Below are 121,896 nucleotides of genomic sequence, written 5' to 3'. Positions count from 1 at the left end.
TCAGCTTTTTTGTAAAAGAGATTATTGTTTAGAAATTTTTATGAGAAATATAACCTGATTTGTGTTTGATTATATTAATGAAAACTTTTTTTTTTGCTTTCATCTATAGTGGCTTAATTGCACATTTGGTTCTCACTTATATCACTTTCACGATTCTAGTCCCAGACAAAAATTAATTTCATTTTGCATCCCTAACGTAAACCTCTGTTTGCCGGAATGGTTTTTCATCCAATTCCATCCACTACTTAACGGTGAAAAAAATTAATAAAAAATTAACCTAAAAATCTATTCATTTCCTCACAAAAAACTCACATGTTCGTCTTACAATTCCAGAAAAATCAAGCAAGTTCATCTTCTCCACCAAAATCCTAGAAAAACTCAAAAAATAAAAACAACAACAAATCTAAAAACTCAAATCCAACAACAACAACTACTAATGATCTTCATGTTCTTCTTCTATCATCTTCACTATCTTCCATCATTTAACTCATTAAATCCAAAAATTAAAAAACTTTGAGCAAAGAGTCTTTTGGAAGTTATCATCAGGTCTTATCTAAATCCAATAATTTTATCCGGACTTTTCTTCTTCTAACTTTCACTTTCCAAATCAAGTTCATCTTCCTCAATCACAAAGAGAAAAAACCTGCACATAAATTGTGGAAGAAGAAGGAGTGGGCCACCATGCCACCATAACCACCGGGTACTTAGCCCAGTACACGAACATCTGCGGGTTGTAGAAGATGTTGAGGCCGTGGATTCGACACTGGTCCACTTTGTTCTTGAAGAATCGTAAAACAAATTTTACTTAAATTGAAGCAAATTTTATGGAAAATATATATGTGAGTAAAATTGGAAACAAAATTCGTACGTAATAAGTAGTGAAGGAGATGAAGTATAACATTTGAGTAAGTTTGGAGTTTAATGTCCTATAGAAAAACTTAGTAATGAGTATAATTTACTCATATTATTATAATATAATAAAGTACATGATTGCTCTTTAAAAAAAGAAGTACATGATCATATAATGTACAAAAACTAATGTGAGTATGTGACTATTTTAGTTGAAAAAACCACTGTTATTGGATTGTACTCAAAATTCATTCTCTGAAAGTCATTTTTGTGGCAGATGGGTATCCCTCACTTCCTTGTTATTCCATATCCAGTTCCAGGACATGTGAATCCCCTTATGCAGTTCTCTCAGGTTCTCATCAAGCAAGGCTGCAAGATCACTTTTGTGAACACAGAGTCCAGCCACAAAAGAGCAATTGCTTCTGGTGCTTGGCAAGACAACAACCTCGATGAAGCACTGATAAGATTTGTCACACTCTCGGATGGTTTGGAACCTGAAGATGACAGAAGTGACCAGAAGAAAGTTCTTTCATCAATCAAAACCAACATGCCTTCTATGCTTCCCAAGCTGATACAAGATATTAATGATTTGGATTTGGACAACAAAATCTCTTGTATAGTTAGTACCATGAGTATGGGATGGGGCTTGGAAATTGGACACAAATTGGGAATTAAAGGGGCTTTTCTTTGGACTGCTTCAGCAACTTCTCTGGCTTATCTTCACAGCATCCCGAAGCTAATTGGCGATGGAATTATTGACTCTGCTGGTAAGAAATTGGTATTAACCATTCACTGTCTACACTTCAAATATTTGTAACAATATTTACTTATCATACTGATAAGATTCTAAACAATATACATTTACTCTTTGTTATATTCACAAAATTACTCTGTTTACACTGAATTCTGCTGCATATTATATGCATATGGGTAAATTTTGTATTGTTTCATAAAAATTGCTTCCACTTATTTTTACCGAAATCAACTTATTATATCTCAGATCAATTTTTACTCACAGAGCTCACATAAGTTTCTCACCAGAATTGAGTAGAATCAATTGTAGATTGATTTACAAAAGATACTAATGTGACTGGAAGTTTCAATTCGAATTTTGTATTTTATTTCCTTTCCCTCTATGGAAAAAAAGAAGAAGTTGAATTGTTTGGCGACTTCATGTTATCTTTAAAAACAGCTGTCAATAGCTGCTTTTAGTACAGTAGCATAATAAAATGCAGCATAGGCTTTTGATATTCAGACTTAGAATACAATTAAGACATTATATTTCATTATTCCTTTTAAATTCTAGTGCTTTGATGCCAAGTTTTTTAGAGTGAAATTATTGATTAAGACCAAACTATTAAGTAGAATAAACAGAACAAAACATTCTCAACAAATTGCTGCACATGCAGATGCAGGACATATAATTTTTTGTTCCACCATCATCTTATTTCCTTTAATAGCACATCTATTCATATCAGATCAATAGTATTTCTTACATCTAAAATGTTTCACCAAATCTTTGTTTATTATAACTTCCAAGAAAACTTAGGAGAATCAAGACACGTGAAAATATTACATGCTCTTCTTGATCCTAGTGCTGACACCTACAAATGGTGGACATTTCAGGAATTCCCACCAGAAAACAAGAGATTAAACTCTCCCCAAACATGCCTATGATGGACATTACAAACCTTCCATGGAGGGGCAAAGATAAGATTTCATTTAATAACACTGCACAAGAGATGCAAACTATGAAGTTAGGACAGTGGTGGCTTTGCAACACTACTTATGATCTCGAACCTGCTGCCTTTTCCATATCACCAAGGTTCTTACCAATTGGCCCATTGATTGCAGATGACACCAACAAAATCTCATTCTGGCAAGAAGATAAAACTTGCTTAGCCTGGTTGGATCAACAACCACCTCAATCTGTGACATATGTTTCCTTTGGTAGTTTGGTAGTGATGGAACCAAACCAATTCAAAGAACTAGCTCTTGGACTTGATCTTCTTAACAAGCCTTTTCTTTGGGTCATTCGTCCCGGTACTATTAACAAGGTAAACAATGGATACCCAGATGAATTCCATGGAAGTAAAGGTAAAATTGTGAATTGGGTGCATCAGAAGAAGATATTGGACCACCCTGCAATAGCTTGCTTCATTAGTCATTGTGGTTGGAACTCCACCATTGAAGGTGTTTGTGGTGGTGTTCCTTTCTTGTGTTGGCCATTTACCAGTGATCAATTTGTTAACAAGTCATATATTTGTGATGTGTGGAAGGTTGGGCTTGGATTAGACAAGGATAAAAATGGATTAATACCAAAGGGAAAGATAAGGAATAAGGTGGAGCAATTGCTTGGCGATGAAGATATAAAAGCAAGGTCCTTGAAGCTGAAGGAATTGATCTTGAATAGCATAGCAGAAGGTGGCCACTCTTCAAAGAATCTTGAAAACTTTGTCAATTGGGCAAAGTTATAATGCTTGGGAAAATAGTTGAGATTGTGGTAATGAAGTTGGTTGTTTTAAAGATTTTCATCTGGTTTTAGGGACACTTCATTTGGATTTGGGAGTTGTAAACTTGTAATAAAACATTAAAGTTCACCAAAGGTGAAATAAATATCAAAGTCAAAGCAAGATAAGTGGTTTGAACTGAACTGAGTGTGCAACTTAACATGTTGTAGATGAATGATGTTGAAATCAAGATGAGAATGGATTGAATTATGTCTGATATTCATGAAAATCAAATTTGATCCCGTGGATAAGAGCATTGCTTTAAAACAAACTCTAGTCTTTTAATTCAAATAAAAAGGAGTATCTTTAAAGGTGCATTGCTAACAATTGTTGGGCCTTAAAGTTCTGGAGCATTTTCACATTGAGCAAAAGAACAAATACCACATCTTTCATCCAAAATCTGAAAGTCTTAGGTGTATAGATCCTCTGACTTATAAACTGCTCAAAGTTGTCATTTTCTTTCAATGTTTGCCTTACTCACACTTGACATTTCAACAATTTCTCTTAAGTACGAGTCTATCTCAAGCAGAAGCTTCAAATATTTGTATTGTCATTGGGCTGGCTGTCCACAACGAGACACGCCGCCTAGTCACCATATTACCAGAAACTTTCAACACAATGAACCGTCACCATAATCAAACCAACAATCAGCTCTAATACCACAGTTGTAGGACCGCGAGACATATACAACTCTAGGGGGTAAAATACGTGGTGCTCCCTCACTTGAATCCAACGTGAGAGAACTCGCGAGAGGGCTCAGTGTCAGTGCCAACTAATGCATCACGACTGCCTGAGACCCCACCATGCCTAGTTGTTCCACTTGATCCTAATCCGTAGACGTAGCCTGATCTGAGTCTCGTGGAGAAAGAGAAAAATGTCTCGTGTAATTCGCATATATACAAATTAAACCTATTGGGGGGGGGGGGAGCTAAAGGAATGAAGCGAATGAACTAATTTACTAACAATTAACAACTAACATTTTCCTATAAACTAAAACAAATTAAACATATTTCTTTTGGTTTCATGTACGCTACAGCTGAGTTTTGGTGTAAAATGGTGAAGCAGATGATTGTATTATATAGAGATTTTGGCTATCTTTGGCATGTCATTTCAGCTAGCTTATAGCTTATTTGACTAGCTTAAAAGCTCTTTAAAAGTGTTTTGTAAAGGAGCTTATTTCAGTAGCTTAAAGTTTTTTTAATAAGCTACCTCATGTAGCTTATAGCTTAAAGCTTAGTTAATTATTCTCTTTTTTTATACTTATCATTTTAATAAAATTCTATCATTGCCTGTTTATATATATAAGAACACTAAATTCTAATTATTTTTATTTTAAAATAATTACTATTCAATTGTTTATATAAATTTTAAAAAATATTTTGTTAATTTAGGCAAAATAAGCTTACTTTATTAAATTAAAATATAAAGTTATTTGATTTATTCTATTTAAATTAGTTAATAAAAATAAAATGAAAATAAATTAAAAATTAATGTTATACTTTTTAGATGATAAATCATTTGAACTAATTTAAAATATTTAAAGTGATAATTATTTTAATAATCACATATATATTAATGTGTAAATAAAGTAATGGTAAATGTAAAAGAATTATACAAGTGTGCCCTTTATGTCATTTTACAATTTCAGCTTGCTCAGCAGATAGTTTTACCAAACACTGTTATCCAATGAGGTACCTTTTCAGCTAACTTTTCACCTTTCAGATAGCTTATCAGCTAGGCATGCCAAACATAGCATTTATCCTCCTCGTGATATTTCCACTTGGTTCTCGGGTCTCCAATATTTTTGATAGTTTTCCTCCATTTTACTGTAATCTTCTAAGAGATTTCCAACATGTGATATTATTTTGGGACTTAACTCACTTTTTGTAGGCCCATACTGTCACATATGATTTAAGGCACTCATAAGGTCTCGATGCACATTTCTCTTTAATAGTTTGGATCTTACTATTAGAAGTTCAACATTGGCTAAATATGTGGCCAATGTGAGACTCTAACATATTAGAATTAGGGAGACCTAACTCAACCCAAAATATAGCTCAAGAGTTTAGGGTTGCTCTACCATTTATAAGCACTTGATTGGTCATATCTCTAGCCAACGTGAGACTCGAACACCCCCTCACGCACAGAGTTGGACATCTAGAGCATGAAATGAACATCAACGGGTGACCCAAATATGGAGATTCTTCACAACAAATGGATATACATGCTCTGATACCATATTAGAATTAGGGAGACCTAACTCAACCCAAAAGCTAGCTCAAGAGTTGAGGGTTGCTCTACCCTTTATAAGCAATTGATTGACCATATCTCTAGCTAATGTGGGACTCTAACACACCCCTTCACGCCCAGGGCTAGATATATGAAGCGTGAAATTATCATCAACGGGTGGCCCGAATATGGGTAAGTCTTCACAACAAATGAATATATGATAGGCTCTGATACCATATTATAATTAAGGAGACCAAACTCAACCCAAAAGCTAGCTCAAGAGTTGAGAGTTGCTATACACATTATAAGCACTTGTTTGGCTACGTCTCTTGGCAATGTGAGACTTCTAACACTTACTTTACTTTTGGTTGGAGCCACAGTACCCAATATATTTATATTATTTATTTTACCTTTCTTATATTGAATGAGAGAGCAACAATGATTATTTTATTTAAGATCTCACTTTTAAAGGTAGCGAGCTAAGGCAGGAATCTTTGCTTTTGCTAAGATCTCATGCCATGTAGGACAACTTCAGTAGTAAAATCTTGTTAGATCCAAATCTTATTTTAAATTATCTCATATTAAGATCTCCATTGGAGATTCTCTAAGAGATCTAAATTATCAAGTCATAGGCATATACAATTCACGCTCTGGTCTTTTTTTTACCGCGATCAAATTGGATCTATTTGATCGATGTTAGATGCCTCACACTAACTAGAGATATAACATAAATAGTCTTTATAAAGTATAGAACAACTCTTAACCCTTAGCTAAATTTTGAGTTGAGTTAGGTTTCTTAAATTCTAATAATGTAGTTGTAATATTTATAGCAATGATAATTCCTAAAACCATTTAAGACTTCAATCACATTTGTATAAAGCTTCGCAAAATAGGCATTCAAATCCAAGGCATGCTACATTATTATTTTTAGATAGGCTTAAATACTCTGGAAGTCCTTGAAATTGTCTCTCGTATGAAAATAAGTCCCTGAAATTTTTTTTTCCGATTCCGAATTCCTGAAATTATTTTTTTAATCAGAATAGGTCCCTACTCGTGTTTCCAGCCTATGTGGCTTAATTTTTGCTGAGTCAATTATTCCACGTGGCTTTTATATATTTTTTAAAAATACACATGGATTAAAAAAATAACATTAAACATTTAAAAAAATAAAATTTTAATGTAATTAACCCTAAATCCCTAAATCTAATTCAACTTAAATGTTTAATTTAATTTTTTTAAATGTTTAATTTTATTTTTTAATCCATGTGTATTTAAAAAAAATAGAAAAGCCACGTGGAATAATTGACTCAGCAAAAATTAAGCCACATAGGCTGGAAACACGAGTAGGGACTTATTCTGATTAAAAAAATAATTTCAGGGATTGGGAATCGGAATTTTTTTTTCCAGGGACTTATTTTCGTACGGGAGACAATTTCAGGGACCTCTAGAGTATTTAAGCCTTTTAGATATCGGCCACCTCTGTCGTTTATATTCGAGCTTTACAGTTAGATTTGACGTCCTTGCAGCGTGAAACTTTAATCATGTCAAGGATCAATTAGTCATCTTAAGAATCCCTTAAATCAACTTAAGAATCAATTATTTATATTAGTGATAACTTAATTTTTTTAAGAATCAATTATATTTGTTCATGACCACTTTAATAATGTTAAGAATTAATTAGGGATAGAAAAGATCATTTTAATCATCTTAGAAATCAATTAGTACTATTAAAGATCTTTTCAGGGGAAGAGTGGTGAGTTAAGAAAAATAAAGAGATTTTCAAGGTGAAGGACCAGACGAAGGAACTAATTTACTAAAATTAACAAGTAACATTTACCTTTAAAAAAAACTATTAAAGATCTTTTTAATCATCTTAAGAATAAATTAGTGATATTAAAAATCACTTTAATCATCTTAAAAATTAATTACTGACGTTATCATTTTAATCATCATAAAATTTAATTAGTGACATTAAGGATCACATTAATCATGCCAAGAACCAATTAGTGATGATTAAGAAACACTTTAACAATTTTAAAAAGGGAAAATAGATTAATCCATTTTTTTTATAGGCAAATGTTAGTGGTTAGTTGTTAGTAAGTTAGAAAACTCCTTCAAATTTCTCTTACAGGATTCGAACCCTGGACCTTCCCCTCCCCAACCCTTATGTCCCCTAACTCTTACCACTTGAGCTAACCCTCGGGGACTAGATTGTTGGGTTTTTCCCTCCTAAGTGGGCTCAACTTGATGGAAAGAAAAAAATAGTTTTTGGGCCAAGCCCAAGTTTCTTTTTATTTAAAGGGAATTTGAAACCCTTATTTTGAGGAGCAACAGCAGCACATCACGTTGTTTTTGAAGCCGCAACACTTGTTTGGAGAAGAGGGTTTTTGGCTCTGACAGATTTTTCCGGTACATCATTTGTTCTCCGTTTTGGATGAATTTTTAGTATGCCCTTCGTGTCTATGAGCTCTTTATATTAACCTGTTTTATTTGGGATTTTTCTTCTCTGTTGTTTGGGAGGTTTACCCTTTTGCTGTGGGCTTTTGCTGTATCCTATTTCCACCTTTCACTGGTGTAGTTTTTCCTTTTTGTTTGGGGTTTATTTCCACCTTTTTGGGTGAAGCTTTTGATGTCGTGGGACATTATTTTGTAACCATTATTTTTCTTATAGTGGATTACTTTGTGGTTGTTTACTTCTCATATCGAGAAGGTTTTTCCACGTTAAAATTCTTGTGCCTCTACTTTATTTTTATTGCCTCGGTGGTTATTTGGATTTGCTTTGAAGGTTGTTCAGTTCTTATAAGTGAATATTTTTTCCGCTGCCCCACTCAATTCCCAACATTGATTAATCCATATGTCATATTTTTATTGGAAAGCACTAACAACAACACTTAGAATATTGTATCTAAGTTTTATTCTTTAAAAAATCAATTAGTGATATTAAGAATCACTTTAATTATCTTAAAAATCAAATAGTAACATTAAAAATTACATTAATCATGTTAAGAATCATTTAGTTACCTTAAGGATCACTTAAATAATTTTAATTTTTTTTTCCCCGAAAGTGAGTGTATTAATCACAGCTTTGAGAACAAAGCTAAAAAGGAGACAAAGAAAGTAAGGGTGATTAGTAAGAACAAAAGCTAATCACCCCACAACGTAAGACGATCCCTAAAATATTACAAGTCATAAAGCTATATAACACCATGAACCCCAAAACCAACCCAAAAAAAAAAAAACCAATACAACAAAAACCAACCCAAAATCTAAACGAACAAAGATAAAGACCCGAAGAACTCAAAGGCCATTAGAACCACGCCACAACAAAACTAAAGGATAAACCATCCAGCTCAGAGTAGAAACGACAAACCACCAACATCTCCCTAAGGAGGCCTGCGCGCATCGTTGCCGCAATTTGGTTCAAAGCAACCTCATCCGAACAATCATACCTCATGCCCAAGTATTTTCCCATAAGCAGAGCACTCCTCGCTCTAGTCATAACACCAAGTTGTTCCGAAAACTCCGTTGGCAGAAGCACCAACTGATTCCCATTGTGAGCCTCTAAAGAGGTTGAGGCTTCTACTACATCTAACTCATTAGAAATCTCATCTTGAATCTTCTTTCTTCCTTTCTTCTCGACTTTTCTAGGTCTCCCTCTAAGCCTAGGGGATTTATATATCCTTAGACGCAGAGGAAAACAACGCCACCTTCCTTGGCCGTCCACTACACTAGGGGTAATCAAGCTTAAGGATAACTTAAATCATCTTAAGAATCAATTATTGATGTTAAGGATCATTTTAATCATCTAAAAGCTCAATTAGTCACCATAAGAATCACTTTAACCATGTTAAGAATGAATTGTTCACCTTAAAGATTACTAAATCATCTTAAAAATTAATTAGTTATATTAGTGACAACTTAAATTATCTTAAGAGTTAAGAATTAAGTCAATCAACTATTTATGTTGAGGATCACTTTAATAATATTAGAAATCAATTAGTGACATTAAAGATCACTTTAATCATGTTAAGAATTAATCAATTATCTTAAGAATCACTTTAATCATCTTAAGAATCAACTATCCACATTAAGAATCATTTACATCATCTTAAGAATCAATTATTAATATTAAGGACCAGTTTAATCATCATATGAGTCAACTATGCACTTAAGGGCCACTTTAATCAGATTAACAAAAATACCGGCTATTATAGGTAAACATAAGTCTTTCACCACCATTACTGTTATCTTACTCCATCCATTTATTTTTAAGTGTATGAATATCTTAACTTTTGTTTCCAAACCTTAAAATAGCACATAAAAAATAAAGGTAAAATTAATCTGGAGGCCTATAGTTTTATCGATGTTTTAATTAAATCCTTATAGTTCAAAACTTTTTGACGAAATTCCTATAATTTAAAAAATTTGTAATTAAATCTTAAATAGTAAAGGTATTAAATTTTTTGTTTCAACATATTACGGATGTGTGAAATTAAGTGATCAATTTCCATAAAATAGATGATATTAGCAAACAAATAATCCAAAATTTAACAGAAAAAAATATAAAGCTATTACTATGTGAGAGCTTAATTATAAAGTTTTAAAACTATAAGAATTTAACTAAAAAGTTTTAAACTTAGAGATCCAATTAATTTTGATTGTAACTATAAGGACCTACAGATTAATTTAACCAAAAATTCAAAAATATTGTAATGTTATGGATTGTAGAGTATGCATGAACCATCTTATCTAGTTAAAAGCACGTCACTCCATTCTTATGGACGATGTTGTACATGTACAATCAAATGACCTTCTCCCCTAGTTATAGGGCGAATTCTAGTTGAATACCCGTATACAACGGTTAGAAACACATAATCTACCAAGGTCGCCTATATTTAAAGTATGGCTTGTTGCTCACCTTCTATCTTAAAGTTAAAGACTTGATTTTCTTCGCTTGTGGAGGATGGCCCCACATAGGCCTGTCCATCGGATAGGTTCAGGCGGATTCGGGCCGATAACGTCGGGTGAAAATCCAATAATGATATATATACACCCTATTTTCACATATTTTTATTTATATCTCTCTCATCTTATCATCTATCACATCTCATATTTTCTCTTTATTATTTCTTCTTATCTCTCTCCTCATTCCACCTCTTTCCACCTCTCTTAGAGGTGTGAAAGTAACATTATTCGTGAAAATCACCCAACCACTAGGTCCGCTGTCGACCGTCCAGTATCCATAGATCGGTTTCAGCGGTTTAAGGTTTCGGCAGGTGGGTTCGTGCGAGTTCAAGATCTAGAAAAAATCCAAAAAATGAAGATGGAGAATTGAAGATTGGAAAAAAAAATACATATATGGTCTTTAATCTTGATCTTTGGCCATCCTTATGTCAAAATCCTGGCTACGCCCCTAGTTACGGCGGTGCGACGACACAGATCGGGTGATGGAACGATGAACGTCGTGGATGGAGGATTAAAGTTGGGATTTTGATTCTCCAAAAGAAGAGGAGATCGAACGGCGACTGCGAGATGGATCTAGAAAGGGACCAGGTTGTGGCGGCATCGGATCTTCATGTCATGGTAGCCGCGCTGGACCTCACAGAAGGAAAAGGTTGTGCGTCGCTGGATCTCCATGTTCGTGGTGATGGTGTTGTACCATAAAAAAGGAGAAGGAGGTGGTGGTGCGGTGGATTTGTGACGGTGGTGTTCAGAGAAGAAGTCTGGGGTTGTTGAGCGGTAGAAGAAGGAGAAGGAAGTGTGCGACGATGGCATGGAGGGACGACGGTGTTGTGGCTGGGTTCCAAAGAAGCGACGTGGAGAGAGATCAGAGAATGATGGCTAAGGTATTATGGATTGAATCTCTTAAGCCAAGGGTTAAATCTGAGAGGTTTTCTTTTTTATTTTTAAATTCTCCCTCACTAAGTTACTTGGCTCAGGGCTTGACCTTTTTTTAAACATTGTTACTTCAATCGGTTCGGTCAGGCTAGAGTTCAAATCGAAATCGATGGTCAAATCCAAGTGAACCCATAAAAACAAACCTATTAAACCCGCAAGCGAACCAAAAAAAGCCTTTGTGTTCTTGGTTCCATTTAGTTTGGACCCTTTTGAACAATCCTATCCACTTATGACCGCAATTCATATTAGTTAGGAAGTGGATCCATTTGGATTTTCAAATAAAGAATCTTAGGAATGGTATAAATAGTGAGTTTGTTTGGTATGCTGTATCGTATAAGGCCTGATAAAATTTTAATACTATACAACGTTTGGTGACACGTTGTATAACATCATTTCGTTTAAATTAATTTAAACTTATGTTTTGTGAAATATTGAATAATAATATATATTATAAAAATGAAGATGGTGTTAATGAGTGGTAAAGATGGCGGCAGCGACCAAGGTGGCTGCGATAATGGCGATGGCGGTGATGGAGGATGGTGGCTTTAAGGGTGGCAGCAGTGATGCTGAGTGGTGGTTAAGGTGGCAGCAGCAGCGGTGTTCGAAGTGATGGTGGCAGCAGCGGCGGTGTTGATTCCCCAAGTTTCATGCAAGATATGAGCGTAATAATTCTGCTTTATAAAAAAAACATTTACCTAATAATTCAACTTTTATGCAAAGGTGTCTTCATCAGTTCTTTACTTCCGTGACTACCCGTCCCTCTCAAAACGGTTAACGACGAATGTCCATTGGGCTGGCAAAGCTTCACTTAGCTTTAAACTATTTAATACTTCATGATATTTTGGTGCCCAACACAAACTAAATATATTTAAAAAACTGCATTGTTAAATACAGTTTTATATTTATTCACAAATAATACCTTTCTAAATTTTTATCCACGGTCATTCGAAGTTCAAACTAGAATTGGCGTACTCAAATTGTGAAGTTCTTTGACCTATCTTCCCTGCCAAATAGACAATTCAACTTTATGACAACATAAGTTAAAAAAACTTTTGACAACATTTCTTCAACACCATCCAATGTTGTGACTTATTCCAGACCAGAAACAGAAGGAAAAGTACATTAAATAATCAATTAGCTTTTTGAATGAATGATATATGTTACTGTTTTATTTCATTGGGATCTATTTTTTTATATCGGAAAAAAACAACAGCCATTTAGGGATCAACTTTTGCATCTCCTACTCTCCCTATCAATATGCTCAGCTAGCTCTTACTAACACATCAAATATTATCTTTTTCATTTTTTTTTTCATGTAAGTGTGAGTATAATTGATGTTTAACGGATAATGTTGAGTTCACTACTCTTTTCCACTCCACTTAAGAGAAATGAAAAATCAGTAATGTGATATGTGTTATGACAGAAAATATAGAGAGATATATGAATAAAAATGTGTGAAAATGAGATAAAAGATAAAGTAGAGTGTGAATAAATCATTACTCATGTTTAATTTAACCAATTTCTTCTGTCTTACTTCATCCATTTCTTTTGAAGTGTATGAATATCTTAACTATTGATTCGAAACCTTAAAGTAGCTAGGACATAAAAAAATGAAGGAGATAGTATTCATGAATATTGTAAAATGTGGAGGTTGTACGCAGCATCTTTAGCATCTTTCAAGTCAAAAGTGTTTGGAAATTCATGGCCTTCCTTGGCCATGATGGATTGATGGGTATATAAGAGGGCCACCACAAAATACAAAAGATCAACCAAAACTCAATCAATATCTTTCACTCACAATTTGATATCTTTCACCCACCTCAAAACTCTCTCCAAATCAATTTTCACCCAAATGAGTATCCCACACTTTCTTGTTATACCATATCCAATAATGGGACACATCAATCCCCTTATGCAGTTCTCTCAGCTTGTAGCCAAACATGGTTGCAACATCACTTTTCTTAACACAGAGTTCAGTCACAAACGAGCAACTAGCTCAGGTTCCGGGCAAGATAACCTCAAAGAATCACGGATAAAGTTTGTGACACTCCCAGATGGTTTGGACCCTGAAGATGACAGAAATGACCAGGTTAAGGTTCTTTTGTCAATCAGAAGCACCATGACTCGTATGTTTCCCAAGCTCATTGAAGATATTAATGCTTTGGATAAGGACAACAAGATCACTTGTATAATTGCTACCATGAACATGGGTTGGGCCTTGGAAGTTGGTCATAAATTGGGGATTAAAGGGGCTCTTCTTTGGCCCCCCTCTGCTACTACTTTGGCCTTTTGTGACTTCATACCAAATCTGATTGATGATGGAGTTATAGATTCAGATGGTAAGAATACTATTTAATTAGTTATTTGCTGATCATTCTTACACTTTAGATTTTCATTAATGTAGTTAATTCAATTCAATCTCATCCTAAAAATTGGATCAGAACTTGAATCAATCTTTTTTGCTTGGAGGTGTAAGTCGAAAACAAACAGAACTTAAATTTGAGTATAATTGCATCAAGCAAAACTGAACCTCTAATGATTATTTTCATCATAGATCATCATGGCAAACTACTCCAGGAAACAGGTCATCCTCATATACAACCGTATAGATAAAATACAAAGAACAAGAGATATGCATTCCAAGCTAGGGATCTGCTTTATCAGCCACCTGTTCATCACTAGAATCATATTCTTCTTCTTCACTCTTCTCCTCATCGCCAGATTGTTCACCACTTGCTCTATCACGCATCAATAGCTTCTCCATTCAAATGTTCTGATGAAAGAAGTTGTGGCAGAAACACTTCAAATACATTAACAAGATCAAATATGGAGCCCAGGTTTGATTGATTAAATTCAGAAAAACTGATCCTGACATTTCATCTCTGGCTTAAAACAAACAGATTTAGAAAATTTTAAATAAAAAAAACCCAAATCCTCTCTCATCAAAAATATTAATCTCCCTTCATCTTCAACAAGTAAAAGCTTGAAGCTTTTTGACCCATCAAACTGAGCAAACCCATCATTGCCCCTCCCTTTCTCCAGATCTGCAGAAGCAAGGGCAGCGGAGAGGCCAAACACTAGATCTGCAGGTATGGCTGCGGTCCTTGACGCCTCCACCACCAGATCTTGGTCTCACCGCAACACAACCGCTGAGAAGGAGAACCACCGGGCGCCGCTCCTCGCTGTTTCTCGTGCCACCGCGACAATAACCTTGTGCGACCAGCGCCGCAACTTCTGAACCCACCCCACTCCACCTCCACGCAGATCTGAAACTAGAAGTGGAGGAGAGAGATGGAAGGCGTCGGGGAGAGGAAAACGGTGTTGAGGTCGCCGGCAGTGGATGTGACTCATCTCCATGGCGAGAGGTGCTAAGGTGGCTGCGCGGCTAGAGAGAGGGTTAGAGTGGTGGCCGGCGGCTATGGATGGAAGGCACCTAAACTATCATCTGGTGTGTTAGGGTTTTTGAGAAAGGATGAAGATGAAGGTGAGATTGAGAACATAAAAAGGATTAGGGCTAAATTTTGAAATTAATTAAAAGATAAATGTTTAATTAAGAAAATATGTATTTTGATTTTTTTTTTAAAAACTTTCTATTGCAGGTCAAAAGGTACATGTGTAACCTTACACAAGTTTTTACTTGTCCAACTTTTTTCCACAACTTTCTATTGAGACAAGTTTTTACTTGTCTCAATGTTAGCTTATAATTAGGGACGGAGGGAGTATAATAGAAGGAAACACTACTATATTTTTTTTATTTTGATATTCAGTTCAGAACTCATGTTGGAAACTATTTTTTTTTTCATGAGTAATATTTTGTTTTCATCGGAAAATTTTCATTAGTAATTATGAAATATCACAATAATTTCATTTTGTTTACTATTTTAATTTGTTTACACAGAAAAAATGAAACAAAATAAAACGCTCTGTTCTGTTTTTGTACAAATAGACTGCATATTAGTTATTTACTACACATAATAAAATATAACCATAGGTGAATCAGTTTCAAAAACCATAGGTGAATCATATATTAAGTAGTAGCATTTAATTACTAACATCTTAAAAATCTTTTCTTCATCTACTAACAACTGATTCCAAAGTTTAAACAAATTATGAAGAGAAATTTCTACTGCGGTCTAAATTGACTATGAGAATAAAGAAATTGATTTATAGGAGGTTTTTGTTAATCCATATGTGGAAGAGCTCTTGTCAATTGTCATCTATAACTTCATCACCGCACCCATACCTTTACCTTGTTCTCTTAGTTAATTAAGATGACAAATACACACAAATTAAATAAGCACTTCTTTTTTATTTCCTTTTGCCATTACAGGACTGCCACTCAAAAAACAAGAAATTCAACTTTCTCCAAACATGCCTCCAGTGGACTCAGATAACCTACCATGGGGTACCCTGGGCAAGGTCTTCGTTGCCCAGATAGTTCAAGAGATGCAAACTTTCAAGTTAGCAGAATGGTGGCTTTGCAACACCACTTATGATTTTGAGCCTGCTGCATTTTCCTTATCACAAAGGTACCTACCAATTGGTCCTTTGGTAGAAAATTACAGCTACAAAACTTCATTCTGGGAAGAAGATGTTGCTTGTCTAGAATGGTTGGATCAACAACCACCTCAATCTGTTCTATATGTTTCCTTTGGTAGTATGGCAACCTTGGAGCAGAGCCAATTCAATGAACTAGCTCTTGCCCTTGATCTCCTTGATAAACCTTTTCTATGGGTTGTGCGTCCAGATAACAATAACAAGGTGATTAATGCATACCCTGATGAATTCCATGGAAGTAAAGGTAAAGTTGTCAAATGGGCACCTCAGAAGAAGATATTGAATCACCCAGCTATAGCTTGCTTCATTAGTCACTGTGGTTGGAACTCTACAATAGAAGGTGTACATGCTAGTGTGCCTTTCCTGTGTTGGCCATTTTCCACTGATCAATTTCTTAACAAGTCATTTATTTGTGATGTGTGGAAGATTGGACTTGGATTAGACAAAGATGAAAATGGAATAATACCAAAGGGAGAGATAAGGACGAAGGTGGAGCAAGTGATTGTTAATGAAGACTTGAAAGCAAGGTCTCTGAAACTGAAGGAAATAACCATAAATAACTTAGCAGAAGGTGGTCAGTCATCAAACAATCTCAAGAAGTTTATCAACTGGACGAAGCATTAATGCTTTGGGATAATGTAAAATAAACAATATATTTAGTAATGTGAGTCCAACTAAAAGTAAAGTAAGATCCAAACCATTAGAGCGAAATTTTCATTTGGACCTAATGAGTGTCTTAAATCCTTTGTAACAGTACGAATACAAAAAAGGTGAATTAAGTCACAAAATAAGACCCCCTTATTAGAGTAAATTCAAATTAAACACAACGGTTAGAAAAACAAAACATGACCTACTCACATCTTCTATATCTAAATCTTGTTGCAGGGTTTTAAATTGCGGTTGCGGTGACGGATGCGGTTGCGGCCGCCGCAGTTGCGAACATTGCAATCACTGCGATGCATGTTGCGTTCTATTGCGGCGTGAATTTATTTTATCTTCGCACAATATGTAGAAAAACACCATAATTATTATCATTATTTGTTTTATTATTATATTTTACAAATTATTATTTAATTTGAATTACATCATTCTAATTAACATTTTAAATTAGATTTAACAATAGAAGCCCCTAAAAAAAACAATATAAGAGTATCGTTACCGTAAAAAAAACAATAGAAGAGTCAAGAGTGTAGAGTATAGACACAAGAAGGAAGAGAGGGAAGATAAACAATAGAAAAGAAACAGAACTAGAGAGAATACAGGGGAAGAGAAAAAATAGGAACCGACTCAAGATACAGTGAAGAGAAGAAAGACATCGCAACATAGGATAAGTTTGCTTTCCTTGCACTACCCTGATGCCTCTAAACCCAGCAAAAACAGATCCGCTCCAACCCCACCAGACCCACCTACGCAATCCTCTGTTCTTTCTCTTTACCTCCCCCAATTTTCCCATAAACGCAATCCTCTTCACCGGTATTTGCTCTCCTCTTCACTATTGCTTACAACGGCCACCACATTCCAGCCACCAGAAATGTTGTTATGAACTCCAAAAATGTCGTTCCAACCACCAGAAATGTCGATCTAACGAACTGATATGTCGATGCGGTTCTGTTGCGGGGTAAAGCAATTATGTTGCGGTTGTTGCAAGAGAAATTAAATCTCACCGCAATTGCGGCCTGATGCGGTTGCGGTGCGCTTCGCAACGGCAATATTGTGGCGACAACATGTGTTGCGGTCCGCAATTTAGAACCCTGGCTTGTTGCTCACCTTCTATCTTAATCAACCGAAGACTTGATTTTCTTCGCTTGTATCATATGACCCCACTTATGACCGCAATTCCTATTAGTAAGGAAATTGATCGATTTGGATTTCTAAATTAAAAAATCTTAGAAATCCTATAAATATTAAAGATATATAATATTTATTTGTTTTGTCTTTTGTTCGTCGTGACGTCAACTCTATGACCGACTATCTAGTCAAACTTTCCTTTACTTGTGGTTTTGATGTTTGAATGGAGGAGACTCTTGAGGGGTCCTTCGGCTATTTCACAATGATGTAATGACCTCTATGCCCACATATTCTAATTAGTATTATTGGTGTTTGTTTCAAAAAAACTTTGACCTTTGTTTTTGCTCGGTTTTCATGGAGACAGATTGTTTCCAGCTCTTTGAGATGTGGAGGCAAGCTGGACGAGGGAGATCATATTTGGCTTCCATGGTTCAAGAGGCCCGTGCTTTATCTTGTTTTTTTCTCTTTTCGATTTATCATTTGTTCATAGTGATAATGATGTCGCAGACTATTTAGTTTGTAATACTTTTTTTTTTTCAATGTGTTTGGGTGAAGGATGTTCCATCGAACCTTGGCCTTGTGTCGTTTGTAAACGTTGATTTGGTGCCATGTGTGCCTTGGTTTAATAATTATTAACAGCATTTCCCCTCCCCCAGCCCCCAAAAACAGAAAACTTTATGTTAAGCTGTCTGCATTAGAGCATCTCCAATGCATAGTTGCTAGTTGGGTTGTTTAAAAATTATTCTGGTGGATCCAAACTGGCACATAGGATTTAAGCAACCCAAGCAGAATTTGCTCCAACCACGGTTGCTTATTTTACTTTTGGTTTGGTCTCACTATACGTCTTATATTTATATTATTTCAAGGTAATGACACTATACAAGTACATGAATGAAAGAGAAAATATGATTTTTTAGTCAAAAAGTAAGGAGAGGGAAAATAAGCACCCGTTTATTAAATAAGCAACCGTTGCTTAAATTTAAGCAACCCAACTGCCACGTCATGTTGCTCTAGTAGTGCTCCAAAATATACAACGTTGCTTAAGTTGTCAACTGGATTTAAGCAACCCATTAAAGATGGTGTTAGTTCTTTACTTCCGTGACAACCCGTCCCTCTCAAAACGGTTAACGAGTATTGTCCATTGGGCTGGCAAAGCTTCACTTATCTTTAAACTATTTGATTCTTCATGATTTTTTCGTGCCCAACACAAACTAAATATATTTAAAAAACTGCATTGTTAAATACAGTTTTATATATATTCACAAATAATATCTTTCTAAAATTTTATCCACGGTCATTCAGAGTTCAAACTTCAAACTAGTCTTTGCGTACTCAAATTGTGAAGCTGTAATCCTGACTTCCGTGCCAAATAGACAATTCAACTTTATGTCAACATTTCTTAAACACAATACAATGTTTTGACTTGTTCCAATCTTCCATACCAGAAACAGAAGGAAAAGTACAGCATTAAATAATCAATTAGCTTTTTTTTTTTTGCTTCATCGGAAAATAGACAGAAACAACAACTAAGGGACTGAAACTGGAATCACTAAGGATTCCCTAAGGATAATAGTTTCCAAGTCAGGGAAGGGTTTATCCAACGTGATGAACCTCTGCTCCTCCTCACTAGATGCGTGGCGAGCCATACAATCTGCTGCTGTATTACACTCTCTTGGAATTTTCTCCACCTTAACCTCCCAAGCCCGAGCTATCAATCTCGCCACCTCCTCAGCCAGTGGCAAAACTACAAAGTTGCTGGCATCCTGGATGAGGCTAAGCACGTTAGCACAATCCGTCTCGCAGAGGATCTTTCTGTAGCCCAAATTCCAAGCTAATTCCAAGCCCATTCGCATGGCTAGAAGCTCAGCATGAATTGCAGAACCTCCTGCCCCTGACCATAAGAAACCTGTCAGCCAACCACCATTCTCATCCCTGATCAAACCGCCGGCACCCATGCGAACCTTCTCTTCCAAGAAGCTTCCATCCACGTTCACTTTGAGCCACCCACTCTCTGGAGGTCGCCATCTGATACACAATAAACCCTCAAACCCCCCCGGTGTCCAGTCCTGAGAAGTCTGAAAAATCTCATCATGAGCGTGACAAAGACGCCACTAAGCCTCATGCAGCGTCCACGGTTTCTCTTCCAGGCACATGTTATTCCGCCATCGCCAGACACTCCAAAGACCTGCGAGGAACGCTATGGCATGTCTGCTCCGGGCCAAGGACGAAATCCACACCTCCACCTCCATGCTAGCAAAAGATCTCCAAGCCATCGCCCCTAACCGCAACCAAAGCTCCCGCGAATGAGGACAGTCCCGCAGGCAATGGAGCAATGTTTCCTCAGGAGCTGAGCACCGGGAGCAAGCTGGGGATTGGGCTATGTGGCAGCGATACCTGTTCTCATTTGTTTGGATTGCATTATTTAAGATCAACCACACAAACAGACGTAACTTCTCTGGAACCTTAAGCTTCCACACCCACTGCCAGCGTTTACCACCGTGGTTATCGTGAACGAGCCCGTTTAGCCACCTGTGGCCCTCCCGAGCAGAGTAGCACCCCGTAGGGCTAGGATCCCAAATCCACGCATCAACCTGATTGGGTGCCCGAGACGGATGCACTTGTGAAAAAAGCTCCCTAATCTCATTTGGCAAGACTGTATACAATCGGTCTAAATTCCAGCTATCATGCTCGATTACATCGGTCAACTTCATTTCAGTGTCAGCTATGTTCACAAAAGGGATGAGATTTGCAATCCTACCTTTCCCACTCCAGTTTCCATACCAGATAGACGTCTGACCATTCCCCACTCTAAACCTGAATCCCGGTTTCAAAATCTCCTTAGCCTTGAGCATACCTTTCCAAACTGGTGAAGCTGTCTGACGGGTAGTCGCTTGAAGTACATTGAACCCTGGTGTTCCGGTTAAATATTTTTGTTGCATCACACGCACCCATAATTTACCTGGTTTATGAATCATACCCCAAATATTTTTCCCCAGCAGCGCCGTATTCGTTGCTACCATGTCACGGATCCCCAATCCACCATATTCCTTGTCTTGGGTTAGCCCGTTCCAGCTTACTCTATGCCAGCCTCGCTGGTTGCTTCCCTTTGCCCAAATAAAGCTTCTCATAGTTTGATTCATTTTAGCTAGCAAACCCCTTGGAAGCCAATATACTTGCATAACATAAGTCGGAATTGCCGCCATCACCGACTTGACTAGGCACACCCTCCCCGCCATATTTAGCATGCTAGTTTTCCAGGAAGCCAATTTCTTTTGAATGTTATCCAACAAGAAATTAAAAGCTCCTCCTCTCATACTTCCCCCACGTAGTGGGAACCCCAGATACTTCCCCAAATCCCTGACAAACGGAATTGGAGCAATGCTCGAAATTTCATCACGAACTTCTGATCTAACTCCCTTCGAAGTTATAGATTTTGACTTTTGCATGTTAACCTTCAGCCCTAAACTATCACAAAATGTCCTCAAGGCCAGAGCTACCAGATTGACTTGAGGAATGGTGGCTTGACAGAAAAGGAGCACGTCATCTGCAAAGAAAAGATGAGAGATGGGCGGGCCGTTTGGCGACACTCTCACTGGTCTCCAATCTCCACAGTCTACTAACTTCTGAATATGAACAGAAAGTCGTTCCATGCAAAGCACAAAAAGGTAAGGAGACAACGGATCCCCTTGTCTCAAACCACGACATGGTTTAAAGGGGGGCAATCGGGTTCCATTCCACAAAATAGAGATCTCAGAGGACGTGACACAAGACATGATGAGCTCAACCAAGCTACCTGGGAAGCCAAACAAAACGAGAGTCTCCCTTAAAAAGCTCCAAGATACACTGCCATATGCCTTTTCCAAGTCTATCTTAAAAGCTAAAGTCCCCTGACGAGCTGAAGAGACATGCATATGATGAATCACCTCCTGCGCCACTAAAGCATTATCCATGGTGCCCCTTCCTGGAAGAAAACTGCTTTGCATAGGGCCAATGAGATTATCAAGGAAAGGTCTAATGCGATGGACCAACACCTTGGTGATTAGTTTATATGTCACGTTACACAAACTAATAGGCCTAAATTCCTTGACCGTTGCTGGGTGATCCACCTTGGGAATTAACACAAGGAGAATCTCCATCAATTTCCTGTCCACATGTCCGGTAGCAAAAGCCTCTCTAACCACTTTCCACAAGGAATCACCCACCTTCTCCCAGTATTTCTTGTAGAAAAAAGGCTGGAATCCATCCGGGCCCGGGGCTGTACACGATTTCATACTCATAAGAGCTTGTCTAACCTCTTCTTTTCCCACTTCATGTATCAACATTTCTCGGGCAGCAACGGACAACGAGGGGAAGGCTTCATGAGAAAGGTTTGCACCCGTAAGATTATCATCCGCTGCAAAAAGATTGCGGAAATAGTTGTTCACCTCCATCTTTAGAATCTCTATATTATCACACCACGTGCCATCATTCAACCGAAGTCGTTGTATGTAGTTTTTCTGCGAATAACACATTGGGTATGAAAATATGTTGTATTACGGTCTCCAAAACGAACTCTATTGTCCCGGGCTTTTTGGTACCATAACAGTTCTTCTTGTTTCAGAATGTTGCAGTATTCACGTTGTAATTCCGCTTCAAATTGAACCAAAGATGACGTTATCTGATGATCCAATTCCCGCTGCACCCCTCTCAACCGGGCTTCAACTCTTCGTTTCCTACGGTGTATATTACCGAAGACATTCTTGTTGAAATCCTGGGCATCCACTCGCACTCTGTCCAGCTTAATGGAGATATTCTCCTCACTTGACCTCCACGCATTATCTACTAGGGAAGCGAACTGAGGGTGATCTGCCCATGCGACCAAAAAACGAAAGGGTTTCTGGTGCGGGGCTTGCAGAGTGTACCCACATTTGACTAACAGAGGGCAATGATCGGAATGCACTCTATTAAGCGTCTCCACAGAGGCATTAGGGAATTCTAGCCGCCAGTCCACATCCCCCACTGCTCTATCAAGCCGCTTAGACAGAATAATAATGATATATATATATATATATATATATGTTTTGTTTTCATTCGCATCTCATTTTTGTTTTACACCAGAAAAATAAATTACAATAATTCAATGATCAATCCCTTAATTTCCCATTCTCTAACTCATATGTCGACAGTTCTTACCACTTGAGATAATAACATTTGAGGACATTTACATATTATTTTATCTTATATCTCATTTTCACTCACTTATTTTTTATATTTCTCTTCAATTTTTATCACATTATATATTATATTTTTCATTTATGTTTCTACATCTCACGTGAGTGTAATTGAAATGTTAACCGATATCTATTCTATTTTACTCCATCCATTTCTTTTGAAGTGTATGAATTATCTTAACTATTGATTTCGAAACCTGAAAATAGCACAATAAAAAATAGAGTTTAATGGATATGCACTGACAGTGTAAAATAGTTTTACACAGACATCCAATTGAATTCCGCCAAATCAGAAAATATCTTATTCTTTTAATTAAAATTAAAGTCAAATGTAATTATCTTTCCTATGTGGCATGCTTTGATTGGATGACTGTGTAAAACTTTTTTACACTGTCACTGCATATCCATTAAACTCTAAAAAATAAAGGAGATAGTATCATGAATATTGTAATGTGGTACGTCACTCTGTTCGTATGGACCATGCTGCACATGTACAATTAAAATCAAAACTCAAAAGTGTTTTGAAAATTCTTGGCCTTCCTTGCCCATGATGGGTATATAAGAGGACAACCACAAAATACAAAAGATCAACTTGATATCTTTCACCCACCTCAAAACTCTCTCCAAATCAATTTTCACCCAAATGGGTATCCCACACTTTCTTGTTATACCATATCCAGTTATGGGACACATTAATCCCCTTATGCAGTTCTCTCAGCTTGTTGCCAAACATGGTTGCAACATCACTTTTCTTAACACAGAGTTCAGTCACAAACGAGCAACTAGCTCAGGTTCTGGGCAAGACAACCTCAAAGAATCACGGATAAAGTTCGTGACACTCCCAGATGGTTTGGACCCTGAAGATGACAGAAATGACCAGGTTAAGGTTCTTTTCTCAATCAAAAGCACCATGACTCCTATGTTTCCCAAGCTCATTGAAGATATCAATGCTTTGGATAAGGACAACAAGATCACTTGTATTGTTGTTACCATGAACATGGGTTGGGCCTTGGAAGTTGGACATAAATTGGGGATTAAAGGGGCTCTTCTTTGGCCACCCTCTGCTACTTCTTTGGCCTTTTGTGATAAAATACCAAATCTGCTTGATGATGGAGTTATAGATTCAGATGGTAAGAATACTATTTAGTTATTTGCTGATCATATTGTTACACTTTAGATTTTCATTAATGTAGTTAATTCAATTCAATCTATAAAAATAATCAATTATCTTAAGCCCATGTTTGGTTCAAAGGAGGGGAAGGGAGGGGAGGGATTTTAATGGAGGGGAGGGGAGGGGAGGGGAGGGGAGAGATTTTAATACTTATTATGTTTGGTTCATAGGAGGGGAGGAAAGGGAAAAAACTTATTTTTATTTGGTTCATGAGATGAAGAAAGAGATTTTATAATTAAAATTACTTTTATATCATTATATATTTACTTTACTTGAATTTAACAACACAATATAACATCTTCTTCATCAACAATTATTCTGCATATTAAGCCTTCACCACAACCTCACAACCTCACAAACCAGAATTTTCGAGGCCTTGCACAGTGACAAAAAAGAGAAGGCAAATGCACCATTAAATTCACAAATTCATTACTACAAAGTGATCAAAACTTCCCCTGCTCAGAATAAATGAATTGAAATTGTTGTAAACAGCAGAACAAAAAAGTCATGATTCATGATTAATAATTTGAATACAAATCCTTGAGCTTTGTCGTTGCTCCATTTTCATCAGATACAGTCATGTAAGAAGCAATTAATTCATCATCAACACACACAATTTCTAGAACTCACATGAATGAGTGGATACAAAGTATTTAGTAAACCAGACGTACGTGCCTAATAAACTGAATTTGAACCTTGTACGCAACTGAAACAAGAGAAAGCGTACTAGTATTGAAAAATAGGGATTACAATTTGAGAAAGGAAGTGAGATAGTGGTGTGTGGAGTGAATATTCAATTTTAAAAATCCCTCCCCTCCCTCCGTTCTCCTCCAACCAAACAATGCATAAAAGTTTAAGTTATTGGGTATGTCTCACATAAATGGTTTTTTTTTATATTATTTCTTTAACATTCTCCTTATGTAAGAGCCATTTGTCCTTTTTTTTTATAGGAAAATTGAGGTGGTAAAGATTGAACTCTGAACCGTTTGGTCGTAGAGGCTCTTATCTATATCAAATTAATAATTATCACAAAAGATTAAGATGTTAGATAAGGTTCATATGAATGGTTTATATTATTTCTCTAACACAAGCACATTCTAAGAATTAGATTATATCGAATCTGATGAGCACCCGTAACTAATTAGGGCAATGAACTCATAAGAAGCTTAACATGTTTGGGGTGGGGGACAAAATGAGAAACGAAAACAGCGTATGTTGAAGGATTATGTCCAACTTTTTGCCAGATGTCTAATAACTTTACTAATTAAAGTAGAAGGAAACTTTACTATATTTATGATTTTGATAGTTCACCACTCATGTTGGAAACTATTTATCCTTTTTTATTTTCATTAGTAATTAGTATAAAATATCAAATTAACTTTTTATTTATTTATTTTAATTTGTCTACACAGAAATAATGAAACAAAATAAAATGCTCTGTTTTATTTTATACAAATAAACTGCATATTAGTCACTTTATTACACATATAAAATATAAGCATAGGTGAATCACATTAAGTAGGAACATTTAATGGGGTTGTCTAAATGACACATGTGAAAGTTTGAATTAAATAATCCATATTATTTTAATAGGCAAATGTTAGTTGTTAGCAATGTTAGTAAATTAGTCATCTTTAGTGTTCGAACCTGGACGGCTGGACTCTTCACCCTTCATCTCACCCAACCAAATAATTCATCATTCAATCACATTGAATATAAGTGAGTTATAATTTCTATATTCTATTTATTAATTTATTTATAAAAAATCATATTAGTCAATTGAGTTGTGAGTTAGTAACTTACATGAGTTATTTAGATAACCCCGATCCTTTTTACAAATACACACAAATTAAATAAGCACTTCTTTTTTATTTCCTTTAATTTTGCCATTACAGGACTGCCACTCAAAAAACAAGAAATTCAGCTTTCTCCAAACATGCCTCCAATGGACTCAGATAACCTACCATGGGTTACCCTGGGCAAGGTCTTCTTTGCCCACATAGTTCAAGAGATGCAAACTTTCAAGTTAGCAGAATGGTGGCTTTGCAACACCACTCATGATCTTGAGCCTGCTGCATTCTCATTGTCACAAAGGTACCTACCAATTGGTCCATTGATGGAAAATTACAGCAACAAAACTTCATTCTGGGAAGAAGATGTTGCTTGTCTAGAATGGTTGGATCAACAACCACCTCAATCTGTTATATATGTTTCCTTTGGTAGTTTGGCAACCTTGGAACAGAGCCAATTCAATGAACTAGCTCTTGCACTTGATCTCCTTGATAAACCTTTTCTATGGGTTGTGCGTCCAGATAACAATAACAAGGTGAACAATGCATACCCTGATGAATTCCATAGAAGTAAAGGTAAAATTGTCAAATGGGCACCTCAGAAGAAGATATTGAATCACCCTGCTATAGCTTGTTTCATTAGTCACTGTGGTTGGAACTCTACAATAGAAGGTGTACATGCTGGTGTGCCTTTCCTGTGTTGGCCATTTTTCACTGATCAATTTCTTAACAAGTCATATATTTGTGATGTGTGGAAGATTGGGCTTGGATTAGAAAAGGGTGAAAATGGAATAATACCAAAGGGAGAGATAAGGAAGAAGGTGGAGCAAGTGATTATTGATGAAGACATGAAAGCAAGGTCTTTGAAACTGAAGGAAATGACCATAAATAACTTAGCAGAAGGTGGCCAGTCATCAAACAATCTCAAGAAGTTTATCAGCTGGACAGAGCATTAATGCTTTGGGGCTAATGAACCTGGATGTAAAATTAAAGAACACTTATTGGAGTTTATTTAGTACTTTTTCTAATAGATAAACACGAATAATCTCCAATAAATTCATATCCAAACGGGCTCAATATATTTTTACGAGTCACGTGTGTGTTCCTAATTGTTATGTTGAGGTTGCAAATGTCATCATCATTCAGGTAGGAGTTAGTTTTTTTAGAGGGTGGGGGTGGGATATTTCCTCCCAACATTGTTTTAAGATTATTTCTAAAATAGCTTGGCATGATATAAAGCAAATGGATATTCTGCATATCCATTATTGATATTATAGCTAGAAAATTCAGGCAATATTCCAGGTGAAGGTTTGTAGCAAATTTCTTGTTAAATTCAGGCAATATTCCAGGCAATAGAGGTACTGATATTTGAGACTAACATCCAAATCTAATTCACAAGCTTTCTTTGCAACAAGACCAGGCCCAAGCATTACACTTGGGTTTAATGTAGGCTTAAATAAGTTTTTGGTCCCTAACCTTTACCAAATGCTTGGTTTTCGTCCCTCGCCGGAGTAAATGTGGGTTTTAGTCCCTAACCTTTGTCAAAATGTTTGGTTATCATCCCTCCGGAGCTCTGGGTCAACGCCGGAGCTCCGGTAGCCCATGTGGCATTGCCACATCAGATTAATGAACATGATGTGGAAATTTTTTTATTTCCAACGAAAAAAATTAATTTAACAAATTTTTTATAAACCCTTCTTCATCACCATCTTCAACATTTCCATCATCATCTTCAACAAAAAAAAAACCCCAACCCAGAACCATCTTCAACATATTCCTCACCATCTTAACATTTTCATCACCACCTTCAACAAAAAAAAATTCCATTCAACATTTTAATTTCCTCGTTCCAGATGATATTAACATGACCACATCCTATTAAATAAACATGACCACATCCTATTAAACCTGCCAAAATCTGACCTCACGAAACAACAACCAGAGGGAGAAATTCATAAACCAGATTCAAGATGTACCAAACTCGACAAGAGCATCCAAAAAAGGAGCACTCTACCACATCAAAAGGCACATGAAGTATTCCCATCACACAATCAGAAATCATTCGAGACCCTCCAAAAGCACTACTCCCAACAGAGAATCGAAAATTTGCAAAGCAATAATCCAGAATTATAGACACTGCAGACAAAGAATTGGGTTTCCAAGCCACTCTGCCACAGATCTGGAACACCACAGATCTGATAAAGACAAAATAAGGCCAGATTTGGAAACCTGAGAAGGAGGCGAGTGCAGCGGTGCAAGTGGTGGCCAGAAAGGCTTCCAGACATGCCTCCGAGCGCGACGGAGGTGATCCTGATTTGGGGATTTAGACTGTGGAGTTGCAACCCAACCAGATCTACAACGTGAAGATGATGGTGGTTCGATGATGACTCGATGACGGGTGCAATGATGGCGAGGAGCGGTGATGGTCGATGGCTGCACTGTTTGGAGGTAACGGCGGTGTGGTGGTGGTGGCTTTGGTAGAACAAGGGTTGGGGAATGAGAAATTAGGTTTAGGGCTCAGGTAGTCAAAGGGGATTAGGAATTAAATTAGATTTCTTTTTTATTTTAAATTAATAAGTTTTTTTAACTTAAAAAAAAAATTCCACATCATGTTCATTAATCTCATGTGGCAATGCCACATGGGCCACCGGAGCTCCGGCGTTGACCCAGAGCTCCGGAGGGATGATAACCAAACATTTTGGCAAAGTTTAGGGACTAAAACCCACCTTTGCTCCGGCGAGGGACGAAAACCAAGCATTTAGTAAAGGTTAGGGACAAAAACTTATTTAAGAGTATTTATTCAACTTGTAATGGCTGCAATGACAATACTTCCATGCTTAATCTCAGCAAGATGTCCTTGGAAAGAAAACTTTTCCACTTTATCCACTTTTCCACTTTATCCCTACTTTTGCTATCCCAAATCCCTGCTAAAAATTCAATAATAATATGAACAATTGTGTGAAAAATCGGTTAAAAAGAAAACAAAAGATGGACAAATTGAACTCTCTCACTCATGGCACTGATCCTGCAACCTTCTCCAGTTGAACATAGGCATCATAGAATCATTATGTTAAATTCAGTTTAAAGAGGTTATACTATATTTGCTCCAACAAGATATGAACACCTCTGTAATCACTTCCACTAACCAAAGTGGCTGCAGGTAAAAGATAGCATGCTCCAGTCCCCAGATGAGATGTTAGTCATAAAAAATCAAAATTCACTTTTCATTCCTCAAGTGGTATCACAAACAAACAACAATCCATTCATAAAAACATACAATTGGGTCAGCTACTAACAGAATTTTTTTTCCCAGAATTGATTCTGACATTAGAATCAATTGCAGAAGAGTTTTCAAACAAGCACTTGATCGAGAAAAGCTATAAACAATATTGATCTACAAGAATCTCATCATATATGATCCAATATCCATTTAAATCAAAACAAAACGATCACAATTTCCAGCACTAAAGCAACAAGGGGTATTAAGAAACATTTACAGCAAGTCAGCCACAGCTAGCAGAAGAAACAGTCAATTAAAAATGAAACACTAACCTAGCTAGCAGAAGCAATTGAGCAAAAGAATTCAAAAGAAGCAATTGAGCGAAACATTTGGAATCAAGAAAGATTGGAGATTCGAATTTTTTATATGAGAATAATTTTCAGCTGTGGAAAAACTAATTCCACGAAAATATATTTATTTCTAGGCTTAATTCCACTTTGGGCCCCTGATGTATCAGAAATGAGCGATCGGGGCCCCCCGTGTTTAAACGTAGCGGTCGGACACCCCAACGTTTCAAAAACGTGCGATCCAGCCCCTTCTGTTAAGCTCCGTTAGTTGACCAAACGGAGGCCCTTTCATTAATTGACGTGGAATTTTTTTTTTAGTTTAACATTAAATTTTTGACCCAGGATTTTCCCACTCAATTCACAAACCCAATTCCCCCACCCTGGAAATCTCTGGCACCTTCCTGACTAGTGGATGGCTCAGTGCAAGGTATTCCTGCAGAACCGCAACCAATTTCATTTTGAACGTCATTTTCTCTGCATGCTTTGACATGTTTCCCTCCAATATTATCAAAATCAGCATCAGTACCATCAAGATTAACTCCCGAACTATCATTAACACAGCCAAAAACCTTGTCACTTCCTCCAAACACAAAACTAGCTTTACTATTTACAAATGAATTCATTGAATCTCTCGTGATATCAACACCCTCAGAATGGTTCATGTTCAATTTCTTCATCTCATTTGTTAACTTATCTGCAGGAATGTCATCACTATAAAGAGCAGAAATAGCAGAAATGCTTTCAAATGCACTCTTACACTTATCATCATCACACTGATCAGCATCTTTACCACAATTAGGATTTGTTTCCAATGTTTTACCCTAATTTCACCCTAATTTAGCAAGAGAAAGAGAAGAGGAGAAGAGGGCGAGTCGCCGGAAATCGCCTCCGGCGGCGGCGCACGGCGGTTCACGGCGGAGGTCGTCGGAATCGGAAATTTCTTTGTGGGTTTTGTTGCGGACGAGGAGATGAGCACAGCGGTGGTGTTGGTTTGTCGAGATCGTGAGCGGTTCACCGTAGATCGGACTTTGAAGGCGGCGATCCTAGGTTTTCATGGTGGTGATGGCTTCCACGTGGTGGCCATGGTGGCTGCCCTTTAGGTTCGCGCGAGGATGATGAGGAGGTGATGGTGTGACCGGCGGTGGCTCTCATGGAAGAAGAAGAAGGAGGAGGCGCAGTGATGGTGGTGTGGCCAGCGGCGGTGGCTCTCAAGGAAGAAGAAGAAGAAGAAGGAGGCGCAGTGATGGTGGTGTGGCCAGCGGCGAGCTCGCGTGAGGAAGCTCGTGGTGGTGGTGGCTTGGCCGAAGAGCGGCGGCGGCGACCATGAAGAAGAAGATGATGTTGTGTGGTTTTAGGGTTTTCAGAGAAAAATGAAGAAGAAAGTGAAGAGATGTCGAGATTGAGAGAGAATTTGGGGGGGGGGGGGATTTTTGGGTAAAAAAAAATATTAAAATGAAAAAGAAAATCCACGTCATTAGTTCCGTTAGTCAAACTAACGACACTTAACAGAAGGGTTTGAAACGCACGTTTTTGAAACGTTGGGGTGCCTGACCGCTACGTTTAAACACGGGGGGCCTCGATCGCTCATTTTTGAAAGATCAGGGGCCCAAAGTGGAATTAAGCCTTATTTCTAACTTAAGTATGATCATTTTCTGCATCCACATAAGAAACTCTATTTAATATCTTCCTCATGCTTGGGATTTATCAAAACAATAATTAACTAATGATCGACTTGACGATTCCTATAGAAAAAAAGATGGCTAGCTATACTACTCTATATATAAAAACAAAGGCTCGTGAAGTCGTGCATACGCAAAATGATAACTACATGATATATTTAATTGTATAAGAAATAGCCAGCATCATATATATATATTGGAAAATGTCTCATATAGGATTGGGCATATATGAATAATCAAAAGGTCCATTTGCATTTGTATCTCGCGGTAAATTATGAACTAGCTATTATCAACCTATCGTCATTCGGTCATTATCTTTATAAATTGATTGGTAACCAAACACGGACGGTTTATTCTTAACTCAAGTATAACTCTTATCTTGTGAAAAAACAAAATAAAACCTAAATAGACTTGGCTACTCCCCTAGCACTATGTGGTTTGGTCCCTTTCACAGTAATAATATTATTCTTTTCATAGTGACGAAAAGAGGTTCTTGATCTTGGTTTTGTGCTAAATTTGGTGGGCATATGTCTTGCATTATAAAAGAGCTCGATAAATAGAGCACAATTACAATATCAATCATATCACACACTTAGTTTTGTGTCAATTTTTTACTACCATAAATTAATTTTTTTTCATATATGAGGTTAAAAATCACCAAAAGTGTGTTAGAACATTTTTTTTTGAACGTGTGTTAGAACTTAATTAGATGTGATTAATATTATAGCCGTGATCTACATATATATCCTTTTATAATTTTTTATAAAATTGGTGTGTGAGTTTAGTCTTTTTTTTTGAACGTGGCAAATTTGATTTTGAGTTATGTATATTGTTTATTTCTTGGTTGTAAAAGAATTGAATACCCTTTTAGCCTCTGTCATTAAACTTTGCTGATAAAAACAAAAACTCTACTCATACATACATGCGTTCAACTTCATTTATATCCCTATCATTTAATTTGTTTTCATGATTGATTTTTTCTTGCATGATTACTAGAAATCACCCCGTACCTACCTACGTTTGGGTTGACCCTCAACAAAAATACAAAAATAGAAAAAAAAAACTGTACGACACAGTTACCACCTTATATATAGCCCAAGTCATTTTCTTTATTTATATTTATTTGAAATAAACTAAGTAGTAGTTAGTTTATGTGATACATATTTGATTCAATTACTTTTAAATAAAGTTTTTGGTTCGAGCATTCTCTTCGGAAAAACTTTCATCGTAAGAGCTAATCATACCACAATGTAGAGTTCTCAGCTCGAAGAAGATCGTCTCCGATGATATATGTCTTCAAAAAAATATGAAATAAAAGCAATAAACCCATTCACTCCACTTATTTATATGTTTACAAGCCTCTTCTTTTACCTGACTTGTTCTGATCTCCTATTCACATAAAATACTAATACTAATAATATACAATATGAACTTGCACAAGCTTCATTATATATATACATATATATATATATATATATATATTGAAAATCACAAGCTTCATTATACATAATTAGACATTCATAGTTTTTTCATCCCCTCTGCCAGATTCCCTAGTGTTTACAGACTCAAAGGACATGGGAATCCCTCATTTTCTTGCAATACCATTCCCAATCCTAGGACACATGAATCCCCTTCTTCAATTCTCCCAAGTTTTGGCCAAATATGGCTGCAAAATCACTTTCTTGTGCTCTGATGAGAACTACAATAGGCTGATGAAAACTGCAAGTTTTGGGAATGAATCACAGATAAACTTGGTATCTCTCCCTGACGGTGTAGACCCTGAAGATGACAGGAAAGACCAGGCCAAAGTGATTTTGACCACAAGAACCGCCATGCTTGCCAAGCTTCCCAAGCTCATAGATGAGATAAATGCTCTGGATAGTGACAAGAAGGTTTCTTGTATGATTGTTACTAAAAATATGGGATGGGCCTTGGATGTGGGCCTCAAGATGGGAATCAAAGGGGCTCTATTCTGGCCTTCTTCAGCAACTTCATTGGCCTCCTTCAACTGCATGCAAAGGCTTATTGATGAAGGAATTATAGATTCTCAAAGTGGTAACAAATATTTACTCTACTAGCTATTTTATAATATCCCTGAACAACATGCATATTTTTGGTTTGATACAAATATAATTCTTATTCGAGACAAAAACATTCACATGCTAGTTGGGTTAACTCTCACGGTGAGAGTTTTTTCCGTACATAAGTTTTAACCTGAGACTTTGTATAAAAGAAATACAGATATATATATCCTTTCTTTAACATGCATTTGTGTTTTGCGCAGTTTAATATGGTGTTTCTTAATAATTTATCTACGATTTTATTGCATGTGTAGAAAATTTTCTACCATTAATTGTTAAGCTAAAATTAATTATGGGGAAAAATTTATGTAAATAGCTTCTGTATCTCTGAATTGCTTTTAAGAAAAAATAAGTTGATTAAAAAATGTTATTTACTTATCATATTACTTCTTAGATAACTTTTAGGAGTATTTGTTATATCTAATAATCCTTCATACACGATCTCATGTTCTCAATTAATAAATTAGTGCAACACTTGCATAATTGGTAGTATTGGTACCTCTTAATTGATTTGGTACTATTTTAGGACTCCCAACTAGGAAACATGAAATTCAGCTTTCCTCAAATTTGCCTATGATGGAAGCAGCTACCATGCCATGGTACTGCTTGGACAATCCCTTTTTCTTCCTTAATATGATGCAAGAGATGCAAAACTTGAATTTGGGAGAGTGGTGGCTTTGCAACACTACATTTGATCTTGAGGCAGGAGCACTTTCCTTATCACCAAAGCTTCTACCAATTGGGCCATTAATGGCTAGTGAGCACAACACAAGTTCCTTGTGGCAAGAAGACAGAACATGTCTACAATGGTTAGATCAACAACAACCTCAATCAGTCATATATGTTTCATTTGGTAGCATGGTTTCAACAAAACCAAACCAATTTAAGGAACTAGCTCTTGGACTTGATCTCCTTAACATGCCTTTTCTCTGGGTTGTGCGTAAAGACAACGGTATTGAGGAAAACAATGAATACCCAGATGAATTCAGGGGAATTCAGGGGAAAATTTTTAGTTGGGCACCACAAAAGAAGATTTTGAGCCACCCTGCAATAGCATGTTTCATTAGTCATTGTGGTTGGAATTCTACCATAGAAGGTGTGTATAATGGGGTGCCTTTCCTGTGTTGGCCTTTCTGCAGTGATCAACTCATGAACATGACATATCTTTGTGATGTGTGGAAAGTTGGGCTAGGATTTGAAAAGGATGAAAATGGAGTAATTTCAAGAGAAGAGATAAAGAAAAAGGTGGAGCAGCTGCTTCAAGATGAAGAAATAAAGGTAAGATCCTTGAAACTAATGGAAAAGGTCATCAAGAACAAAGAAGGTGATAAAAATCTTAAAAAGTTTATCAAGTGGGCCAAAGAATAAGAAAGTTCTTCTTGTGAGTTTTAAATTGCGGTTGCATTACCGCTGCATTATTATAAAACTACAGACAAATGTTGGTTGATGTAATCGGAATTGCGGTATATTGTAGGGACACTAAATTCCGTGACATTGTGGCGGCTATTGCATTGAAATTTAAACCTCGTTCTTGTTTTTACTTCAATAAAATACTGAAATTGTGCACGCTGCAAGGAAGTTTCACAACTAGCTAGATTTTTTTATAAACTAAATTGATATGGAAGAGAGAAAATAAGAGAAAACATGGAAAGATGGGTTATGTTAACAAATTTACATATTATGTTGCAAAATTTACCTTGAGTTTCTTACTTTCTAGTGTGGCACACCAAAAAGCTTATTTAATGTTTAAACTTATTCAATCCATGTTTTTTTTTTATTGAAAGCAATGTGAAAAAATATTAATTAAATGGATAACTAACTCGAGAACATCATCTCAGGTACTAGAGACAATGAAATTATTGTTCAATAATTTATAATTCTTGTTCCGTGTGAAGTTCAATAATGAAATTGCGAGTTCTACAAAATCTAGGTAAGTGACAAAAACCATATAAAATCATGGGCGCAAGGTGTGGATGAAAGTTGGGAAGCTTAAACGGGTGTAAGTTGCTGATAAGACAGAAAAACTCGTGGCTTTGAGTAACTGTGTAACCTCGTGAGGGCAATTTTGATTGGATAATGCTCACGGAAATAAAGTCTAGGCAACTATGTCGGTAAGTGTATATGACTCTCTCTAGCTAGCTAGCTATATGACTCAGTTTATGTTACATTAAGAATTACATGTGTAATGTGTTTGTAAGAATGATTTAGGGTTTCCTAGTTGCCCTTGTTTTCTCTAATTTAAGCGAGGTGGACATTTGCTTGATTTAGGGCGCAAAACTTAAGGGTCTTGTTCTTTCCTTCCATAATTGAGAGATCTTTACACTACAAGAAAATCTTTCATTAGTGTTGGCTATATGCAGACTCTAACAGGCCAAAAGCTGGCGTAACAATAATTTTAATGTCGACGCGGCATTGAGGCAAACGTTAATTAAAAGAGTCAAAGCCAACTTGTTGAGTCGACCTCGAAGCCGATTCTAAAACTTAGAGTCAATGCGCGCACCGACGCTACCGTGTCGAAGTTAGCGGTCTTCATATAAATCGACTTTGAACTTCGTGCGTTTGCGACGCTATTAAGAAAATAAATGCAAAAAAATTGACCACCGATAATAATGTAAAACTCATAAATTCACAAATTTAAGAAAAGGATCTACATCGATTAAAATGAGGAAAATACTCTCAAAATAATCTGATTTGTGTTTCATGCTAATGTATTTAAGACTATTTTAATAATAATTTCCCAATCTATACATCTACAACATTTTGTTAAGTTATTCAATTCGGGGTACATTACATGCTGAAATTATTTTTTATTATTATATTAATTCATTCATATATTTAGTTATTTACAATAGGTATTCATTATCAAAATAAAATACCATTCTTATACATGAATACCAACATTAGCATACAATACATCCAAAAATGAGATTCTAGAATTTCTATATAATGTTTCTCACTTTTGCATACATGAAAATATTTCTAGAATTTTTATATAGTGATTTTCACTTTTGCATATAACCTGTCAAAAACTGTAAATGAGCAAGACACATTGCTAACCGGTTTTATTATTTTTCACAAGCTTTAGACTATCTCTTGTCATAAATTGTGTGTTATTCTGTGGGAACTGGGAACATCCTTTTGCGTATTGAGCGGGTGCATTTTCCTTTGAGAGCATTTTGTTGTTGTAAAAGGTCAAGGTGCTTGGTACTTTGGCAAACCAATACATAACATAAGCACATCTAAAGAAAATAAATCTCAAAAAATTATCATTCAGAAATTTTTCAACAAAATAAAACCACAACTACAAAGGTAGATGTGCCAAGTCACCTTTGTCTTTGCCCAAGATCATGAGTTACACTTTGGCAAACCAATTCATGACATATTATATGGTTTTCATTCAGTTCTAGTCTCTAACAGAAACAGTGTAAATATTATTATTTTGGTTCAGTGCATCATATTAACATTTACTCGTGGAAGGGTTGGTTATAGGCGTCACTTTATATTGATTGGTTTGGACTTTGGGTGGCCTTGAACATGATTTTATTGTTGTGTGAGTATTCATATATAGTCCTATACCTGGTCTGTGGGGTAAATGGTGTTGGTAATCCATTGATGGATTGTCACATTTGTGGGCATCAACTTGGCTCTCTAATTATTTTCCGGTGACAAAATGCGTTTTTGTGGTTTACTCTTTTAGCTATTCGATTCTTGAAGGCTTGGTGGAACTACTATGACATGAATTAAAAATCTTTGTACGATGTTAATTAAGAAATATTAATCCTACCTGAACATTTCCTACAATCATTCATGAGATGGACCAATAGAACTAAAATTTGTCATAATAGAACACTAACTAGAGAAAAAATAACTAATTTTAATCACTTGAAACCTAATGATCAAGGAAAATATACAAAGTCATGGGGTATTCATGAGACGATGTGTTTATCTTTCAATCAACCCTAAATATTGACTTTTTAAATACATATTCGTCTTTAGACTTGAAGAAACCCGATGAGATGCGAGGTTCATGAACTTGGGCCTGGGTTTCATGACCCGGGTCATGTACACCATAACACCCCTAGTGAGAAGTAAAATCTGGTTTTAAAAATATAATCTGTCTCTACTAAGTGAAGAGATATACAACCAAAGGTTTCAGGTAATTTAAGAAGGTGGTCTGAGATGACACTTACGTTGGCAGAAAAATACAATTTATTACATATATTTACAAAGAAACAAAGGAGGCCTCACATTTATCTGATTGAAAAAGAAAATACTACATTCAAAGGGCGTCTGCCTAGCCTAAATTCATTTATATAAATCAGATTGCCAAACTAAAGCAATTTAACTGTCATAATCTACTGCAGAAAGCAATTACCTTATGATTTTCGATCTGTTTATTTTATACACAGTGTTGATATACACTAAATATATAAAACAAGAGTTCCTAATTGCAAAAGCACTAGCTATTTCACTGATTTGTGTCCTCAAATAACCTATTTATCCTACATTGGAGGGTGAAGTCTTTTCCTTTTCTCTTCTCCATACCATATTTTATCTGGCATCCAACTGTGTGATGGTTACTTCATTAGCTGAGCACTGTTTATGATTTGGCAACCAAGAATGTGAATTGAGTCTAACATCCTCTTCAGTATAAAAACCCGGAACTTTTGGTTGTGGCAGTAATTTCTCACCATTCAGCAATAGAACCACAGAAGACATGTCTGGTCTATCTTCCGGCCTTTGCTGCACGCACAACAGGCCTACTTGTATGCATCTTATGACTTCAAAGGGTGTGCATTGCTCCCTTAACACTTCATCCAATAGGTCTAGCGCTCTTTCTTCACTCCATAATCTCCACGCCTAACAACGGAAGAGTAAAATTAGTGAGTAGGAAACGATTCAAGTTAGAATATGATTAGCAATGTGATAGTGCTTACATATCCAAGAAGATTATGGTCGTGTTTTGGGTCTGAAAATTCCCTGTTCTTTTTCCCACTTACAATCTCTAGTACTATCACACCGTAACTAAAGACATCTGATTTCACTGAAAAATGTCCACGCACAGCATACTCGGGAGGCATGTAACCACTTAATATATAATTATCAAAGTAAAAGAAGTATTATTCGAAAATGCAATATCAAATAAATAACGTTAATGATGTAGGAACTAACTTACTATGTTCCAGCGACCCTATTTGTATCAGCCTCAATTTGGTCTCCCAAGAATATTCGAGCCAACCCAAAGTCAGATATTTTCGAATCGAAATTGGCATCTAACAATATATTGCTAGTTTTCAAATCTCTATGAATAATCCTCAGCCTAGAGTCTTGGTGAAGATAAAGAAGTGCTCGAGCAATGCCACCAATAATGTTGAAACGCTTAAGCCAATCCAATGACATCCTTTTGGTTTCATCTGGTCAGTTAAACACACACATTCAGAACAGCACTTGAGGTCTTCATATGAAAGAAGATTGAAGATTGTCACAAATAATAAGAAGAATGAAATGAAAAGGTTCAAACCAAAAACAAAGTAGTCCAAGCTTTTGTTGGGCATGTATTCATAGATTAACATTTTTTCTTCTCCTTTAATGCAATAACCGAGAAGCTTTACGAGATTACGGTGCTGAAGTGTGGCAATCAACGCCACTTCAGTCGTAAACTCTTCCAACCCTTGTCCAGACTTTTTGGAAAGTCTTTTCACTGCTATTTCTTGTCCACCTATCAATGTGCCCTGAAAAATAATGATATTGTTAAAAAGTTTTCAAGGAAAGGAGAAGTCATCTATCTATCAATTGTTTATCACCTTATATACTGGTCCAAAGCCACCTTCTCCAAGTTTATTACTACTTGAAAAGTTTTCAGTGGCATGAGCTAAGACTGACAACTCAAATATTGGCAAATCAACATCCTCCTTTCTCGGTTTATTTTTGCAATGCTTGTTGTAAATATTTATTGCTGCCCCTGGTTAGTTAGAAGATATAAACACCATATCACCACCACCATTTATTGGAAGATATAAGACACAAAATTTCTATTTATGATTTTACCTGACTTTTTAATTATCATTATGGATACACATGTCATGAATCCAAAAATAATCACACCCACTGTGATTCCTGCTATCTTCTTCTTGATGTTTCCATGGCCATCTGCTGCAATTTGATCTGAAAGATATAGAGCACGATTAGTCTCCAACTTTTTGAATTATGCTCTATTTAACAAACTATTAAGAGTAAAGAAAAACTGAGTAGAAATTGGATTTTATTCAACTGAATTCATGCATTGTACCAATGAACTCTCATGAGTTATTTATAGATGAGCTGATGGTGTAGGAATGATACAATATAACTAATGTATCCTAGCAGGCTAGCACAACCCCTATTCAGTTAGTAACTGTCTGAAACAAACGAAACTGAAACTGTTTGAGAAGTTAAGCTAGCAGGACTTTCATAAGGAACAGATTCTGGTAATAACCTCCCGCAAGCTGGACCATGGTATCTATATATCAACCACGCCAAGCTTGGATAGAAGCAATGAGAAGGGACCTGATGATAGTGCCTTGGTATAGAAATCAGCAACCTGGGACTTGAAGAAATAGGAAGAAGACGCATTAATCATGCCTCAGACTTATCTCTGACTGTGACAATCAATCTCCAAATGCTTAGTACTCATGGAAAACCAGGTTCACTGAAATGTGGAAGGCACTTTGATTGTCACAGTAAATGACTGAAGTGCGAAAACACTCAACATTAAGATCCCTTAAGAGATAGGTAACGCATTGAAGCTCACAAGTAGCTGAGGCTAAAGCTTTTGTATTCAGCCTCTGAAAATGACTTAGAAACGGTTTCTTGCTTCTTTGATCTCCAAGAAATGAGGGAGGAACCCAAGAAGAAGAAATAACCTGAAACTGAGCGCCTAGTGTCTATGCAGCCACCCCAATCAGCATCAATAAAACCTAAGAGCTAGATAGATTAATTGCGAGGGTAAAACCGTTTTACCAGGATTTTCTTTTAGGTACCTTAAGACACAGTGAGCAGCAATATAATGAACCTGTCTAGGTTGAGAAAGGAACTGACTAAGTTGTTGAACAACAGAGGTGGTATCAGGCCTAATTGGTGTGAGATAAAGTAACCTCCGATGAGTCTTATATAGGAAGAAACATCTTCATACAATTTTCAAGTATCCTGAATTCCTAATGCAATTGAAGAGAAGGGTCAAGAGGTGTGCTGACTAAAAACCCCCGATTAAGTAAGCAAATCTGTACAATATTTTCATATGCCATCATTGCCATGTAATAACAAATGTTTGTTTAACGCAATCTTGGATGTTCTTGTTCCTATTCCACCCACTTCTCTAAGAAAATGCAATAATAAGATAGAAACCAAAAAGAAGTTGAATGAATACCTAGTTCTGAAGGTGGGACTCTAACATAAAGATCTTGTCCCCGTTGAGAGAATTTCCTGATGTCAACCATATTATGAAACCAAAGTAGACACCCAGTTCCACCATTAGTAATATATAAATTTGCATATGCTACACAGGAACAGTTTCCCAGACACGACACCTTACATTCCTCAAGGTTCATGGTCTTATTGAACCAAGACGAAGATGTGTCTGGCAACTTCGAATACGTATAAGTCCAGAAGCCATCTAAGTAACTGTTTTTGCAAATAGATTTATTCCTGGGAATACAGCCGTCAGTCCAATTTTGTACACTCCAATGTTTTGGAGACTTGGGAACATATCCTTTCAAGCATTCACAAGTTTTAATGTAACCGTTGGCACTGCATATAGAATTTGCACCGCAATAGGCATAGTTGTCGCATTCATCTAACCCCGCTTCTGTGACGACTTGCCGGCTGTTACTTGATCCAACTGTCCAAGACACAAAATCCCCATCACCTGAAGGCAACAGTCTAAACACGGTGGCAGTCAATCTCTCAAGAAGCTCGAACTCAAAATACACCTCTTTTTCATTGAACACAAATATTTGATTGAATTTTGGATTTGGAGCAGGATATCCACGAAAAGACTCGCCATTCCATTGCCCTGTTCCAGAAATTTTATCAGAGCCCTTGAATGTAAACACTTGGGGATATCCTCTAAGGTCCATTCTCATAGTGTATTCTCCCTTGGCAGGGTCATCCGAGCTTTTCCAAGATGATAGAAATCTTTCTAGACCAGTTTCTAAGTTCCATCCAAGCTTCATTCCCGGCATCAAAGTGTCACAGGGATAATCAAAACTCTGCCACAGAAAACTGTCCTTGTCGCCATTTTTCACTACGAAATTTCCTGAATCCAGTAGCTGAGCAGCAACTACCAGGTAACGGTTATTATTCCCTGCTGCTGATATATTGGATGACCAGAGAGTACTGTTGCTTGCGCCATCAAGAAGCAGAAGAATCCCGTTTTGATTGAGTTTTAAAACTCCAGAGTTGTTTTGCAGAGGTGTTTCTCGGTTGGCCACCCATACCACTGTTAGAGGGGACACGTTCTTGTACCACACACCCAAGTATTTATGTGTTGAATTCCCAGGGCTGAAGAAACCGGCTTCGATGATTCCACTTGGTGAAACTAAAACTTGACCGTCTCGGATAGATTGATTCACTGCTAAAGTGTCTAGTGAAGAGGAAGTTCTTGTCAGGTAGGAGAATGACAAGAACCATACTAACATGTTATGCAGTAGCAGTACCATTATTTTGTCAGAAAAAGAAGCTTTGGTGATACCTGGGCTTTTTAGATTATGCAATGCAGAGGAAGTGAATGAGAATGTTATAGAACGAGCAACAAACTGTTGAGGTAACGGGGCAAAACACGTGTTTGATCAAGGATGGCAGCACCCAATTCCATTCACGTAGGAATAAGACTGCTGTAAGTCTGTAACTTGTACGTCAATGACAAAGTCCACAGATTGCAAGTCTGGAAAAGTCTATAGATTTTTTTTATGGACCATTTTTATCTATTAGACAATTCACAATGGTTAAACTAGGGGTGTCCAACAAAACCCGAACCGAACCGGACCCGGTCTAACCGGTCGTTTTTTCACTCATTGGGCCGGTTCGGTTCGGGTGCGGGTCTGATCGGTTGAAAAAAATGGGTTCGTTTGGGTCTGGGCGGTCGGTTTCGGTTTAGGCTCTGGACCGACCGATCCGACCGAACCAGAGAAATACTTAAAAACAACCGAACCCATCAGCCCACTATCACTCACCCAGACACCCACGAAGCCCAACTGAAGAGAAGTAAAACTGTGAAGTGTGAACCCTAGCTGCCGTTGAACTCTCACTCTCATTCTCTCTCTCTCTCACTAAGCGAATGGATGTTGCTGCTGCGTAAAAAACCCTAGCGCCGTCGCCCTCCCTCCATCACTCATCTTCTCATCTTCTTCTTTGGTGAGTCGCAATCCCTCTCTGTGTGAGACCTTGCTGGCCACTGCTTCCTTTTCCTTTCACTGCTCTCTCAAGCTCGTGATCTGACTTGCTCGTTTGTTTTTGTTTGTAGGTCGTGTTAAATCCCTGGAATAATTTGGCACCCCACCAAGGAAGCAGATCTGCTCTAGTAAGTTCCACCCTCCTCTAGTAAACATATATGCAGGTGGAGGACTTTTTTATTTTCTCTAAGGATCAGTGTGTGTAGTGATTGTGAGGGTTAGGGTATTTGAAAAATTAGATATTTGCGGAAACAATGGTATATACATTCGTTTTTTCTTTCTGCTATTTCCCTTGGCTGTTGTTATGTTTCTCATTTTCTCCCTTCTGTTTGTTTTTTCTCTCTAGCTCGTTTTATTAGTGGTCTTTTATACCACTTTATCTTATGTACTTTGACTTTGCTGATGCTTTTCCAACTTTTAGTAATAATATTCTCCTTTGTTTCTAAAAAAACGTGAGCTTCTCAAGTTTTTCCTTATTTGGGTAGCCAAAAGTTTTTGTCTTGGAACATTTTAGTTTAATGGTGACTGTTTTGACGTCTGCAGCTAAGTATCTTAGCCTACATGCTATCTTTTATTTTCCTCTTTTGCTTTTTTACTATAAATTTTTGGTAAAGCTAGCAGATTTGGGGACTGTTTTACAGATTAGCCAAAGATCTTTTAGGAGTTGGTAATCAAAACATTGTTAAGATTATTGCAGTGTTTTTTCATGTTAGTAATCCACTTGGATATGCCTATTTTCTTATTTTGTGTAAATTTTAATGTTAATTTTTCTTTGGTAAATGTTAATTTGTCTTTGGTGAATGATACCTTATACAGTGATAACATGAGATTTCTGTTTCTTAGTCTGTTGCTATGCTATTTCTGTTTTTTATGGGGTGGTTTTATGAAGTTGTTAATGAAAAGTACTAGTTCCTTTGTTTTGCAAAGTGTGTTTCTAATTTTCTATTTTATTTATGAATCACTTTTGTTAACCTTTTTGTGTTATTTGTGATATGGGACAGTCATGGAGCAGCCTAATCAAAATTTGCCTAACATAGTGCCTGAACAAACAATAGGAGGTCGTGGAGATCAGCCGATTAACCAGCCAGCCGTTGCAATTGAAGCTGGTGGAGCTGAGCCTGCTAGAGCTGAACCAGCCCTTCCTCCTATTCCAGAAACTCGTAAGAAGAGGAAGCCAAATGCAAGTGGTTCTAGAAAACAATCACCCTCATGGGACCACTTCACGAGAGTGCCTGATCATGAAGTTCAAGATCCCACTGCTGCATGTAATTATTGTGGTAAGAGATATCTCTGTGATTCTAAGATTCATGGTACATCAAATCTGGGTGCTCATACTAGAGTTTGTCCCAAATATCCTTATGCTGTTATCAATGACTCTAGTCAAACAGTCCTATCTTTTAAGCCAGGAGAAGGTAATGATATGGTTGCAGCGAGTCAAAGGTTCAATCTTAAAGCATGTAGGAATGCAGTTGTCATGTTTGTTGTCTTAGATGAGCATTCATTTTCAAAAGTTGAGGGTGATGGGTTTAAGATTTTGTGTAGAACACTACAGCCACAATTTACTGCCCCTTCAAGGCAAACAGTTGCTAGGGATTGTTTCCAACTATTCCTAGATGAAAAAGTGAAGTTAAAAAAATTCTTTAGAACTGAGTGTAGGAGAGTTGCCCTTACCACTGATTGCTGGACTTCTTGTCAAAACACTGGTTATTTGACCTTAACTGCTCATTTTATTGACAATGAGTGGAACTATCAAAAGAGAATCATTAGTTTTGCCGAAGTTATCAACCACAAAGGGGATACCATAGGTAGGAAAATAGAAGAGATTTTGAGGGATTGGGGACTAAGGAATGTTTCCACTATCACAGTTGATAATGCCTCATCAAACGATGGTGCTGTGTCTTATTTAAAAACAAGATTGAAAAACTTCAATGGGCTTGTGTTAGATGGACAGTTCCTCCATATGAGGTGTTGTGCTCACATCTTGAACTTAGTAGTAAATGACGGGTTGGTAGACCTCAATTCCTCCATTAATAGCATTCGAGGTGCTATTAGGTTTGTGAGGTCTTCATCACAAAGAAAAAATAAGTTTAAGGAGTGCATCCAATTTTCCAATATTTCCTCCAAAAAACTTGTGTGCCTTGATGTTCCAACTAGATGGAACTCAACATATCTAATGCTAGATGCTGCGGAGAAGTTGCAAGTTGCATTTGAAAAGATTGAGTTTGAGGATCGTAACTATGTTCTGCACTTTGACAAACCTCTAACTCCCCCTAAGAGTATTGATTGGGAGAATGCAAGAGCATTTGTAAGATTTCTTAAGATTTTTTATGATGCCACCAAAATTTTTTCAGCATCTGTGCATTTAAGTATCCATACTGCCTTTCATCAACTCTGTTTCATTTATACTGAAATCCTAAATTGTATTGCGAGCCCAAATCCTGTGTTGAGTAAAATGGGTCAAGAAATGAAGAAGAAGTATGATAAATATTGGGGTAATGTTGAAAATATGAACCAGCTTCTATACTTCGGTGTGATTCTTGACCCCCGTAACAAGTTGACGTATGTGGAGTGGTCTCTTAGAGAGATGTATCCTGATAACCCGAATTTGGTGAGGCTCTTGTCTGAAAGTATCAAGGAAAATCTGGGTAGAATGTACTCTTGGTATTTGGCAGCACATGAGCAGTCTATTAGGGGTAAACAACAGGCTAATGAAGAAAGTTCAGGTGGAGACAAACCTGTTGCTGCTGAAGCGCCATCACACGTGGCTAGGAGAGCTGCCTTTTTACAACATTTGAAGGAAAAAAATTCAATTGAGGAAAGAAATGAGCTGGAAAGGTATTTGGGTGAAGCTATTGAGAAGTCGGAAGAAAAATTTGATTTACTTTTGTGGTGGAAACATAATAGCTCTCGATTGCCCGTATTATCAATGATGGCTAGAGATGTTTTTGCCACACCTGTTTCCACTGTGGCATCAGAGAGTGCTTTTAGCGCTGGTGGTAGGGTCATTGACATATTTAGAAGCTCTCTTTCCGCAGAAATGACAGAAGGACTAATTTGTACTCAGAATTGGTTGAGGCCTTGTCGCTTCCAATTCAAAGATCTTGATTTGAGTGATGAGCTTGAAGAATCTGAAAACATTGTGGCTGGTATGTTTTTCAAATTATATTCGTCATTTGTAGTTTTTTGTGTTGTTCAGTCTCTTGTATTTTATACGTTGTTTGTCATTGTTTTCAAGAATTGCTAAAACTTGCTGGAACAACAATTGGAGATGGAGATGATGGTCAATCATCTCAATCACAGCCTATGCGCTGTGATTGATAATTTATTGAAGTGTAAGTTACTGTTTAGTGTTTACTTCATTTTTAAGTTCTCTCTCAGTTTTTAAAACATGCACTTATGACTTGGATTTTTTCTGACATTTTATGCAGTTCTATGACTTTTTTGGCTTTTTTGGAGTCTTGTATAAGACATGACTCACTTAACCTGTTTGCATGACAATCAAGAGTCTTTTTGGGAACCTGATTTTGGATCTCTAAAGACATCACTCAGTTGTAGGCCGCATTGCTGGATTTGTCTCTTTTAGTGCAATACTTCATTTTCCTTGTAATGATGTAAATCATCTAATTTCTTTATGAAAATCTGTTTTGTTGCTGAAATTTTGGTTCCTAAAATATTTCCTTACCTTGTTGCTGAAATTTAGGTTGAGTTTAAACATCCCCATTTGTGGAAGCTGTTGCAAGTAAGGAACTCCATCTTCAAGCTGGAATGTAAAGATGAATTAGGTAATAATGTAAAGCTGAATTACACAATAGACATTCCCATTGACCTTCTATCATTTGATTTACTTAAGATGCTTGATTGTGTAGGTTGGCCATGATGCTTATATTAACCAGCAAAGCACTGATTCTGGGGGCGAGAATGACTTGGCTTCAATTCTTTTAAGCAGATGTTCTGTGATCATGTAATGCCTTACAAGTTTCTTCCCTCTATTTTGTTAATCATGTCTTTGATTGAAATGTTGGTCTGCATTGTAGTAGAAAATCTTATTGATCTCTTCTTTCAGACTTTCATGGAACTGTCTTTCATGGAAGCTGTCCAAGGGTGCACCAATATTGGCATTTCAAACAGAGGCTCTTTGCAATACTTGTGGTATGCTTGTTAAGCTATGAATTTTGAATATGTTTGATTACTTGTTATGGAAGTGTGGTGAATAGCTTAAGTTTAAGTCGTTATGAATTGAATTTATGACTGTTCTTTGCATGAATACTATAATTTATTAACTCAATTTGCATTGTTGAAGGAAAGATGGAAGGTATGAAATTGGCTGGGCTTGCAATGGAAAAAACAAGGAACAATGAAAGTGACACTTGGAGATGAAGAAGGAACAATCTAGTGGCCTTGTTGAAGGAGGCTTACCAAATATCCAACTGATGTCTTTAAATCATTTGTGGCACTGAAAAAACTAATGCCATGCTATTTGAATTTATAATTGTAACTATTTTTAAGTACATTCCTTGATTGCAGCAGGTTGTGGAACTAATGATCCATTATTACCTTGTTTAAAATGTTTCTATGCTCTTTGAATTTGTAACTATTATTAAGTAAATTCCTTGATTGCAGCAGGTTGTGGAACTAATGAACTATTACCCTGTTTAACATGTTTCTATAATTCGTTAGTTTTTTTTTTTTTGAAAGAATAATTTGTTAGTTGATCACTTGGTCAAGTTTTATTTTTTTAACAGATAGTATTGATTTGGACTGTGAAAAATATTGGTAGCCCAATATGTCTTTGTCCAAAAATATCCCAAAAAAGTTGTAAAAAAACTGTTGAAAATAAGAGCAAAAATAAAAATGTCCAGGCCCAACAACGTTTTTTTTTTTGGTCACTGGCCCATCACCCGTTTGAACCCATCCGACCCACCCGTAACCCGCCAAACCCGCACCCGAACATAACCGAACCTGTATATGGTCGGAAATGGGCCTAGTTTGCATGTGCTTGGGTTCGTTCGGTTTGGGCTTTTTGGGCCCGAAACCGACCGAACCCGCCCGATGGACAGGCCTAGGTTAAACAACAAAAGTTTTGTTTACCCCTTTTTTACCCCACTTTTTCTCTTCCCAACACTCCACATCATCTTATCTCTCCAATTCAAGAAATTCTCAACAATTACTCACTCCAATGGTTTTCTCTCTCAACACCCTACCCCACCACTTTTTATTTCATATTTTTATTTAATTTTATATTATTGTTTTTATTATTTACATAAAATTACAATTATTGTTTTAAATTTAATTAAATAATAAACACTCAACAATTTTTTTTTTACTATAGACAATAATTTATTTTATTTCCTTAACTAAAAAATGGAAGACGACAAACGAAGCACACAATAATTTATTTTATTTCCTTAACTTAAAATGCAAGACAACAAACTAAGCACACAACACACAAATAACGTAATTAGTACGATACAAATCATCTTCCATCACGAAGCATTTTCAAACTTTGTCCATATGTGCTTCACTAGATCTGCTTGCAGTTCGTGATGAATGTTCGAATCACGCAACTCGGATCTAGCACACACATGATTTGCAAAAGCGGGTAACACCTCGGTCGAGTATGGTTGCAGTGTACTAGATCCACCTTCCCCAGATTGCTCAAAATCGGTCCAACGTTGAGCATATGAATCTCGTTCATCCTCAACAATCATATTATGTAATATGATGCATGACCTCATAATGATACCCAAATCAGCTATGTCCCACAAACGAGCTGGTTCACGGATGATTTTAAAACGAGCTTGAAGAACTCCAAATGCACGTTCGATGTCATTCCGACATCCCTCCTGAACTTGTGCAAACAACTTGTCGGGTTCACTTTGAGGAAGTCTAATCGATTTGACGAAAGTTGGATAAGAAGGGTAGATACCATCAGCTAGATAGTATGCCATATTATAGGGACGTTGATTCACAAAGTAATTCACATTTGGAGCCTTTCCCTGTTCCACGTCATCAAACACTGGTGACCGATCTAGAACGTTTATGTCGTTCAACGTTCCCGGACATCCAAAAAAGGCATGCCAGATCCATAGATCATGAGATGCAACTGCCTCAAGAATAACCGTTGTGGTTCCCTTATCCCCTCTAGTAAATTGACCTTCCCATGCTTTAGGACAATTTTTCCACTCCCAGTGCATGCAGTCAATACTCCCGATCATGCCTGGGAACCCCCGCATTTCACTAAAATGTAGTATTTTTTGCAGGTCATCTTCGGTTGGTGCTCTAAGGTACTCGTGCTCATACAATCGTATGATTCCTTTACAGAATCTACATAAACACTCCAGTGCTGTAGTACCTCCGATTTTGTTGTACTCATCGACTGCATCTGCTGCCACACCATAGGCTAACATTCGCATTGCTGTTGTACATTTTGCCAAGGGTGATATTCCTTCTTTATAGGCTGCATCAACTCGCTGGGTGAAGTAGTTATCACTACTTGAAAGGTCCGCAACGATTCGAAGGAAAACATCTTCTTGCATCCGATACCGACGACGAAACATTGTATCGTCATATGTAGGCTCATTGGCAAAGTAATCCTCAATTAGCCTTCGGTTTGCCGCTGCATGATCTCTCCTGACATATTTTCTGCTACGAGGTGCCCTATCTTCCAATATTTTGTTTCGATGCTCCCTAACTTGGTTGAGTATAAAAGCTTCTTCAAGTTCAGAATTTTGAAGGTATGCTGCAAAATCAAAAGGATTTGGAACTGGATTTTCAAAAGAATCAGGATCCATTTGTTTTGAAATTGGAAGAGATTTGGGATATTGGTTCTTGTGATTTTCACAAGAATTCGAAGTAGATTGGAAGAGATTTGGGATATTGGTACATCAATGGATCTATGAATCCATATATATAAGTACATTGAATGGTGGACACTGGTGGATTCGAAATAAGTTATCAACTAGAGTAAATAATCGGAAAATGACAAGATTCGAATTGAGTGGAACATATTCAAAGACATTAAAGTCAAGCACTACAAACTTGACACCACTGGTGGATTCGAAATAAGTTATCAACTAGAGTTAATAATCGGAAAAGGACAAGATTCGAATTGAGTGTAACATATTCAAAGACATTAAAGCCAAGCACTACAGACTTGACACCACTGGTGGATTCAAAATAAGTTATCAACTAGAGTTAATAATCGGAAAAGGACAAGATTCGAATTGAGTGGAACATATTCAAAGACATTAAAGCCAAGCACTACAGACTTGACACCACTGGTGGATTCGAAATAAGTTATCAACTAGAGTTAATAATCGGAAAAGGACAAGATTCGAATTGAGTGGAACATATTCAAAGACATTAAAGCCAAGCACTACAGACTTGACACCACTGGTGGATTCGAAATAAGTTATAAACTAGAGTTAATAATCGGAAAAGGACAAGATTCGAATTGAGTGGAACATATTCAAACACAATAAACCATACATTAAATCCAAGCACTACAGACTTGACACCACTGACAAATTATTAAAGTGGACTGGGCGAGCCCCTAGAGGGGCAACGCCCAGCATGTATCCCGCCCTGAGGCGGGGCCCTGGCCTTCAGATGGGCCTTGACCTCGGAGGCCCAATAGGTAGTACCCAAGCTCTATAAATAGGAGGTAGTTATCAAGTGGAGGGGACTTTTTGGCTCATTTGGGAAACTGACATATGAGATTTAGCACTATCTCTCTCATTCACATTCTCTCTTAGCATAATCCTCTACCTATAGGTACTATACCTCTCTTCAATGTTCGGTCCAAGAACATTTGGCGCCGTCTGTGGGAACTGTAAACTTTCTACTCCCATTCACGTGGATTGATTGTGCATGAAGTTACCTCTGATTGTGATTAGGCAATTCTCTGGTTTTCTGATTTTGATTCTGTGACTAGTGATTGGTTTTCCGATCGAGTTTGCATCGTTTCTGGTTTGGATGGAGACTCGACGCAGGAGGCAACATCATTCACCAATGCGACAGCGGATTTCGCCGCCTCGGCGGCCTCATCGTGTGGTCCTGGATTCTCCGGTACGAACGACAGGAGTACAATCGCCTTCTCCTCCTCCATCACCTCCTGTACCACCACCTCCTCCATCGCCTTCACAGGTGGGATCTCTGGAGCGCTCACCAGAGAATTCACCTGCTCCGGAACAACAACCGGCGGTGACACAGGAGCAATGACGCCATTTGATGCGCAACATTGGCAACATCCAGCAGCGGAATGAGCATCTACAGGCTCAGTTAGATTTCTACCGTCGCGAGCAGCGAGATGATGGAAGCAGAGAAGCAGATTCCGTGGCTGAGTTCCGTCCGTTCTCGGAAGATGTCGAGAGTGTGGCGATTCCGGATAACATGAAAACGTTAGTTCTGGATTCTTACAGCGGAGATTCCGATCCGAAGGATCATCTTCTGTATTTTAATACGAAGATGGTGATAATTGCGGCGTCAGATGCGGTGAAGTGCAGGATGTTTCCATCGACGTTCAAATCGACGGCGATGGCGTGGTTCACAACTTTGCCGCGAGGATCGATTTCAAATTTCAGAGACTTCTCATCCAAGTTTCTAGTGCAATTCTCGGCAAATAAGAATCAGCCGGTGACGATCAATGACCTATACAATATTCGCCAGCAGGAAGGGGAGTCACTGAAAGAGTACATGGCAAGGTACAGCGCGGCGTCGGTAAAGGTAGAGGACGAGGAGCCTCGAGCTTGTGCTTTAGCATTTAAAAACGGTTTGCTGCCGGGAGGGTTGAACAGCAAATTGACACGTAAGCCGGCGCGCTCGATGGAAGAGATGCGTGCTCGTGCCAGCACTTATATTCTCGACGAGGAGGACGACGCTTTCAAAAGAAAGCGCGCGAAGTTGGAAAAGGGCGACACGTCGCCCAAGCGCGCGAAAAAAGATAGGAGCGGCGAAGATAAGGGGGATGGCAAGCAGCAGAGACCAGGTAAGGGGAAGTCGGTATTCAAACCGACCAAGGAACAGTTGTATCCACGGCGCGATGATTATGAACAACGTCGGCCTTGGCAATCTAAGTCTCATCGCCAGCGGGAGGAAACTGATATGGTGATGAACACAGATTTATCGGATATGCTCCAAGGGGCGAGGGACGCAAATCTAGTGGATGAACCGGAGGCCCCAAAGTATCAGCCACGAGACGCCAATCCCAAGAAGTGGTGTGAGTTCCACCGGTCCGCCGGGCATGATACGGATGACTGTTGGACTTTGCAGCGGGAGATTGATAAGTTGATTCGGGTGGGATATCAAGGAAATCGTCAAGGTCTGTGGCGCAACGGTGGCGATCAAAACAAAGCGCACAAGAGGGAGGAGGAGCGAGCGGACACTAAGGGCAAGAAAAAGCAAGAATCAGCGGCTATCGCCACAAAAGGGGCTGATGACACGTTCGCTCAACACTCAGGCCCGCCCGTCGGGACCATCAACACCATCGCCGGGGGATTTGGCGGCGGTGGCGACACTCATGCGGCGCGTAAGCGCCATGTTCGTGCCGTTAATTCCGTTCATGAGGTCGCTTTTGGATTCGTACACCCTGACATAACAATCTCGATGGCGGACTTTGAGGGGATAAAGCCTCATAAGGACGACCCGATTGTGGTACAGTTAAGGATGAATAGTTTCAACGTTAGAAGGGTACTCCTGGATCAGGGTAGTTCGGCTGATATTATCTATGGTGATGCATTTGACAAGTTGGGACTAACTGACAATGATCTGACTCCATATGCGGGAACCTTGGTAGGTTTCGCGGGGGAGCAAGTAATGGTGCGGGGATACATTGATCTAGACACAATATTTGGGGAAGATGAGTGTGCCAGGGTTTTGAAGGTAAGGTATCTGGTTCTCCAGGTGGTGGCATCTTACAATGTCATCATTGGGCGAAATACATTGAATCGCCTTTGTGCTGTAATTTCAACAGCCCACTTGGCGGTCAAGTATCCGCTAAGCAGTGGAAAGGTGGGAAAGCTGAAGGTGGACCAGAAGATGGCGAGGGAGTGTTATAATAATTGCCTTAACTTGTACGGCAAGAAGAGTGCGTTGGTTGGTCATAGATGTTATGAAATCGAAGCTTCGGATGAAAATCTTGATCCCCGGGGCGAGGGGCGAGTAAATAGGCCCACGCCAATTGAGAAAACGAAGGCGCTAAAGTTTGGCGATCGCACTTTGAAGATTGGGACCAGACTGACGGAAGAGCAGGAGACGCGCCTGACAAAACTGCTTGGGGAGAACTTAGACTTGTTTGCTTGGAGCTGCAAAGACATGCCTGGAATTGATTCGAACTTCATATGCCATCGGTTAGCATTGAATCCAAGTCTCAAGCCAGTTTCACAACTCAGGAGGCGCCTGGGTGGCGACAAAGGGAAGGCGGTGCAACAGGAAGTCGACAAGTTGCTGGCGGCAGAGTTCATCAGGGAAGTGAAGTATCCGACGTGGTTGGCGAACGTCGTAATGGTGAAGAAAGCGAACGGGAAATGGCGAATGTGTGTAGATTACACAGACTTAAACAAAGCATGTCCAAAAGATTCGTATCCCCTTCCCAGCATCGATAGCCTTGTTGATGGTGCCTCGGGCAACGAACTGCTTAGCTTGATGGATGCTTATTCTGGCTATCATCAAATCCGCATGCACCCGGCAGACGAGGACAAAACGGCTTTTATGACCGCCAGAGTCAATTATTGCTATCGCACCATGCCGTTTGGACTAAAGAACGCTGGGGCGACCTACCAAAGATTGATGGATAGGGTTTTTGCTGGGCAGGTGGGAAGAAACATGGAGGTTTACGTTGATGACATGATTGTTAAATCAGTACGTGGTTTAGACCATCATCAAGATCTGGAGGAAGCCTTTGGCGAAATAAGGAAGCACAATATGCGCCTCAACCCGGAGAAATGCTCTTTTGGTGTTCAGGGGGGCAAGTTTTTGGGATTCATGATCACATCCAGAGGAATCGAGATAAACCCAGAAAAATGCAAGGCGATTCAGCAGATGAAAAGCCCTTCTAATGTGAAAGAGGTCCAACGTTTGACGGGGCGAATAGCAGCTTTATCTCGGTTTATTCCCAAGTCTGGTGACAGATCTTTCCCTTTTTTCAAGTGTCTTCGCAAGAATGTCGCATTTGAGTGGACGGCGGAGTGTGAGGAAGCTTTTGTTCGCCTCAAGGAACTCCTATCGTCACCGCCAATCTTGTCGAAACCAATATAGGGACACCCGCTGCATTTGTATTTTGCTGTGAGCGATAGTGCTCTGAGTTCTGTGATGTTGCAGGAGATAGATGGCGAGCATCGAATTGTTTATTTTGTTAGTCACACACTCCAGGGCGCGGAGGTCAGATATCAGAAAATTGAGAAGGCGGCGCTGGCGGTCCTCGTCACCGCCCGGCGGTTGAGACCTTATTTTCAGAGTTTTCCCGTGAAGGTGCGGACGGATTTGCCCTTGAGACAAGTATTACAAAAACCGGATTTATCAGGTAGATTGGTCGCCTGGTCGGTTGAATTGTCAGAGTATAGTTTGCAATATGATAAGCGGGGCGCAGTTGGTGCGCAGTCACTAGCTAACTTTGTGGTCGAGTTGACTCCAGATCGGTTTGAAAGAGTGGACACTCAGTGGACTCTCTTCGTGGATGGATCCTCCAATAGTAGTGGCAGCGGCGCGGGAGTAACGTTAGAAGGACCGGGGGAACTAGTGTTGGAGCAATCCCTGAAATTCGAGTTCAAAGCAACGAACAACCAAGCAGAATATGAAGCTCTCATCGCCGGATTGAAGTTGGCGCGGGAAGTGAAGATCAGGAGTTTGTTGATAAGAACGGACTCACAATTGGTGGAGAATCAAGTGAAGGGAACTTTCCAGGTCAAAGATCCTAATCTGATCAAGTACCTTGAGCGGGTACGGTATTTGATGACACTTTTTCAAGAGGTCGTGGTGGAGTACGTTCCTCGGGCAGAAAATCAGCGGGCGGACGCGCTGGCCAAATTGGCGAGCACGCGGAAGCCCGGCAATAACAAAAGTGTGATTCAGGAAACGCTGGCGTACCCAAGCATCGAAGGCGAGCTCATGGCCTGCGTGAACAGAGGGGGAACATGGATGGGTCCCATAATATCTATCTTGGCGGGGGACCCGGCAGAAGTGGAGCAATGCACGAAGGAACAACGGCGGGAGGCGAGTCACTATACTCTCATTGACGGACACTTGTATCGCCGTGGTTTCTCAACGCCATTGTTGAAATGCGTACCGCCAGAGAAGTACGAAGCGATAATGTCTGAGGTACATGAAGGAGTGTGCGCGAGCCACATCGGGGGAAGGTCTTTGGCTTGCAAGGTGTTGAGGGCGGGTTTTTACTGGCCCACCCTCAGGAAAGATTGTATGGACTTCGTGAAGCAGTGCAAGAAATGTCAAGTGTTCGCGGATTTGTCTAAGGCACCGCCAAAAGAGTTGGTAACGATGAGCGCCCCGTGGCCTTTCGCCATGTGGGGTGTGGACTTAGTCGGACCTTTTCCGACCGCCAGGGCACAAATGAAGTTTATATTAGTGGCGGTGGACTACTTCACTAAGTGGATTGAGGCTGAACCCCTGGCCAAGATTACTTCTGCAAAGATAGTCAATTTCTACTGGAAGCGTATTGTTTGCAGGTTCGGGATCCCAAGGGCGATCGTATCTGACAACGGGACCCAGTTTTCAAGCAGCCAAACAAGGGAGTTCTGCAGGGAAATGGGCATACAGATGAGGTTCGCCTCTGTTGAGCATCCGCAGACGAACGGGCAGGTGGAATCTGCAAACAGGGTAATCCTGCGAGGACTAAGACGACGGCTTGCGGAGGCTAAGGGAGCTTGGTTGGATGAACTTCCGGCGGTGCTGTGGTCGTACAACACCACCGAGCAATCTACTACAAGGGAAACCCCCTTTAGAATGACCTATGGGGTTGATGCCATGTTGCCGGTGGAGATTGACAACTTTACATGGCGGACTCAACCAGGTTTTGAAGGGGAAAATCAGGCCAACATGGCGATGGAGCTGGACCTTTTGTCGGAAACGCGCGACGAGGCGCACATTCGGGAAATAGCGATGAAGCAGCGCGTGGCGGCAAAGTTCAACAGCAGGGTTCGCGTCCGAGATATGCAGGTCGGCGACCTGGTCCTCAAGTGGCGATCGGGAGCCCCGGGGAACAAGCTTACTCCTAACTGGGAAGGGCCCTACCGCATTATTAAAGTTCTTGGTAATGGGGCCTATCACTTAGAAGAGCTTGATGGAAGGCGGTTACCTCGATCGTTCAATGGTTTGAGCTTGCGCTACTTTTATAGTTGATCGCAGGCGAGAAAGTGAACAAGGCGGAATCGCCGGAGCCAGATATCTTTAAGATTTTCCGAGGTGTTTTCAAATTCTCCAATGTATTGCAATAACAAGGCGTGCTCTTTTTCTCCGAAAGGAGTTTTTTAATGAGGCGCTCCATCAATAAAATAAAACGAAAATTCACGAAATTCGTGTCCAAAAATTCCAGGGATTCCCTGACGATCGGAATTGCCGATCGACATAAAGAATTACGGCGATCACTAAGTGGGACAAGCTTGATCCCCAAAGGGGCTTGTTGGAACCCTGAAGGTTGTGGCGATTCCACAAATGGCCTTTGACGCCTGGGAATCACCCTCCGGAAAGTCTGACGTGATCGCCGGTCCCGTAAACGATGTGCTGGGTAAGTCTCGCCAGAATACGACGAGCGCCGTTAGCTAGGCAAAAGTCTTGGGACCCCCAAATGGCCATTGGGATCCAAGCATTGTAAGCCCCGAGCGGGCAAAGCCCCGGGCGAAGTCCTCGAGAATGGAGGCCGTTTCTTCCTATTGGGGAAAACGTCTAAAGTCTTGGTGGTGGAATACCAAGCAACAAGTCCTAGTTAAAATTAAGGCACGAAATCGTTAGGCGTAATTCAATCATATGACGCGTGAAAAATAGCGCAAGATATAAGGTCGGCGAATGAATAAGGTGGAAGGCGAGTGCTTGGTCACTCAGAATGTTGAGTATTTTACTACTCTGGCGTGTTGAGGGGTTAAACTATGAAACTTATTCTTAAATTTTTTAAGCCATAAGAAGGCGGCGACTAAAAAATGTACGGCGGAAGCATTCCAACATGATTTACAAAATATCCAACGGCGATATAAAAAGCTATGGCGAAGGGTTGCTTAAACATAGACGAATGGCGGAAAAGTACACTACAAGGTGACAGTAAAAGCTAAAGTAATGTTAAAATTACATTATTCATTGTTTTCTTTCTCCTGTTCTTCTTCTTCCTCTTCTTCTTCAGTCGCTGTCCAGAGGTGTTGGTCAATCAGGGGAGGATCGTCGGGACCAACCAGTCCTTCGGCGGTTATCTCTTTCATTACTCCCATGGCGCTAAAGTCAAAGTTCGGGTACAAATGTTGGGCCTGATCTTTGGCGAGGTAGAAATCGCGCTCGCGGTTGTCAAGGGCGATGTCAGCGGCTTGTTCCCTCGCCTTAGTGGCTTTGGCCTTCTCCGTCGCCAGTTCGGGTACAAATCTTTGCCAGTTGGGAAGCAATCTCAGCATCTTTCGTGGCGAGGGCCTCGGCATGAGTTTCGGTCGCTTTCTTGATCTCCTCGGACGTAGCCTGCATCACCGCCTCCATGTCAGACTTCGCCAAGGCCAAGGACTCCGCAGACTTTTTCTCTTGCTCCGCCAACGCCTTCTTTACTAACTCCAGCTCAGCTCGCAGTATGGCAAGCTCTGACTCCTTAGCAATCAGCGCCTCGCCTCGGGCGATCAAGTCCTTCTCAGCTTGCTCTTTTTCCTTTTTGCAAGCTTGAAGGCTTGCATCAAGCTCATCTGCTTCTTCCTTCATCAGCGCCAGCTGATCCTCCAGCTCGCCGATTTTAATCCCCGCCGTGCCAATCATCTTGTCGGCATAGACTTTGTCTTTTCCTGCCTGCGTCGCCAGTTTGTCGAAACGCTTTTCCCAAGCAGCGGCGGCTTCTTGATGCTTAGCACTTTCGGCCTTCAACCGCTCAGCGTCAACGGTGGCGGCATTGAACTTCTCAAACGCGTGGGCAAAGATGCACCCAGCGCGTAGGAGGCAAGCAAGAGTCTCCTCCTTGGTGTCATTAAGGCCCCGACTCAAAACTTCTTTTTCTATGGCGTCACGGTTAAGACCAGCAAGTAAGAATTCTGAGGGTTCAATGGCGTTGGGGAGCATATTATAATAGCTTGAAGAACCGGCCTCGGGAGCAGGGGCTTGTTCAATTTGAGCCGCTTCAGAGGTAGTGGCAGCGCCAGGACAGGATTTTTCCCCTTGATGAGGCGGGGGAGGCATGGAGCTCGCATCATGTGTTGAGGGCGGGCTAGGAGGCGCATCTTGGCGAGAGGGAGACTTCGGGGTTTCATTTTCTTTTTCCTTCTCTTCAACAGGAGTGTTGGAAGTCGCAACAGCTTTTGTGGCGTTGACACCGGCGAGTTTCTCGGCAGCTGAGGATTGAGAAATGTTGGTGGTTGTGGCACCGACGGAGGCGGCTGTGGCGCCAGCAGAGGACTCAGCGGCAACAGCAGCGGTCGCACCGGCGGTGGCAGGAGTAGAAGCTGGTACGGTGGTTGGCTCGATAGCCGCGGCGACGGAGGCTTCAGTGACATTTTTGCCTTTAGGCGCAGCAGCAGTGGTGGGCTGAGCGCCAGGGTTGGATGTGCCGGCGCCGGAGGAGGCTTTGACCAATCTTCTCCTCTTGGGAGCTTTGGTGCTCTCGGCTTGGTTCTCAGCACCGCCCCGTTTTTTCACGTCGCCCTCAGTGTTGAACTTTGGGGAAAAGCGAGCCATTCTCCTCTCGCGGGCCTTCAGGAGCTCGGCGTTCGTGAAATTCATATCTTCTGTAACAATAAAAAATACGATCAGTGACAACATAGGAGACGAGAAAGGAAATGTCAATAATAAAAGTGAGCTATGGGCAACCTAAGTATTTGGGAGTTCTTGAGAGGTCAGCGCCCTCAAGGACTGTTGTGCAGTCAAGGATGGGAAGTGGGGCAAGGAGATTAAGAAAGGCTTTGTCGTTGGCGGACAAAGATTCCTCTGAAGGATCGGTGATCCCATTGGGCTTCTCCGTCCAGTAAAGAGGAAAAAGGGCGGTCCCGTCTCTAAGGGTGAATGCCTCTGGGTAGGCGGGATGAACCGCCACACGGAAGTACTTCCGTGCGAAGGAGGACTTCGCGTTACTTTTGTGAGGATGCAAGCACTTCCGGCCGGCTCGGGCCTTCAAGGAAATCCATCCTTTGTTTTTGATGGACTTGGGGTCGACGTCGTAGAGGTAGAAGAAACTGGTGGGGGATGGGGCGATGCCGACAGCGGCGCTTAAGATTTCAAAACACCGAATGAAGGCCCAGGCGTTAGGGTGGAGTTGGCAGGGAGCCGCGTTGATGTCGCGGAGGACGGTTTGGACAAAGGGCGAGAAAGGAAGCCTGATTCCAAGCTCGCTAAACATGTATTCATACGCAAAGAAAAAATGGGATCTCTTTACGTCGCCGTCTGGCTTATGAAGCCAGGGGCGGTCCTCAGGACTGCAAATCCAGATCCTGAGTTTGGCGTTAAACTCATCGTCATGAGACAAACCACCCAGGGAGTTCACGAACTGCACGATGAGATCGCTATTCTGGAAAATAGAAGGTTGGTCTATAGCCTCGTGAGTGGGGGCTATTTGGACTGGAAGGGGTAGAGTGGCGTAGGTTTTTAGTCGGTAAGGTGGGATCTCCGGGACCTCTAAACGGAGGCCGCCGGCGGCGGTGGCATCAGGGTCGCTTCCGGAGGAAGAAGAGGAGTGGTTAGGGGAGGTAGGGCTTGAAGCCATTTTTAGAAGACAGTAAAGTGAAAGAAAGGAAAAGATGAGTATGTGTATGATGCAAAGATAAGGACAGTGGGACTCACCGGAGTAGGATGTGAAGAGTGGGTAACGGAAAGGGTGATAAGCGACGGCTCCGGAGCGGAAGTGGGTAGAGGGAGTTTGGTAAGCGATTAGGGAGGTAAAGAGGGGTCTCGGAAAGGGATGACTGTGGGGAAGAAGGGTTTTTATAGGAGAAGGGGGAAGCTGGAAGGGTGACGCGTGTTGGACGCGTGTGGAAGGTTGGAAGTCATGATGGTTTTGGGGAGGTGGGTCGCGTGCAATGGGGAGTTACTGCGCACGATGGGACGGTTATGAAAGGTGAAGTGACGGTTCCGGAGAAAGAGGGAAATTGATGTAACCGACGCGTCACGTGGGGCAGTCACGGGGGGCAGATAGGGATTTGAAAGGGTTTTGAAATAAGGGAAAGCGCGAAAAGCCTCGCCACTATAAAGATCAAACACCATCGCCTGACAGGTGACACCAACAACAAAGTTCAGTCGCTCGCCGGGGTTACCGTCAGTCAATGATTGAATGATCAGCACATGACCCATGCCTGCCACCTTTCCCGCCGGCGAACGATCATACACCTGCTCCAACTTATCGCCAATACGAAGTAATCGTTCTCGCCGCTTGTGGACTAGTGGACTTGCCAGCTCGGGTTGCTCGTCAAGTCAGTGGACTGGGTAACTGAAAATGCAAGTTTCCTTTTGCTCACGCCATGTTGGCGATATAGTTTACTTTTCTTTTCTCAAGCCATGTTGGCAGTGCAGATTCTGGTGTACTGTAAGACATATGTAAAAGCATTTAAAAGACACCCTTAGCTCTCGTACCTCGAGCTCGGTGTCTTGTGGACTAGTGGACTGGGCGAGCCCCTAGAGGGGCAACGCCCAGCATGTATCCCGCCCTGAGGCGGGGCCCTGGCCTTCAGATGGGCCTTGACCTCGGAGGCCCAATTGGCCCAATAGGTAGTACCCAAGCTCTATAAATAGGAGGTAGTTATCAAGTGGAGGGGACTTTTTGGCTCATTTGGGAAACTGACATATGAGATTTAGCACTCTCTCTCTCATTCACATTCTCTCTTAGCATAATCCTCTACCTCTAGGTACTATACCTCTCTTCAATGTTCGGTCCAAGAACATAAAGCAAACAGGACAGACTCGACACCACTGACAAATTAGTAAAGCAAACACTACAGACTCGACACCACTAACAAGTTATTAAAGCAAACACTACAGACTTGACACCACTGACAAATTTGACCGAATACAGACAAATACTCGATTGAAATTAATTCCCAAATAGCTCTTGGGCCAACTTCTTCAACATCACTTTCTTATGGTCACCGAGGTTCTCTTCGGAAGCTAGCTTTAGATACAAATTGGTTTTCATCAATTGGTTAGTCTCTGCTTGCACCGATGCTATCTTCTCCAATCGTACAAGCTCTTTCTCCTTCATACCTTCGAATTTATCCCAACCCCAACCTTTGTCCTCCTGCAAGGGAGCTTCTCTACTTTCTTTTTATTCTTTCTTTTAGCTGCCTCCCTACCGATTGGACGAGGAATTGATCCTATAGAGGTTGAGCCACATGCATCACTGTCGTGAGATCTCTTAGATCCACTACTTGCTGAGCCACTATTTCCTCCTACTTGACTACAAAAACGTGGCAGATCACGGAGTTGCATCCATTCTTCCATCAAAGTAAATTGAACATTCTTCCCACAGGCGAATAATTCCCGCGCTTTTGCCAAAACATCATTATCCGACCAACCGCTTGCTTGCTGACGCTTAGCGGCATCATAAGCGCCAATCCACTTACCCAGTATTTTGTTCATATAATTCTAGCGGTTTCAGCATGCATTTCCATCACGCGGAGGATCGAATGAGCAATGCTCATTACAATACTCAGCAATATCTCTCCAAAATGTTTCTCCTCTCTGGTTTTTTCCCACAACACTACTTGTTCCACAGTTAATCCACCCACTAATTAACACCAAATTTTGTGCAGTGCTCCATGCTGGTGACTGGGTTTTCTTGCTCTTAGGAGTTGTATCCTCTTGATTTGGAGTGGTATGATTAGCAGCTGGATGATTGCCACCAAAACTCATTTGTGTTGAAAATTCGGGAAATTCAGGTGCATCAACACTTGGAAAATTTTCATTCACCATTGGCATATGACCACTAGACGGGGGTGTTTGAGATGGGTATCTCATAGAGGGATGAAAGGATGACTGGTTGGAATTTGTTGCAAAATTGTTGAGATTTTGAGGACATGGGTAGGAAAATTGATTCGAATCTTGATAATTGTTGAGATTTTGAGGACGTGGGTAGGAAAATTGATTTGGATCTTCATAATTGTTGCGATTTTGAGGACGTAGGTAGGAAAATTGATTTGGATCTTCATAATTGTTGGGATGCTGAGGACGTTGGTTAGACCAATATTGATTTGGATCTTGATAAAAGTTGGGATTTTGATGACGTTGGTTGGGAAAATGATTTGGATCTGGATAATTGTTGAGATTTTGGTTGTTAGATGGGTAGTTAGATGAATTCTGGGTGTTGAAATGGTGATTGTTGTGATCCATTTCAAAAGAAAAGCTAATAGAAAGATAGTAAGATGGTGAGAGAGATAATAAGAGAGTGAAAAAACTTGGTTTTTTTTTTCTGTGTCCAAATCAAACGAACCAAGTCTCTATTTATAGAGAAAAAAAAATCATGAATTTTGGTATATATTTTTTTTTCAGAAAATATTTTTTTTGATGAAATAATTGAGTTCAAAAGATAAGGATAAAAGAAATCCGGACAGCCAACAGAAACGTGACACGTGACGGCTGCAGAAAAAGAAATTTCCCTCTCTCCTCCCAGGCGCGTCACGCGCCTTGTCTGGCCGTGTGGCCCACGCGCCTGGGAAAGGCCAGCCAGACGCTGACGCGTGGCTCGCAGCAGCAGGCTCAACAATGTTGAGCTTCCTCAACATTTTACCCGTTTCTCTCTCCTCCCAATCACTTTCAACAAAGTTTCACACCCATTGCAACCCCTAAACAAAACTCAACAAACATTTTAAACATCCATTGTAAGTGGTCTTAGCACACATTCTTTTTCTTATACTTTTTTACTCTTAAAATACCCTTTCCTCAAAAGCATAAGCCACACTACACACCCAACCTAAAATAAACAAACTGAATTCTATTTCAAAGCCTCGAAGGCATATGGATGAACAATCGTCTAGGAGTATTAGCACGATCATAGATTTTTGTTGGTTTGCAGGCATACCTTCAACAAATTTTTTCTTCTTTTGGATACAATTACTACTTTCAATAATCTTATAGTTACATGTTTGTATGCATGGTGAAAAACCACGGTAAAACCAAAATCACGATGGACAACTACAAAAGTTAAGGGAAGTTGCTTCCATCCACAAGTAATTTTCTAAGGTCGACCCCAAGTCAAGGAGTATGTATTATTCTGACAAAGACTAAAATGATCGACGGTATAGCCTCCAAAAGTTATGTAAATATCCATACTTACAAAAGCTTATGATATGCATATATAAAACCTGAAAATTAATTGATCAAAAACAAATTCATCCTTGGCTCGAGATAAGTTCTCTTTTAAATTTATTTTTGGCTTTGGATACTGTGTAATAAAAAAAACATGGTTCATAAGTTAAAAGAAGGAATATATTGCAAATAACATGTACAAAATGCTGGTGGTAAGAACATGGTTCATGAGACCATAGAACTGTCCATTTCCTTGAACATGTTCCACAATAATCTTTCATTGACATGGATTAATCCAAGACAAAGAATGCCCTCCCGAAAAGACTATCACTCAAAAATTTCTATGCTGTCCCTTTTAGTCATGGATTATCATAAATGTATGGGACACATCACATGGCAGACCCATCGATGAAGAAAAATTAAAGCATTGACAATTTGACATGACTAATCCAAGACAAACAATGCCCTCCCCAAAAGATTATCAATCAAAATTTGTAAGCACTTCCTTTCAGATATGAGACACATGGCAGACCCATCGATGAAGAAAAATGCATACCATACAATGAACTTATATGCAATTCTACAGGGTTGACACCAAGTCAATGAGTGCCATTCATAACATATAGGCAAGCCTCACATGATCGATCAATGGCCAGCCTCTGAAAGTTATATAAATATGATAACTAATTAATTACAAAAGCTTATGACATCAATATATTAATTAAAAAATTATGACATGTGTAAAACTAGAAGAAAATAATTAGAAAAAACAATCCTCCTTGGATTGATAAGTTCTTTTTATAGTTATTTTCTCTAACATGTGATTACCATTTTGATGTTAATATGAAATTTTAGGTCATTAAAAATTATTTACAAAATTTTAAAAACTATGAATTTGACAAAATTCTTTAATATTTTATTTCATACTGATTTAATATAATATGAAAGTTAATACGTTTTATAAAAGACAGGAAGCTTTATAGGGAAAAGAAAGATGGAATGCCCATATGAGAAGAAAAGTATAGGCATATAATCCTACTTGCTTATTTACACAAAAATTGGTTTAGTATATTTTAGCTCATTAACCTATCTAGGCTTGTTGACCTGTTTCCACATAGATTTGTTAGACCATTTACCATGAGGGTGTTGAGAGGGGGTTGAGTTTTGTTGAAATAGTGTAGTGGTTTGTTGAGTTTTGTTGAAGATGATGTGGAGGAGAGAGGTGTTGAGGGAGTTCAACATGTTGAACCTGAAAAGGGTGGGACACTTAACATCATGTGATTGGCTGTTTGGATTTTTCTCATTTTAATCTTTTGAACTCAATTATTCCATTGCAAAAAAATTATTTTGGAATTATTTTTTTAACCAAAATTCATGATTTCTTTTCCTCTATAAATAGAGACTTGGTTCGTTTGAATTGGACACCGAAAAAAAAACCAAGTTTTTCACTATCTTAATATTATTATCTTTCTATTAGCCTTTGTTTTAAAAAAATAAATTATTATGTGCTTAGTTTGTTTTCTTGCATTTTAAGTTAAGAAAATAAAATAAATTATTGTCTGTATTTAAAATTAAATTGTTAAGTGTTTATTGTTTTAATTTAATTTAAATCGATAATTGTAATTCTATGTAATAATAAAAATAAAAATATAAAATTAAATAAAAATATGAAATAAAAAAGTGGTGGGGTAGGGTGTTGAATGAAAAACCTTTGGAGTGGGTAAAAGTTGAATGAGTGTTGAATTTGAGAGAGAAAATGATATGGAGTGTTGAGAAGATGAAAAGTGGTGTTGAAGGTTGAAAACTATTATAAATAGTCTTAGTTTGGTCTCTCAGATTTTATTATGAAATAAATATTTAAATATACTACCATGTTAGGTCGATCTTTCAAGAAAATCAAATCAAGCCTAAAAGGACCTATAACAACAACTTAAGCATAGACCTTCATATTTAAGTAGGTCAAACTTTACAACAAACTTAATTAGTATCCACTATCCAGCCAAATTCCAATTCCAAGTTTGTAGAAATAGAAATGAAGGACCTTGGAAGTTGAAAGAGAAAAGGATTATTTAGAATCTAAAGACTAGTTGTGGAGAACTGGTGGGTTATCTAATAAGCTATAGCGGATTAAAACCACCGTGATGTCTAAAACTGTCCATTTAAAGCTCACTAATCCAGTATTAAAGAGTGATCAGACACACAAAATACGGCACTATAGTATCAAGATTCAAGAAACGACAAACAGAAGCAGAACACACCTCAGGTTATGTTCATTGCAACTCTCAATAACAGAGATATTTGATGTTGTAAACCTTCTCCTAGCCATCCTTTTGAAAACTCATCTTTGAGAGTCACAATACTGACGGAATTCACATTTGCATAAACCTGCCTGAACCTGGTACATACAAGAAGTTATTTTAACATGATACTTACACACGAATGAAAAATCTTGGAATAAACAATTCTGTATTAATTACTAGTATCAAGACCCGTGCTTTGCACGGTTAATTTTTTCTCCATTTAATTAATTAACAGTGTATTGATAATGCGTGAGTTTTAAAGGATATGCAATTTTGGTGTAAAGTAATTCTACACTAACAAACAATTATAGTGGATGGGATAGCTCACTTAGTTGAGATAAGGGTAGAAATATGTGTTTGAGATGGAGGTCTAGAGTTCGAATCTTGAGGGTGAACATTTATAATTACTAACAACTAACCACTAACATTTGTCTATTAAAAAAAAACACTGACAAACAATTACATTATACCATGTAGGAAGAACAATCACTTTCGTTTTAAAATTTTAATTAAGACAAAAATATTTTATGTTGTGGTGAAATTCAATAGATAACCTAAAATTCGTTCACACTAACAATACACACACTTTTAAATTTTAATACATAATATATAAGATATCTTCTTTACTTCTTTTGGAACTCGAGCTATATTTCAAACAATCCTCTTATCCATGTCAATATACAGATATTCGCATTCAACTTCTATTCATAATTACAAATGTGTTGTGTTTGAGATGGAGGTCTAGAGTTCGAATCTTGAGGGTGAGCATTTATAATTACTAACAACTAACCACTAACATTTGTCTATTAAAAAAAACACTGACAAACAATTACATTATACCATGTAGGAAGAAGAATCACTTTCGTTTTAAAATTTTAATTAAGACAAAAATATTTTATGTTGTGGTGAAATTCAATAGATAACCTATAAAATTCGTTCACACTAACAATACACACACTTTTAAATTTTAATACATAATATATAAGATATCTTCTTTACTTCTTTTGGAACTCAAGCTATATTTCAAACAATCCTCTTATCCATGTCAATATACATATATTCGCATTCAACTTCTATTCATAATTACAAATGTGTATTAAACTAAAAAGATTTACCAAAATTAAGATCTTGTTTTCTTTTCCCCAATATCCCTTCAACTAATCAACCCCCACATGATAATTAAAATGTTATTAACTAAATTCAAAAAATTCTTTTATAAGATTAATTAATATAGTTATAATATATAATATATCATTGTTTGGTTTGGAAACTATTAACATAGTCAAATAATTATTTGCACTTTGTTTAAGAAAAACACCAATCATATTCAATGCTATTTTTTTTTGTTACAATGCTAAATTAATATGACTGGAAACAACTATAATAAAATTGTGTTTCTATTAGTTTTAACGTGAAAGTATTTTCATGTAAGATGTTTCTCCCCATCTAATATTTTATCTATTAGTTTCTTCTTTAATTTATCCAAGTATGGTATATTTTAACTATCAAATGATAATACTCTTATACATATTATTTATATATATTTTCCTATTAGTTTTAACATAGAAGCATTTTCATATGAAATGGTACTCCATAATTTAATCATACATTCATATAAACCATGCATATCATGTATTGGAGGGTTGACAAAATCCTAAGCAAGAGTGTCATCTGCCACTTTCACGCATGTAAGTGCAGTCCTACAACGTGCTAGATTCACACATGACAGTAGCACCATTAATGTGTGCAGATAGTTGTCAATGAGCAAGATAATGATGAAGTGGATACACATTTAATGGGTTTGGGTTGGTCAGAGTAAGGTAAGGTTCTTTGCTGCCAAGGCTTGCTTTATTTTGTCACACTATATTTTACCTTTAAGGGCTAAAATCAAACAAAAACACTTATAAATGGTGAGTTGCTTTCTGGTAGGCCGGAACTCCTCTGCATAGACATTGGATTGGTAGCAATTCAACTTAGTCGCAATATGTAGATTCAGCGGTAGAGTCTTCTATATCTAATCACATATGTTAACCTGTAGAATGAACTTTAAATTCAAAACTTTCTAGAAAAAAGCATGTAAACCAAATAATACCAACCCCATAATAAGAAGCCATGAAGAGCATCATATTGCTCAATTTATTTCAGAAATAAATGAAAAGGTCAAATTGGTGGGGAAGTGGAAGCTTAAAATGGTCTGACATACACTTTAAGATGTTATGCTGCCAGTAATATGACACGGTATCAAATAGTCTCACCATAATAACTTTTGAAAGGTAAGGATGTGTCTATGACAAAATAGCCTGTAGAAAACTGTTGCATCAAGATACCTAGTCTATAATGCACTTATTGTCATTGATAATTTGATTTAATGCCTATAAGACAACTAAACTACATGCTATGTTTTATACATGTGGCAAAGAAGGTAGATTTAACATATGACCTTATCATTCACATAATTGTAAGCTTAAGCATCAAACAAAATTATAAAATGTATTGAGTTAAGCTTGAACATTTTCATTTTAATGAGTTCAGATGAGATATCTGGCCATCATCGTGACTGCCACATGCAAAATTTAAGCCAGAGTAAATAAGTTGATGGTGATAGCAAAGATGAAATGAACTTTCAAACATACCTAAAGCATGTATCGTTTCCTCCTCTTTGGCCAATCTCCACATCACCTGAAAAAAGTTCAAACTAAAATGAGTTTTAGACAAAAGAAACGCAAGGGAACAAATTTATATAAAAATGGATAAAATTAAGAGGGCAGAGAAATGGACAATCAGTCATACACCATTTCTTATCTTGAAAACACAAATCAAGTTGGTCTCTGAGTTCTTAAAACCTCCAATTAACCACACCTTGTATATACATATGGAAGCCTCTAATATAGTAGGTATATGTAGCGATGGCCATCCTCACCTGCATGCAACCATAGTTGAAATGTTATTCCTGTGGACAATGAGATCCCGCCATCCCCTCTCTACCACAGTGAAATTCCCATACCTGCATAATCAAATAGTAACCTCAATTACTCAATTGTCAAAAACATACATTCCAATTACATCAAACAAACCTGAAGTAAAACAAACCCAAAGTAAGCAAGAAGAGTTGTGAAGTGATTAATACCATGTTGAACTGCAGTGTGATCTACATTGCAAGCATCAGGCATACTCTTTCATGATTTTCATAAGAACCTGGATATTGAACATCCAGAATACCTGCACATAATAGCCAAGTTCAGTGGGTAGTTAACAATAAGATTAAAAAAAAAAGAACAAAAATTGATGATCCATATTTTAAATGAATTTGCAACTCAAATCTGGTGTAAAGCCTCCACGTAACAGAGTGAAGGTCTCTGGTGTAAAGCATTAACAACATTAGTACAAAATAATACATACAAAACCCTCATATTTTTCAACAGGGTTACATGAACAGACCTTATACTGAACCTATATGCATCTTTTCCTACAGTACTGTAAATGTCATATAGTCTATTTACCCTTTTGGATGCAAATCAAAGAGCACTTAATTGAGATTATTTAGTTCTTTTCATAGAGGACCTTGGGGTATTACAAAGAAGAAAAAGAAAAAAAAGGAAGCTAACAACAAATAGAGCCCCCACTTTAAATTACATCAGATCCTTGAGAAGCCAAACCCCAACCCAGAATGATTTGCATCAGATCCTAGTCACAAATTGGAAGAGATATTTCCATACCTGACCGGTTCTCTTTAGTCTGATCTTGCTTAACTATGATATCCTTCCATCCCTGTTTAGGAAAGCTAAAATGAGCAACCTTCTAGATTAAAGGCTATAAGATATTGGTAACAACAACAACAAAAATATACTTCAATTCGATGACACATACTCTCCTCCAAAAAGGCAAACCAAAATCTTTGAATTAACATAAAATAATTGAAATGAACATTACAGTTTATCAAAACCCAAATCAACAAAGATGAAGCATAAGAGGAGAAAAAGTAAAGTAGCAGAAAGAAATATATAAAGTAATGAAGAACACTGCAGTTATACTTATTAATGAAGACCCATACAACAACAAAATATACTCATCTTTGAATGACTTTGAAATAAAACATACCATTGATGATCGCTCAGTCTTGAAATATATTGATCTTCAGGCTGCCCAAGCATATGCAAGATGATTAGCATTAGACAAATCTAACTATAGTTAGGAGTTGCAACAAAAGAATTTAGCAGATCTGAATTCAGCAGATTAAATAAAACTATGCCTAAGATTGAAAATCCAAACAACTTGTGTTAGGGAAGGAAATCATAATACAAACCCCTAATTTCAACAAAAGTTCAGTTTCAGAATGCATGAACTGACCATATCTGATGGAGTCCATAGTGCCATGTTCGAGATCCCTCCTTATCACAGTTCATTGATCTGCAATGTTCTATTACATTGCTTTCAATCTGCCCATCTCCTTTGGAAAAACCCTGCAAAAATGAGAACAAAGAAATTAGCAAGTTGAGAACAAAACAAAACAAAAAAGAGAAAAATGCATTGTTCAATAACAAAGAGGACATTGGAGTTCATGGGAAGGTTTAAGATAACAATCGTCAACAATTATATGTCACGGTTTTTATTCATAGTCATAATAGAATAAAAAGGCTTACAAATTAAATGATAAAGCTCTGTGAATGACATAGGTAGCATTAAATTCATGGTACAGTGATAGAACTCACCTTCCATAGCTATGGTCATAATCTGGATCACTTCGATTTTTTTCCCTGTCTCTGAAAATGGCAACTCGAGTAGCATTAGAATCATTAACACTCATGATTCCTTCATTGACAGGTAAGAGTTTATCGATCTACAATGTTATATTACAATACTTTCAATCTGTGCATCTCTATCATATGGAAAAGGCCTGCAAAGTTAGAACGAAAGAAATAAAAAAGGTTGAGAAAAATGGATTGTTCAACAACAAAGAGGACAATACAGTTCATGGGAAGGTTTCATAATTCACCATCTTCCATCTTCAAGCCCTTATTTCTCTCTCGTTCTGATCTCTGAAGTGAATGGTTGCAGTGACCGACATCTCCACAGATTCCAACAGTCAAAAATGTATATAATTCTGCAAAAGTCTAGGTTAAGTATATCATAAATCATGAAAAGATAGTAATTAGGAAAATTGTATCTCTATATTTATTACACACTACAAAATTTGATTCTGGTGTAGTTGAAACACGGTTTTCAATATAAGCTTCTCTTTTCACTCTCTCAAAATAGAAGCACAGCCTCTATGCACTCTTCTAATAAAAGATTGAAATTCATTATAAGGTAAGTGCGCCTACGCATTATCCTTTCTTCCAACATAAGTGGATCTTGCTTAGGAAAAATGTTAGATCTATAAAACCATTTCTTAAGTTTTTAGATGTCATGGCAAACAACAATGACGAACCATGAGCATAATTGTTCTAAAGTTTTTATAGATCAGGTGTTTCCCTTTTAAAAAAATTATTGGCTTGAAAGGAATATTTGTACAAAACAATTGCAGTCTATATATATCAACTGATGATATTAACTAAAATAGAAGATAACAAAATAAAAGTAGACTGAAAACTACATATGAAAGGCCATAACATCAAATGGGGAGTGTCATGACAGCAGTGTGGGAGATACTGAAATAACCAGCACCGATGGGATTAATTCCCTTTTGAATGATATATTTATTTTCATCTGTTGGGCTGAACATCTAGATACTGAATCATTCAAAAAATTATACTAAGGGGTTTAAAATGTGTCTATAGGCAAACCAAAAAAATATTCAAGATATTCACGAACCTTACAAAATGTGAAAGATACCCTTCTTGAATCCCTCTTGATGACTTTTTCATTCACCTAGTCAATCTGTAGGGTAGAGAAAATATATTTAGGAGCAAAAATATATTTGTTAAAACACAGCTGAGTTTTCTGCTACTAATGGAATACACTAAATTTGTCAAGAACATGTTAGAAACTAAAGTAGCAAAGGTTCCCTATCACAGAACAAATGAACAGAGCTAGAAACTGATGGGATTAAATATTGTAGACCAAGGTTTTAAGTGCATGAAAAGACCATGTTTTGGATTTAAATTGTACCCTTAATAAATTCAAGCTCAATGTGCAAGGCAGCACAAGGAAATACAAATTGTCTTATATCAAAAACAGGAAAAGAAAGGCTGAAAATGAAGTCTTCAAATGCAGAGTGGGTGTGTCTATATGAGGGGACAAGCCACTCCAGGTGAAGTAATCAGATGGTGTTCAATTCAAAGCATTTTATTAATTATTAGATTAAAATTTTGAGCACTAAAAGAGACAATGTAGATTCATGAATGAAGAACCATGAACATAAAAACTTGAACCCATTATAAGTGGTGAAATGAGCAGTACCTGCGGATTTGGGTGAAGCATTGCCAACAACAATCGATAGCTTTCAATGTGAATTCACACGAACGCACGCGCCCTTCATCTGTTGAGGGTAGGACTCAAGTTCTGATTTTTGCAACATAAACCCACCAGTAGAAGCTGAGCGCCTCAGCCCATTTTGGAAAATATAGGGAAGAGTGTTTACCAGTATCTCAAACTTTTGGAAGAGTATTTGGAAAAGATAGTCTCTTTGGAGTGTTTGTTTTACGGATTGGAAAATGATACCCTGGAACAACTGGAAGATTCCCGGGAATGTTATGATGGGAATGTTATCCCCAGACATCTTTAAAAAATTCGTTTGGTTCACAAAATCAGTTCTTGGTAATCTTTTTTAATATTCCTGGGAATAATTATAATATATGTTTGGTTCAAAATGTAATGTATATTCCTGGGAATAGATAGTAAAATTCTTAAAATGTCATCCGCAGTAAAAGACATGGGTAGTGGGTAGTTAGTAGTGGGTAGTGGAAATCTCATTCCCTTCTATTCAGGATTCAACTTACCCATCTCTCCATCATGGGAATGAGAAATGCTTCTGGATAGGCATATGACTTACCCAGGAATGAAAAATACCCGAGAATATTTTTTTCAAATCTGCTACCAAACACTGGAATGTAGATTCCGACCCAAACATTCCCGGGAATCCTTTTCCAATCCGTGAAACAAACGCCCTCAAATTGTTTTGTGAAAAGACTTTTTATTTTTGCAACATTGCTATCGGTTTGTTTGCGGTTATATTTAAGAATTGAAAACCTGATATGATCTGGTTTAAAAATGGTTTTGAAAAATAATTCTCATTTTCAGTTTTTAAAATTAAAAAACTAAAACAGCTAAAAGATGTTGTTTTTAGTTTCTTATTTTAGTTTTCATATATCAGCTAAAAATTGTTTCTGAAAACTAGATCTGCAAAAAGTATAAGGCATGATAAAATAAACTTATACATAACGTTGTGGATTTATTCATTGTTTGGTGCTAAGTGCTAACATTGTATTGTATAAACTTATAAATCAATCTCCTCTTATGCATTAAAATGATGAATTGTTTATTCCACCATATGGATAATGATAAGACATGATAAAAGTGTGATGTATAAGATATATGAAAATATTTAATCCACCACCATCGACCATAGACCATCGCTACGACCACCACCGCCTACATTTTTATCGTTGCCGCTGTCGCCTCCCTCTACCTCGACCACCACCACGCCGCCATGCCACCACTATCATCACCTTCCACGACCGCCACCACCCTCCATCACCACCACCATTGTCGTTGCCTTCACCACCACCACCACTGTCGTTGCCTTCACCACCCTCCACCACCACCGTCTCCACCGCCATCGTCATTACCACCGCCACTACCACAATCACCTTGCTGCATAGTCGTCATCATTCAGCATCACCACAACCACCTCTAAAATCACCACCCTCCATCACTGCCACTATCATTGTTGCAATAATATCGACCACCACCGCCAACTTTACCACTCACTAACACCATTCTCATTTTAATAATATATATCATTATTGAATATTTCTCAAAACATAGGTTTATATTAATTTAAACGAAATGATAAGTTATACGGTGTAGGACCAAACATTGTATAACATTAAGTTTTTATCAGACCTGATACTATCATGTCCAGTACTATCAGGCAAGAGAAAAACTTAACTTTCTGAATCTAAATCATAGAGAGCACTATTACGAAACCAGACCAGACCGGACCGAATATTTATGAATCAGACATTGGATCGGTGAACCGGTTAAGAATCGAAAAAACCAATCAAAACCGACTAGTCAACGGTTTTAGAAAAATAAATTTTGACCCTATTGTGATTTGAACCTTGGACCTTTGAGTTCCAAAAAAACGTTATATGCCACTAGGCCACAAGTTCTCGTTTTTAACTGTGTATAGTTTTATATTCAAGGCACATATTTAACTTAAGTAACAATGTTTAATAATATATACATATTACAAAACATATATTTGTTTATATTTATCTAACATTAATATATATTTTATATTATATTATATTTTTTAACGAATATTATTTATTTTTATTATTATACAGAAGAAAAATAAATTTAATGACATATTAATTTATATTAATTTTAATATATATATCTATCTATCTATCTATCTATCTATCTATCTATCTATCTATCTATCTATCTATCTATCTATCTATCTATCTATCTATCTATCTATCTATCTATCTATCTATCTATCTATCTATCTATCTATCTATCTATATCTATCTATCTATCTATCTATAATAATAATAATAATATATATAAAAGCAAAGTTTATGCAGCCTTAAGGGAAATTTAGTAAATCAATAAATGATGATACATGAATTGAAGTTTCTGGATGGGTAATTTAGTAAATCCCAATGTAATTAGTTAGAGATCAAATCTTGGCCGTTGATTTCAACCTGGACCATTTGTTTCCCTTCAGCATTTCACTATTGCACGTTTTCGTTTTTCAGCTTCCGTTTCTTATTTTCCCCTCACAGCTTCCGTTTCGGCTTTCAATTCATCAATTCATTCTACATCCTTTAATTACCTAAACGCGTCCATGTGACGCTCAAGTTTGGGCAGCCGCTGTGAATTCTCCACCATCGATCTCTGTCACCTACAATTTTGCCCCTGTGCGTTCTCTCTGTCATGGTTGTTGATGCTGCGGAGAGCGAACTGATCTTCAAATCTCTGGTGAAGCTACTGTAGTTAATTAATTTCATTCCTTTCGTCAGATTTATGGGTTGGTTCTTCTGCAAAATGTAAAGCTCAATTCTGGGTTGGTTCTTATGCAAAATGTAGAACTCAATTGGTGCATGTGCACATTTTCCCCTTCTCTTACCGGTGAGATATAATGTTCTATCTTCTAAAGTTTTAATATTTTTTCTTCTTCTCCAGGTCTTCTACTTCTCCGGATGTGACTCTTATGGTATTTGTTGGAAGGAGACCTCTACTGCCATCGATTTAACTAATTTCATATTTTCAGTCATGCTTAACATATGCTCTCATGTATATATTATTTGTTCCGGGAGGATGCCTATATTTTCATAGATATATTGTTCGTTGCTTTGAATTGAAACCACATAGCATTTTCCTTTGAGAGAGAAGATTGGAAATTTGGCGTAGTAGAACACTAATCTGTGGTGTTAGATTCATTTTTCTGTCTAATACAGTGTTAGATTCATTCTACTATCAATCTGTTTGGTCAGATTTATCCTGTGTAGCCCATACACTTATTTTTGTTTCAGATTTACACACTAGGAGCTTAGGTGGAAGCTAGGTATCAGTACATGTACTAGCTCCAAGGATTCAGTGGTGTTTCTTCTGGCGCTTAATTCGGTATTTAACTTTGCTTTTAAGTTTGAAAATTGTCTGTTATTTTCTACATAGCATGAATAACAAAATTAAATACATCCATAGAATCTGATTCTATTGGTTGTGTTTCAGGTCCAGTATCTGCATCGATTAAAGGATACTAATGGAAAGTAGTGGTTTGAAGCTGTTTGACGATGCAGTTAGGAAACTTTGTTATTCTACTCCTCCAATCCAGCCAACACAAGGAACCTATGCACCGGTCTAGGAACTAACGATTTTTGTGAGAAAGTTTGGACTCAACTACTGATGTGGTGATAATCAACACAATGTCCTGAATTTTCAGAGAGTTTTGAGGTCAATGATTTTAATTGCAAGTTACAAATTAGTTGAAATAAAGTACTTGATTGATGTATTGGAAATTTATTTTACATTACCTGATAAATGATTCTCCTTTTTTTTTTTTCTTTTTGCACTTTTATACTGAACCACTTGATGGGAAACTTTCTCTTCTCCAACTCTGTTCCTACCACTTAGGGCTTTCTCAAATTGTGTAACTCGGTAAAATAAAAAACATAGCAAGCATAGCACTGTAGGGTATATAATGCAGTTCACTTTTAATCTACTATCGACCTATGCTGCTTTGTGCATTGTGTTTCTTTTTCGCCCAAATTGATTTTACATCTTAGTGACCATTCTCATTCTTCCTTCCCTCTTAAGGTACAAATAAATGGAATATGGAGCTGCAAGTATTGACCAGTTTATTGTGGAGTCCCAAAGGTAAATGCTAGATTATTTTTACATGTTTCACTACTATTTTATTTTCACATAATGACTTAAAATGATGTGTGTACTGCCACTTCATTTCTGCATTTTACTTACATAATTCACTTCATTTTTTCAATCTCAGACTTTGCCACAAAGCAACATAGTCTGCTTGTGAAGGTGACTCTACTTTGGATCCCATCGAATCTCAGAGAGTTGTTGAACTCCTGAATTCAGAGTTGTCTCCTTGCTCAAGTTGAAACCCAAGGAATTCTGGAAACCGGGTTTGTACTTGCCTTTATGTTTAAAATCCGCCATTGATTCTGCATAACATGTTCTATTTGATTTTGCAGAACATACTTCAATGGAGACCATTTGTGCATCTAAAGAGAACCATGTTAGTACAAAATTCACTCAGATCCATTACTCAATGTATAAAAATTGTAGCTTTCAGAATTTCTCATATAGTACTCCCCTTCATTTGGCACACATGTACAACTTAATCCATAAATGGGAAAGTCTTATGTCAATTTTGTTCAATCCATAAGAAGCATGTACTCCGTGAGTTAGTGTTTGAAACTTTTATTGATATATTTTTTTGGGTTGGTTGTCATTTTGATTTTGGATTTTTAAATTGGCATTGTCCTATATAAATTAATTTTTTAATCAAAATAAACTCTACCCATTTGGTTGTCCTTTAGTGCTGATCTGCCCTCTGTACAGGCTGTGCAGTTTTCTGCGCTCCTTCTGGCCTTGCTCCTTTGTTGCTGGCGGAGAGCCTTGGTTTTCCTCATTTGAGGCCTTAGTTTTTTCTTTTTTTCACTTTGAAGGTGAAGGTTTTAAAATTAAATATGATATCGATGAAAAAATAACATTTCCAATATCTTTTTCCCCCTGAAATTCTATTTACGGTTTCAGTTCTCCCATCAATATCATGCTATATCCTTCTTCTATTTACCTTGAAAGTATATAAATTATTATTTGGTTCAAATGAGTTACAGAATTCCAAAAGATACACATATGACACCTTTAAGGACATGTGCTATGCTAATGACTTGCGTGAAGATGATAAAGAATACATTGATGGAGAAATACAAGCTTTGCATTGGGGATTTGAGTTTGTCACCCTAGGTATGGGGCTTGGCACACTACCCTTGAATACGAAACTTTAAATCCCATATCAAATGAACTTGAAAATGCTCTATCTTTTTTTTTTTGACATTCATGAAAAGGCTCTATCTTTACATACCTTGAATACAGAACTTTAAATCTCGTATTGAATAAGTGGGGTGTCAAACCCCATACCTAGGGTGACAAACCCAAATCCCTTTGCATTGGGGTACTGCAAAACATCTTAGAAGACTCTTTGCTATTTTTCTGTTATCATATCAGCTTCCAAGGGCAGAGTTTGTTTGAAAAAAAAACTGAGACTATTTAAATAGTAATATTTTGCATAGATAAAGACTTCTTATGCAATATTGCGGACAATATATTTTTAATCAAAGCTCATGCAAAAAAAGGGAACATGATGTGCTTAGTGGTGAGTACATTTTTAATCAAAGCTCATACAAAACAAAATAAAGGAAAAAACATAAATAAATAAAATAATTGCGCTTCTACAAAACAAAAACAAACACATTCATCACAGAAAAAAATCTTACAAATTTATGTGCGCTTATAACTAACGCGGTTCTTTCAATTCATAAATGTTCTTTCAATAAACATAAAAAAACAACACAAACTTAGAAAAGGTACATACAATAAACAAAAATTAATATCCTCGTGCGATGCACGAGTCAAAGTACTAGTATATATATATATAAACTAAGTAACAATAATTTTGTAAATGTAATATCACTAGTGTTTTTAACCGCGCGTTGTATGAAGAATTTGTCTATTGTATTTGAAACATCAATCAATATTTGAAATTATAAAAAATTTAAGATACTAAGAAATGTAAGAACAATCATAATAAAGATGTAGATATTTAAAGAGCATAAATTCAGACACTCAATTCTAGTGCTTTGTAAGCATATACTGAATTAACTAATATAAAGTGGCCAAAAAGATAAACTATCATTAAGACTTATTTTGGCTTTCAGATGTTGCATAGAAATTATGTCAAAACTTATTTCTCTATGCTCGTTCCCCTCGTATGAACTTTTACTTCTTTAAACATAAATAAATGTAAATTATATATGTACTAATGTTTTCTAATCTCCGCACAAAAAAATTTATCATCAAATTGAGAGTTGTTCAATAATAAAAACATGATATTGTGTTGTATAGTATAGAAATTATATCAAAACTTATTTCTTTATTAAAATTTTCATGCTTGTTCCCCTTGTATGAACTTTTAATTCTTTAAACATAAATAAATATAAATTATATTTGTACTAATATTTTCTAATCTCCGCACAAATATTTTTATCATCAAATTATCAAACAGTTAATTATATTTGGGTGAATAGTCAAGTTGGTCCCTGAATGTTTCCACCGCCTTCAAGTTGGTCCCTAAACTTTTAAAATGCATCTCGCGGTCCCTGAATGTGGTAAACGTCGTTCAAGTTAGTCCCTGACGTTAAAAAAAAGGAACGGACGTTAACGAATTTTTTTTTTCCTAGTTGGACTGCCTATGTGGAATTGAAGTGTTGGAAAAACATTTGGACGTCAAATTAGTCCCTGAATGTGGCAAACAAGTTCTCAATATAAAAAAGAATATCATAACTTCTCATCTTCATCCCTAATCATTTTCAACCTCTATTATCTTATCTTCTTCCATCTTCAAGTTTAAAGTTTAAACTTGAAAACCCAGAAAAATTTCTAATTCCAGAAGAAAAAAAACAGAAATTTTGAAACCCCTAATTTTTTCTAATGTTATATTCATCTTTGTTCATCTTCTTCTATTAAAAATCAAACCCATAAATTTTTCAGTTCTTCTCCTTCATTCTACAACAATTCCCCTCTCTCTAAAAAAATCTGAATCAGCCCCCTCCCCCATTTTTAACCCTAAAATACTTTCTCCCCTTAACCTTCTCTCACTAGCAAGCGTCACCTCCCTCCTCTATCTCTTTCTAAAAACAATTGTACAACCTCAAAGAAAGCCATAGGAGGTTCAATCATTCATCTTCCTTCCTGTTTTCGACCTTGATTTGAGATGAAAATTTCATCTGGGTTTGGGGGAGATGCAATAGTGGTCTCAAACAAGATCTAAGGCACCCTTCATCTTTATTTGACCAAATATACATTTGTAGTTACCCTATGTTTGTTTTGACTTGTCTGAGAAAAGAAAGAAACAAGATGTGATGCAGAAGAGAAGGAATTTATAGATGCGGCCAAGATTTGATTTAGTTACCCTCATGGTTTGTATTTGAGATGAAAATTTCATCTGGGTTTGGGTTCTTTGTTTCAAGGCTTAATTTTCTGGTTTTTACTTATTGTTTCTGGATTTGGGAGTTTGATTTTCCAGCAGCTTTTTGTTCTTGTTCTTGTTCTTGAGTTTGGGAAATTATATTTAACTTTTACATTGGGGACTAGTATGCAAGATTTAGGGATTAATTTGACATCCAAATGTTTTCTCAAGACTCTAGTTCCACATATGCATTCCAGCTAGGCAAAAAAAATTAAAAAAAAAGGATTTTGTTAACGTCCGTTCCATTTTTTAACGTCTGGGACTAATTTGAATGACGTTTGCCACATTCCGGGATCGCGGGATGCATTTTAAAACTTTAGGGATTAACTTGAAGGCGGGTGACACATTCAAGGACCAACTTGGCTATTTACCCAATTATATTTACATCTAAAGTTGGTTTTAAAAACTAAAAAAAGTACTAAAATGATATTAAAATTAATTTTTATGTTAGTTTTAACATGAAATTATTTGTATGCGAATATATTAATAGTTCTCTAGTCGTCGTACGACACATAATTTTAAATCTTACACTGAGATTAGTTTATGGAGCATAAGTCGTAAATTACCTACATGGAAGTGAAGAGAGATTTTCCATGACATAATTCACTTTCAAGCAGTGGCTGAGGCACAGGGGTGACTTGTCCATGCGTAGTCACCCCTGAATTTTATGAATGTCTCAAGAAAAAAATTGAAGCAGTGTGAGACTTGAGAAGGACAGGAGAGAGGGGAAGGTTGAGCTAAGAGGAAGGAGTGATCTCTGTGATGTTTGCGTTTCTCTTTTAGATTCAGTAGACATTCTTTTGAACCTTTGTGTTATCCACTAACAATTGAAATTAGAAATAGATATTAGGGTTTTGTTACATATGAGCCTTTTTTATTAGACGCGAAAGCTACAAGGCTGCACTTTTTTTGACATTAGACTTGCACCTCTTTCCAACATAGTAATAAAAAAATATAAAAGAATAGTTTTAACTTATACGAAGCATTTGATAGCATTTTTTTGTGTTAATATTTAAACAATCCTCTAAAACTATTTGAACTGTGATATTTCAGGTAAATATAAATTTAACTTCTCAGTTAAAATTTGGTAATTATTTAATATCAATTTTTGTAATCTACTATATAACTTTTTTAAATGATATTTTTAATTAATAGCGGCTATACCGGTCAGACCACAATTCAACTAGGATTGATTTAATGAACGATGAACCAATTTCCTCACCGATTTGATCAACGGTCCAGTTTTAGTAACCGTGTTAATCGGTCTGATTATATGAGATTAAATTTGTGGTTCTTGTGTTTTGCTTGTAAAAAAAGTTATAAAAATTATGCACATCAACTGTTTGTAAAATGTCCCTGGACTGGGCGAGCCCCTAGAGGGGCAATGCCCAGCATGTAGCCCGCCCTGAGGCGGGGCCCTGGCCTTAAATTGGGCCTTGATCTCGGAGGCCCAATAGGTTATTCCCAAGCTCTATAAATAGGAGGTAGTTATCAATTGTAAAGGACTTTTGGCTCATTTTATGAAATCACGCATGAAATTCAGCATTCTCTCTCTCATTCTCATTCTCTCTCTAGCACAATTCTCCACTCTCTAGGTACTATACCTTTCTTCAATGTTCATTGCTAGAACATTTGGCGCCGTCTGTGGGGACTGTAAACTTTCTACTCCCATTCACGTGGATTGATTGTGCAGGAAGTTATCTCTGATTGGGATTAGTCAATTCTCTGGTCTTCTGATTTTGATTCTGTAACCGGTGTTCGTTTTCCGATCGAGTTTGCATCGTTCCTGGCTTGGATGGAGACTCGACGCAGGAGGCAGCATCATTCACCAGTGCGACAGCGAATTTCGCCGCCTCGGCGGCCTCATCGTGTGATCCTGGATTCTCCGGTACGAACGGCGGGAGTACAGCCGCCTTCTCCTCCTCCATCACCACCACCTCCTCCATCGCCTTCACAGGTTGGATCTCTGGAGCGCTCACCAGAGAATTCACCTACTCCGGAGCAACAACCGGCGGTGACACAGGAGCAATGACGCCATTTGATGCGCAGCATTGGCAACATCCAGCTGCGGAATGAGCATCTACAGGCTCAGTTGGATTTCTACCGTCGCGAGCAGCGGGACGATGGAAGCAGAGAAGCAGATTCCGTGGCGGAGTTCCGTCCGTTCTCGGAGGATGTGGAGAGTGTGGCGATTCCGGATAATATGAAAACGTTTGTTCTGGATGAAGGTATGAAAAACGGTAGAAAGGGGGGGGGTTTGAATAACGTTTTTAAGATAAAGCTTCCACCTTAAAGATTTTGACAGATCTTTCGAGAACTTAAGTGCTAAAGATAAGAGATAGAAAAGCACACAAGGATTTTATCCTGGTTCACTTGATAAATCACTCAAGCTACTCCAGTCCACCCGTTAAGGTGATTTCTTCCTTCTTAGAATGAAGGCAATCCACTAATCAGGTAAGAGTTACAACTGCACTTGAAACCTACAAGTGACTAACAATTACACTGACTTAGCTCACACTAAGATTCACTCTCTTAGTCTTCTCTAGGATCCGATCAACCTTGATCTCCTAAAGGAACTAAACAAACTGTTTATCAAAGAATTGTTTACAAGAGATTTGCTTCTAAAAAGCTAATAGTAAACTCAATGAATTTCAGATGAAAGAAAGCTTAGCAGAATTTGAATTTGTCTTGCGCGTATGTGAATGCTTCTAGCCGCTTCTTTCAGTCTTCAGCTTCTTTATATACTCCAAGGATTAGGGTTGAGCGTTGCATGGGAAATGCTACCGTTGGAGGGCAGTTCTGGAAAATCCAGCTTCTGCTGTGTCTGAGACTGTTAGGTAGGTCGTCAGGAAGGTACAGTTGCTTTTGTACTTGGATAGCGACTTGACCTTTAAACCTAGGAGACTTCTGATCAGGAGAAAGCTTCATGTTGGAACTTGTGAAGCCGGTTGATCAGAGTCAGAGGGAAAGCCCAGATCCTCTGACCATTGTTTCTTCTGATTCTGAACTCAGAGGGAAGTACATGGTCTTCAGAGTATCTTGCTTCTGGACATCAGAATTTCACTAATCAGCTTCTGGATCTTCAGAGTCTTCTACACCATCAGAATATCTGAGCCTTCAGTGTTTCTTGGTTATCAGACTTTCTGGATCTTCAGAACTTCTAGTGACTGAGTCCACATCAGAGTTTGTATAACTTCAGAACTTCTGAAGCTTTTCCACTGTTCATACTGAACATGGTGAATGCGAAAGCGTTGCTTGGGTCGCTCTTTATACACAGTGCTTCTGATTTGTGTGAGATTGAGTTGAGGTCAGAGCCTGTAAATAGCACACTCAGAAAAACACGTTAGAGTACCACAATTGTTCATATCAAAAGGTTAACTTGTAATCATCAAAACATAGAGTTGTACTACTAGATCAAAACTTGATCTTACAATCTCCCCCTTTTTGATGATGACAAAACTAAGATTTTTGATGAACAATTCTTAAACATTAAACTGAATTCACTCAGAGTTTAGAGATATAGAATAAGACTTATCCTGATGTGAATAGTTTATCTTGCTCATTCTGAATTCAAGTCACTGCTTGATTCTGAGCTTAGCTCCCCCTGAATCTAATACTTGATGAAAACATTAGTAAAGTCTAGATTCTGAGCTAAATGATATAAGAGTTCAGAGTGAAAAACTTATGACATAGATGAAAATAGAGTAATCAGAGCGCATAAGTAATCAGAGTCACGGACAAGGTATCAGAGTCTTGGGTATCAGAGTCAAATTAGAATCACTTCAGAGGAAGTGAAATGTATTCCTTGTATTTGCCCAGTGACACATCTATGGTCATAAAGGTGGAACTCTTAAATTCTCCAAAAGAAAAATAAATCACACTAACACATCTTACACATCAAAAACTGGGTTTACTCCCCCTTTTTGTCATAAGCAAAAAGCTTGGGGTGTGAAAAACTTAGCTTGAAGTACAAGGTACTCCCCCTTAGAGAAGGTCTAAGTTTAAAGACAATTAAAACGATGCATGAATCAGAGTTAGGCGAAATAAATAGAAGAGTTAATGCAAGAGAAGAACGTTTACCACCGGCCAAGGGAGTAAAGAGGAGGGTCAGTTACCAAGAACTTAACCTCGAGAAACTGTAGGAGCATTAACTTTCAGAGAGAAAGTGAAGCCTATATAAAGCGTTGGAGAGAGGGGTAAGCTTCACAACATCATACCAGAGAAAAATGGCATCATACATGATCGCATTAGAGGAGCTGAGAAAGAGAGCCTTTGAGGAGGACTTGTTTCTCAACATTAGGCATCCAGAGGGTACAACAACCATCTCAGAGCTAACACGGACACTGCTGGAGGAGGACCTGCGTCCAGAGTTGAATAGAGACTTGAGGGAATTTCTTGCCTTCGTGGAGGAGGGGCAAGAACTCAGCCAGCTTGAACTAAAGCTGCTGGAAGAAAAAGAGATCTTGGAAAAGAAGCTCAAGACTGCAGAAGAGATTCTGGAGAGGGATGAGCTAAAAGACAGGCTCAACAACATCCAGTATGCACTGGAGCGTCTGGAGAAGGAGAGGTCAGAGCAGCGCCAGGAGTGCAGAAGAATGAGGAGGGATCCTCCATTCTAGGATTTTAGGAAAAAGAAAAAAAATGTATGATGTAAAAGCGGTTATGATGAATAATAAAAAAATTTGCAAACATAATGTCAGATATATAGATATATATGCATAGATAATCACAAACGAGCAAAGTAAAGATTAACAAGAAAGAGCCAGAGGTTAACGAAATAAAACACAGGTAAAGAAAAAGAAATCAAAACGAAGAGATCCTAAAGCTAGGGTTTATCAGATCGACGCAGAAGTTCCATCATCATTTGCTTCATTTCAATCAGCAGAGACTCATGAGTGTCAAGACGTTGTTCCACAATGTCGAGTCTGGACGAGTTTGGCTGTGTAGAACTAGAAGGAACATTCTGAGCAGCGTGAGGAGCTGGAGTGGAAGCAGAAGCAGCAAGAGTAAAAACTACGGGTGCAAGTGCTTGGCATCTAAGAGCTTCAGCCTCAGCTTCAAGTCGTTCTGTCTCTAATCTGGCTTGTTCAGCTTAAGCTGCTGCTTGACGTGCAGCTTCTTCTGCTTGTTCTTTCTTTCTTTTGGCTTCTTCAATAGCTTCAAGTAGCTTATGTCTCTGTTCTTGTTCATGAAGAGCCACCCTTCTAGCAAACCTTTGCTTTGCAGCCTCGATCCTCTGACTTCCCTCTGCATTCAGTAGCTGCATCATAACGGGAACTTGAGCCACTAGCCAAGTGCTCAGATTGTTCCACTCTTCAGCCACATGTTCAGCATTCTCGCTTAGGTCAGTCTGACCTTGCACATTGCTTAGCATCAATGAGGCTTCATGATGGAAAATATTGATGCACTCAGAGAGAGATGTGGGTCGGAGGTGAGTGTAAGGAATTATAGAGAGGTTGGTTTCAGGAGAGGCTGGGTGATTGCTGCTGTGAGCTTCAGAGGCACCTTGTGGAGAGCCAATGTTAAACATTTGAGCATTTGGTTCAGAGGTTCCAAGGTGAGGTTCTGAAGTTTCAACCAGAGGATGGGGTGATCTAACTGAGGAGTGGTTAGACACAGATTGTTCTGGTTCAGGTTCTGGTTGAACAGGCTCTTGTTGGTCAGGGGCAGGGTGAGCTTGTTGAGCCAAAGGGTCTGCCTCATGTAAAGGATTGGCCAAGATAGGTTCATCTGGGTCAACTAGACGTTCAGGTCTAGGGCCAGGATATCTCCTAGGGCTTGGACATGTGAGATAATATTCTTCTAAGGTAGACACCTTTTCTTTTCTAACTTCCATGAATTTTAGAAGGGATTCAGAGTTGTTGGAAGGAGAAGAGTCAGCAACATTTGTTGGGAAGGATACAGGTGTAAGGGCTGTGGAAGAGTCTGTATCCGTGGTTCTGGGAGCCAGACGTTCTGATGCTCTTGGGACAGAGTGATCAGAGGTTCTGGGTCCAGGTTCTGTTTAGTTAGGCTCTGGTTTCTCAGGGATGATGGGTTCAGAAGTTAATGGGTTGTACTGGATGGTAATGGGAGAGGTTGGTTCATCTGGCCTAGAGGGTTGGTTCTGGAGCAAATTCCAGAGAGGTGCTTCAGTAGGAGAAGGTTGGAAAAATGAAGACCTTGGGGAATGTGGTGGAGAGGTGGTTTGTGCAGCTGGTTGGGACTCAGGAATGGGAGTGAGTGGATTTGAAGATTGTTTGAGCATGGCTGATATGGGGAGTGCATCAAATAAATTCAAATCATCATCAGAAGCAACTGCCGACTTACTTGATTGTGCTGATGATCTTGTCACTCTGGCAGGAGTTTCAATCCTTCTGATCACTTCAGCAGCTGGTTCCACCCGAGTAGGCTTCATCACAATTCTGACCTGCTTCTTCTTCTTCTTCTTAGGAGAAGGAGGACCATCCTCATTATCACCATCATCACCATCATCTGGCTTGCTGGTTTCATCATGTTTTCTCTTGGATTGACCAGCCTTCTTCCCTTTGGTCAGAGGGACATCTGATTCCTCAGAAGATTCTTCTAGGATCATCTTCCTCTGAACTTTCTTCTTGATAGGAGAAGGAAACTCTGGAGCTGGCGGCAGTCTGCTGAAGAATTCATCGAGATCAATTTCATAGCCTTGAGCCCTTAGGTCTTCAACATAGCACCTAATGGCTTCAGGATTGTCTGCCTGTGTCCACAGAGGGTAGTCATTAAGAGGCACCCTTCTACTTCTGATTTCAGAAGATGTGTCTTCATGGGCAGGAGCAATCTTCTTCTTGACTAGGCCCATTTTCTTTAGAGAATTCGCAGTGAAGACATCACTGACAATGGTGGTCAGATCCTCTGTGCATCCATCATTGACCAGATCTTGAATGAGGCCACTCTCAATGAAGAGATCAGACAACAGTCTCCCAAGGGGGATATACTTGATTGCTGACTTGATGGAGGCAGTAGTCCTAGACTTCCGGATACACTCCTTCAAGTAGGAGAACAGGAAGTAGGGAAGGCAGATCTTCTTCTTGTCTTGGATGAAGAACAACATCGCCTTCTGGTTGAAGTTGATGTAGTCTGGGGAACTGCCCTTTGGTCTCTGGTTTATGCAGTTGAGCAGAATCTTGTGCCAGATCCTGAGCTTGGGATAAAGGTCCATCACTTTGTAATTAGTCTTGCCCGGTTTGTAATTGGTGTACAGGGCCTTGTTGGTCTCATCCTTCGTCTTGGGTTTCAGCTTCGATTCAGTGAATTGGAAACGATACCCAAGAGCAGTTTCTGCACCCAGCAGATTCACGAAAGACTTCTCTGTAATGATGATCTTCCTTCCAAGAATGTGAGATACCACCTGAGTATCATCGCAGTCGGCGTGCTTCCAGAATTCCTTGATCAGTTTGTCATACACCGGTCCTCGAAGCCTGTTGAAGTAATTTTCCCAACCTTGAGCTTGGACTTCAGGACGAAGATCATACCCATTTGTAAAAAGATTGTCGAGGTCGAATCTCCATTCTGCCAGTACTTGAAGTTCCTCAGGAGCATATACGCAGTGAACGGCACAGCCCCGTTCTGCAATCGGAATAATCTGCTCTTGAGCTTGACCTTGATCTTGATTCGGATTCTCAGGACCCCTTTGACCTGTTGCTAGACCAACTACCATATGAGGGAACTGGGTTGCATCTGCAGTAGCTCTTCTGGTTTGACTCACCATTTTTGGAGCGGTTGAAGGTTTAGGTAGAAGATGAAGGTTGAAAGATGAAGAGAGATCGAGAGAGAAATCGGGGGTAAGCGGTTTTGAAATAGCAGAAGAGAGAGAGAGTAAAAACCGAAAGTGAAGGAGATCGTGTGTGTATAGTGGGTTTTGACAAATAACCGTTGTTGATTCAAAAAGCAATTTAAAATCAACGGTTGAAAATTAAAGATAGATAATAACAGTAAATACACATATCACACACAGGAGAGAAGCACATCTACACGCAACATGACAGACTGTCACACGGGCACAAGGAACTATGCATCAGAAATACTGACACACGTGTTGCTATCTCAGCTTCAGAGTCAGTACCAATGGGTACACACACTCTGATTGAGTTACCTTCTGGACTAGACATCTTCTGATCAAGAAGTATCATAGTCAGAGGTTCTGATGCATCTTCACTCTGGACAAAAGTCCATGTTCAGATTTTTCAGAATAAAATTAAATCTATCCTCTGCTAAGGGCTTTGTAAAGATATCTGCCCATTGATGGTCAGTATCAACAAACTTCAGAAGAAGTACGCCCTTCTGTACATAATCTCTAATAAAGTGATACTTTACCTCAATGTGCTTTGCCCTTGAATGCAAGATAGGATTCTTACTCAATGAGATTGCAGCAGTGTTATCACAATAGATTGGGATATTGCTCTCAAGGATCTGATAATCCTCCAGCTGATGTTTCATCCAGAGCATCTGAGTGCTGCATATTGCTGCTGAGATATATTCTGCCTCTGCAGTTGATAGTGCAATGGTTGATTGCCTCTTGCTTGCCCATGAGACTAGATTGCTTCCCAGAAATTGACAATTTCCAGAAGTACTTTTTCTCTCTGTTCTATCTCCAGCATAATCAGCATCACAATAACCTGAAAGCTTATACTCTGATGTTTTCTTATACATCAAGCCAAGGTTAGTGGTGCCTTTCAGATACCTTAGGATCCTCTTAACAGCAGTTAAGTGGGTTTCCCTTGGATCTGATTGGAAACGAGCACATAAATGAACACTAAATAGTATGTCTGGCCTAGATGCAGTTAAGTATAGAAGTGAACCTATCATGCCACGATAGAGCTTCTGACATACTTTACCACTTTTATCTTCTTTCTCCAGAATGCATGTAGGATGCATTGGAGTCTTGGCCACTGTAGATTCCAGCATATTGAACTTCTTCAGAAGTTCTTTAGTGTACTTGCTCTGATGGATATATGTTCCTTCTGGTGTTTGATCAACTTGTATTCCCAGAAAGTACTTTAATTCTCCCATCATACTCATCTCAAATTCAGCTTGCATCATCTCAGAAAATTCTTTGCATAGAGATTGATTAGCAGAACCAAATATAATATCATCAACATAAATTTGCACAATTAAGATATCATCTTTATAAGTCTTGCAAAAAAGAGTTGTATCTACTTTACCCCTTACAAACTCATTCTCCAGAAGGAATGAGCTGAGTCTCTCATACCATGCTCTGGGAGCTTGCTTCAGGCCATAGAGTGACTTCTTCAATTTGAACACATGGTCTGGCTTCTTCTCATCTTCAAAACCTGGGGGTTGATGAACATAGACTTCCTCTGAAATATAACCATTTAGGAAGGCACTCTTCACGTCCATCTGATGTAGAACTATGTTGTGATTCACTGAGAAAGAGATCAACAGTATGATTGCCTCCAGTCTTGCTACTGGAGCAAATGTTTCAGTGTAGTCTATTCCTTCCTGCTGGCTGTAGCCTTGAGCAACTAGCCTTGCCTTGTTTCTGACTACATCTCCTTTCTCATTCAGCTTGTTTCTGAATACCCATTTTGTTCCAATTACATGGACACTCTCAGGCTTCTTCACTAAACTCCAAACATCGTTCTTGGAGAATTGATTCAATTCTTCTTCCTTGGCCAGAATCCAATCCTTGTCCTGAAGAGCTTCATCTATGGACTTGGGTTCAATTAAGGACACCAATCCTTTCAGACTGAGCAAGGTCTCTTCAGAGGGTCTGAAGGCTGATCTGGTTCTGACTGGTTCGTCTTTGTTGCCCAGAATCAATTCCTTAGGGTGAGCTGCAGTGATTCTGCTCTTCTTCAGAGTTTGTGAGTCAGAGGGACCAGCTTCTTCCTCTGGTTCATCTTCCTCTGGCTCAGCTTCCTCTGGAGCTTTGCCTTTGTCAGAAACATTAATGCTTAAATCTGCAAACTTCTCAACTAGCTTTGACTGGTCAGAGTCAAGCTTATCGTCAAATCTAACATGAATAGATTCTTCAATAGTCTTAGCATCAGTATTATAAAATCTAAAACCTTTAGATCTCTCAGAATAACCAAGTAATAGACATTTAGAAGATTTAGCATCAAATTTATGCAATCTATCCTTAGTATTGAGAACATAACAAACACAACCAAAAGGATGAAAATAAGAAATGTTGGGTTTTATGTTCTTCCACAATTCATAGGGAGTCTTATTCAGAATTGGTCTCACAGAGATTCTGTTCTGAATGTAACATGCTGTATTTACTGCCTCTGCCCAAAAGTGCTTAGCCATGCCAGTTTCTTGGAGCATGGTTCTAGCCATCTCCTGAAGAGTTATGTTCTTCCTCTCGACAACACCATTTTGTTGAGGAGTTCTGGGACAAGAGAAATCATGTGCAATTCCATAGGAATCAAACAGACTCTCAAACTTGTCATTCTCAAACTCTCCACCATGGTCACTTCTGACACGCACAATCCTACACGCCTTCTCGTTTTGCACTTGGGCAATGAAGGTGGAGAACACAGCATGAGACTCATCCTTGCGGGTTAGAAACTTTACCCATGTCCAGCGGCTATAGTCATCAACGATAACCATCCCATATCTCTTGCCACCTATAGACTCAGTTTTCACTGGTCCAAAAAGGTCGATATGCAGAAGTTCCAACGGCCTTGAGGTTGAGACAACATTCTTTGCCTTGAAAGGGACTTTTGTGAATTTGCCTTTCTGACATGCTTCACAAAGAGCGTCTGAAGCGAACTTCAGATTGGGTAAGCCCCTGACAAGGTTTAGCTTGCTCAGCTGAGAAATCTTTCTCATATTGACATGCCCTAACCATCTATGCCATACCCACTGCTCTTCATTAACAGACAGAAGGCACTTCACATTCTGAGCCTCCAACTCAGATAATCTGATCTTATAAATGTTGTTCTTCCTCTTGCTGTTAAACAGAACAGAGCCATCGATTTGACTTACAGCCCGGCAGGACTTTTGATTGAATATAACATCATAACCCTTGTCAGCTAATTGACTTATAGACAATAAGTTATGTGTTAAGCCGTCTACCAATAACACATTATCAATGCATGGACTACTATCTACACAAATAGTACCAGTACCAACAATTTTACCCTTTTCATTTCCTCCAAAGCCAACTTCGCCTCCAGGCTTAAGTTTTAGCTCTTGGAACATACGCCTTTCTCCCGTCATGTGACGCAAGCATCCACTGTCCAGATACCATGATTGGTGTTTCAGTGGAGCTATCAAAGATATCTGCAACATAGATAATCTTGTCCTTAGGTACCCACTTTCTGGGTCCTTTCTTGTTAGTTACCCCAGAGGTTCTGATCACCTTGGGTGTCTCAACATGATATTTTAAAGGAATATTTGCATGATATTTAGACATAGAGAAAGATCCCTTTTTAAGAGGGTTTTTAGCAACTTTAGCAGGTAAAGGATCAGGCAATATGGTACCAGAGGGAACAAAGCATTCATACAAGGATTTAGCTTTAGACACAGAGGGCTCATTTCTAATTGGTTTAGAATAGCCAATGCCATGCATTCCATTTCTGCTTACGCCATAGATCATTGAAGCCATTAAGCTTCTATCCACGCTTTTAGCTAGGAATCTTTGAAAAGACTTTTCATACTTAGACTCATTTCTACAATCAGAGGCATCACAAGCAACAATTTCTTCTAACTTAGCAATCTGGTTCTTAAGCACAGAGTTAGAATTGATCAAAGCATGATTATCATTTTTCAAATCAGAAATAATTTTCTCATGTTCAGAAGGAGTCTTGGAAACAGCAGATAAGTCCTTTTTCAGCTTCTTATGCTTAGACAATAAGGAGTTATACTTATCCATGATATCAGACAATGCATGTTTCAGTTCAGAGGTAGAGAAAGAAGCGAATACCTCATTTTCATCGTCTGAGTTAGGATCTCCTTCTGATTCTGAGTCAGAGTCAACAGCTCCCTTTGACTCTGCTTCTTTGTCTTTGACAATAGCCATGAGTCCTTGGACTTCACCATCAGAGTCAACATCCTCTGACTCTGATTCATCAAATGTCACCATCAGACTCTTCTTTGTCTTGAAGTGCTTCTTTGGCTTCTTGTCCTTCTTCAACTTTGGACAGTCACTTTTGTAGTGCCCTGATTCTTTGCACTCAAAGCATGTGACTTCCTTAAGTGAGGACTTCTTCTGACCTGAGGATTCAGACTTTCCTTTTGCCTTTCCAGAGCCTTTGTATTTGCTCTGCCTGTGCTTCCAGATGCGATTGAGTCTCTTGGAGATCAGAGTCAGCTCATCTTCATCAGAATCTTCTGATGCTTCTTCAGATTCCTCTTCTTCAGCTTGAAGAGCTTTTGACTTCTCAGCCTTAGCCTTTTCAGATTTAGATTTCAAGGCTATGGACTTTTTCCTCAGATCTTGCATCTCTGAGCGCTTCAGCTCATGGCATTTCAAAATGCTGATGAGTTCTTCTAAACTCATATTCTCAACATCTCTCGTGAGCTCTATTGAAGTCACTAAAGGCATCCAACTTTCAGGAAGACACCTGATGACCCTTATGACATGATCTTTTGTTGTGTAGCTCTTGTTGAGAGGTCGTATGCCAGCTACAAGTAACTGAAATCTGGAGAACATTTCTTCAATGGACTCATTTGGCTCCATGATGAAGGATTCATACTTTTGGATTAAAGACAATGCCTTTGATTCTTTGACTTTCTTGTTTCCTTCATGAGACATCTTCAGAGATTCGAAAATGCCTTTCGCAAACTCACGATCTGTAATCTTCTGGTACTCTTCATAGGAAATAGCACTTAGAAGAATTGCTCTTGCTTTGTGATGTTGTGAGTACAGCTTCTTTTGATCTGCAGTCATCTCTGACCTTGGGATCTTCTTGCCATCTGCATCAACTGGACGCTCGTAGCCATCCACAATAATATCCCAGAGATCTGCATCGAAACCCAGAAAGAAACTTTCCAGTCTATCTTTCCAATATTCGAACCTTTGACCGTCGAACATAGGAGGCTTTGCATTGTAACCATCTCTTTGAGTTTCACTGGTGGTGGCAGCCATTGTTTTTCACACCGGCCCGGATCACTGAACACTGTTAGGTGTGGTAATCAGAACTTGCGCTCTGATACCAATTGAAGGTATGAAAAACGGTAGAAAGGGGGGGGGGGTTTGAATAACGTTTTCAAGATAAAGCTTCCACCTTAAAGATTTTGACAAATCTTTCGAGAACTTAAGTGCTAAAGATAAGAGATAGAAAAGCACACAAGGATTTTATCCTGGTTCACTTGATAAATCACTCAAGCTACTCCAGTCCACCCGTTAAGGTGATTTCTTCCTTCTTAGAATGAAGGCAATCCACTAATCAGGTAAGAGTTACAACTGCACTTGAAACCTACAAGTGACTAACAATTACACTGACTTAGCTCACACTAAGATTCACTCTCTTAGTCTTCTCTAGGATCCGATCAACCTTGATCTCCTAAAGGAACTAAACAAACTGTTTATCAAAGAATTGTTTACAAGAGATTTGCTTCTAAAAAGCTAATAGTAAACTCAATGAATTTCAGATGAAAGAAAGCTTAGAAGAATTTGAATTTGTCTTGCACGTATGTGAATGCTTCTCGTCGCTTCTTTCAGTCTTCAGCCTCTTTATATACTCCAAGGATTAGGGTTGAGCGTTGCATGGGAAATGCTACCGTTGGAGGGCAGTTCTGGAAAATCCAGCTTCTGCTGTGTCTGAGACTGTTAGGTAGATCGTCAGGAAGGTACAGTTGCTTTTGTACTTGGATAGCGACTTGACCTTTAAACCTAGGAGACTTCTGATCAGGAGAAAGCTTCAAGTTGGAACTTGTGAAGCCGGTTGATCAGAGTCAGAGGGAAAGCCCAGATCCTCTGACCATTGTTTCTTCTGATTCTGAACTCAGAGGGAAGTACATGGTCTTCAGAGTATCTTGCTTCTGGACATCAGAATTTCACTAATCAGCTTCTGGATCTTCAGAGTCTTCTACACCATCAGAATATATGAGCCTTCAGTGTTTCTTGGTTATCAGACTTTCTGGATCTTCAGAACTTCTAGTGACTGAGTCCACATCAGAGTTTGTATAACTTCAGAACTTCTGAAGCTTTTCCACTGTTCATACTGAACATGGTGAATGCGAAAGCGTTGCTTGGGTCGCTCTTTATACACAGTGCTTCTGATTTGTGTGAGATTGAGTTGAGGTCAGAGCCTGTAAATAGCACACTCAGAAAAACACGTTAGAGTACCACAATTGTTCATATCAAAAGGTTAACTTGTAATCATCAAAACATAGAGTTGTACTACTAGATCAAAACTTGATCTTACAGACTCCTTTTCTTTCCTAACTTGGTCAAATTTACGAAGGGATTCAAAGTTGTTTGAGGGTGAGGAGTCAGCAACATTTGTGGGAAATGATACAGAGGGACAGGGAGTTGTGGATTATGTATCAGTTGTTTTGCGAACCTGACGAGCTGATGCTCTGGGAACAGAGTGATCAGAGGTTCTGGGTTCAGGTTCAGATTGTTCTAAAATAATGGGTTCAGAAGCTTGTGGGTTGTACTGAATGGTTATGGGTGAGGTAGGTCCAGAGGGTCTTGGCGTCTGAAGCATGTTCCAAAGAGGAGCTTCTTCATGAGAAGGTTGGAAAAATGAAGATCTAGGTGAAGTGGGTGGAGAAGTGGTTTGTTCAGCTGGTTGGGACAGCAGGTCGAGTAATAAGTGCAAAAAATAGGGAGTGCATCAAGTGAATTTAACTCATCATCAGAATCTATAACAACAGACTTACTTGATGATCGCACTGCAGACCTAGTCACTCTGGCAGGAGCCTCAACTCTGGTGATTACAGCAGCTGATTCCACACAAGTGGGCTTCACCACTATTCTCACTTGCTTCTTTTTCTTCTTTGTTGGAGGAGGAATATCATCATCACCATCAGATGGAGCATCTGGCTTGGTGGGTTCCTCATGCTTTCTCTTGGGCTTGTCAGCCTTCTTCTTCTTCTGATCAATACCATCAGAAGGATCAGACTCTTCAGAGGATTCCTCAAGAACCATTTTTCTCGTCGATTTCTTCTTGGGAGGAGAATCAAACTCTGGAGCTGGTGGCAGGGTTCTGAAGAACTCGTCCACATCTATCTCAAAACCTTGTTGCCTCAAGTCATCTATGTAGTGCAAGATGGCTTCTAGATCATCAGCTTAGACCACATAGGGTAATCATTCAGAGGGACTCTTCTCTGTCTGACTTCATCAGAGGTGTCTTCATGAACAGGAGCAACCTTTGTCTTAATCAAGCCCATCTTCTTCAAGGAAGTGGAGGTGAAGACATCACCAACAACCGTTGTCAGATCCTCTGTGCAGCCTGACTTAGTCAGATCTTCTATTAACTTGCTCTCAATGAACAGATCTGAGAGCAGTCTTCCAAAAGGAATATACCTAATGGCAGATTTTAGAGAAGCAGTTGTTCTCGATTTCCTGATACACTCCTTGAGGTAAGAGAACAGGAAGAAGGGTAGGCAGATCTTCTTGTGATCTTGGATGAAGAAGAGCATCACTTTCTGACAGAAGTTGATGTAGTCTGGAGAGCTTCCCTTCGGTCTCTGATTGATGCAGTGAAGCTGAATCTTGTGCCAAATTCTCAGCTTGGGATGAAGCTCCACTACTTTGTAATCACTTTTGCCAGGCTTATAGTTTGTGTAGAGAGCCTTGTTGGTTTCTTCTTTGGTTTTGGGTTTCACCTTTGATTCCGCCAGTTGGAATCTGTAGCCTGTGCCAGTGTGCTCATCCAGAAGATCAACAATCGACTTCTCAGTGATGATGATTCTTCTCCAGCAATATATGAAACCACTTGAGTGTCATCACAGTCGGCGTGTTTCCAGAATTCCTTTACTAGCTTGACATATACTGGACCACGAAGCCTATTGAAGTAATCTCCCCAGCCTTGAGCTTGAACTTCAGGACGAAGATCATACCCATTTGCAGCAATGTTGTCCAAGTCGAATCTCCATTCAGCAAGAACCTGGAGTTCTTCAGGAGCATAAACACAAGTAACGGCACAACCCCTTTGTGCAAGAGGAATCATTTGCTCTGTAGCTTGAGCTTGTGCTAGATTTCTGAGTTTCAGGACCTGATTGACCTGTAGCTTGACCTACTACCAAAACAGGAATTCTGGTTCCTTCAGCAGTTTCTCCTCTGTTAGATCTCACCATCTTGAAGCGGTTGAAGGTTTGGGTAGAAAAGAAGAGGATGAATAGAGAGAGAGAGAGAGAGAGAGAGAGAGAGAGAGAAATCGTGGGGAATAAATGTTTTTGCAAACTGAAGAGAGAGAAGGTAAATTCGGAAGTAATGGAGAACGTGTGTGTATAGTGGGTTTTTGAAAATAACCGTTGTTGATTAAAAAAGCAAAGTAAAATCAACGGTTGAAAATTAAAGACATCATAGTAGCAGATAATATACAAATCACACAATGGAGAGAAGCACATCAACACTCATTATGACAGACTGTCACACGGGCACAAGGAACTATGCATCAGGGCTACTGACACACGTTTACTGTCTCCGCTTCAGAGTGAGCACCAATGGGTACTTAAACTCTGATGGAGTTACCTTCTGGACTAGACATCTTCTGATAAAGAAGTATCATAGTCAGAGGTTCTGATCCATCTTCATACTGGACAAAAGTCCATATTCAGATTTTTCAGAATGAAATTAAATCTATCCTCTGCTAAGGGCTTTGTAAAGATATATGCTCATTGATGGTCAGTATCAACAAACTTCAGAAGAAGTACGCCCTTCTGAGCATAATCTCTAATAAAATGATACTTTACCTCAATGTGTTTTTCCCTTGAGTGTAAGATAGGATTCTTACTCAATGAGATTGCAGCAGTGTTATCACAATAGATTGGGATGTTGCTCTCAAGGATTTGATAATCCTCCAGCTGATGCCTCATCTAGAGCATCTGAGTGCTGCATATTGCTGCTGAGATGTATTCTGCCTCTGCAGTGGATAGTGCTATGGTTGACTTCCTTTTGCTTGCCCATGAGACTAAGTTGCTTCCCAGAAATTAACAATTTCCAGAAGTGCTTTTTCTCTCTGTTCTATCTCCAGCATAATCAGCATCACAATAACCTGAAAGCTTATACTCTGATGTTTTCTTATACATCAAGCCAAGGTTAGTGGTGCCTTTCAGATATCTCAAGATCCTCTTAACAGCGGTTAAGTGGGTTTCCCTCGGATATGATTGGAAACGAGCACATAAATGAACACTAAACAGAATATCTGGCCTAGATGCAGTTAAGTATAGAAGTGATCCTATCATACCACGATAGAGCTTCTGACAAACTTTACCACTTGCATCTTCTTTCTCCAGAATGCATGTAGGATGCATTGGAGAATAAGCAATTATAGATTCTGTCATGTTGAACTTCTTCAGAAGTTCTTTAGTGTACTTGCTCTGATGGATGTACGTTCCTTCTAGTGTTTGATCAACTTGTATACCCAGAAAGTACTTGAGTTCCCCCATCATACTCATTTCAAATTCAGCCTGCATCATCTTAGAAAATTCTTTGCATAGAGATTGATTAGCAGAACCAAATATAATATCATCAACATAAATTTGCACAATTAAGATATCATCTTTGTAAGTTTTGCAAAAAAAAGTTGTATCTACTTTACCCCTTACAAACTCATTCTCCAGAAGGAATGAGCTGAGCCTCTCATACCATGCTCTGGGAGCTTGCTTCAGACCATAGAGAGATTTCTTCAATTTGAAAACATGGTCAGGGTTCTTCTCATCTTCAAAACCTGGGGGTTGATGAATGTAGACTTCCTCTGAGATGTAACCATTTAGGAAGACACTCTTGACATCCATCTGATGAAGAATTATGTTGTGATTCACTGAGAAAGAGATCAGCAGTCTGATTGCTTCTAGTCTTGCTACTGGAGCAAATGTTTCAGTATAGTCTATTCCTTCCTGCTGACTGTAGCCTTGAGCAACTAGCCTTGCCTTGTTTCTCACTACATCTCCTTTCTCATTCAGCTTGTTTCTGAAAACCCATTTGGTTCCAATCACATGAACGCTTTGAGGCTTCTTCACTAGGCTCCACACATCATTCTTGGAAAATTGATTCAGTTCTTCTTCCATAGCCAGAATCCAGTCCTTGTCCTGAAGAGCTTCATCAATTGACTTAGGTTCAATTAAGGACACTAACCCTTTCAGACTAAGCAGGGTCTCTTTAGATGGTCTGAATGCTGATCTGGTTCTGACTGGTTCATCTTTGTTGCCTAGAATCAGTTCCTTAGGATGTGATGTAATGATTCTGCTCTTCTTCCGAGGTTGTGAATCAGAGGGACCAGCTTCTTCTGGATCATCTTCCTCTTGCTCAGCTTCCTCTGGAGCTTTGCCTTTGTCAGAAACATTTATGCTTAAATCTGCAAACTTCTCAACTAGCTTTGACTGATCAGAGTTAAGCTTATCATCAAATCTAACATGAATAGATTCTTCAATTGTTTTAGCATCAGTATTATAGAATCTGAAACCTTTAGATCTATCAGAGTAACCAAGTAATAGACATTTAGAAGACTTAGCATCAAACTTATGCAATCTATCCTTAGTGTTAAGAACATAACAAATACAACCAAAAGGATGAAAATAAGAAATGTTGGGTTTTATATTCTTCCACAATTCATAAGGAGTCTTATTCAGAATTGGTCTCACAGAGATTCTATTCTGAATGTAACATGCTGTGTTTACTGCCTCTGCCCAAAAGTGCTTAGCCATGCCAGTTTCTTGGAGCATGGTTCTAGCCATCTCCTGAAGAGTTATGTTCTTCCTCTCAACAACACCATTTTGTTGAGGAGTTCTGGGACAAGAGAAATCATGTGCAATTCCATAGGAATCAAACAGACTCTCAAACTTGTCATTCTCAAACTCTCCACCATGGTCACTTCTGACACGCACAATCCTACAAGCCTTCTCGTTTTGCACTTGGGCTATGATGGTAGAGAACACAGAATGAGACTCATCCTTGCGGGATAGAAATTTTACCCATGTCCAGCGGCTATAGTCGTCAACGATGACCATCCCATATCTCTTGCCACCTATAGACTCAGTTTTCACTGGTCCAAACAGGTCGATATGCAGAAGTTCCAACAGCCTTGAGGTAGAGACAACATTCTTTGCCTTGAAAGGGACTTTTGTGAATTTGCCTTTCTGACATGCTTCACAAAGAGCGTCTGAAGAGAACTTCAGAGTGGGTAAGCCCCTGACAAGGTTTAGCTTACTTAGCTGAGAAATCTTTCTCATGCTGGCATGCCCTAACCGTCTATGCCATACCCACTGCTCCTCATTAACAGAAAGAAGACACTTCACATTCTGAGATTCCAACTCAGATAATCTGATCTTATAAATGTTGTTCTTCCTCTTGCTGTTAAACAGAACAGAGCCATCGATCTGACTTACAGCCCTGCAAGACTTTTGATTGAAAATGACATCATAACCCTTGTCAGCTAATTGACTTATAGACAATAAGTTATGAGTTAAGTCGTCTACTAATAAAACATTATCAATGCATGGACTACTATCTACACAAATAGTACCAGTACCAACAATTTTACCCTTTTCGTTCCCACCAAAGCCAACTTCGCCTCTAGGCTTAAGTTTTAGCTCTTGGAACATACGCCTTTCTCCCGTCATGTGACGCGAGCATCCATTGTCCAGATACCATGATTGGTGTTTCAGTGGAGCTATCAAGGATATCTGCAACATAGATAATCTTGTCCTTAGGTACCCACTTTCTGGGTCCTTTCTTGTTAGTTACCCCAGAGGTTCTGATCACCTTGGGTTTCTCAACATGATAGTGTAAATGAATTTTAGCATGATATTTAGACAAGGAGAAGGTTCCCTTTTTGAGAGGGGGGTTAGCAACTTTAGTAGGTAATGGTTCAGGCAATATGGTACCAGAGGGTACAAAGCATTCATACAATGATTTAGCCTTAGGCATAGAAGGCTCATTTCTACTAGAACTAGAATAGCCAATGCCATGCATTCCATTTCTGCTTACGCCATAGATCATTGAAGCCATTAAGCTTCTATCTACGCTTTTAGCCAGGAATCTTTGAAAGGACTTTTCATACTTAGATTCATTTTTACAATCAGAGGCATCACAAGCAACTATATCTTCTAACTTAGCAATCTGGTTCTTAAGCACAGAGTTAGAATTCACTAAAGCATGATTATCATTTTTCAACTCAGAAATAATTTTCTCATGTTCAGAAGGAGTCTTAGAAGCAGCAGAGAAATCATTTTTCAACTTTTTATGCTTGCCTAATAAAGAGTTGTACTTATCCATAATATCAGACAAAGCATGTTTTAATTCAGAGGTTGAGAAAGAAGCGAATACCTCATTTTCATCGTCTGAGTTAGGATCTTCTTCTGATGCTGATTCAGAGTCAGTTGCATCTTTTGACTCTGCTTCTTTGTCTTTGACAATAGCCATGAGTCCTTGAACTTCACCATCAGAGTCAACATCCTCTAACTCTGATTCGTCAAAAGTCACCATCAGACTTTTCTTGGTCTTGAAGTGCTTCTTTGGCTTCTTGTCCTTTTTCAACTTTGGACAGTCACTTTTGTAGTGCCCTGATTCTTTGCACTCGAAACATGTGACTTCCTTGATTGATGAATTCTTCTGGCCTGAGGATTCAGACTTTCCTTTGGCCTTTCCAGAGCCTCTGTACTTGCTCTGCCTGTGCTTCCAAATGCGGTTGAGTCTTTTAGAGATCAGAGTCAGCTCATCTTCATCAGAATCTTCTGATGCTTCTTCAGATTCTTCTGCTTCATCTTGGAGAGCTTTTGACTTCTCAGATTTAGCCTTCTCAGATTTGGAATTCAAGGCTATAGACTTCTTCCTCAGATCTTGCATCTCTGAGCGCTTCAGCTCATGACATTTCAGTATGCTGATGAGTTCTTCTAAACTCATATGCTCAACATTTCTTGTAAGCTCTATTGAAGTCACTAAAGGCATCCAGCTTTCAGGAAGACTTTTGATGACCCTTATGACATGATCTTTTGTAGTGTAGCTTTTGTTGAGAGGTCTTATTCCAGCTACAAGCAACTGAAATCTGGAGAACATATCCTCAATGGACTCGTTAGGTTCCATGATGAAGGATTCATACTTTTGAATCAAGGACAGCGCCTTTGATTCCTTCACTTTCTTATTTCCTTCATGAGACATCTTCAAGGATTCAAAGATGCCCTTAGCAAACTCACGATCTGTAATCTTCTGGTACTCTTCATAGGAAATAGCACTAAGAAGAATAGCTCTAGCTTTGTGGTGCTGTGAGTAAAGCTTCTTTTGCTCTGCAGTCATCTCTGACCTGGAAATCTTCTTGCCATCTGCATCAACTAGACGCTCATAGCCATCCACAATGATATCTGTTGAAAGATTTTTTTACCACTCTACGTTTGAATCTCTCAAGACTCAATTGTAGTATAGTAAAGGGGTTTGTCGAATCCATAGAGAGGTGTAATACTTATGCCGTTCAATAGTTGTCAAGCTTAAATGATGGTTGCACAATAGTTTGATTGTTTGTTTAAGAACATGAAAGTAAATGAAAAGAAAATAAACTAATTGAGAAACAACAGGTAGGAAGAATTGTTGGGATTAGATTTCATTGAATGACCTTTGTGCGTTCTAGTGATTCAAATATAAACCAAGCCTAAGAATATGATTCATCTACACCAGTTCAACCTACTTCATCGATGTCTCGCATGAGTGGATAACAATAACTATCTAATCCTAAACATTGATGTCTCACATGATTAGGAAAGATAGTTATCATGAAGTTTAGGTGTTTAAGTGACTAACAAACCTAACTCTATGTCTAGCAATTAGGATTATTATGTGATTAACACTAGTACGAACTCGAAACGTTGTAGCTTTCGCTCACAAGTCGAATCAAACAAAATACCCTAGGTGATCAATCTAAGATATAGCATGAAGATCAAGAGAAAATCACTAAATCAACAACTAAAAACATGCTTTATATTGAAAAGAATCACATAGAGAGCATAAAGTATCATACAACTACATCAAATCCCAACAAAAGAGAGATTAACTATCCATTTTCACGGATAGCTTTACAAATAGAGAAGAAGAATGAGAAGAACCGAAACCGTCGCGATGTCTCGCCGCCGAATCCGACCTCCGGAGCTTCTTCTCTAGCCTCCTAAGCCTCTCTCCTTGTCTCTCAAGTGTTTCTCTGAGTTGGGTCCAAGTTCTCATCAAGTTCTCTTCACCAGATTCTTAAGAGAAGCTTTTTATATTGAAAAAACGCAGTACATGGTGCTGGGCGGCCTGATTTGGGCGTTGGGTGGCCAGATAACTTCAGGGGAAGGTTTCTGGCACCGCCTAGGGCGCTGGGCGGCCTCTGCAGGCCGCTGGGCGCCCAGTACATCTTCAAAATCCATTTTTTCTTGCCAAAACATGCCCTCTTCCTTGAATCTTCAATCCTACAATACAAGTTGAGATTAAAATCAAACTTAAGCACATCTTAGCCTAAAGTTCACCTATCAATAAGTTCTAATCAAAAGAAGTAGGATTTGATCAAGATTTATCATGAATTCATAAGGATAAATGCCTAAGTTACTCATCGAAATTAGGTAAAATTGGCACTTATCAATGTCCTAGAGATCTGCATCGAAGCCTAGAAAGAAACTTTCAATTCTATCTTTCCAATATTCGAACCTTTGACCGTCGACTATGGGAGGCTTTGCATTGTATCCATCTTTCTGTGTTTCACTAGTGGTAGCCATTTGTTTTTCACACCGGCCCGGATCACTGAACACTGTTAGGTGTGGTAATCAGAACTTGCGCTCTGATACCAATTGAAGGTATGAAAAACGGTAGAAAGGGGTTTGAATGACGTTTTCATAATAAAACTTCCACCTTAAGATTTTAGCAAATCTTTTCGAGACTCAAGAGGTGCTTAAGATAAGAGATAGAAAAGCACACAAGGATTTTATCCTGGTTCACTTGATGAATCACTCAAGCTACTCCAGTCCACCCGTTAAGGTGATTTCTTCCTTCTTAGAATGAAGGCAATCCACTAATCAGATAATTGTTACAACTGCACTTGAAACCTACAAGTGACTAACAATACACTGAGTTATCTCACACTAAGATTCACTCTCTTAGTCTTCTCTAGGATCCGATCAACCTTGATCTCCTAAAGGTAACTAAACAACTGTTTAAGAAATCTTGTTTACAAAGAGATTGCTTCTAAAAAGCTTGTAGTAAACACAATGGAATCAAATGAAGAAAGAATGCTTAGAAGGTTTGAATATAGCTTGCGCGTGTAAGATTCTTCTAGCCGCATCTTTCAATCTTCAGCCTCTATTTATACTCCAAGGATTAGGGTTTGAACGTTGCATGGGAATGCTACCGTTGGAGGGCAGTTCAGGAATTTCCAGCTTCTGCTGTGGCTGAGAATGTTAGGTTAGGTCGTCAGGATAGTACAATTGCTTTTGTACTTTGGATAGTGACTTGACCTTTAACCTCGTTTGACTTCTGATCAGAGGAGCGCTTCGTGTTGGAACTTGTGAAGCTTGTTGATCAGAGTCAGAGGGAAGCATGGATCCTCTGACCGTTGTACCTTCTGATTCTCAACTCAGAGGATCAGTACTTGGTCTTCAGAGCCAGTTTGCTTCTGGACTTCAGAGTCTTCACTCTTCAGCTTCTGGATCTTCAAAGTCTTCTACACCATCAGAACTTCTGAACCTTCAGAGTGTCTGGGTTGTCAGAACGTCTGGATCATCAGAACTTCAAGTGAGCTGAGTCCTTATCAGAGCTTGATTAACTTCAGATCTTCTGAAGCTTTTCTATTATTCAGAATGAACATAGAGATTGCGAAAGCGTTGCTAGGGTCACTCTTTAAGCATAGTGCTTCTGATTTGTGTGCGATTATGTCAAGGTCAGAGCCTGTTAAGAGCACACTCAGAAAACACGTTAGAGTACCACAATTGTTCATACTAAAAGGTTAACTTGTAATCATCAAAACATAGAGTTGTACTACTAGATCAAAACTTGATCTTACACTTCCAATCCATAGCTGCCAAATTGTTGCTAACCACACCACCAACAGTCCCTTGCGAATCCTCACCGGCCGGTCACCAAGAAACTGTTGAAGGTGTTCCTTAGCAGCTCCTGGAAAAACAGCAAGCCAGCCTAGCCAATTAGCCACCGCTGCCCACACTTGCCACGTGAACAAACAAGAGAAAAAAAGGTGGTTTGTCAACTCCTCCACCTGCAAGCAAAAGGGACAAGCAACAGTAGATATGATGACATTCCGTTTTAGCAAGTTAACTATCGTCTGAACCCGATCAAGGAGAACTCGCCACCCTAAAGCAATGGCATTTGAAGGTACTAATGCTCTCCACAAAGTAGTGAACACCTGATCATCATCTAAAAGATCAAAATCCATAAGCTCCTCATATGCAGAGCTCACTGTATAGTTCCCACTTCCCTCCTTTATCCAACACCAAGAGTCTGGCCTCCCCCTCACCAGTTGGACCGATGAAATAATCCTCAATAAATTATTTCTCTCAACTTGAAGATTAGCAGACAGATCTTGACACCAATTCAGCTCCCAATTCCATTTATTATCAACCCAAAAGCCCATATCTATTATCCTGTCATGCTGCTGGTTGGAAATGTTAAATAAATCAGCGAACCTCTCCTGAAATTGTCCCCCACCATGCCAATCCTCCTCCCAGAACCGGATAGCATCCCCTTCACCAAGTCTCCTGCTTATACAGCCCTTAAACCAGTACCCTGCATCCTCCCCCACACATGATTTAACCAAATCTTTCCACCATACAGAAGCTTTGGAGGACTCCCCGTTCCCATATTTTGACAACAGTACTTTGCACCAAAGCTGGTTATTATTTTGTAGGAAACGCCACCTCCACTTTCCTAGCAAAGCTATGTTAAAATTTTCCAAATCTCTCACCCCAAGACCACCAGCACTTTTTGGTTTACTCACCTGGGACAAGTCAATCATAACTGTTCCCTTGATTTGTGGGAATTTCAAGTGCTTGCGAAAGAAATACTTTTATACTAGATATAAAACCCGTGCGTTGCACGGGTGTTGTTTTTAGAATATTTATCAACGTTAGATAAAAATTATTATAGTTTAAATAAAAATATGAAATAAAGATTAAATATTTTTTACTTATAAATATAACAAAATAAAATAATTGTGTTAAATATTTTACTATGAGCATTAGAGTTTTCTTTTTGTAAATAATTAATACTATTTAAATTTAATAATTAGCATTGAAATAATTTCAACAATTTAGAAATGTAATTGTTTAATCATACAATAAATTATGAAGTAAATTTAAAATATTTTAGATTAATTAATAAGTTTTTATGTCACCAAATAAATTATAAGAACATTTTCTTATACTTTTTTATCATCAATTAATTAACTTTAACTTTGATAATTACAATAAACTATAATTTTAATAGTCTAAAATACTATTTAGTAAATTAGTTTTTTTATTTTATCCGTAATTATTTTTCTCTGTGATGCTTTTTTTTTGTTACAACGGAAGATTAAAAAAGACTAAAAAAGAACATCCTGACACAGCAGGGGAACTACATCAGGGGGAGGAATCCTCCAAATACGCCACGGGCATCGTACCCGAGTTGCATACTTAGCCAAGAAGTCTGCCACAACATTGCGTTCACGAGGAATATCACGCACTGTAACTTGCCAATCTCGCTGAAGAAAGGCACGCACTTGTCGAATCTCCTCACGCTGCCAATATTGAGAGACGTCCAGGTTACTGTTAAGCAAGCCCACCATCTCCACACAATCTGAGAAACAAACCACTTTCCTGTGGCCTCCTTCCCAAGCTAGCTTCAAGCCTTCATGTATGGCTCGAAGCTCTGCGGTTAATACATCACCATCTCCCCAAAACGCCGCATACCCCAAAAGCCAGCGTCCCGTCGTATCGCGCATCACACCCCCGCCACCAATAACATTCAAACCCGGTACCATGCTTCCATCTACACACAACTCCACTGTGTCTGCGTCTCGGGCTCCATTTTCTTGTCCTGCAGAACCAGACACATATCGCAGACGCCCCTACCTCTGAAATTCCACAACAGCCACTTGAACCTTCCGCAACACAACATCAAGGGGCCACGGTTGGGGTTCAAAAATCCTGTTATTTCTCCATGTCCATAGCAGCCACAACACAGCACACGATAGAGAGTGGTCGACATGCTGTAGGTGACCAATCAGCCAGGCGCGAAAGCTCAAGGAACCTGGAAAACGCGGCAGCAATGATCGGAAGTGTCCCTATACCCGAGCCGCCACCGGACACATCCGTAAGATATGCTCTCCATCCTCCACGGGACCGCCACACTACTAGCACGATTCATCCATCGTAAGGTTGCAGTAACGTCATCGCTGGTTAGTGGGTAAGGCTCCCCGCGCAGCAAGCCATAGGAAAAAGCAGACTTTCTCCAGGGCTTGACATCTCCAAATAAGTTTCCACATTCTCGATACTGGATAGTTAGTTTCCGTGAGCAACCCATACGCTGAAGCCGCTGAATAACGCCCATCGTTCTCCCACTGCTACAAAATCTGATCGCTCCCTTCCGGTTGTTGCGGGATTGCTACGCTTCTAATCTCTTGTTGTATCTCATCTGGTAACTGTGTATAAAGCTGGCGGAGGTTCCAGCTTCCATCTTGTCATAGATCAGCCACTGTCAACGCGGTGTCCGTAATGTGAACAAAGGGAATGCGCTGGGATAATGGTCATGTACCCAACCAGTTGCTATACCATAATGCTTCTTTAAGTTGATCTTTTTTACTAAGATATAATTGATCAAAAAATACACACACGTTATACTTAATAATGTTAATTTTAAAAATTATTTTATAAATTATTTATTAATAAATTATAGCGGCATTTTTAATTTTAAAACTATTTTTTCTAAATACTGTAATTGTTTTCCATATAAAAAATTTATTTATTAAACTTTTATTCTAAAAATATCATCTTGTGTATACTCTATACACTTTTTAATGCATATAAAAGATTATTCTAAAAGACTTAAATAATTGGCTAAAAAGCATTTTTGGCCCCTACTGTTTTAAGTTTGTGCAAATTCTATCACTACTCAATTTTTGTCGACGTTTCTACCCCTCATGTTTTCAAACAGTGCAGCGTCTACCCCTCCGTCAGTCAGGCTTTCTCATGAGAGGTTCCTGAGTGGATTGGAGAGATGAAGAGGAGTATATGAAGTTGATGATGATCAAGGAAATGGTAAAAATTAAATTTGCTTGATGTATATATCAATTATGTATGTAACTGAACTCGTTAAATGCATGTTTTGCTACTTACAGGTCTTGAGTTTGAATCTTTCATGCCCCATTTTTTCAATTTCACTTGTAATTTCCACGTGACAGGTCCAAAAAATATAAAAAAAAAGTCAAATCAGTTTTTTTCCGTTAGTTTTTTAACGTCTGACTGACGGAGGGGTAGACGGTGCACTGTTTGAAAACATGAAGGGTAGAAACATCGACAAAAATATAGTAGGGACATAATTTGCACAAACTTGAAACATCAGGGGCCAAAAGTGTTTTTTAGCCAATATAATTATACTATATAAATTTTTTATGTATGTAAAATTATTTTATAAAATAACACAAAATAACATTATAGTCAATATTAAACAACACATGTAATATTAAAAAACAAATCTAAGTATATCTTTACGAAAAGAATTTAATCATTGATTGATTATGATATTTCATATATTTATTTATATATAATATTTTACTCTATATAAATTTAATTAATTTTTCAACTTGAGGTTAATAATTAATATTTTAACTACATATAAAAATTTATTATAGCTTTTACTTAAATTTATAGGAAATTTTATAATTAATATATAAATAATAATAAAATGAAGATAAATAAGTTTATAAATATATTATTTAATGTTGGTAGTTGAATAGTTTTTGACATTACAATTTATTCAGTTTTAGTTTTATCATTTAATATATTTATTACAAATGAATTTCTTTATTTTTAATGTAGTTAATATAGAGGTAGGAATTACTTGAGGTATTTAATGCAAAAAAACTCAAGTCTCCTTTACATATATATATAGATATTGAGAGGCGGTTTACTAGAGGCGGTTTAGTTAGATAATTTTTTTTTATTAAATGTAAAAATAATTAATATCAATCAATCAATATCAATCAAACAATATATATTAGAAAATAAGAACTTCTATCAGGCTGATTTAGTGACATGTCATTCTCACGTTAATTCTTAGTGACGTGTCATTCTCACGTCAATTCTCATAAAAATAAATTCACATGTCATTCTCAGGTTAATTCTCATAAAAAAATACATTTTTAAATTTTAGATTTGATTTAGGTTGTTTATTTCATGATTTTATCTTAATTTTTAGAGTATTAATTAATTTTTATGGTATTTTTGTTGAATTTTTGGATTTTTAATTAATTCAGGATTTTATGAGTTTTTATTGTGATTTGCTAGATTTTGATAGTTTTTATCTATATTTATTTAGTACATTTTTTAATTTTAGATTTGATTAGGATTTAGGTTGTTTGTTTCATGATTTTATCTTAATTTATCTTATTATTTATTTTTAGAGTATTAATTAATTTTTATGTTATTTTTGTTGAATTTTCAAATTTTTAATTAATTCAGGATTTTATGAGTTTTTATTGTGATTTTCTAGATTTTTGTAGTTTTTATCTATCTTTATTTATTACATTTTTAAATTTTAGATTTGATTAGGATTTAGGTTGTTTATTTCTTGATTTTATCTTAAAATCCTTAATTAAATAAAAATCCGAAAATCCAGTAATTATATTATTTGCCTCATCCTCTTTTAAATTTCATGATTTTATCTTAGTTTATCTTATTATTTATTTTTAGAGTATTAATTAATTTTTATGGTATTTTTGTTGAATTTTTGGATTTTTAATTAATTCAGGATTTTTTGAGTTTTTATTGTGATTTGCTAGATTTTGATAGTTTTTATCTATATTTATTTAGTACATTTTTAAATTTTAGATTTGATTAGGATTTAGGTTGTTTGTTTCATGATTTTATCTTAATTTATCTTATTATTTTTTTTAGAGTATTAATTAATTTTTATGGTATTTTTGTTGAATTTTCGAATTTTAGATTTGATTAGGATTTAGGTTGTTTATTTCTTGATTTTATCTTAAAATCCTTAATTAAATAAAAATCTGAAAAATTCGGTAATTATATTATTTTCCTCATCCTCTTTTGATATATTTGTTCCAATGTCCCTTATCTGAATTTTGCAATTGAAACTAATTCATTTTCTGCCTTGATTTTTTTTCCAAAAAGAAGGAGCTTGCGGTGTCTTTCTGTGTGAGTCAAATCTCCATCTCGCGTTCTAAGGTATTTAGTTTTCTACTCTTTCTCTTCTTGCTTTGGATTATCAATATTTATTTGAGTTCTTTCTTTTTTGTTTTCATTTTTTGAGTGGTGAGTTTCTTATTCAGGTTCGATGTGAGAATTTTTTTTTTAAGTTTTTCCCCCTCTAGATTGTGATTACTTCATTGGTGAGATTCATACTAGATTGTGGAGACCCCAAGTTATAGGTGCTCGGAGCTACTTGCTGATTTTCCCTATGGCTTCAACTCAGATATTTGGTATCAAAGATCTCTTTTATGTTTAATCATTCATTATATTTCTTTCCATGTTGGTTATGATGCATGAAAGCTAATTAATTGATGTTCCTTCTCTTTTTGAGTTAATTTGCTAGCCGAGATAAGATGAGATCGCTTAAATGATGAAATTCAAATCCTTTATTCGCTAGATTTCAGTTTCATTGACAGATTGAACTTAGCTGTCATTGTTTATGCTTATTTTCTTATAATTTTTTCTTTTCATTTTTGTATCAGGTTTTTTTTCATTGTTATGAGATAATTATGCTTCATTCTATGAGTCTGTCTCCTCAATTGCGGTTGCTTTGCATTAAGGAAGTTGAGTCTGGTCAAGTATTGCGATTATTTTTAAATGCTATCATCATCATTGGTCCTCGGGTTGGATCTTTGGTTTGCAAACTTTATTTTTCTGGTGAAAGAAAGTTTTGGGAGAATGGGGGATTGATCCCATCTCAAAGTCCAAAGAAAAGTTGTTATGGTATTTGTAGTAAGTAGTTTCTTTTAGTTGTAGAATATAGAAGGTTTTGTATCATATTTTATATTTAATCCAGACTTTTTGATTAAAAGACCAATTTTCAGTGAACTATGTTTTTGTGTCAGAATAACTTTGTTATTTTCTTCCAAATTTATTAGTCGGAGCTGCATCATAATATTAGGACAATCTAACTATTAAATGGTAGCTTAATGGTGTATATTATTTGACTTGAAAGCAGGGGCGGATGCATGAATTTCATAAAGGGGGACTAAGATATAAATGAACATAATTTGTAAGAAAATTTCAATTTTTATCAACTAAAGAATGTGCAAAAAAAAAAACATAAATAAAACAAGAATGAAGTAACAGCCCAACCTAAGAAAAAACTCCTTTGTTGAAGGCCAAAATTTAAAGGGACTGTTCTAGCAATGAACATTGAAGAAAGGTATAGTACCTAGAGAGTGGAGAATTGTGCTAGAGAGAGAATGCTGAATTTCATGCGTGATTTCATAAAATGAGCAAAAAGTCCTTTACAATTGATAACTACCTCCTATTTATAGAGCTTGGGTATTACCTATTGGGCCAATTGGGCCTCCGAGATCAAGGCCCAATTTAAGGCCAGGGCCCCGCCTCAGGGCGGGCTACATGCTGGGAATTGCCCCTCTAGGGGCTCGCCCAGTCCACTAGTCCACAAGACACCGAGCTCGAAGTATGAGAGCTAAGTGTGTCTTTTAAATGCCTTTACATGTGTTCTATTATACACTGGGATCTAAGCTGTCAACATGACTTGAGAAAAGCGTGGTAACTACGTCGCCAACATGGCATGAGCAAAAGGAAACTAACATCTTTAGCCACCCAGTCCACTGATTTGGCGAGCAACCCGAGCCGGCAAGTCTACAAGTCCACAAGTCCACAAGCGGCGAGAGCGATGGCTCCGTGCTGGCGATTAACCGGAGCAGGTACATGATCGTTCGCCGGCGGGAAAGGTGGCAGGCATTGGTCACGTGCTGATCATCCAACCATGGACCGGCAGTATTCCCGGTCGAGCGACTAAACTTTGTTGCTGGTATCACCTGTCAGGCGATGGCGTTTGGTTTCCTCAGTGGCGAGGCCTTTCGCGCTTTCCCTTATTTCAAAACCCTTTCAAATCCCTAACTGCCCCACGTGACTGCCCTGCGTGATGTGTCAGCTACATCAATTTCCCTCTTTCTCCGGAACCGTCACTTCACTTTTCATAACCGTCCCATCGTGCGCAGTAACTCCCCATTACACGCGACCCACCTTCCCAAAACCATCATGACTTCCAACCTTCCACACGCGTCCAACACGCGTCACCCTTCCAGCTTCCCCCCTTCTCCTATAAAAACCCTTCTTCCCCACAATCATCCCTTTCCGAGACCTCTCTTTACTTCCCTAATCGCTTACCAAACTCCCTCTTCCCACTTCCGTTCTGGAGCCGTCGCTTATCACCCTTTCCGCTACCCACTCTTCACATCCTACTCCGGTGAGTCCCACTGTCCTTATCTTTGCATTATACACATACTCATCTTTTCCTTTCTTTCACTTCGCTGTCTTCTCAAAATGGCTTCAAACCCTACCTCCCCCAATCACTCCTCTTCCTCCTCCGGAAGCGACCCTGACTCCACCGCCGCCGGCGGCCTCCGTTTAGAGGTCCCGGAGATCCCTCCTTACCGACTAAAAACCTACGCCACTCTGCCCCTTCCAGTCCAAAGAGCCCCCACTCACGAGGCTATAGACCAACCTTCCATTTTCCAGGATAGCGATCTCATTGTGCAATTCGTGAACTCCCTGGGTGGTTTGTCTAATGATGATGAGTTTAACGCCAAACTCAGGATCTAGATTTGCAGTCCTGGGGATCGCCCCTGGCTTCACAAGCCAAACGGCGACGTAAAGAGATCCCACTTTTTCTTTGCGTATGAATACATGTTTAGCGAGCTTGGAATCAGGCTTCCTTTCTCGCCCTTTGTCCAAACCGTCCTCCGTGACATCAACGCGGCTCCCTGCCAACTCCACCCCAACGCTTGGGCCTTCATTCGGTGCTTTGAAATCTTATGCGCCGCGGTTGGCATCGCCCCATCTCCCACCAGTTTCTTCTACCTCTACGATGTTGACCCCAAGTCCATCAAAAACAGAGGATGGATTTCCTTAAAGGCCCGAGCCGGCCGGAAGTGCTTGAATCCCCACAAAAGTAACGCGAAGTCCTCCTTCGCGCGGAAGTACTTTCGTGTGGCGGTTCACCCTGCCTATCCAGAGGCCTTTACCCTTAGGGACGGGACCGCCCTTTTTCCTCTTTACTGGACGGAGAAGCCTAATGGGATTACTGATCCTTCAGAGGAATCCTTGTCCACCAACGACAAAGCTTTTCTGAATCTCCTTGCCCCGCTCCCCATCCTTGACTGCTCAACAGTCCTTGAGGGCGCTGACCACTCAAGGACTCCCAAATACCTAGGTCGTCAATAGCTTGGTTTTCTTATCGACATCTTCTTTTCTCGTCTCCTGAGTTATCACTGATGTTTTTTATTGTTGCAGAAGATATGAATTTCACGAACGCCGAGCTCCTGAAGGCCCGCGAGTGGAGAATGGCTCGCTTTATTGCGCGCCGAGCTGGAGTTAGTGAGAAAAACGCTGGCGGAGCAAGAGAAAAAATCTGCTGAGTCCTTGGCCTTGGCGAAGTCTGATATAGAGGCGGTGACGCAGGCCTCGTCCGAGGAGATCAAGAAAACGACCGAAGCTCATGCTGAGGCCCTCGCCACAAAAGATGCTGAGATTGCCTCCCATCTGGCAAAGATCAAAGGGCTAGAGGACGAGCTGGCGACGGAGAAAGCCAAAGCCACTGAGGCTAGAGAACAAGCCGCTGACATTGCCCTTGACAATCGCGAGCGCGGCTTCTACCTTGCCAAAGATCAGGCCCAACATTTGTACCCGAACTTTGATTTCAGCGCTATGGGAGTGATGAAAGAGATAACCGCTGAAGGACTGGTTGGTCCTGACGATCCTCCCCTGATTGACCAACACCTCTGGATGGCGACTGAAGAAGAAGAAGAAGAAGAAGAAGAAGACAGAAACAATGAATAATGTAATCAATGAATAATGTAATTTTGATGTCACTTAGCCTTTCCCGCCCTCTTGTAATGCACTTTTCCTCCATTCATATATATAAGCAACCTTTCGCCATAGCTTTTATATCGCCGTTAGATATTTTGTAAATCATGTTGGAATGCTTTCGCCAAATATTCATCCGCCGACCTTATATCTTGCGCCATTTTTTCACGCGTCATGTGATTGAATTACGCCTAACGATTCTGTGCGTTAATTTTAACTAGGACTTGTTGCTTGGTATTTCCCCACCAAGACTTTAACATTTTCCACAAAGGGATAAATGGCCTCCATTCTCAAGGGCTTCGCCCGGGGCTTTGCCCGCTCGGGGCTTACAATGCTTGGGTCCCAATGGCCATTTGGGGGTCCCAAGACTTTTGCCTAGTTAACGGTGCTCGTCGTATTCTGGCGAGACTTACCCAGCACATCGTTTACGGGACCTGCGATCACATTAGACTTTCCGGGGGGTGATTCCCAGGCGTCCAAGGCCATTTGTGGAATCGCCGCCACCATCAGGGTTCCAGCAGGCCCCTTTGGGGATCAAGCTTGCCCCACTTAGTAATCGCCGTAATTCTTTAAGTCGATCGGCAATTCCGATCGTCAGGGAATCCCTGGAATTTTTGGACACGAATTTCGTGAATTTTCGTTTTATTTTATTGATGGAGCGCCTCATTAAAAAACTCCTTTCGGAGAAAAAGAGCACGCTTTGTTACTGCAATACATTGAAGAATTTGAAAACACTTTTCAGAAAATTTTAAAGATATCTGGCTCCGGCGACTCCGCCTTGTTCGCTTTCTCGGCTGCGATCAACTATAATAGTAGCGCAAGCTCAAACCATTGAACGACCGAGGTAGCCGCCTTCCATCAAGCTCTTCTAAGTGATAGGCCCCATTACCAAGGACTTTAATAATGCGGTAGGGCCCTTCCCAGTTAGGAGTAAGCTTGTTTCCCGGGGCCCCCGATCGCCACTTGAGGACCAGGTCGCCGACCTGCATATCTCGGACGCGAACCCTGCTGTTGAACTTTGTCGCCACGCACTGCTTCATCGCTGTTTCCCGGATGTGCGCCTCGTCACGTGTTTCCGACAGAAGGTCCAACTCCGCCGCCATATTGGCTTGATTCTCCCCTTCAAAATCTGGCTGGGTTCGCCATGTGAAGTTGTCAATCTCCACTGGCAATATAGCATCAACCCCATAGGTCATTCTAAAGGGGGTTTCTCTTGTAGTGGATTGCACAGTGGTGTTGTACGACCATAGCACCACCGGGAGTTCCTCCAGCCAGGCTCCCTTAGCCTCCTTGAGCCGTCGCCTTAACCCACGCAAAATCACCCTGTTTGCGGATTCCACCTGTCCGTTCGCTTGTGGATGCTCCACAGAAGCGAACCTCATCTGTATGCCCATTTCCCTGCAAAATTCTCTAGTTTGGTTGCTTGAAAACTGGGTCCCGTTGTCGGATACGATCACCCTTGGGATCCCGAACCTGCAAACAATTCGCTTCCAGTAGAAGTTGACTATCTTCGCAGAGGTTATTTTGGCCAGGGGTTCGGCTTCAATCCATTTAGTGAAGTAATCCACCGCTACCAATATAAACTTCATTTGCGACCTGGCGATCGGAAAAGGCCCTACTAGATCCACCCCCCACATGGCGAAGGGCCATGGGGCGCTCATCGTGACCAGCTCTTTTGGCGGTGCCCTAGATAAATCAGCAAACACTTAACATTTTTTGCATTTTTTCACAAAGTCCATGCAATCTTTCCTGAGGGTGGGCCAGTAGAATCCCGCCCTCAACACCTTGCAAGCCAAAGATCTCCCCCCAATGTGACTTGCGCACACTCCCTCGTGCACCTCAGACATGATCGCCTCGTATTTTTCCGGCGGTACGCATTTTAACAATGGCGTCGAAAAACCACGGCGATACAAATTTCCGTCGATGAGAGTATAGTGGCTCGCCTCTCGCCGTTGTTCCTTCGTGCATTGCTCCACTTCCGCTGGGTCCCCCGCCAAGATGGACAATATAGGTCCCATCCACGTCGCACCCCTGTCCACACATGCCATGAGCTCGCCTTCAATGCTGGGGCACGCCAGCGTTTCTTGAATCACACTTCTGTTGTTGCCGGGCTTCCGTGTGCTCGCCATTTTGGCCAACGCGTCCGCCCGCTGGTTTTCTGCCCGAAGAACATACTCTACCACAACCTCTTGAAAAAGTGTCATCAAATATCGCACGCGCTCAAGGTACTTGATCAGGTTGGGATCCTTGACCTGGAAAGTTCCCTTCACCTGATTCTCCACCAATTGTGAGTCCGTTCTTATCAACAAGCTCCCGATCTTCACTTCCCGCGCCAACTTCAATCCGGCGATGAGAGCTTCGTATTCTGCCTGATTGTTCGTTGCTTTGAACTCGAATTTCAGCGATTGCTCCAATACTAGTTCTCCCGGTCCTTCCAACGTTACTCCCGCGCCACTGCCGCTGCTATTGGAGGATCCATCCACGAAGAGAGTCCACTGAGTGTCCACTCTTTCAAACCGATCTGGAGTCAACTCGACCACAAAATCAGCCAGCGACTGTGCGCCAACCTTGCCTCGTTTATCATATTGCAACCCATATTCGGACAATTCAACCGACCAGGCGACCAATCTGCCTGACAAATCCGGTTTTTGTAACACTTGTCTCAGGGGTAAATCCGTTCGCACCCTTACTGGAAAACTCTGAAAGTAAGGTCTCAACCGCCGGGCGGTGACGAGGACCGCCAATGCTGCCTTCTCGATTTTCTGGTATCTGACCTCTGCGCCCTGGAGTGTGTGGCTAACGAAATAAATAACTCGATGTTCGCCATCCACTTCCTGCAATATCACAGAACTCAGAGCACTATCACTCACAGCAAAATACAAGTGCAGCGAGTGCCCCTGCATTGGTTTTGACAAGATCGGCGGTGATGACAGGAGTTCTTTGAGGCGAACAAAAGCTTCTTCACACTCCGCTGTCCATTCGAATGCAGCATTTTTTCGAAGACACTTGAAAAATGGGAAAGATCTATCGCCAGACTTAGGGAGAAACCGAGATATAGCTGCTATTCGCCCGGTTAAACGTTGGACTTCTTTCACATTAGAGGGACTTTTCATCTGCTGAATCGCCTTGCATTTGTCTGGGTTTATCTCTATTCCTCTGGATGTGATCATGAATCCCAGAAATTTGCCACCCTGAACACCAAAAGAGCATTTCTCCGGGTTGAGGCGCATATTGTGCTTCCTTATCTCGCCAAATGCTTCCTCCAGATCTCGATGATGGTCCAAACCACGTACTGATTTAACAATGATATCATCAACGTAAACCTCCATGTTTCTTCCCACCTGCCCAGCAAAAACCCTATCCATCAATCTTTGGTAGGTCGCCCCAACGTTCTTTAGTCCAAACGGCATGGTGCGATAGCAATAATTGACTCTGGCGGTCATGAAAGCCGTTTTGTCTTCGTCTGCCGGGTGCATGCGGATTTGATGATAGCCAGAATAAGCATCCATCAAGCTAAGCAGTTCGTTGCCCGAGGCACCATCAACAAGGCTATCGATGCTGGGAAGGGGATACAAATCTTTTGGACATGCTTTGTTTAAATCTGTGTAATCTACACACATTCGCCATTTCCCGTTCGCCTTCTTCACCATTACGACGTTCGCCAACCACGTCGGATATTTCACTTCCCTGATGAACTCTGCCGCCAGCAACTTGTCAACTTCCTGCTGCACCGCCTTCCCTTTGTCGCCACCCAAGCGTCTCCTGAGTTGTGAAACTGGCTTGACACTTGGATTCAATGCTAGTCGATGGCAGATGAAGTTTGGATCAATTCCAGGCATGTCTTTGCAGCTCCAAGCAAACAAGTCTAAGTTCTCCCCAAGCAGCTTTGTTAGGCGCGTCTCCTGCTCTTCCGTCAGTCTGGTCCCAATCTTCAAAGTGCGATCGCCAAACTTTAGCGCCTTCGTTTCCTCAATTGGCGTGGGCCTATTTACTCGCCCCTCGCCCCGTGGATCAAGATTTTCATCCGAAGCTTCAATTTCATAACATCTATGACCGACCAACGCACTCTTCTTGCCGTACAAGTTAAGGCAATTATTGTAACACTCCCTCGCCATCTTCTGGTCCACCTTCAACTTTCCAACCTTTCCACTGCTTAGCGGATACTTGACCGCCAAGTGGGCTGTTGAAATTACAGCACAAAGGCGATTCAATGTATTTCGCCCAATGATGACATTGTAAGATGCCACCACCTGGAGAACCAGATACCTTACCTTCAAAACCCTGGCACACTCATCTTCCCCAAATATTGTGTCTAGATCAATGTATCCTCGCACCATTACTTGCTCCCCTGCGAAACCTACTAAGGTTCCCGCATATGGAGTCAGATCATTGTCAGTTAGTCCCAACTTGTCAAATGCATCACCATAGATAATATCAGCTGAACTACCCTGATCCAGGAGTACCCTTCTAACGTTGAAACTGTTCATCCTTAACTGCACTACAATCGGGTCATCCTTATGAGGCTTTATTCCCTCAAAGTCTGCCATCGAGATTGTTATGTCAGGGTGCACGAATCCAAAAGCGACCTCATGAACGGAATTAACCGCACGAACATGGCGTTTCCGCGCCGCATGGGTGTCGCCACCGCCGCCAAATCCTCCAGCAATGGTGTGTATGGTCCTGACGGGCGGTCCTGAGTGTTGAGCGAACGTGTCATCAGCCCCTCTTGTGGCGATAGCCGCTGATTCTTGCTTTTTCTTGCCCTTAGTGTCCGCTCGCTCCTCTTCTCGCTTATGCGTTTTGTTGTGATCGCCGTTGTTGCGCCACTGGCCTTGGCGATTCCCTTGATATCCCGCCCGAATCAACTTATCAATTTCCCGCTGCAAAGTCCAGCAGTCGCCCGTGCCGTGCCCGGCGGACCGATGGTATTCACACCACTTCTTGGGATTGGCGTCCCGTGATTGATACTTAGGGGCCTCCGGCTCATCCACTAGATTTGCGCCCCTCGCCTCTCGGAGTATATCCGTTAATTCAGTATTCATCACCATGTCAGCTTCCTCCCGCTGGCGATGGGACTTGGATTGCCACGGCCGACGTTGTTCATAATCATCACGCCGTGGATACAACTGCTCCTTGGTCGGCCTCAATGCCGCCTTCCCTTTATCTTGCCTTTGCTGCTTGCCATCCCCCTTATCTTCGCCATTCTTATCTTTTTTCACGCGCTTGGGCGACGTGTCGCCCTTTTCCAACTTCGCGCGCTTTCTTTTGAAATCGTCGTCCTCCTCGTCAAGGATATAAGTGCTGGCGCGAGCACGCATCTCTTCCATTGAACGCGCCGGCTTACGTGTCAATTTGCTGTTCAACCCTCCCGGTAGCAAACCGTTTTTAAACGCTAGAGCACAAGCTCGAGGCTCCTCGTCCTCTACTTTGACCGACGCCGCGCTGTACCTTGCCATGTACTCCTTCAGTGACTCTCCTTCTTTCTGGCGAATATTGTATAGGTCATTGATCGTCACCGGCTGATTCTTATTCGCCGAGAATTGTACTAGAAACTTGGATGAGAAGTCTCTGAAATTTGAAATCGATCCGCGCGGCAAAGTTGTGAACCACGCCATCGCCGCTGATTTGAACGTCGATGGAAACATCCTGCACTTCACCGCATCTGACGCCGCAATTATCACCATCTTCGTATTGAAATACAGAAGATGATCCTTCGGATCGGAATCTCCGCTGTAAGAATCCAGTGTAAGATCAAGTTTTGATCTAGTAGTACAACTCTATGTTTTGATGATTACAAGTTAACCTTTTGATATGAACAATTGTGGTACTCTAACGTGTTTTTCTGAGTGTGCTATTTACAGGCTCTGACCTCAACTCAATCTCACACAAATCAGAAGCACTGTGTATAAAGAGCGACCCAAGCAACGCTTTCGCATTCACCATGTTCAGTATGAACAGTGGAAAAGCTTCAGAAGTTCTGAAGTTATACAAACTCTGATGTGGACTCAGTCACTAGAAGTTCTGAAGATCCAGAAAGTCTGATAACCAAGAAACACTGAAGGCTCAGATATTCTGATGGTGTAGAAGACTCTGAAGATCCAGAAGCTGATTAGTGAAATTCTGATGTCCAGAAGCAAGATACTCTGAAGACCATGTACTTCCCTCTGAGTTCAGAATCAGAAGAAACAATGGTCAGAGGATCTGGGCTTTCCCTCTGACTCTGATCAACCGGCTTCACAAGTTCCAACATGAAGCTTTCTCCTGATCAGAAGTCTCCTAGGTTTAAAGGTCAAGTCGCTATCCAAGTACAAAAGCAACTGTACCTTCCTGACGACCTACCTAACAGTCTCAGACACAGCAGAAGCTGGATTTTCCAGAACTGCCCTCCAACGGTAGCATTTCCCATGCAACGCTCAACCCTAATCCTTGGAGTATATAAAGAGGCTGAAGACTGAAAGAAGCGGCTAGAAGCATTCACATACGCGCAAGACAAATTCAAATTCTGCTAAGCTTTCTTTCATCTGAAATTCATTGAGTTTACTATTAGCTTTTTAGAAGCAAATCTCTTGTAAACAATTCTTTGATAAACAGTTTGTTTAGTTCCTTTAGGAGATCAAGGTTGATCGGATCCTAGAGAAGACTAAGAGAGTGAATCTTAGTGTGAGCTAAGTCAGTGTAATTGTTAGTCACTTGTAGGTTTCAAGTGCAGTTGTAACTCTTACCTGATTAGTGGATTGCCTTCATTCTAAGAAGGAAGAAATCACCTTAACGGGTGGACTGGAGTAGCTTGAGTGATTTATCAAGTGAACCAGGATAAAATCCTTGTGTGCTTTTCTATCTCTTATCTTTAGCACTTAAGTTCTCGAAAGATTTGTCAAAATCTTTAAGGTGGAAGCTTTATCTTAAAAACGTTATTCAAACCCCCCCCTTTCTACCGTTTTTCATACCTTCAATTGGTATCAGAGCGCAAGTTCTGATTACCACACCTAACAGTGTTCAGTGATCCGGGCCGGTGTGAAAAACAATGGCTGCCACCACCAGTGAAACTCAAAGAGATGGTTACAATGCAAAGCCTCCTATGTTCGACGGTCAAAGGTTCGAATATTGGAAAGATAGACTGGAAAGTTTCTTTCTGGGTTTCGATGCAGATCTCTGGGATATTATTGTGGATGGCTACGAGCGTCCAGTTGATGCAGATGGCAAGAAGATCCCAAGGTCAGAGATGACTGCAGATCAAAAGAAGCTGTACTCACAACATCACAAAGCAAGAACAATTCTTCTAAGTGCTATTTCCTATGAAGAGTACCAGAAGATTACAGATCGTGAGTTTGCGAAAGGCATTTTCGAATCTCTGAAGATGTCTCATGAAGGAAACAAGAAAGTCAAAGAATCAAAGGCATTGTCTTTAATCCAAAAGTATGAATCCTTCATCATGGAGCCAAATGAGTCCATTGAAGAAATGTTCTCCAGATTTCAGTTGCTTTTAGCTGGCATACGACCTCTCAACAAGAGCTACACAACAAAAGATCATGTCATAAGGGTCATCAGGTGTCTTCCTGAAAGTTTGGATGCCTTTAGTGACTTCAATAGAGCTCACGAGAGATGTTGAGAATATGAGTTTAGAAGAACTCATCAGCATTTTGAAATGCCATGAACTGAAGCGCTCAGAGATGCAAGATCTGAGGAAAAAGTCCATAGCCTTGAAATCTAAATCTGAAAAGGCTAAGGCTGAGAAGTCAAAAGCTCTTCAAGCTGAAAAAGAGGAATCTGAAGAAGCATCAGAAGATTCTGATGAAGATGAGCTGACTCTGATCTCCAAGAGACTCAATCGCATCTGGAAGCACAGGCAGAGCAAATACAAAGGCTCTGGAAAGGCAAAAGGAAAGTCTGAATCCTCAGGTCAGAAGAAGTCCTCACTTAAGGAAGTCACATGCTTTGAGTGCAAAGAATCAGGGCACTACAAAAGTGACTGTCCAAAGTTGAAGAAGGACAAGAAGCCAAAGAAGCACTTCAAGACAAAGAAGAGTCTGATGGTGACATTTGATGAATCAGAGTCAGAGGATGTTGACTCTGATGGTGAAGTCCAAGGACTCATGGCTATTGTCAAAGACAAAGAAGCAGAGTCAAAGGGAGCTGTTGACTCTGACTCAGAATCAGAAGGAGATCCTAACTCAAACGATGAAAATGAGGTATTCGCTTCTTTCTCTACCTCTGAACTGAAACATGCATTGTCTGATATCATGGATAAGTATAACTCCTTATTGTCTAAGCATAAGAAGCTGAAAAAGGACTTATCTGCTGTTTCCAAGACTCCTTCCGAACATGAGAAAATTATTTCTGATTTGAAAAATGATAATCATGCTTTGATCAATTCTAACTCTGTGCTTAAGAACCAGATTGCTAAGTTAGAAGAAATTGTTGCTTGTGATGCCTCTGATTGTAGAAATGAGTCTAAGTATGAAAAGTCTTTTCAAAGATTCCTAGCTAAAAGCGTGGATAGAAGCTTAATGGCTTCAATGATCTATGGCGTAAGCAGAAATGGAATGCATGGCATTGGCTATTCTAAACCAATTAGAAATGAGCCCTCTGTGTCTAAAGCTAAATCCTTGTATGAATGCTTTGTTCCCTCTGGTACCATATTGCCTGATCCTTTACCTGCTAAAGTTGCTAAAAACCCTCCTAAAAAGGGATCTTTCTCTATGTCTAAATATCATGCAAATATTCCTTTAAAATATCATGTTGAGACACCCAAGGTGATCAGAACCTCTGGGGTAACTAACAAAAAAGGACCCAGAAAGTGGGTACCTAAGGACAAGATTATCTATGTTGCAGATATCCTTGATAGCTCCACTGAAACACCAATCATGGTATCTGGACAGTGGATGCTCGCGTCACATGACGGGAGAAAGGCGTATGTTCCAAGAGCTAAAACTTAAGCCTGGAGGCGAAGTTGGCTTTGGAGGAAATGAAAAGGGTAAAATTGTTGGTACTTGTACTATTTGTGTAGATAGTAGTCCATGCATTGATAATGTGTTATTGGTAGACGGCTTAACACATAACTTATTGTCTATAAGTCAATTAGCTGACAAGGGTTATGATGTTATATT

The 121,896-nt window shown here is 39.1% G+C and overlaps 7 protein-coding genes and 3 long non-coding RNA genes across 19 annotated transcripts; 6 read left to right on the top strand and 4 right to left on the bottom strand.

Annotated features, from left to right (window-relative positions):
• Positions 1 to 1,047: 1,047 nt before the first annotated feature.
• On the top strand, positions 1,048 to 3,502 carry LOC130728603 (UDP-glycosyltransferase 83A1-like). Its single transcript, XM_057580114.1, has 2 exons — positions 1,048 to 1,616; positions 2,476 to 3,502. The coding sequence occupies exons 1-2, from the start codon at positions 1,127 to 1,129 to the stop codon at positions 3,324 to 3,326; spliced, it is 1,341 nt and encodes a 446-aa protein (XP_057436097.1). The 5' UTR covers positions 1,048 to 1,126; the 3' UTR covers positions 3,327 to 3,502.
• A 9,665-nt stretch (positions 3,503 to 13,167) lies between these two features.
• Positions 13,168 to 16,892, top strand: LOC130728602 (UDP-glycosyltransferase 83A1-like). The gene is made up of 2 exons (XM_057580113.1): positions 13,168 to 13,825; positions 15,817 to 16,892. The coding sequence occupies exons 1-2, from the start codon at positions 13,339 to 13,341 to the stop codon at positions 16,665 to 16,667; spliced, it is 1,338 nt and encodes a 445-aa protein (XP_057436096.1). The 5' UTR covers positions 13,168 to 13,338; the 3' UTR covers positions 16,668 to 16,892.
• Positions 16,893 to 23,611: 6,719 nt separating this feature from the next.
• Positions 23,612 to 27,117, top strand: LOC130728600 (UDP-glycosyltransferase 83A1-like). The gene is made up of 2 exons (XM_057580112.1): positions 23,612 to 24,171; positions 26,108 to 27,117. Exons 1-2 carry the CDS (start codon positions 23,685 to 23,687, stop codon positions 26,956 to 26,958), a joined length of 1,338 nt encoding a protein of 445 aa, XP_057436095.1. The 5' UTR covers positions 23,612 to 23,684; the 3' UTR covers positions 26,959 to 27,117.
• A 228-nt stretch (positions 27,118 to 27,345) lies between these two features.
• Positions 27,346 to 31,251, bottom strand: LOC130728601 (uncharacterized). The gene is made up of 2 exons (XR_009015716.1): positions 29,555 to 31,251; positions 27,346 to 28,926 (listed from the first exon to the last, which is right to left on the bottom strand). It is a non-coding gene; the product is annotated as an uncharacterized LOC130728601 (long non-coding RNA).
• Positions 31,252 to 32,695: 1,444 nt separating this feature from the next.
• On the top strand, positions 32,696 to 34,895 carry LOC130728599 (UDP-glycosyltransferase 83A1-like). Its single transcript, XM_057580111.1, has 2 exons — positions 32,696 to 33,303; positions 33,856 to 34,895. The coding sequence occupies exons 1-2, from the start codon at positions 32,823 to 32,825 to the stop codon at positions 34,695 to 34,697; spliced, it is 1,323 nt and encodes a 440-aa protein (XP_057436094.1). The 5' UTR covers positions 32,696 to 32,822; the 3' UTR covers positions 34,698 to 34,895.
• Positions 34,896 to 37,685: 2,790 nt separating this feature from the next.
• Positions 37,686 to 42,169, bottom strand: LOC130728598 (G-type lectin S-receptor-like serine/threonine-protein kinase At4g27290). The gene is made up of 7 exons (XM_057580110.1): positions 40,735 to 42,169; positions 39,378 to 39,494; positions 39,134 to 39,291; positions 38,851 to 39,061; positions 38,506 to 38,743; positions 38,267 to 38,417; positions 37,686 to 38,189 (listed from the first exon to the last, which is right to left on the bottom strand). The coding sequence occupies exons 1-7, from the start codon at positions 42,023 to 42,025 to the stop codon at positions 37,881 to 37,883; spliced, it is 2,475 nt and encodes an 824-aa protein (XP_057436093.1). The 5' UTR covers positions 42,026 to 42,169; the 3' UTR covers positions 37,686 to 37,880.
• A 203-nt stretch (positions 42,170 to 42,372) lies between these two features.
• LOC130728596 (zinc finger BED domain-containing protein RICESLEEPER 2-like) lies at positions 42,373 to 47,393 on the top strand. Of its 5 annotated transcripts, none has more exons than XM_057580105.1 (9): positions 42,376 to 42,719; positions 42,829 to 42,885; positions 43,759 to 45,903; positions 45,993 to 46,089; positions 46,186 to 46,360; positions 46,458 to 46,539; positions 46,624 to 46,718; positions 46,821 to 46,906; positions 47,058 to 47,393. In XM_057580105.1, the coding sequence occupies exons 3-4, from the start codon at positions 43,761 to 43,763 to the stop codon at positions 46,073 to 46,075; spliced, it is 2,226 nt and encodes a 741-aa protein (XP_057436088.1). In that variant the 5' UTR covers positions 42,376 to 42,719; positions 42,829 to 42,885; positions 43,759 to 43,760; the 3' UTR covers positions 46,076 to 46,089; positions 46,186 to 46,360; positions 46,458 to 46,539; positions 46,624 to 46,718; positions 46,821 to 46,906; positions 47,058 to 47,393. The 5 variants fall into 5 exon arrangements, with proteins under 5 accessions (XP_057436089.1, XP_057436091.1, XP_057436088.1 ...); XM_057580107.1 differs by having other exon boundaries at positions 46,186 to 46,368; positions 47,063 to 47,393; XM_057580104.1 differs by having other exon boundaries at positions 46,186 to 46,368.
• An 865-nt stretch (positions 47,394 to 48,258) lies between these two features.
• On the bottom strand, positions 48,259 to 61,879 carry LOC130728597 (uncharacterized; the record flags this gene model as incomplete). Its single annotated transcript, XM_057580109.1, is given in 2 exon segments — positions 48,259 to 49,418; positions 61,288 to 61,879. Coding segments are annotated over 2 exon segments (1,752 nt in total), but the record flags the coding sequence as incomplete, so codon positions are not given.
• A 5,182-nt stretch (positions 61,880 to 67,061) lies between these two features.
• Positions 67,062 to 72,082, bottom strand: LOC130732358 (uncharacterized). 3 transcript variants are annotated; one of them, XR_009017015.1, is made up of 11 exons: positions 71,866 to 72,082; positions 71,278 to 71,343; positions 70,460 to 70,567; positions 70,176 to 70,360; positions 69,814 to 69,926; positions 69,565 to 69,605; positions 69,183 to 69,234; positions 68,594 to 68,685; positions 68,326 to 68,470; positions 68,100 to 68,161; positions 67,062 to 67,498 (listed from the first exon to the last, which is right to left on the bottom strand). It is a non-coding gene; the product is annotated as an uncharacterized LOC130732358 (long non-coding RNA). The 3 variants fall into 3 exon arrangements; XR_009017016.1 differs by having other exon boundaries at positions 68,100 to 68,145; positions 71,866 to 72,081; XR_009017014.1 differs by having other exon boundaries at positions 68,100 to 68,145; positions 68,387 to 68,470; positions 71,866 to 72,078.
• A 2,298-nt stretch (positions 72,083 to 74,380) lies between these two features.
• Positions 74,381 to 76,578, top strand: LOC130728595 (uncharacterized). 4 transcript variants are annotated; one of them, XR_009015713.1, is made up of 4 exons: positions 74,381 to 74,766; positions 75,171 to 75,261; positions 75,370 to 76,014; positions 76,145 to 76,578. It is a non-coding gene; the product is annotated as an uncharacterized LOC130728595 (long non-coding RNA). The 4 variants fall into 4 exon arrangements; XR_009015715.1 differs by having other exon boundaries at positions 74,381 to 74,851; XR_009015714.1 differs by having other exon boundaries at positions 74,381 to 75,261; positions 76,145 to 76,283; positions 76,353 to 76,578.
• Positions 76,579 to 121,896: the final 45,318 nt, after the last annotated feature.

Source organism: Lotus japonicus, chromosome 1, assembly GCF_012489685.1.
Source record: "Lotus japonicus ecotype B-129 chromosome 1, LjGifu_v1.2".
Lineage (NCBI taxonomy): Eukaryota > Viridiplantae > Streptophyta > Magnoliopsida > Fabales > Fabaceae > Lotus > Lotus japonicus.
This window is presented reverse-complemented; position numbering and strand designations above follow the sequence as displayed.

What these genes read in the sequence shown, in the direction of transcription:
- LOC130728603 (XM_057580114.1), top strand. Translation starts at nt 1,127, where the DNA reads ATGGGTATCCCTCACTTCCTTGTTATTCCATATCCAGTTCCAGGACAT. An exon ending in TGGAATTATTGACTCTGCTG is followed by an intron (nt 1,617 to 2,475) that starts GTAAGAAATTGG and finishes TGGACATTTCAG; the next exon opens with GAATTCCCACCAGAAAACAA.
- LOC130728602 (XM_057580113.1), top strand. Translation starts at nt 13,339, where the DNA reads ATGAGTATCCCACACTTTCTTGTTATACCATATCCAATAATGGGACAC. An exon ending in TGGAGTTATAGATTCAGATG is followed by an intron (nt 13,826 to 15,816) that starts GTAAGAATACTA and finishes TTGCCATTACAG; the next exon opens with GACTGCCACTCAAAAAACAA.
- LOC130728600 (XM_057580112.1), top strand. Translation starts at nt 23,685, where the DNA reads ATGGGTATCCCACACTTTCTTGTTATACCATATCCAGTTATGGGACAC. An exon ending in TGGAGTTATAGATTCAGATG is followed by an intron (nt 24,172 to 26,107) that starts GTAAGAATACTA and finishes TTGCCATTACAG; the next exon opens with GACTGCCACTCAAAAAACAA.
- LOC130728599 (XM_057580111.1), top strand. Translation starts at nt 32,823, where the DNA reads ATGGGAATCCCTCATTTTCTTGCAATACCATTCCCAATCCTAGGACAC. An exon ending in AATTATAGATTCTCAAAGTG is followed by an intron (nt 33,304 to 33,855) that starts GTAACAAATATT and finishes GTACTATTTTAG; the next exon opens with GACTCCCAACTAGGAAACAT.
- LOC130728598 (XM_057580110.1), bottom strand. Translation starts at nt 42,025, where the DNA reads ATGGTACTGCTACTGCATAACATGTTAGTATGGTTCTTGTCATTCTCC. An exon ending in AGTCCCACCTTCAGAACTAG is followed by an intron (nt 39,495 to 40,734) that starts GTATTCATTCAA and finishes TATATCTTTCAG; the next exon opens with ATCAAATTGCAGCAGATGGC. An exon ending in CTTGGACTACTTTGTTTTTG is followed by an intron (nt 38,744 to 38,850) that starts GTTTGAACCTTT and finishes TTAACTGACCAG; the next exon opens with ATGAAACCAAAAGGATGTCA.
- LOC130728596 (XM_057580106.1), top strand. Translation starts at nt 43,761, where the DNA reads ATGGAGCAGCCTAATCAAAATTTGCCTAACATAGTGCCTGAACAAACA. An exon ending in ATCTGAAAACATTGTGGCTG is followed by an intron (nt 45,904 to 45,992) that starts GTATGTTTTTCA and finishes ATTGTTTTCAAG; the next exon opens with AATTGCTAAAACTTGCTGGA.